A 133,323-nucleotide genomic window follows, 5' to 3' on the forward strand; every position below is an offset into this window, starting at 1 on the left:
TTACTATTGAAAAAGAATATAAGAAAAATATCAGATTAAATATGTTAACCACATATATATATATATATATATATATATATATATATATATATATATATATATATATATATATATATATATATTAACAAACTGAACTGATTTAAAAAAAAACAGATTATATAATAATAATTTTATTAATCCATATTAAATGATGAAGGGAATCTCTACTTTTATATTACTTTTTGTATATTTTTGTATACAGTGAAAAGAGAAGATGGAAAATAAAGTAAGGTAAAAAAGTGTAATGAAAATACAAACTTTAATTTATTTTTTTTATGTAGTCAAAAATTTTAAATTTCTTAAAATTATATATATATATATATATTAAAATATTAGTTTAATAATTTTTATTTTATTTTATTTTATAAGTTTTTATATATTTATTTTTTATTAATATAAAAAAAGTACTGTATGTTAATTTAAATGGGTTAGTAAAATATTAGAGAACTATTATCCATACCTATTCACCTGTTGACATCACTTATCAAAATTCATGACTTATTTATTTTCTTGAACATCGACCGAAATTAAAGTGAATTAATTCATTTTAAGTTTTCTGAACTACTTTTTTTACGCGTTATATACGACTTCCATTATCTTCCCTTGTAAGTCAAATGTTTAATTATTAAAGAACTATTTATACACATGAAACAACTTATTACCATTTAATATATATTTAAAGGAATACAATTAATAACTATAGTACGTCTGAAATGAATGATAAAAAACAATAGCAATTAATGTATATTAAATTAAAATATAAAGACATATGAAATGAATGATAAAAAGCAATAGTAATTAATGTATATAAAATTAAAGGAAAATGCTAATATGTATCTTAAAGACATTGATTAAGAATAATAAATATATTTTGATATCACAATTTTTACATTAAAATTTAAAAACTGAAAAAATTAAATATAATAATTAAAATAGTATAAATACATATAATAAATTTTATAAAAATAAAAATATTCTTTTAAATTTTTAAACAATAACTTATTGTTATAAGGACTTTGTATTATAACAATAAATTATTGTCTAAAAATTTAAAAAAAGTATTTTTATCTTTATAAAATTTATTATGTGTAGTTATACTATTTTAATTATTATATTTAATTATTTTAATTTTTAAATAAAAAAATGATAACATCAAAATATATTTATTATTTTTTAACCAACATCTTTAAAACATTGATTAGCATTCTCTTTATATATTTTTTCATTATAAAACATAGAGTGAGAAAGAGAAAGAAAAAAGGTTTGATAAAAGCAAAAATGTGAAAAAAATAGTGATTGTTAATGTCCTTTATTAGGACTTAATTGTCCTGGCCAAAGCGTGAATGTTGGTTGAGTGCTTGCAAGTCTCATCGGTTGAAAAGAAAAAGGAAGAAGAAGAATTGGTTTTGTTGAATCATAGTGGCACACTTGGCTTGGGTTTGTTCAAAAGGACACAGAGAGTACAAGTGTGTAAAGGATAAGAATGAATTTAAGAAAGTTAGTGCCCAAAATGCGTGGTTGCATTCAGCATCTCAATCAACTACCGCACATAATGACAAAAACACTAATCAACTGATACAAAATAACTGCTTCAAGTTCCAATGTCACTTTTTGGAATTTTCTGTAAATGTTTATCCAATTTTAACTTTAAGATAACAAAATTTTCTTTTCCATAACATAATTAGAATTAGATTAAGAAATTAAAATGAATATTATATTTTAAAATGCTAAATATATTTTTGATTTAGTAAAAATTGAATTTTTTTTAATTTTTATTAATTTAATTTTTTATTTTAAAAAATATGTATATTTAATATTTTAACTAAATTTTATTAAATTTATTTATATTTTAAGTGATTTCATAATAGTATTTAAGTTATAAATTTAGTCATCCATTTGAGTTTTAAAGGTTGTTTGTTTCGAATAACTGAAAGATAAAAATAAAAGAATTTCAAAATAAAATATATAAAATTTTATAAATGATTTGATGAATATAACAAATAAAAGAAAATGTTTTAATGAATAAAATTAATATTATAAATTTAAATTTATGATTAAAATTAATATTAAATCAAATATAATTATTGTTATTATTATAATATTTATTTTTATTATTGTTAACAGTATTGTTATTATTAATTTTAATATTATTATTTAATTATTTTTCATCTATTTTTATATTATTTTTGTTATTATCATTAATACTATTATTAATTATTAATAATAATAAAACTTATGTTATTATAATAATTATTATTATTAAAATTTATTAGTTTTTAATAAAATTTATATTATTATTACTGTTATTTGTTATTATTAATTATTAAAATTTATTATTATTATTAATACTAGCGTAAACTGTGACACCCTGACTACTATACTAAATAATTATTATTTGATAAAAAATATGGAATCAAATTTTTTTTCCATACGATTATCCTTGAGAGAACATTAATAATAACATAACTTCATATTCATTGTAGTTTGCATCTATGTAATTGTTCATGAAATATTACAAAAATATATATTTGTTAAATATTAAGAGTCCTACATCAGAATAGAAGATTTTCTATATTTTTAACATCTCCTAAAGATATTAATAGAAATTATCCATGAGTCAATCTTCAGAAGATCCACCAATAATATCTCGAACAACTCTCACTGAGCAAGTTCCTCTTCTGCTCATGCAACAGGTACATATGAAAGAAAAAATATGAAAGGAGTGGGGTCTTTATAAGCCTTAAATATCAATCTTAATAAACTCAACAAACAATGCAGACACCGGGGGCCTAGATTTGGACCTATAACCACCAAACTTGATCTTGTTTTACCAGACATATAGATCCATATTCCACTTCTGATGATCCAATCTGAACATCAAAAGTTGCTTTGGGAAGTGATTAGGTAGTTGAGTATTTCTCATAAAATATTGGTACAATCATAATTATTTCTTTCTCGAGAATATTAGCCATTCATCGGCTCACAAAAGAGATATATACTCACTACCTAACCTTGGCGATGCTGAGCAGGTATCGGATAGTCCCAAGTTTGGCCTATGAATATCCTAGTCCAGGGCGCTATTCTGAACTATCCAGATATTCACCTACTTGGTAAAACTTCCTTAGACCCCACCATGGTCCCTGCCTTTCATCCCGCAGTGTACCAAACTGTGACTTCCCAAATACAAACACTTTGACACTGGTTTAATCTCAACTTATTGAAACCAGACTTAACTCTTACTTAACTGACATACTCTTGGATATTTTCAAAGGTCATTAAATATGATGACTATCAATTCATGTCATTGTATAAACAATATACTAAGAATATAAAACAACGATAAAATGGATATGCAATTTTCTTCTATCCAAGCTCACTAAATAAAATAATATTTACTTTCACTTCACATTTATTTTTATTTTTAATTATAAAATAATGATAAAATAAGAATCAAAGCAAGAACTTTAAGTAAATAATTAGATAAGGATTAGAACATTATAATTAAATATAAAAATATAAATTAAACGGGACCAGTGCATAACTTGAGATATATTAATTGAAATAAATAAACAGGACCAGTGCATAACTGGAGATAAAAATAAAATAAATAAATAGGACCAGTGCGTAACTGGAGGTAAATAAAATAAAATAAATAAATAGGACCAGTGCGTAACTGGAGGTAAATAAAATAAAATAAATAAATAAATAGGACCAGTGCGTAACTGGAGGCAAATAAAATAAAGTAAATAAATAGGACCAGTGCGTAACTGGAGGTAAATAAAATAAAATAAATAAATAGGACCAGTGCGTAACTGGAGATAAATAAAATAAAATAAATAAATAGATAGGACCAGTGCGTAACTGGAGGTAAATAAAATAAAATAAATAAATAAATAGGACCAGTGCGTAACTAGAGGTAAATAAAATAAAATAAATAAATAGGACCAGTGCGTTACTAAAGATTAAATAAAATAAATAAACAAGATCAATACATATTTGGAGATTAAATAAAATAAATAAATAAACAGGATCAGTATATAATTGGAGATTGAATAAAATAAATATAAGAGGATAATAAATGAAAATAAGTTAAATGAAAGTAAATAGAATAATATATGAGTCAAAATAAATAAAAGATTAATATAAAACCCATGAGCTTATCAAGATTAATATATAAGAGCTTAACTTCACTCCCCCCTTACCTTATTGATTGAAGAGCACACTAATAATAGTTGTAGTAGACTAGGATCTCTTTGAATCTTTGCTCTAAACTTTCTTTCCCTATTTTTTCTCTTTCTCTTTCTCTCTCTTCTTTCTTTCTCTCTCTCTCCTTTCTTTCTCTCTCTCTCCTTTCTTTCTTTCTCACTTTTTCTCACTTTTTCTCCCTTTCTCACTTTCCTTTACGTAACTTCTTCTCTTCACTTCATTTCATCTCCATACATATGTATATATATATATAAGCCACACATGCTTATCCTTTTCCAAATCATCATTACCATCATTTCCTACATTAATGAAGAGATAATCTTTATCTCTTCATCTTATCTTCTTTTTTTTTTCTTTCTTTTTATCCTTTCTTACTATCTTCTTATCCTTTCTTCTTCTTCTTTTTTTTTTCTTTTCTTTTTTTTTCTATATTATTATTTTTTTTTATCTCTTTTAGAAAATTCTTCATATATTTTTTTTTACACACACCTATTTAATTAAATATTTTTACCTAGTATTTATACATATATATACATATTTTATTAGTTTTGTTTTCTTCTTATAATTATTTTTAATAAGTAAAAAGTATATCATGATAAAATATATTTTTATTGTTTAAACTACATTTAGATAAAATATGAAATGTTAGTAAAAATAAAATATTTTCTAAATGTTTTATTTAAAATAAATAATATATTTTATTAAAAATAGGGATGTTACATTTCTCCCCTCCTTTTAGGAATTTCGTCCCCGAAATTCACGTTGTTGTAAAAAGATGGGGATACATCTCTCTCATATTACTTTCTAATTCCTAAGTTGCATCACCTTCATCTTGTTGATTCCACAATACCTTTACCAAAGGTATGTCTTTTCCTCGAAGTTGTTTAATCCTTCGATCTCCAATCCTTACAGGAAGCACATCATAAGTAAGGTTTTCTCGTATTTGTACTATATCAGGTTCTATCACATGAAAAGGGTCATGAATATATTTACGAAGTTGAGACACATGAAAAACATTATGAAGTTTTGAAAGGTTTGGAGGTAAAGCAATTTGGTATGCGACAGAACCAATTCTTTTAAGGATTTGATAAGGACCTATGAATTTGGGTGTAAGTTTCCTAGATTTGATAGCTCTACCAACCCCAGTTACAGGTGTAACTTTCAAGAAAACATGATCTCCTTCTTCAAACTCAAGGGGTTTCCTTCGTTTATCATAGTAACTTTTCTGCCTATCTTGAGAAGTTTTCATCTTTTCCCTGATCATTTTAATCTTCTCAGTTGCTTGTTGAATTACCTCTGGACCCAAAACTAAGGAATTTCCATTCTCATACCAACACAACGGGGTTCTACACCTTCTCCCATATAGAGCCTCATATGGAGCCATTCCTATGCTTGAGTGGAAACTGTTGTTATAAGTGAACTCTATAAGTGGTAGAAATTTCTCCCAACTTTCAGTTTGTTCTAAAACACAGGCTCTCAACAAGTCCTCTAAAGATTGGATAGTCCTTTCTGATTGTCCATCAGTTTGAGGGTGATAAGCTAAACTAAGCCTAACTTTTGTTCCCAAGGCTTTTTGTAAGCTATCCCAAAATCTAGATGTAAAACGAGGGTCTTTATCAGAAATTATACTAGAGGGTACTCCATGCAGCTTGATAATTTCTTTTATGTACAAATGAGCTAACTTTTCTAAGGAAAATCTAATGTTAATAGGTAAAAAGTGAGCAGATTTTGTTAACCTATCCACAATGACCCAAATTGCATCATGACCAGACACAGTCTTTGGTAAACCTGTCACAAAATCCATGGATATGATTTCCCATTTCCATTCCGGTACATCTAAGGATTGTAGTTCCCCATAAGGCTTTCTATGTTCAACTTTTGTTTTCTGACACACTAGACAACGTGCAACAAACTCCACCACTTCTTTCTTCATCCCAGACCACCAAAACATTTTCTTTAAGTCTTGATACATCTTTGTAGTACCCGGATGAATACTTAAGCTACTCTTATGAACTTCCTCCATTATCAACTTTCTCAACTCTTCTTTTGCAGGTATGCAAATTCTATCTCTAAACTTGATGATTCCATTTGAATCTTTGTGGAATTCAGATTCCTTTCCTTCAACTTTTGCTATCAATTTTTCTTGCAAAAATTGATCTCTTTCTTGAGCTCTCTTTATTTCTTCTAAGAATTCACTTGATATTTTTAACATTCCTAAGTATATGCTATTGGGTCTAAGTTTTACAGCTAAGTTCAAGTCTTTGAATGATTCTATCAAATCCAATTCTTTCACCATCATCATGGATGCATGTATAGACTTTCGACTTAAAGCATCAGCAACAGCATTTGCTTTCCCAGGGTGATATTGCAGCTCAAAGTCATAATCCTTAAGAAATTCCATCCATCTACGTTGTCTCATATTTAGTTCTTTCTGATCAAAAAAGTACTTCAAACTTTTATGGTCACTAAAAACTTCAAACCTTGCCCCATACAAGTAATGTCTCCATATTTTCAATGCAAACACCACTGCAGCTAATTCCAAATCATGTGTAGGATAGTTAAGCTCATGTTGCTTGAGTTGTCGTGAAGCATAAGCTGCAACTTTTCTTTCTTGCATCAACACACATCCTAATCCTTGTCCGCATGCATCACAATATACCTCAAAATTTTTTGTAGGGTCAGGAAGGATTAAAACAGGTGCAGATGTTAATTTTTTCTTCAACTCTTGAAAACTAAACTCACATGCTTCATTCCATTCGAAAGGTTGTCCCTTACGTGTTAACTTAGTCAAAGGCAATGCTAATTTAGAAAATCCTTCAATGAATTTTCTATAGTAGCCTGCTAATCCTAAGAAACTACGTATTTCTGTGATATTCTTTGGTTGTTCCCAAAGCAATACCGCTTGAACCTTTGAGGGGTCAACTGCAATGCCATTTTGTGATATCACATGACCCAAAAATTGAACTTCTCTCAACCAGAATTCACACTTTGACCATTTTCCATACAATTGTCTCTCTCTTAGAATTTGTAACACAATCCTCAAATGTCTCTCATGTTCTTCATGATTTTTGGAATAAATTAAAATGTCGTCAATGAAAACAACCACAAATTTATCCAAAAATTCATGAAAAATACGGTTCATATAATCCATAAAAATGGCAGGAGCATTGGTCACACCAAAAGGCATTACCAAGTACTCATAATGACCGTATCTTGTCCTAAAAGCTGTCTTTTGAATATCTTCCACCTTGACTCGAATCTGATGATAACCAGATTTTAAGTCAATTTTGGAATATATCACAGCACCTCTCAATTGATCCATCAAATCATCAATCCTTGGTAGAGGGTATTTGTTCTTAATGGTGATTTTGTTAAGCTGACGATAATCCACACACAACCTCATAGTGCCATCCTTTTTCTTGACTAACAATACTGGCGCACCCCAGGGAGAAACACTAGGTCTGATGAATTGTTTATCCAACAATTCTTCTATTTGTTTTTTCAATTCTGCTAACTCTAGAGGTGACATCCTATAAGGGGCTATAGACACAGGTCTTGATCCTGGTACCAAGTCTATAGTGAATTCTATTTCTCTTTGTGGAGGTAACCCAGGAACATCTTCAGGGAAAACATCAAGATACTCACAAACAACAGGAAACTTATTAATGTCTGGAATTTCCTTGACTTTTAAAGAAGTTAAGATCATGTATACTTGAGATCCTTTTGGGATTTCATTGTGGTTGGTATTACTCTCTTTTAATTCTTTTGAGTCAAAAACTTCACCTATGTGTGATTCAAAAATTAAAGTCTTATCGTGACAGTTTAGGAGAACATGGTTGGAAGATAACCAGTCCATTCCAAGAACAATATCCAAATGAGACAAGGGTAGACATATAAGATTTACAGAAAATTTTCTATTCCCTATAGAAATATTGCAATTTGTACATGCAAGTGAAGTCGTGACTGGAACATTGGTAGGATTAGACACAATTAAATCATATGGTAATAAAGAGACAGGTAACTTTAAATGTTTGACACATTCATGTGATATGAAAGAATGAGTAGCACCTGAATCATATAGTACATTAACGAGGTGACCATTTATGATGCATTTACCTTGGATTAGATCTTCAGATTGAACAACTTCAGTACCATTCATCGTGAAGACTCTCCCGGTTGTCTTTGGTCTTCCAAGTTGATTATTTCCTCTGTTGCTGCTTCCCCCACTTCCTTGCTCCTTAATTAACTCTTTGCATTCATTACGATAATGACCCAATTTCCCACAATTGAAGCAAGTTACAGTCCTTGTGGCGCAGTTTCTTGACAGATGAGGTCCTCCACAGTGGAAACATTTGATAGGGTGGGTTGCGCCTGAATTATTGGCAGCAGAGGAATGTCTTTGTCCTGAAGAATTCCACGAAGTATGAGATGGACGTTGGTAGGGTTTCTTATTATTAAAATCATTTCTTTTGTGCCTCAAAGGCCCTCCTTGCCTCCATTGAGTTTGTCTTGCCTTAGTATCATCCTCAAAAATCCTACAACGGTTTACAAGAGTGGGAAAGGAAGAAATCTCTAAATAACCAACTGCTTGTTTAATATCAGGTCTCAGTCCACTTTCAAACTTAGAACAACGGGAACGTTCATCAACTCTATCATGAAAGTAAGGACAAAACTTTGACAACTCGTCAAACTTTGCTGCATATTCTCCTACAGACATGATTCCTTGACGAAGATTAAGGAATTCAACTTCTTTCCTCCTCCGAAGATCCTCTGGAAAATATTTTTCCAAAAACTTTTGTTTGAAGGCTTCCCAAGTAATTTGTCTCCCTTCATCCTCCAATTGTTGTTTTGTAAATCTCCACCAGTTTTCAGCTTCTTCAACGAGCATAAATGTAGCAAATGTGACTCTATTTGCATCTGCACACGTCATTGCGATGAAAATTTTCTCAATTTCTGCTATCCATGACTGAGCACCTTCAGGATTAAATCCCCCTTTAAATTTTTGTGGATTATTCCTGCGAAAGGTTTCTAATCCTTGATTTTCCATGGGTTCAACATTTTGTTTTTGGCTCATATTTTCCAGGACAATTGTCATTCTTTCCAACAACTCATTGGTAATGTTTGGTCCGTTATCCATCTTTTCCTGAAAGAATGAACAATTTCCTTAGTTTTCTTTAGATTTTTTTTTTTTAACTATTGTTAAAACTTATCCTTACTACAAGTATTAATTGTTGTTATTACTTACTTTTATTAGTCTACTTATCTTGCATTTCTCTTTTACAAGAAAAATGTATAAACAAACAACTTGCACCTCTACTTACTAGTAGAGACTACAAACATGGAAGACACCATACCCAAGGTCTTGACAGAAGGAACTGCTCTGATACCACTCAATGTGACACCCTGACTACTATACTAAATAATTATTATTTGATAAAAAAATATGGAATCAAATTTTTTTTCCATACGATTATCCTTGAGAGAACATTAATAATAACATAACTTCATATTCATTGTAGTTTGCATCTATGTAATTGTTCATGAAATATTACAAAAATATATATTTGTTAAATATTAAGAGTCCTACATCAGAATAGAAGATTTTCTATATTTTTAACATCTCCTAAAGATATTAATAGAAATTATCCATGAGTCAATCTTCAGAAGATCTACCAATAATATCTCGAACAACTCTCACTGAGCAAGTTCCTCTTCTGCTCATGCAACAGGTACATATGAAAGAAAAAATATGAAAGGAGTGAGGTCTTTATAAGCCTTAAATATCAATCTTAATAAACTCAACAAACAATGCAGACACCGGGGGCCTAGATTTGGACCTATAACCACCAAACTTGATCTTGTTTTACCAGACATATAGATCCATATTCCACTTCTGATGATCCAATCTGAACATCAAAAGTTGCTTTGGGAAGTGATTAGGTAGTTGAGTATTTCTCATAAAATATTGGTACAATCATAATTATTTCTTTCTCGAGAATATTAGCCATTCATCGGCTCACAAAAGAGATATATACTCACTACCTAACCTTGGCGATGCTGAGCAGGTATCGGATAGTCCCAAGTTTGGCCTATGAATATCCTAGTCCAGGGCGCTATTCTGAACTATCCAGATATTCACCTACTTGGTAAAACTTCCTTAGACCCCACCATGGTCCCTGCCTTTCATCCCGCAGTGTACCAAACTGTGACTTCCCAAATACAAACACTTTGACACTGGTTTAATCTCAACTTATTGAAACCAGACTTAACTCTTACTTAACTGACATACTCTTGGATATTTTCAAAGGTCATTAAATATGATGACTATCAATTCATGTCATTGTATAAACAATATACTAAGAATATAAAACAACGATAAAATGGATATGCAATTTTCTTCTATCCAAGCTCACTAAATAAAATAATATTTACTTTCACTTCACATTTATTTTTATTTTTAATTATAAAATAATGATAAAATAAGAATCAAAGCAAGAACTTTAAGTAAATAATTAGATAAGGATTAGAACATTATAATTAAATATAAAAATATAAATTAAACGGGACCAGTGCATAACTTGAGATATATTAATTGAAATAAATAAACAGGACCAGTGCATAACTGGAGATAAAAATAAAATAAATAAATAGGACCAGTGCGTAACTGGAGGTAAATAAAATAAAATAAATAAATAGGACCAGTGCGTAACTGGAGGTAAATAAAATAAAATAAATAAATAAATAGGACCAGTGCGTAACTGGAGGCAAATAAAATAAAGTAAATAAATAGGACCAGTGCGTAACTGGAGGTAAATAAAATAAAATAAATAAATAGGACCAGTGCGTAACTGGAGATAAATAAAATAAAATAAATAAATAGATAGGACCAGTGCGTAACTGGAGGTAAATAAAATAAAATAAATAAATAGGACCAGTGCGTAACTAGAGGTAAATAAAATAAAATAAATAAATAAATAGGACCAGTGCGTAACTAGAGGTAAATAAAATAAAATAAATAAATAGGACCAGTGCGTTACTAAAGATTAAATAAAATAAATAAACAAGATCAATACATATTTGGAGATTAAATAAAATAAATAAATAAACAGGATCAGTATATAATTGGAGATTAAATAAAATAAATATAAGAGGATAATAAATGAAAATAAGTTAAATGAAAGTAAATAGAATAATATATGAGTCAAAATAAATAAAAGATTAATATAAAACCCATGAGCTTATCAAGATTAATATATAAGAGCTTAACCTCACTCCCCCCTTACCTTATTGATTGAAGAGCACACTAATAATAGTTGTAGAAGACTAGGATCTCTTTGAATCTTTGCTCTAAACTTTCTTTCCATATTTTTTCTCTTTCTCTTTCTCTCTCTTCTTTCTTTCTCTCTCTCTTTCCTTTCTTTCTCTCTCTCCTTTCTTTCTTTCTCACTTTTTCTCACTTTTTCTCCCTTTCCCACTTTCCTTTACGTAAATTCTTCTCTTCACTTCATTTCATCTCCATACATATGTATATATATATATATAAGCCACACATGCTTATCCTTTTCCAAATCATCATTACCATCATTTCCTACATTAATGAAGAGATAATCTTTATCTCTTCATCTTATCTTCTTCTTTTTTTCTTTCTTTTTATCCTTTCTTACTATCTTCTTATCCTTTCTTCTTCTTCTTTTTTTTTTCTTTTCTTTTTTTTTTCTATATTATTATTATTATTTCTTTTATCTCTTTTAGAAAATTCTTCATATATTTTTTTTTACACACACCTATTTAATTAAATATTTTTACCTAGTATTTATATATATATATATATATACATATTTTATTAGTTTTGTTTTCTTCTTATAATTATTTTTAATAAGTAAAAAGTATATCATGATAAAATATATTTTTACTGTTTAAACTACATTTAGATAAAATATGAAATGTTAGTAAAAATAGAATATTTTCTAAATGTTTTATTTAAAATAAATAATATATTTTATTAAAAATAGGGATGTTACATAAACATAGGCGCTATCGTGCCTGTGTGTACGCATTTTTTGAATTATATTAATAATTGATGATATTGTAATGTTATTAAGTTAATGAACAAAATAAAAATATATTTATAAAAATTAAAGTGAAATGTATGGAGAAAATATGAGAAAAATAACTGTTGATGAATAGTAGAAGAAAAAAGATGGAGGAAATAAGTAAATAATTTTATAAAAACTTGTAAAAGCAACCGTTAATTTTTAAAAATTTAATAAATAATTAAATTGTAAAGGGTAAAGTTAGAATTATGAAATGTGGACACAAAAGAGAGAATCCTTTATATAGTTATAGATAATAAAAATATTTAAATTTTATGTCTAATCTATAATTTATAAATTAATTATAATATTTTATTTATAATAGAGATTATTTTAATTTTTAACTTATTAAATAATTGAAATTAGTTAATATAGTAATTATTAATTTTTTAAATTAATTGTGATGACAATACATAAAAAAAGGTCGACTCTTATTATACTTATTTATTTAAAGTTAAGAGTTGAAATAGAATTCTTGAATAGGTTTATATATTATATTATATTTTTAATTTATAAAACCCTATTATTATTATTAAATTTATTTGTGGTTTAATGATGACAATACATAAAAAGAAATAAAAATAAAGGTTGACTCTTATATTTATTTATTTAAAGTTAAGAATTGAAACTTAAATAGGTTTCATATATTATTTCATTCAACGTCTCAATCAACTACCCCACATAATGACAAAAACACTGCAAACTGATACAAAATAACTGTTTCAAGTTCCAATGTCACTTTCTGGAATTTTCTGAAAATGTTTATCCAATTTTGACTTTAAGGAATAATTAATAATAATAATAAAACTTATATTATTATGATTAAAATTTATTACTTGTTAATAAAAATTATATTATTATTACTGTTATTTATTGTTATTAATTATTAAAAATTAATTATCATTAATTATTATTATTATTATTAATATATGAAAAATAGTTAAACTTTATGTCTATATTTGTTTAATTTATAACTTATAAATATTTAATATATGAAAAATAGTTAAATTTTATGTCTATATTTGTTCAATTATAACTTTTATAGATCTTGAAGTATTTAATATATTTTATAATTCAAATATATAAAGATAAGATTATAATAATTAATAGATAATTAGTTGAAAATTATGGATAAATTAATAAAATAATATGTGATTATATGTTTTCTTGCAAATCTTTTCTATTATGAGAAGATGAGTTTCACTCTTCCCTAAATTCATCCTACAAATTTTATAATTCCTTAGAATAAATTAGAAATATCCTCTTCTTCCATCCCTCTTAAAAAGTACATTTATGAAAACAAATATACACTTAATATTTTTAATGAAAAACATGAGTAAAGATTCGGTTGAGTTTTTTTTTTTTTTTTTTGTTTTACAATTATAAGATTTAATTTTCTAAATATTGTATAATTGAATTGATGAGACAAAAGTATTTTATAATTAGTTATTATATTGATTAAGTTAAATATTATTTTTTAAAATTAAAAACTATTGATGTTTAAATAATTTTTATGAATAAAAATTATAATCTGTATAGAGTTTAAATTTATTTCTAACATTAACCATCAATTAAATTATTTTTTAATTTAAATTTAAAGATTAAGTCAGGCACTAATATTTTATACCTAAAAAAACTTTGATAGTTTAGAGATCAATATAATCTCTAATTTATAAATCAATTATAATATTTTATTTATAATAAAAATTATTCTAAATATCAATAATTTTTAATTTAGAAAAACAATCTAAATTAATCAATACAATAATAATATTTTTAAAATTAATTGTCATTTAATAATTTTTTTAATGTTAAGTTTTATAGTAGACCAAAAGTTGACCATGCATAAAAAAAGAAGTTGACTCATTTATTTATTTAAAGTAAGAATGGACAGTGATGTGAATTCCTGAGATAGGTTTATATATTATATTGTAGAGCTATGATATGTTGACCAAGTGTTTTTATTAAAGTTTTGACAAATTTTTCATATTTAGGTAAAAAAATATTATTTTATTATTTTATTTTAATTAAAAAGTAAAAAATTAATCAACTTTAGTTTTATTTTTAGAAACTTTGTTAACTTGGTCAAAATTTTATTTGGCAAAAAATAATTTTCCTATACTGTCACTACCAAAATAATGATTTTTGGTTATGTGTCTGTCCATATCGCTGTTAATAATAATCGTAATCCAAATTAAAAGTCACAAATCAATTGATAATATCACAATCCAAATTAAAAGTTTATCTCGGTGAGAAATTAAAATGAGCAAAACATAAAACATAATTCCTGTATCGAGAATCTTCTGAAACATTCAGATCACTGTATCCTTAAACAACAATAATTCTGGTAAAAGGTGGCTAAAAAACGAGTTCAGTTCAGACAGAAAATGAAGGGGTGCATGTGCCTGATGCATTAGGTTCTTCAAGTTCATCATAGCCCCATAATTATTTATGTCAGGAAAATGGAGAAGTTAGGTCACAGCACATATACATGTTTGATAACCAAATCAAAATTTTATAGTTTGCAGAGTGAAATAATAAGAGAACTTAAAAAGCAAAACAAAAACTGAGAGAACAAAAAGGTGAGGGAATCGAGTGCAACGGCCATGCATGGTGCATTAGTCAGAGGGATTTTTGTGGCACTTTCGAGAAAAAACATTGTGAGTGGTTGCCATCAAAAAATTCTCCAAATGGATGAACCAAAACAAACAATGAACAAATGTGTGGGGACCCAGAAATTTGCCACCTTCAATGGTTCTAATACGCGTCAAAAATTCCACTCTGAACCTCCAACTCACCATTAACGCAGAAAAGCTCTCAGATTTTATATATATTACCTTTATCAGCTTCCATGGCCCTTTTCTTTCTCAAAGCATGTCACTTTTCTTTTCCATAAATTCCTCACCAATGGTTTTACCACACGTGCCACAACTTCCACCAAGCACACTTCTTTGACTTCTTAAATTAACCCATTATTTTCATTATTTTCTCTCAGACCATAATTAATGCTATAGTTAATGCCCTTTTCTCTTCTCTGTGCTTAATCCAAACTGTTATAAGTAGTGCCAAACCTCACCAACTATCACCAAACAATCACACCCTTCTTTCTCTATTTCTCCCTTTTCGTTGTTTTCACCACAGAAACATGGATCCTGAACGGTTTCAGAAAAATGCCATGTACGTGGAAACCCCTGAAGTTTTTGACGCTGAGAAGAACTTCGACGATGATGGACGGATCAAAAGAACTGGTACGTGTAAAATTGAACTATCATCACAAAACCCGATCATACATAAAATATTCTATACACCTCGTATCAGTATATATAAAATGCTTTTGTGTACTGTGACGCTGTGCGATCAGTTTTTGTTTGTGATTGAGTTTTGCGTTGGAATATTACGTGGAAACTAATTAAGATTTGATTCTGATTTGTTTATGGTTGTGTCTGAAGGAACGTTGACGACTGCGAGTGCTCATATCATAACAGCAGTGATAGGATCTGGAGTGTTATCACTTGCATGGGCGATCGCACAATTGGGTTGGGTGGCTGGTCCTGCGGTTCTCCTTGCCTTCTCTTTCATCACATACTTCACATCAACTCTTCTCGCTGATTGTTATCGTACACCTGATCCTGTTCATGGCAAGCGGAACTACACCTATTCCGACGCTGTCGAATCCGTCTTAGGTAAAAAAATTCAAACTTTATCACATCCATGCAATTCATCCAATTGGGTAGGCTTTTTTTCCGATTCTGGATCACTTTTGAACACCAAATTATAAAATGGAGTTGTTTTACCGTGTATTTACGTGTATAAATAGATTAGGGTCATGTTGTAGTGATTTCTGACGATATTATAGGTTAAATCGTTATGTTCAGAATAGTTATATTGTGAATTATGAGAGAAGTAAAATCGCTAAGATCGATTAGGATTCCTCTTTTCTAGATCTAAAAGAAATCGTTATAAATCCTAACGACATTGAGGTGAAGTAATTGGAGTCCTGGTAATTATTTTATTATCAATTTATAGAGATCGATCGCTATGTAGCATAACGATTTCACTTTTTCACACAACTTGGCGACTTATGTCTAGATGTCAGTCTGAGTCTGGCTGTCTTCACTCTATTTTGTAATTTTTTAATCAATCAACCCTATTTTTGTAATTTCTGGAAAAAACTGACCCAAATATGAAAATTAACTAATAGGGTATATAGGTTTTTCAATTTTAAATTTCTAATAGTGTTGGATACTGATATTTTGACATTATCTCTCACTATTATTTATTTTCTCTTTTTTTAAATATAAAAATTAATTTCGAATAACTTACTACAACTTTAACTTGTGGTATAATGTGTGGTTTTACCGTTTTGGGTAGGTGGGAATAAAGTGAAGCTTTGTGGATTGGCTCAGTACATAAATCTGGTGGGTGTAACTATCGGATACACAATAACGGCTTCAATCAGTATGGTGTAAGTAAATAAAATGCAGTTTTTAATTAACATTATCGAAACTTTGGAGTATGTGATCAAAGATTGTTCTCTTCTGGTGAACCAGGGCTGTGAAAAAGTCAGACTGTTTTCACAAACATGGACACCAAGCGAAGTGCTCCACTTCAAACAACCCTTACATGATCCTCTTTGCGTGCATGCAAATCGTGCTTTGTCAGATACCTAATTTCAGCAAGCTCTGGTGGTTGTCTATTCTTGCAGCAGTCATGTCTTTTGCTTATTCCACCATTGGACTTGGCCTCTCTATTGCTAAAATTGCAGGTAAAGTATAGTAGCAATCATAAGTTTAACTAAAATTTGTTTGTATAACGTAGTAGGATGCTAAAAAACAATGATCATGTTTGCTGAATGGTGAAGAGGGAGCACCTGTACGGACAACCTTAACCGGAGTGCAAGTTGGTGTGGATGTTTCAGCATCGGATAAGGTGTGGAGAACCTTTCAAGCTATTGGTAACATCGCCTTTGCTTACGCTTATTCAAACGTTCTCATTGAGATACAGGTAAACAATTATAACTTATATTCTCTTATTCTTATCAAACATTCTGCTTTTGCATGCATGAATCATATATACATTTTAATCATCCGTATTTGGAGAAATATGAGTAATCTTAACGAATAAATTATATATCTACTATATATTTTTTTTTTATACAAGTAGATCTATTAAATATAGAAAAGATTTTGGAAGTGGTAAAGTGTAAGCATAAATTTCCATGCTTCATTACTATTGCCATTTTTTTTCTTACGAATCATGATTTGAATGCATGCATAATTCAAGAAAAACGTGAAAGTATGGCAGGGGTGGCGAATGGCTTGGTTGGTTTATTGGCCACTTGTCCATTATCAATGATATCAACAACGAAGAAAAAAACGTTTTTCTATTGACTGAAAACCCTTTTATAATTAGAATAGGTGAACTAAATTAAAAAACAAAACAAAAATTGAAAAATGATATTTTTAGGATATGGTATAAGAAAAAAATGGGTATGTTTATCATTGTTTATATAAATTAATAAACACTTTCCATATGTGTATAAACATTGGCACGTTTTGTGTGAAATGCAATTCGTTACTTATCCATTAAAGTGGCAGAATCTATTCTAATCGAAACTAAATATTCTCAATCTTTTTTGTATCTATTTTTTAGTGGAAAGCACACCATATATGATATAATGAATGTCCTTTTAACCAAAAAGCCATTATTATTCTATCATGGGAAAGATACAAAGTCAAATTATGTTATCTTCTCATGATGTTCGTTACTCGGCGTTTATTTGTTACCATTTACCACTTCACTGTAGTTAGTGCAACACTAAAAAAAATCCTTTATACTGTTCATAAAAAGTAAAGACAAGATTTGAAAAAATCTATCTTTTATATATTAAGTGTTCATCAACGTTTTCTGTGTACATGTGTAAATATCCGCTAACAGTGAAAGAAGAATTACTATGATTTGTTTCTACCTATAATTAAGATCACATTTTGGTTCCACCCCATGAAATATAATTGCAGGATACCCTGAAATCGAGCCCTCCGGAGAACAAGGTGATGAAAAAATCAAGTTTGATTGGCATCTTGACAACAACCTTGTTCTATGTACTATGTGGCTGCTTAGGTTATGCAGCATTCGGAAACGATGCACCAGGAAATTTCCTCACTGGCTTCGGCTTCTACGAGCCCTTTTGGCTCATAGACATTGCTAACATCTGCATAGCCGTGCACTTGGTCGGAGCATATCAGGTAACAACTACATTGTCTTCTCAGTATTTAAAAATACACTCATACTCATATATTTGAATTTTTTTAGAATAATAATATTTTCAGAATTTTGATAACTTTTTCTTACAATCTAACAACATTATCTTCTGAGTATTAAAAATACACTGATATTCATATTGAATATTTATTAGAATAATGATATTTTGACAACTAAATTTTGACAATTTTTCTAAATCTAGCATAGAATTCAAATTCATATTTCATTCTACCACACTCAATTGTTTCACATCACTTAGAAATTAAGGTCTAAGATTATTTAAATACTCTTCTTCCTTCCATCCTCCAAAACACTTTTTAAGGATAAAATTGCAACAAAGTTGATGTTTTAAAACGGACAATATTTTATATGCATGGTGATTGATAGCAATTTTATCATCAGAGTTGTGATCGAAAGAGTATATTAATGAATGGTGTTTTATTTGTCAGGTTTTCTGTCAGCCGATATTTGGGTTCGTAGAGAAGTGGAGTAAGGAAAAGTGGTCGAACAGCGAATTTATTAATGCGGAGCATGAAGTGAAGTTGCCATTGTGTGGAATCTACAGTGTGAACTTTTTCAGGCTGGTGTGGAGAACAGCATATGTTATCGTCACTGCTGTGCTAGCTATGCTGTTTCCATTCTTCAATGACTTCCTAGGACTGATTGGTTCGGTGTCGTTCTGGCCATTAACCGTTTACTTCCCCATAGAGATGTACATTAAGCAGTCAAATATGAAAAAGTTTTCCTTCACATGGACATGGCTGAAGATCTTGATCTGGGTTTGCTTGATTGTTTCCCTTATTGCAGCTGCTGGCTCTATTCAAGGCCTCGTCCAAGATCTCAGGAAATATAAGCCCTTCCAAGCCGAGCAATAATTGTTTTTCTCAAACTTTGTTTTAATAAGTTGAAGCTTGGGAATGGGATCATGTATTGTTATCAAGTGCTCATTTATATAACAATATATGAATAAATGGCAGGAAAGAAAATTCAAAGTGTATGAAAGTTACATTCTCATTTAATGAATGCACTCGATTCAGTGGAGTGTGCACTAAGCTTGTGTTGTTTTTACATCAAACGCATTTTGCTTGAAATTTTTATGTCGATGAGATATAAAACAATTTCATAATATATAAAAGAAACGTTAATCTTACCTCATACACCAATTTTCTTAAAATCTTATTTAAACAGCACAGTACAAATTTGGAGTGAGGAGACTCGTATTCACTAACTGGTGAAGAAATCATGTAATGGCACGAGTATAATGATGAAGTTGCAGTGGACAACTATCAGAAACCGTGATTCACATGTCAGTGGAAAACAACCTAACCTCCAGATCGCAGGACCTATCCTTGTGGGAACCAAGTATGCTAACAAAGTCCTTTCTCAACAGTCAACTCATACTCCATATGTCGATCATTTCCAACACTTATTTTTCATGTTTATTTCCTCCAATATCTCAAACAGAATAATTTAGAAAAAAAAAATTGACAAAATTTGATCGATAAACTTTTGATAATGTATATGTGATATCAATTTAATGAATGAAAGAAATGTTTGATATAACTTGAAAAAAGAGAATATTTGGTGTTGTTGAAAAGTAAACTTAGTAAAAAAAGAATGGTCAAGAGGTGTCCAAAGGCCGACAAAACTGGCAATCTGGCCGTTTGGTCTAGCTTGTCCTTAGTCCACAAAAAGTAAGTTGGGGTCCGTCACTATAAAACGAGTCAAAAATTGTAATGTGTTCTATTATAGATGGATCAACAAATTAGTCTGTCACTTTTTTTTTAATTTTTATTTATGAAATTTGTTTGTATATGTATTTATAAATGAATATTTAAAGCATATTTAATGATGTAATATTTTTTAAGCTTTTAATTGATTGATTAATATTTTTAATTGGATAAATTAAAGTAATTATTACATTTACATATTAAATTATTTTATTACGACTAATAATTAAAACTTAGTTTGTGAGTGTTAATGCTTTATATTATAATAATATTGTATATTTACATCTTTACAAAAATATAACATAAAGATTTTAATCTTTTTAACTATTTTTAATTTAAAAAATAAAAATAAAATCAGGCCAACAAGACAGGGTCAGGCCAAAACAAACTAACGGGTTGAAAATGTCAACCCGATCCATCTAATTTTGACCTACTGACCCATCAAACCCAGCCCACTTCGCCCATAGTTTAAATGAATTTAAGACTGTAAGTCAAACAGGTTTAAACACCCTGTGTTCAAAAAATATTTATTTTCTTTAGGCTTAATAATGTTTTGAGTCCATAATAAATCTGCTGAACTTTCAATTGAGTTTTTATTAAATTTTTGTGATCTATTGAGTCATCAATATTTTAAAACGTTTCAATTGAGTCCCTGCAGTTAAATGTTTGTGTTAGCTTTATGATGTGGTGCTTATTTTGCACTCTTGTACCCTTTAAATGTTACCACGTAATATTTTGTTACAAGAGATCGTAATGACAAGATTTTTTCCAACTATTTACTGTATTAAAAAAAATATTTTTAAACTTAATTAAAATAAAAACATTAAATATATAACTATAAAATTATGAAATATAAAATTATGAAAAATTAAAACTAAAAAATTTAAAATTTTTTAATTTTTTAATTTTGTATTTTTTTTAATTTTACAATTTCATAATTTCATGATTTTACAATTTTTGTAATTTTATAGTTTTATAATTATATATTTATATAATTTTACATTTTTGTAATAATGAAATTATATATTTTCATGATTTTGTAATTTTAAATTTTTTTAGTTTTTTTTTTTTATTTTATAAATTTTTTTTCACAACTTTTAGTTACATATTTTGTATTTTGTTTTATTTTCTTATTTTGAATTTTATAATTTTATAATATTAATTAAATTTAAAAATATTTTTTATTAAATACAATAAATATTTGGGAAAGATCTAGATCATCACGATTTTTGGTAGCAAAATGTTATGTAACTATATCAGGAAGTTAACAGCTAAACATTCAATAAATTACAAAAATTTATTAGACACTCAATTAAAAATTAAAAAATTTCAAATTTATCATAACTCAAAATAAAATTAAAATTTTTTCTTTAAATACGAGTGAAATTGAATTCAACTTAATTAATTCACAAGTTAAACAAATTTGAGATGAATTGAAAATGAGTTACTCATAAATAACAACACAACCTTAATCATTTTGAATCATTTTAAATTACTTTTTTATTATAATTATTTCTAATTATATAAATTGAAAATTTAATAATATTTTCTTGACACTTTAATTTTATTATTATTTAATTATAATGTTTGTTAACTAGTTAAACACTTTTATAAATTTTTATAAATAGACAATTAAATTTAATTTGCTCTAACTATATTGCAATAAATATATAAAATTTTTAGTCCAAAGTAATTTAAATTAAATTAACCCAATTTGGAATGCACTATCATGTTGGCTTATTTTGAAACTCCCAAATAAGTATTATACAGAAAATTGTAATTTTGGCAGAAGAATTGAATAAAATAAAACATTAATACGCTGCGTTCAGGTTTATGTAATATTCCCTTGTATTATCATTAATGTACTATGTACATGGACTAATATTTAACGAGTAAAATATGGTTATATGCACAATTTTTACAAAAATTGGGACTAAATTGAGACAAAAAATAAAATATAGGGACTAAATTGAGGATGAGAAAATGACAACTCCCAAATAGTGACACGTGGCACTGTCAGTGTCACATGGCACGATGTCTGCTTGACACGTGGTAAAATTTTAATTTTTTTAAAAATTTTAAAAAAATTAATAAAAAATAAAAAAAAATTCAAAAAAAAATAAAAAAATTCAAAAAATCCAGAAGCTGACACGTGGCACCCCATTTAACACCGTCACTCCACTACTAACGGAAAGGACTTGATTGGGTCAAATTTCCCAAAATAGGGACCAGATTGAGATAAAAATTAATTGAGGGACCAAATTCAAATTTTGCTACGAAAATGGAAATTAAAAGTATAATTTAATCTTATTATTAATATATAAGAATAATACTATTAATAATTATTTAATATTATTATTATTATTATTATTATTAGTAATATTATTGTTATTTTAAATGTGCAAGAACTAAACAGTGATCAAGTTTCAACCAAGAACCACTTTTAAACTAAGTTCAACAGGGATCAAAAACATTTTTTTTTCAATTTTTTGTGAAAAACATCGGCTAAACTAAGGCTAGTTTTTTATTTTATAAAAAAAAATTAAATAATACATACTATTTGTTATTTTTAATGTCATTCAAAAATAAGAACATAAACAATAATTTTGAAAATGGAGATCAGTGACCATTTCTAAATTAAAGTCAAATTTAAGGAAGAAAAACATATTTATTTTTCCCTTATATTTGATAGGGAAATAGAAAAAAAAAAATCAAACATTGAAATTCTAGAACAATTGCTTTTAGAGAAACTTGAGTGTTTTTGTTACAAACAAAAAAGGAGAGACAAAAGCATTTAATTGCAGGCTGGGCCCAACGGCCAGTCCGCTCAACACACTACAACTATGGCAGCTTCTTAGGTTAAACCTTCCTGCACCCCTTCAAAATTTCACCTTCCACCCGTCAAAAACATTTGCCGAAAAATGTTTTCCGTACGAGGAGAGTAGTTGATTTCCGAAAAAACATTTCTGGTATGATTCATTATATTCCGGAAAATAAATTTCGGAAGTGATAAAATAACTAATAGGGTGTAGAAAGAAAATAATATGGTGCAGGAAGTAATACCCAGGTTCTTATTGTATTTCGTGAAATGAGCTATTTATCTTTATCTTTTCCTTCACCTCTACCATGCCTCTTTATCCATCTTCCATCTCCACCAACATCCTTCCTTCCTCAATCTCCATTAAAGTCCTTCCTCTACCGACACCACTTTCTTCTTCCTCCATCTCCACTGACGCTATTCCACCTCCGACACCCCTTCCACTAGTAACATCCCTGTCTGAATTGGATAATCTAAAATTGTGTTCCAAAACATACAATTCAAAATACAACTTTTTTGTTTTAAATTTTAGATTCTGAAATGCAATCTTTGTATTTCAAAATATAACTTTTACATTCCAAATTGTTCATTCCTAATCTCCAAATTATATATTCCAAAACTCAAAATGAAAATAGACTAAAACTAGAATTGTAAAGTGTATAGAAGTGCAGGAACAAAACGAGCTGCCTAAAATTATGGACTACACTAAGTAATGCTGCACTTCCCATCTAACTAGTCAACAACCGATTAATTTTCATCAGGTTTACCATGTCTACCTGAAAAATGAAGGCAGTGTTTGCTAATGTTTTCATTTCATTTGAATTCCTTAACATTAACAGATAGTTTTATTGAAATCAAATTTCAATTAAATTATTAATATATTTAGTTATTATAACCAGATTTCATAATTTAAATTAATTTTGTGAAATTATAAACTAGAACTTGTTTCTTTTTTTTCTTATTTTTGGGCAGACACCCATTTGCTAGAGGTACTAGGATTTTTCATCCCACTGTTAGCAGGATAGTTTTGCGGCGACCTGATTAGAAAAATGCGTCTCCCACCTCATCTTTCAACTAAAACACCAAATAAATAAACAGTTACAAGGAGATACAGCAAAAACAATCGACTTTGAGAGAACATGATCCTTTAGCTGTATAACTACTACAGGGAAGGCTCACAGTAACATAATTGATTGTTTCTTAAATAAAACAACCTCAACATTTTTTTTTTCAATTTCCCTTTCTCATTGCTTCAACTGCATTTCTCAATCAGTATAGATGTAGGCAAGGAAAAAGGGAATGCCGATGTTAGAAGTCGATTTCATGCAAAGACGAGAAAGTTTCCATTTAGTCAACAATATATAATGTTAAAAACATAATAAAGTAAATTTTCATTACATAATTAACTATATCAATTTATTACTATTTACGTTTTTAATTATTATCATATAATACTAAATAACTAAAAAATATATATTAAAATAAAAATTATTGATAACAAATATTTATCCCCCTTTCCATTCATTTTCCCTATCTTTCAACTAATACAAACAGCTTCACTTTTACTTATTTTTACTCTTTTTCTCTCTTCTTTTCTTTCCTTTCTCACTACTTTCAATCATCTAATCCAAACAAGACATTAAACTCTTAGGATCATGGTAATAGTTGAACTAGTATCTTGTACAGCAGATCAAGTGATTGTACAGAAGAGCAAATGATTGTATCATTCTTTTGGCATTGTCCAAATGCAGAGAAGAGACAGATAATTAGTATTCTTACATGTCCAAGATTAGGAGTAATGCATACACCAATTTGCTTGAGCTAATTATACCAAAGAAGTTGAAACCCCTTATCTTCGCCAAGCCTCAAAACAGTGCTCATTCACTTGACCTAGGTTTTCTGTGAGATTTAGAAGGCTTGGACTTGGGCAAAATGAAATCAATTAAACACAAGTTGTAACTTCATAATTTGAAAAATCAAACCAAATAAATGCACATAAAAGCACATAGGGGGGCATAGTCATATTTCTATAGGATAATATTTCACAAATTATACTACATGCCTACTAAAAATTAAGACAGGAAGAAAATTAAGCAGAAAAGCTCAAGTACAACTTCCAGACTAAAGAAACATACGTATTAGTATATTACCCAAATAGAGAGGTCAACCAGACTCCCTCTCACTCATGACAAATGCCTGAATAAGACTTTGGGCTGCATGAGTTTGCTCAGGGGTTCCAGATATTATAATTTTAGTTTCCACAGCTCCGGGCTTTGGATCAGTTATAGTAATATTTGCATCAGAGATCTGTGTAGATCACATTGTAAATGTCAAACTTCGTAAGGAACTATAGAATGATATCATCATAATCCCTCCCACCATCCAACAAATTATGTTCAAATTAAAAGTAAGGTTAACAAAATTTTCATTGTTCATTTTTACTTGTCATGTTGTGTTGGGTAAGAGATTAGGATGCACTTCTTTAACTTGAATGACTAACGGGAGAAAAATGTGCAATTTCTCTCATTTTAAATAATTAAAGCATTTAAGTGTATCAAAAATGTAAATCATCCAAAGGACAAGATCGCTTAATTTTAAAATAGATGGACATAATTGCTAGAAACAACTAGAGGCACCAAAATCATCCAATACAAACTAATAACAGAAGTCTTGTACCAAAAAGTGATTTCGGCTACATGACAAAACACGACAAACTTAAGGGTCCAAAAGAAGAAAGTTCCTTGAGCATAGTAAACACATACCGATGTATGCAAGAAAGTATTAGTGTAGGTGTGGATGCATGTATGGCCAAGCAGCTTATTTAAATTGTAAAGCACTAAAATCATCTAACAACCAAATACAACAAAAACGTATCCCACTAGGTCTAACCATCAGATAAAATCTATAAAATTAACATCTATAATTATCAGATGCAAAGGGTTCACCTGAAGTATTTGTTTCAGGCATTCACCGTCTTCCCCATATATTACAGGCACCAGTGCTCGAGGAACAACAACTTCAACAGTGGTACTTGTGATAATTGGTTGGCTCCCCCTGCAAGGGGGAAATTACCTCAGTATAGAGAGATAGAGACAATAGAAGACAATTTGAAAATTCGAAAGAAAATATAATAAAGAAAACAAGCTTATTGACAGTGATGATGCAATAGACTAGACAAACCCTGCAAATCCTGAAATTCTTCTAGGAGGACCTCCTGGAAAGTCTGGCAAGCCAATGCGGGAGCCACCTTCAAGTACCCCCTAGAAATCAGAAAACCAACACAGGTAGGCATATCAGTGCATAAAAGAGAGATTCTAAAGAGTGGCATGTCATTCCTTCTGAAGGTTTACATTTGGGAGATACAGACAAGCCAATTTGGCCTGGACAACTGGATATTAGTCCAAAGTCCAGTCCTCTACTCTTCTATTGACTGGTATTTATCTGAGCAAAGCTTACATAAGTCTCAGGCTGTAGCTTGGCAAATGGCCCCAAAATTAGAAATAAAATCCGTGCCAGATATTGATCGATGTTGCAACTTCTTGCAATGCATAAGTAAATAAACAGATTTGAGTTCATTATAATTATTATAACTATTAAAACTGTAAAAGAAAGTGTGCAATTTTGTTTGTATTTCTTAATTATTTAAGTCACAACTGAAAGAAAATATTTTATAAAATAAGAAACTTTAAGCAGTTCAGAATTAAAAATCAAACATGCCTTCACTTGAAAAACAAAAATATCAAATATATTACAATTATATACAATCATCAATATTCATTTTGATGTCAACCAAGCCTGTAAGATCATCCCTCCCACCCTCCCTTATCCATTTCAATTTTTTATTTTAACTACACCAACTTCAACATGTAGCCCAAGTGTTTGATGGTAATTTAAATGACATACAGATACAGTAGCGTTTAAGCCAAAATTGATACAAAAAGTAATAAGAGTCCAATACCTGAGGACCCCAAAGCTTCCTTTCCGATATGTGAGGAGGAATGCCTGGTCTGTGTATATTATTCAGAAATGGAGGACGGTCATCAAGAGGAAAACCCGCATAAGGTGGAGGACCAAGGTCAGAAAACATCCCAGGAGGTGACAGTCCCCGTCTTCCTAAATAAGGTGGGAATGGAGGAAGTTGATCCACAAATGGAGAATTTGAAGGATAATTGACAGATGGATGTGAATCACGAAAGAAATGATGTCTTAATCTAGTAGTTATTTGCATAAGAGCATCATGCACTGCCTCAATTTCTCCATTTACCTGTCAGAAAATATACAGGAAAAACATTAAATAGCACTAGAAGGTAAAAAATGTCTAAACTAACCAACATTGATCGCCAAGCATATGAGGTGCCAATCAATGAAATTATTTACACTACCATGTAATCAACAAGTTAATCTGACTCCTCATTTTGAAAACTAAAGGAATTCATAGTATGACCATATCCACTCTAGTTTTCCCAAATAAATCTCAAAAATTCTATTCTCTTATAAAATTGTGAATCCAAGGATGAGGAGTTTGATTTAATCTTTAAATAATTACAAGATATAATTTGCACCTGAATTACTTCTTCATCTTCTGAAGCACACTTTGGAACCTTATCCTTTCCTAATATTCGGATATGGGCCCCTGATTTCTTCCTCATTTCAGTTATGATGGAACCACCCTTGCCGAGGAGACAGCCTATTTGATTGGAAGAAACAAGAAACCTTGCTAACATAGTATGTTCTTTGGCATCAGGTATAGGCTTGGCTATTCTAGTTTGCACTCGAAATACAGCCTCTTGCACAGGGGATACTCTATCTTCTGGGTGCTGCAAATATTAATCTAACTTAAGTGAAAAACAAATATGGCTCCGTAACAATAGCCCAAGATGAGAAAATGGAAACTTGAACCATACCGCTGGGCCAGATATAACAATAACACAATCATCTGAATCTGGAGGACTTTCTACAATCTTGATTTCACTTACTGTCTCTTGCTGAAGTGTCTTTATGATTGTTCCACCTTTACCAATTACATTTCCTACCCTTTCCACAGGACACAATAAACGAAAAGTAAGCATTTCCTGCATAGGTCTAGTGCGACCATGAATGGCAGCTTCGTGAAACTTGGAAATCAATGGAGGGGCAGAATGAAAAACAGAAATATCATGGGCAGCACCAAAAGGTACTCCTTGACCACCAAAAGACCGGCTGTGAGATGGGAATTGACCAGATGAATGAGAAGGCCCGTTAAAATTGGTGGACAACTCATGATCCCGTGGTGGATTTTCCAATAGTTGATGAGAAACAGATTGAAGAGCTTTCCTGACAACATCTACTCCTCCTGAGATCTACATCATAGCATACATATAAAAAATACCGTCGGAACAAGTAACTCACATGAACAGGTCTTAAAACGAGTAAGCATAACAAACAAGCACCAACATGGAAGTTATAGAACCCCTTTTCTGCACATCAGCCTCAAATTAGGAATCACTCAAAATTCACATGCAAGTATCAATCAAATTAATTTCAGGGTTCAGAAAGTTAACTAAATAACATTTGACAAAGCAAACATTCCAGCCAGATATTTTCTACTTCAAATAAAACTACCTATGGTACTATGATTTAATTAAATAACCCTTAACCGAAAAGGGATAATGGAACACAAACATCTACCTGAACTATCTCATCAGAAGCTGATGCACACGCTGGAAGTTTGTCTTTTGGAAGGATCCGAATATGTGCACCACTTTCAGCTGCCATTCTCTTAATCACACTACCACCCTTTCCCAGAAGGCATCCAACTTGAGTAGTAAGAATAAGTAACCTAAAAACAAGGGAAGAAGATTTATTACTTTCTTCATCCCCTTCACTCGTCTCTTCTACTCCCTCAACCATTCTCTCAAAAACTAATGATATAGCCTTCCGAATGGCCGAATTCCCTTTTTCACTGGGAGAATCTTGAACGAGAACCGAACTTTTATCTTCTTTCTCTTCATTGGCATCACCATCACCACCATCCCTCTCCTCCTCGTCCCCTTTCCCCTCGATTCCAGCATCATCATTGTTAACCTCCTTTACCTGCTCTGCATGAGCTTCTTCAGCTTCTTTATCAGAACCTGAGATAGTGATAACCCTTTCATCACACCCAGGTATAGCTTCCTCAATCTTAACCTTCACACCACTTTCTTGGCGAATTTGTGAAATGATGGCACCACCTTTGCCAATAACACTGCCAATTCTTGAAACGGGACAGAGCAAACGGAACACGGCACTCCCTGGAGAAACATCCAACGACGAAAATCCACCGGAAGATTTTTGGCGTTTCCCTTTCCCGTTGGGCTCTGCATTTGGCCTCTTAGAAGACGCCATTGGAACTGACAATGACAACACTATTCTACGTCAGTTTAATGCTATTTAACAATAATACAAGCATGGTTCTACAAGCATCAAAGTGTTAATAACATATCCTGTGAAATCATTCAATGATAGGAGTCTGTGAGGTTATAGAGTTAACATAAGCAAATAAAAGACGAAGAAGAACAAGAAAAATTACAGTGTTGATCTACGTATGTTGCACACCTTCCAAAACCCAGCGGAAACAAAACAGCGACGTCGTCGATGATGATGAACAGTGGAGACAACGGAAATGTGTCGCCAAAAAATTCTCCCTCTGCCTCTGCACTGTGACCTAAGCAATCAGTAAGCTCTTGCAAAGTTAAAAGTGCGAACGGGCTTCTTCTACTCGAGGAGCCCAAAATCACTAATTGGGCCTCCGCTTTTGGTTGCTAGAGATTTCGCCCTGGTTTTTGAATTGTATTTGTTAGGCTTTGTGAAATTGAGGATAAAAGGGTTTATTGGTTTTATCGGAAATCAAGCATCAAATCCGGAGTATTGGTCGAGGATGAGTTTATTTAGACAATGCTCGTACTTATTTAAAAAACAAAAATATTTATAATTTTTCATGTAATCTTAATAAATAGGTTTATATCTATTTAATCTTACAAAATAATGCTTGAATCTTATTTATATATTTTAATTTAATTTCATCAGATGTAAGATATCCGCATGCATTAATAGAGTTAATTTCTTTTATGTTTGAATTTATCATAAAAATATAAAAGCTTTTCTAATGATAATTATTTATACTGATAATGTGACTTATTATTGGTGAAGAAATTAAAGTTAGATCGGGATCCATAATTATAATGAAAATATACATAAATTAAGAGTTAGGAAGAACTAATATGAATATTATGTATTTTTGTTACTCTTTGAATAAATAATATATAAATAGGTGCAAATCTTATTTTATAAATTGGTTTTATAAGATTAAGTTTTAGATTTAAAGTTTAATTTTTAAAATGGTATCGAAGTTATCCGAAACTTACTATAGCAAGAGTTGTTATTTGTTGAATCTATTATATCATCTTTATAAGGAGATTTGTTGTTTTGGATTTATCGTGTCTAGAGTTGTCAAAATTGATTAAAATTCATAAGTCAACATGACTCACCACAGGTTCAAACTAAATTGGATTAAGAAAAAAATTTGCAAATTTTAGTACGGACCACAAATGAGTCCGGCCCACTGAAAATTCAGCTCACTTGTAAAACGAGTTAGATAATTTGTTGTGACAATTCTACATGTCGCATGTTATCGAATCATTATTAAAGTTTAGTTTTATACTTCAAATATATATTATTAAAAATAAGATAAATTTAAAATATATAAATAGATACAAATTATTTTATAAACTAATTTTGTACCGTTGAATTGACTTAAAGTACATTGTTTAATAGCGATTTTCTTTAATAAAATAAGTGAGGAAACATTGTTATGCACGAATCAGGACCTTCGAATCCACAAAGTGAATGAACATACCCAGAAGCATAACAGGTTTCTCCTTTCCTTAAAAAGATCAAAAGAGAAGCAAACCATCTTAACAGGAAAGGAGAAGGTCTTAGAAAACCTTCAATTCACTTTGCTGTGTGGTTTAGAAAACTACTATAGAACATTAAAGTTAAAATAAGTTCTATAAAGGTTTAGTGTGTTAAACTCAACCATGTTGATTCTCTAAAACTTTTTTATGTTACATCTTTTTCTGTCACATTCTCACAACTTTTAGCATGTGCTTACCTATCATTTATAGATTTTTTTTTTATATTATATATACTATCTTATAAAAAAAATGCAATTAAGTGGGAATGATAATATGTGCAGATAATGAAAAAAAAAACAAGAACATACTCTTAAAAGATGAGATTTCAAATCTTAAATCAGACCAAGTAGATATTTATGTGCAACCTTCTAATCACAAATGACAACGAATAATGCATCTGTTTAAGAAGAGTGACTTATCGAGATACAACAGGGGACATCTTTGAAACCAAAACATCATTTTGTTTCTTTCTACCTTAATTGTTTCATTGCATTTGGCATCTCACTTAATGTTGAAGCGTTTATAAAAGTGTTGTCAAAAGTGTTGTCGTATAGAGATGGTTAAAATTCATGATTCATAATGTGCCTAAGTTGCAGTTGTTTGATCAGAAACCATCAATATTCACAGCTGGTTCATTTCATTGTATGTCAGAGAAGAAGTGCAGATGGATACAACTTTGTTTATAGCAGTGATGGCCTTTTTTTGTGTCTGTAACTGATAAATTAACTCCACAGCATAAGTTCCATTTTTGGCGTTAACTTGTTTGTCGTGTAATTGGTTACTCCTTATCTGTTTGGAATGTTATAATTATTTCATGTTCGGATGTTGTAATTTGTATAATTCTAAGGTTTCCATATATTCTAATGTATAGTGATCCAACACATTATTTGTTAACATTACAACATTAAATTTCAAATGATTAATATCATACGTGAAATATTCAGGCTATGCAATTTATATATAGACTAAAATAGTTGAATTTTGTATAATTTAAAAACTAGTAAAAGTTATACTAAATACATAAATTAAAATTTTAATTATTTTTTTGTATTAGTTTATTCTAGATTCCAATTGTTAAATTGAGCGTTTTTCACCAAGTCAAAAGTTATAACTAATCATTACGATGCAACTCTTACTACTTTAAGTCGAAGGTCAAGATAAACCCAAGGTCAAAACGGATTGTTTTGAGTCGACTCATGTCAAATGTCAAGACAAGTAAGTTCAAGCCAAAAGTCAAGATAAGTAAGTCTGAGGCAAAGGTCGAGACAAATTGGACTGAACTAAAGATTGAGATAGGATAGTCAGGTTGAAGGACAAGAAGGATCGTCCCGAGTCGAGGATTGATACAAGTTAGTCTGGGTTGAAGGTTGAGACATGTTGATACAAGCCAAAAGTCAATATAGGTCAGCTCAGACCAAAGATCTATATAGGTCGACACAGGTTGAGACAAGTTGGCTCAAACTAAAGGTTGACACTGGATGATAAGGCCAAAGGTCAAGAATGGTTATCTCGGGTTGAAGGTTGAGACAAAGGGTCGGACCAAAGGTCAAGATTGGTTGTTCCCGACCAAAATTTGAAACAGGTTAGTCTGACCGAGACGAGTCATCTATGATCGAAAGTCGAAACAAACTAGTCAAACTCGACTTTCTTTTATGATAACAAAATAATATATATATATATATATATATATATATATATATATATATATATATAATCAAATATAAACGATTTTTACAATAAAAAATAGTTTTATTTAATTTTTAGGTATTTTTATAATAAAAAATAGATAAATATTAATTTTAAAAAATGGTTAAATTTTTTTAAAAAATAGTGAAATTGAGAAAAACGATAAAATTTAAAAATATGGCACTTAAAAAATAAAACTTATAAGCTAATTATTTAGTCTGAAAAAACATTTACTTATTAAAAGATAAAATTAGAGAAAGAATGTGTACACCAAACGTTCGTTTTATATAATATTAGTGAAAACACACGTGTTCATCTGAGTTTTTTTTATGATAACAAAAAAAACAATGTTTTTATTGTTATGAAAGTAAATTTAAATAATTTTTACAATTTTTTTAAAATAATTGTGAGTTTTTGTTTTAATTATTATTTTTATTATAAATAATTATTTTAGTTTAAAAGAACCATTAACTTTTAGAAAAGAAAAACAATCAAATAAAGAAGAATGGATAAATTATAATATATATATATATATATATATATATATATAAAATATAATATAATATAATATAATATAGAAATATTAGTGAAATTATATGTCCTCTTTTCTTATTGTAGTTAACTAATTTAAGTTTAAAAAAACAACTAAATTTAAATAAATAATGATGTAAAAGGAAAACTAATTAATTTAATTTAAAAATAATTAAATCTAAATTAACTTTCATTTTGAAGGTAAGAAATATATAATTATTTTAATTTAAGATCACAATTACTCAAAAGATATAAATTTAAAAAGAAAATATACATATAAAGAATTCTCTTAATAAAATAATAGTGTAAACACATGTATTATTACGTGATTTGTGTTTACACATATTTTAAATATAAACAATATAATTAGTAGATGATACATTATAATGTTATTAAGTTAATAGTTAAAATAAATTTGTATTTACTAAAATAAAGAAAAAATGAGTGGAGAAGAAATAAGAAAATAAGTGTCAAAGAATAAGAAAAAAAAAGGAATGAAGATAAATAGTTTATAGAAAACATGTGAAAATATTTGTTAATTTTTAAAAATTTAATAAATAATTATATTATAGAAGATAAAATTAAAATTGTAAAATGTGGATACATGAAATTCTTTTTATATATAGTTATGGATAAAAGAATAAAGAGGGTAAAATAAATTTTTTAATTTTAAAAATATATATAAATTAATGTCATTTAAAATAAAAAAAAATAATTTAAAATCACAAATACTTAAAAGATAAAATTAGAAAAAAAAATATGTACTAAAGAGAATCCCTTTATTTATTTATATATATAATTTGAAAAAGTTTAAAATAATAATTAAGAAACCTAAAGAAAATCTAAAGACTAAAATGAGTTTATTACCATGAAAATTGCAATTAAAGTGAGGAACTGTAGGTGGATAATGGCATGTGAGAGAGGGCATTACACAGGAAACACGATCGAATATGAAAATGTAGTATTTTGAAGATGCTGCAGCCACTCAAACTTGGTGGTTCTCAGTGCATTTTGCAATAGTTGCTGTTGACTTCTCTTAAGTGTTCTCATGCATCAAGATTCTTCACCCTAATCCTTTCTTTTATACTGTGAAGACAGAACCATAAAAGAATACAACAAATAAACCCACCCCGTACCACTCATGTCCACTACTATATCTATTCAATTCAATTTTCTCATCCACATCACGTTTCTCAATATTCATTACTATTTTACTCTAAAAAGTTCCAACTTTGTCCATCATTTATCCGAATTTAGATTTTTTACTAGATTTTTTGTGTTATTTTTTTCCTTCAAAATATATTAATAATTACTGATTTATAAATTTTAAAATAAACAATGTAATATATTTTTAATATTTGACAGAAAATAATAAAAAAAATCTATTGGAGAATATAAACTCCCATTTGCCTCACATGCTACTCGTCGTAGTATTTGGGGTTTTATTTTTATCTTTTTCATATAAAACTCATAGTTCACCATATGATTAAATATGTTTTTTTCTGAATTTAGTAAAAATTAGAATTAATTCTTTTTCAAAACTTTAGACTAATTTAATCTTTCATATTTAAAAACTGGATAAATCTAATTCTTTTAACCAAATTTTGTTAAATTAATTTAATAATTTATACATGTTTCTCAACTAATATTGAAGTAAAAATGAGTCAAAATGATGTAAACAACTCAAATACTATCATAAAAAATGTTTGAAACGTCAAATAAACTTACAAAAAAATTATTAAAATGACTAAATAATACATTTTTAAAGTTGAAAGCTAAATTGATCTAAAATTATAAAGAAAAATTAATTTCAATTTTTACTACAAATTAAGAGACAAAAATATATTTAACTATTGCCGTTCAATGCAATAAATATCAAAGTGTACCGGTTTTCTACTTATTGAGGTGCATCTGAACCTTTTGGTTTATCCTAAAACTAGTGAAGCACGATGCTTTTAAAAAATTAAGATCACTTTAGCAATTTCTCATTGGGTTAAAACAAGTTGATAATAGTCTATTTAATGACATGTCAGGTCTAGTTAGGAAGCTTTATATACTATATTATAAAATTTATTTTGTAATGTATAAGTTAGAGTTTCTAAAATTCTATAGGCTCATTTTGAAAGTGCTGGAAGATTGTTTTATTGCAAGAAAAATATCTCTAGTTAAAGAAAGTTGATTATTTGAATTAGTCAATTTGTTTTAAATTATATTTGTTAAGTGCGAATTAACTATATTTAGGTTGATTCAGTATTTCTACATCTTGTGATGGAAAATAAATTTGATTTGATAATAATATTAGAGATGTTAGAATTGGTATTCTTGAATTGTACAACCACTATGTATATCTTCTATTATTTACCATCATGATCAAACATAATTTTTCACACACCATACGTGAGATTATGTATACGTTTTTTTATTTATATATAATAAAATACCAACAATTGTCATGAAATTATTTGATTGGAAAAAAAAAAACATGACTACCGAATAAAAGCCAACAATTGTCATGAAATTATTTGATTGGAAAAAAAAAACATGACTACCGAATAAAAGCATTTTATTTCTTTTACTGTATTATAAAAAGTTAAAGTAGAACAAAAAAATACTTGTATTGTATTGAATAGAAATTATTGTTACGCATCAGTTATAGATTCTTTTTAAATTTTCTACCGTATTTTGAATAATTCGTGGTATATATGAGAAGTAAAATGAAACAAGTTTAAGATGAATGATAATAGGGCTGAAAAAAAAGATTAAGTTTTGTTGTAAAATAAATTTCACTAGTTGACAGCAACTTTGAAGGAATAAAAAATAAAAATAAAATTCATTATTAGTCAATTACTCTTAAGGAATAAAAGTAAAATTTAGATAAAATAACAACCGAGTTAATAAAAATAATTACTGCTATTTGCTGGTGCGAAAATCAAATAATTTTAAGATCTTATTTTAATTTTCTATTTTATACAATTATTTGAAAATCATTAAATTTTACTATACATGCTTTTACATAATCTCGATGGAAAAAACAATGCCACAAAATGCAACATGTCTCTTTTCTCGTTCAAAATGAAAATCTTTGAGGATGTTTTACCCTTTATTTCATTCCTTTGTCATTTCAACAAGCAAAGACAACTAAAAAAGTGATTAGTAACAAATATTTCATTTGATTAGTTTAATCTTATAAGAATTGTTTGTTCTAAATTTACTGAAAAACATAAATAATTTATCTAATTGCGATTAGTTCGATCCTAATTTTAATCCAAAGCCAAACAAATCCAACCTACAGATTCCTATAAATTATGGTGTGTGGTTATCCAATGTACCTTTTGAAAAGCATCATATGAAAGGTGCCATAAAAAAATTTCGAAATACAATTATTTTAATTTCAGTGGTTCACAGAAAACACAAACCAACAAAATTTGGAATGTCAAATTTGCCTTTTTCTTTAATTAGTGAATTAGTGTTTGCATAAAGAAGGACAAAGTTCTTTCATGTCTTGTTGATTTACCTTAATTTGGAAGGACTTCTACTTAAGCTTTACTCACATGAACAACAACTCATACTTTTCATGCATCTAGCTGCCCACTTTTCCACTTTCTCAACATTTCATTTGTTAAGCCTCTTAGTAATTATTGACTATATGTCCTATTATGTTAAACGTGCTTATCCACATCGTATAAAACACAATAAATACACATAGATAATCACTTTTGTTAAAATAACTTTCGTATTGGCTTTCAAATATAAAAATGTATCACGTTACTTTAACATGTTTTTTTATTCATGCATACAAGTGGTACGGAATTATGAGCCTGAAATATAATATAAAAAAATTACATATCGATTATTTAAAATTGTTTGGATTAAAAATGTTGGATTGATAATAATAATAATAATAATAATACGTCTTGAAAAGTCTCGTATAATCTAGATAAGCTAAGAAGTGAGTGTTAGTGCATATATAATGAGATCTAACTTCATGAAGTTTCTTATCCCAAGTCAAAGACATTTTTAGCTAGTGTTTGACTTTCCTTATTATCTTGTAGTAGAGTGTTGTGAGGTGTAGCTAAATTCTTGCTCTGAAAAGTGTGGGTGTACTTTGGGATCAAAGGGGGTTGAGAGTGTTTCTTGTATGTTGTACAAATGTGCACATACTACAATCGTGGTTTTTCTCCGTATTTGGAGTTTTCACATTATATTTTTGTGTTCTCTATGTTAATATTATTTATCTCTTAATAGTGTGATTCTTGGGGGTAAAGGCATTATTGTTCTTAATTGAAGATGTGTTTTTTTTTTCAACAAGTTGTATCAAAAGCTACGATTCAGTAGGATTTTTTCTTATTATGCTTTATTGTTGCAACTTACTTTGATCTTCTACGTAAGAAAAGATGAATTCTTTGTTGTTAGAGAATAATCATTGTTTGTTGAAGTTGCAATGAGAAATTTGATGGAAGTATCATTGTCAGAGAATAATCCTTGTTTGTTTCCCAAAAAGTGGTATCAAAAGCTACAGTTTAATAGGATTTTTTCTTAGTATGCTCTATGGTTGCAACTTAGTTTGATCTTCCACATTAGAAGATATTGATTTCTTGTTGTTAGAGAATCATCCTTGTTTGTTGAAGTTGCAATGAAAAATTTGATGGAAGGGTCATTGTCAGCGTCGTGTTGGTGTAGTAAATTTGCAACTAGGTTCTTGGAAGTACAAGGATTGTGAGGCGTTGATCTACAATGGAGTTTATGTGTGGTGAGATGATTCTGGATCTGCGAAGGAGGTCATTGGTTGTGCTAGTGTGACTCGCTTGCAAATGGAACTTGCATGGAGTGCGCTTGCGATTTTGGTGATGCGATGTGATGATGAACAAAATTGTTTTGATTTATGTGGGTTGTGACGCAGTAGTATGTGGTTTCCTGCGATGGTGTTGCGAAGAATATGAAGGTTGGCTGTGTGATTTTTCATATCTGTTAGACATGTCAAAGTGAGCTAACCTGGCTCACACGGGTTGGCTCACCACGAGCCGGGTTGAAAATGAGTGAACCCAACCCAGCTCACTTTCTGGTGAGCCAGAAATTTTGTAACCCGGCTCAACCCACCACGGGTTGGTGGGTTAAGTGGGTTGGCTCACCAACCTACCTAAAAAATTATTTATTTATTTATTTATTTTAGTATTCAAATATTTAAATAACTTTTTAAGTAACCCATGAGATGACAATTATAGTAAAATCAAGAACCAATGTTTTGATCATGCTCACCACCAATATATGAAGAATTATTTCTAAGAAATGATCCATTAGTCTAAGAAAGCATGACTAATATTACAAATTTTCTGTCATGCTATTCAACAAAATATAAATAAAAAAAACTATACATTTTTTTCATGCTAATTTAGAAAAAATTATTTATAAAACGGTTACTTGATTAATTTACTCTAAAGGTTATAGTTAAAGATTAAAGTATCAACATATATATAACTTGACAATCAAATTAATTAAACATTCAAATTATTCAAATATAATTAAGCAACATTCTAGCATTTAAAAATATGAAATTGTGAACAAATATAATAGGAGTAGTAAATAATTATTAAAAAAAATTTTAAAAAATGTTGGTGGGTTAAGTGGGCCAACCCACCTTCAACCCGGCTCGAACCCGTTTAACCCGTGGGTTAAGTGAGCCGGGTTGAGTTCAACCCACTTTTAAAAAAGTTAAAATTTTTCTCAACCCAACCCGGCTCGAACCCGTGGTGAACCGGGTTGGCTCACGGGTTGAAACCCATTTTGACATCTCTAATTAAATTTCATTGGATGTTTCAGAATAAAGTGGTTAGTCTTCCAAAGTTTTATTTTATTTTCTACAATTTTATTAAAAAATATATATTCTAATTTTTTTTAATATTGAGATACCATAATAATCCTTATTTATTCTTCTGACACGAATACGAGATGACCAAATTGCAATTTTAAATTAACCAAACATCTCCCAAAACCAGATTCGCTCAACAAATCTTTGTACCCATATTTGCGTATATCTTTGTCCCAGTTTTTCTTTCTATTTTTAATTTATTTATATACTATAATATATAGTTTGTAACTTAAAATATTTGTCTAGGATATGCCAACTGTACAAAATTATAAAATCCCAAGACACTTGTCTCTGTTATGTGTTTTCGGATAGACACATTAAATAAAAACAAGATACAACAAACATTGAAAAGATGCATAATGCTAATTTTTTTTATATAAATAACTAATTAGAATATATGAGTGCTTATCCTTTATATTATATAATAATTACCTTTTTAATATTTAAGTTATGGTTCGTCGAGTCTCATGTTTTAGATGGCCGTAGTCCTTGAGTTTGAGTTTTGAGAACAGAATCTTCTCATAAAATAGCATTTCTTTTATGATTTTAAGGCAGCTTTATGCAATGGCCAATCACTTTTATTCGCTAAATTAATAAATAATAATGTCACAACTTAGGTTATCTTTTATTCGTCTACCAAACATACAACAAAATTTTTGATGCCGGGTCATTTTTTTTACGACTGTGATGGCCATTGAAAAACATTATATCTTTGTGTGTGTTCATACATAAAATAAAAATATCTCTTTTTGTTTTATTTTTATAATATGCACTTAGTTCCAAACTGTGTGCTATCGAGATTTTTTTTTTAAAAAAAAAAATCTATTGTTTTTCGGCTGTAGTATTATTATTTTGAGTTCAATTTCTCTCTTAAATTTGTTGATATTATAGAATTAAAAATATATTGTTTTAATATTTGAAGATATTTTTAATATATTTAAATTTTTTAAAATTAATACTTATCGGTGTATGTTGAATACACAGCATAGAAACAAGAGAACAAATCAGTAAAAAAATTTAAACTCTATTATTTTTATGTCAAAGTTTTGTGAATCTTTTGGAATCAATGAAAATAACTATCATTAAAGTAATTGACAATAATGTTTATGTGTAATATTTTCCAAGTCGTTGTGGAAGACCGTGTTTTGTTTAAAGATACATTTAAAATGAATAAATAATATGTATTTTATTAGTTTATTATATATGTTTTTATGTAATTCATAATTTTATCTTTTTTATTTTTTTCTGAACTTTCTTTAAGTTTAAAAAGAGTTTGACTATCAGCGTGTTTCCTAGTGGCACTGCTAAGAAGGCACAAAAATATAAAGTAAACTCATTATAATGTCTCGGTTTTCATTATTTTTCTTTCTTTTATATTTTATGAGTGTTTTGACTTATCTGGAATTCTATTAAATTTCTCTTAAAGTATATAATATAGAGTTAAATATTACTTAAGTGGTAATGTAATAATTTTTTGATCGTCGATTATTGTTTAAGTGATTGTATAAATGCAAATATCACTTAAGTGGTAATGTAATGATTGTTATTTTTTACCTTGAATTATTGTTTAAGTGATTGTGTAATGCTTAAATGATAATATGAATATTTATTTCTTTTACATTTTATGAGTGTTTTGAAAAGAAAAAGATATTACATGTGACTTATATTGAATTTTATTTAATTTGTCTTAAATATAAAAGATAGTAATATTGAGTTGAATATAACTTAAGTGGTAATGTAATGTTTTTTTTTTTATCGTCGAACAAGTGATTGTGTGAATGCAAATATCACTTAAGTGGTAATATAATGATTATATTTTTTTATAGTGGATTATTGTTCAAGTAATTGTGTGAATGCTTAAATGGCAATATGGATACTCAATATTGAGGTGATGAAGAAAAACTTGTTATTTAAATAAGAAAAAAAGTCAAAACTATTCTCTCTTATTTATAATAAATAATGCTTAAGGGACATTTCATGTTTTTCTCACTTGGAATTCTTTTAACCCTTAGGGAATTAAAGTCTTTACAAGATTGAAAAAAATATATTAAAATCATAAAAAGTCAACTTTTGAATTCAGAGAATAGAAATTTGTTGGATTTTTTTTGAGAAAAGAGATTCATCAAGAAGATTTTTAATCAGTAAAACTTAAGTCTAACTATATACCACATTGACACTATTTTTAATCCAAAATCTTAAGACAATAAATTTATAGGTCATCCTCCTTATATGATATTTCACTTTCTCATTTTTACTCAATGTGAAACTTAGACTCACACTTAAAATTTCCAACAAAATCAATCACATAAACAATCTCATATTTGTAACAAGATATCTCTTTTTCGTTCAAAATTCTCATTTTAGAATTTGCTTGTCTACCTTCAAAAAGTTCACATGAAACTATAAAAGAGAAGAAATTATCTAAATAAAAATGAAAAAAAACTATCCTTTAGAATTCCTACCGGGTTGACTTAAGATTTGTCTCATTTCATATTTCTTACTTGGAAACAAAAGCGAAGTCAACAAATTCTTTAAAATCATAAAAATATAAGCTAATGTTTATTTTTTAAGAAATGACAGGATAATAATAATAATAATAATAATTATTATTATTAATGTTTTTACTTTTTTGTTTATATTTTCAAAACTAAAATTAAACAACAACTATTATTCTTAAACTTGTAAAAATAGTTTTTACATAATCTCGTTTTCATATTTTTACAGCAGACGGTCTAATAAAAAATGTCACTTTTATAACTTTTGAAGTTTCTCTTTCATTATTTTTAATCAGCTACACTTCATTGACTTTTTTTTTCTAAAAAACAACATCAATCCTTTTTCAAAAATATTAAAAATGAGCACTTTATAAACAAAGAAGTTCCCTCAATTTCAACTTTCAATTTTCTAATGTTATAAATTGTTACAAAAAACATGTCATCAATTAAGAACATTAGTGTTTTTATCGTCAATAATCACTATATAAAAGAGAAATAATATTAACACACGAACACTAATGAACACAAGAATGTAATGCAGAAATTTCAAATACGGAGTTAAATCATGATCGCAGAAAATAATCACTATGTGTAAAATACGGAGAAAAATCACCATAAAAAATAATCATTATGTACAAATTTGTACAACACACCGAAAACACTCTCAACCTTTTGACTTCAAGTATACTCACGCTTTCGAGAGCAAAAATTTAACTACACATAACAATACTCTGTTACAAAAATATAAGAAAAATCAAACACTAGCTCAAAGTGTCTTCTACTTGAAACAAAGAACATCACAAACTTAGAATCTATTATATAATCATTAACACCCTCCACTCCTAAGTTATCATGTGCAATATAGGATTTTTTAATTCGTGTTATTTTTATCACCCCAACAAAAATTTAAATACAAATAAAAGTTTGTTAATTAATTGTTAAAGAATTTGTCCCTAGTAGTTATGAATAGATCATTGGTTACATGCATAAAGACAATTACTCCAAAATAATTTTTACCATACAAGCATTCTTCATAGAGTAGTTAACCCTTAAAAATTATTCTTCACAATAAAGTTATTTATTACAAGTTTATATATATATATATATATATATATATATATATATATATATATATATATATATATATATATATATATATATATATATATATATATATATATATATATATATATATATATATATATATATATAATGGTGGAAATATGAAGGGAGAGGGGGAGCCACGGCTCCCCAAGCATTTTTTTTATTTTATTTACTTAATATTTAAAAAGTAATATTTATAAATTATTACTTTATTTATATTAATTAATTTTATTTTATTTTATTTTCTATATATTTTTAAAAATATATTTATATATTACTACTTTGTTTATATATTATTACTTTATTTATATATTATTACTTTATTTATATATTATTGTCTTATTTAAATTAATTTAGTTTGAAAAATCTTTTTTAAAATTTAAAAATCACGTTTTTTCTTTATTATAATTTTTTATACTTTTTTATTTGGTTTCTCTCTTCTGTGCCTTTATCTTTTTCTCCCGTTTTATTTTCATCTCAATTTTTACCATCAATTCCTTATTATTTTCAAAATCAAATTGCACTACCACAAAATTGAAGAGTTAAGAAACATTTTGGACTGAACAATTTCTTCTTTTGAGTACATTCATCTTTTCCTTTTTATTTTTGAAGTAATATGTTTCTCTCTTGTATGTGGCTTTTCTACGCTCTAGGCATGTATGTGTTAGAGATCATAAAATCATACTTTAATTGTTGATCAAACTCTTATTTGTGTAGATATAACTATTTTAAGCTTTGAAATTATGTAAGGGAAGAATAAGATTAGGAATTACTCTGAGATAAGGGAAACTAATCATTTAGAAGTTATTAGTTTTCTTAAAATATTGAGTCCTGCTTTTAAGATTTAATTTGAAGTATTCATAATTTTATCTTTTTGTAAATATGTGAGAGGTGAAAAATTTATATTAGAAAAATTATGATAAAGAGTAAAAGAATTGATTCTTTTTTCAAGAGGAAGGCTTGTGATGAAAATGAAAAAAATGCATCTACGTTATCTAAAATTGAGAAACTTCACGAGAATCCAAATATTGAAGAATTTATCAACAATGCAAGAGTTATGTACATATTTGGCAACAACAAAAAAGTCTCAAGTTTACTACATGATAAATATATTACTTTGTCTTATCATGACTCTTCCAATTTCTACAACTACAACTGAAAGATATTTTTCTGCAATGAAAATAATCAAGAACAAGTTGAGAAATAAGATGGAGGCTGGATTTTTAACAAGCACTATGATAATCTATATTGAAAGAGATATCACAACTAGTTTCAGCTCTGATTCAATTATTGAAGATTTTAAGTCATTGAAAGAGCGTAAAGGAGCACTCTGAATAAAGGTAACTTTTATTTATTTTTTATATATTATTGTTGATGACAAACTTTATATTACTCTTTCATATATATTATATATTATTGTTATATTGTTTAGATTCTATTGTTATGAGTGCTTATTTTAAATAAAAAAAAAATGATGTAAAGAAATTAATTTTTTTAATTAAAAAATTAATTTATATATAACAAATATAATTTGATCCCTTAGAATTTTTATCAAGTTCCGTCAATATATATATATATATATATATATATATATATATATATATATATATATATATATATATATCACTTAATTATTAATTTAAATATCTTAATCGCATATAATACATTTCTTACTAAGTTATTACTGCGTTTTGTTCACGTGATTTGATGCATGTACAGAGAAATTCCACGAACAGAGAATACACAATTTAACTAACTTTCTGAAATCAACTAATTTTGGTGCAGAACATTCCGTTACGGATAAATATATGCTTATGCTCGTGCTTTATTTGGATAAAGAATAATGGAATACCATGCATGAAAAAGGAAAAAACGGTTACTCTACCATTATATACACTAATAATCATATAATAATCATATATTGTGTATATTTTTGTAATTAGAATTGAGCTTTTTTTTTTCACCTGTATGAGAGTTTGTTTTCTTATCTATTATTATTATTATTATTATTGGTAGTATAAGAATTCTTATATAATCCATCAGTTAAAATTTTGTGCATAAAATATCTACTAATTCGATATTTGTAATTGAATAGTAATATGAAAAACATTAGCACTATCAAAATATTCTGACAGTTGACATTCTAGTTAACCAATGTGCTTAGTGCTATCTATGGTCATTGATTCCTTGAAAGGAGTATGCATTATTTATTTATTCAAGTCCTCTACAGTGAATAAATATGTATATTGTTTTTTTTTTGGAAGGCAAATTGTTAGTGTTGTTAGTCCAAATAATAAATTTAATTACAAATTGTAAAAATGTTATTAGACTTATAATTTTTAATCAATACCTACAAATGTCATTGTTTTAAATTAATTATTTTAATTTTTATCAAGGAAATAACCAAATATATTATAAGGTCTGATTTATTTAAGTTAAAAAATATATATGATTTTAAATAAAATATAAAATTAATACATCTTAAAAAATACATATAAGTAGATCCAAAATATTTCATATCCTAACATTTCATTATTCTAAACTTTTATATAATGCGAATTACTTAATATTTTTATTCATCTTTTTATAACCAAGTTTCTCCTTTGAATAAACAATGAAAAGTAATGATAAAACTCAAATATATATTTGGTTTGATTGGGATACATTGGAATTCATGTTGAATATTGCGCAATTGATGTTAAATCTTGTGAATTTGAATTATAATTAAAAAAGAAAAAATTGAAGTACTACATTTAGACTATGTTAACCACATATATTTTATGTTTTTTTTTTCATTTTAAGTATTAATTGATCTCTATTTTGATAATATAGTCATTTAATTATATAGTTTTGAATGAAAACAGTGTGTTTTTTATGATTAAAATATATTAAAAGTTTTTCGAACTAACAATGTTAAGTTCAATAACTACAATATGTTCTTTTGGTGACGCAAATAGATCACACATGACTAAAAAAATGGTGAAATATATGTATGCATGAATTAGTTGAATATGAATATATATGAGTTGACATAGGTGATAAAATGATATGAATCGAAAGATATAGAATAAGTGGATATATATATATATATATATATATATATATATATATATATATATATATATATTTTGTTATATATTATGTTAATGCCTGAACTAATATTGTGGTTAATTATGTATTAACCTTTGTCATATTTTAATTTAATGATAATCTAAATCACACAAATTAAAATACAAAACAGCGAGAGGTCCAAAAGAGATATTTACTTATTGAATTACCGACAATATTCTCAATAAGTTGAATGTTACTATTTGTGGTATCAAGTGAGATCATAAGAGATGTAATTAAATATTTTTGTTGATATTAAATTATGAATTATGTATAGTTTATTATTATTATCGATAGAGTTATCTATGTTAATATAATAATTTTTTCTGCTAGATATGTTTTTTATTTTTAGTTTTAATTTTCAAAGGACAAAAACATATTTGTAATATATTTGTAATATATTTGTAATGATGTTATAAATATTAGCTAACATGTGTATTCAAGAAATTTAAGTTAAGATCAATAATAAATATATAATTATTTTTTAAAATAGTTGTTAAATATAAAATTAAAAAAATAAAATATATAAAAAAAAAAATTTAAAATAATAATTTAAGACAAAAAAGATTTTTAGAACAATAATTATAAATAAATTATTTTTAAAATAATTAATTTTTAAATAATTAAGAATAAAATTGATAATATAAAATGTGAAAAAAAAGAGAATCTCTTTATACGTCATTATAAATATAAATATATAATTTATATTATATTTTATGATCCGGTTATTCGAAACTAGTTTATCTTTTTATATTGTGTTATTGTTAGCGTACTTCGTACAAGTAAAATGATATTATAAATATTCACGACACTTTTAAATGTAACGAAAAATGTTATCTATTTTATTCTTAAGATTTTTTTATGTATTCTAGAAATTTGAAATATATATATATATATATATATATATATATATATATATATATATATATATATAAATAAAAGAAAGAAAGTAAAAACGCAAGGACCACATTAGCCTTATTATCTAATTTGAAAATAATTACTTGGATAAAATTTAATTATTAATTAAACTCATTAATTATATTGATTTTTATTATTTAAAAATATTCTTCAAAATTCATCACCAAATACCAAATCAGTTAAAATCTTCTTAATAAAACTGAATTGGTGGGAAAAACTAAGATATAAGCATTAATAAAAAAAGTAACAAAAAAAAAGAGAGGATTTTCTTTTCCATTTTGAAGTGATCCTCTTTCTTCTAAATCCCTTATACTCTGCAGACATTTAATTATCTATAATTCTTATTTGGTTAAAATATTATTTTAATTCTTTAATTTTTATAAAAAAATTAATTAGATTTATAACTTTTATTTCATTCAATTTAGTTTCTTTATTTTATAAAATGATTCAATTAAGTTATTATTATTATATTTATTTAAATTTTAGTTAAAATTAATATATAAAATCATTCAATCTAATTAAATAATTTTAAAGAATTAAACGATTAAATTGAATAAAAAAAGTAAAAGATTTAATTGAATTTTTCATGAAAATTAGATGGTCAAAATGAACATAGGATTTTAACCTTTTAAGTTTTTAAGTTTTGAATTTCTTTATATGATCATAACATATGATATGGGTGCTGAGTTCGTTGTGTAAAACAATGCATAATAAAACATGTTTTTGGATTAAGTAGATATAATATCATCCAATTTTATTTTCACTTGTTTTTGTAATTTCTAAAATGTTTATATTTTTTATCACAACTGGTAATATATTGTTAAATATTTGAGTATTGATTATATTAACCTAAAACTGTTATTAACATGCCATAATTAATAACATAACACGTCACTATTAACTAACATTAATAACACAACACGTCACTATAAATAACGCTCTACCTAAATATATGCTGTTATGTATTTGATATTCACCATACATTCAATAAAGAAGACACATGTTTATTTAATATAATTAAAATTCACAATAAAAAATATTTTAAATATATAATCACACCATATTTAAAATTCATAATTATTTTAACATATCAAATCTCAAAACTCTTGAGATCGATTTCGTTTGAAATGAATTTGCTCCTCGTGTTGTCTCTACTCGATTACGTGTACACCTTCACGAATATTAAAAGTTATAAACTAAATTTAATATTTTTAAATGTTACAAATAAAAAAAAAAATAATCAAAGGTGGAATTTGTTTGGACCAAATTTGAAACTGATCACAAGTCATGGAAATAATTTATTTCGCTATTTATGATCAATAAAGATGTTACAGTTACAAATCGTAAATGATACGTGCACTTATAAATATAGATATTCAATCTTTATTTCCTAATATGTAGATTTAGAGTGGTTATACCACCTTAATCTCAATTGAACAATACACTAAAATAATATAATAGAAAAACTTACGTATGTTTTATTTTCTAACTATATTTCAAATTTAATTTAATAATATACAATACATTAAATAAGATATATAGAATGGCATAAAACTTTAAATTAGAGATAACATCATGAATTAAGTTGTAAGAACTGACTCATCTTTTTAGTTCAGATAAGCCTGTGTTGTGTAACTTATCTGGTCAAAGAAGATCAATTTCTCTAATTCCGTTACTTATATATATTATTTTTCAAATATTTATTGGTATTTAATAAGTATTATAAGTGCTTATTAAATACTATTAATAATTGTTTGTCTTTTGTTAGACGTAGGTTTTGTTGTAATATAAATATAAATATTATTAACATAGATTTGCGGATTTGGTAGCAATATACAAAGAGCATAACATATCGGTGCTGATTCAGCTTTCATTTGTTTTGTTAGCTAGTACAATATATAAAATATTTTAAAATGAACACAATAACATTTTACAACACTATAAACTAAATATGAAATAATTCATATCAACCCTTAAATCTTATTAAACACGTTGTTTTATTAATCTATTTATCAAAGGCTTTAAATGAAATTAAAAAAAAATTGTTTAACTTTATGCGATTGATTTTTAAAGTGGTCGGTGCATGGGAACGTGGGAATGCTTATATATTTAACTGAATCACATTTTTAATATTTTGAAAATACATAAAACTAAGAATTAAATAAAATTGTAAACCTTTTAAAACAAAAAGGTCAAGCGAAGACTTTGGAAGAAGTTGTTTTGTTGTTTTTTTTTTTCAAATTTAAAACATAAAAAACAGAGTTATTTAAAACTTTGAAGACTAAAAAAAATAGTTAAAGTGATTAAATTAGATGAACGGAGAGAGAAATGAAAAAAATAAATAAAGAAAGAAACTAGGGATAAAGTGCAACATAAATTCTCACTCACTCGTAACCCGAAGCAACAATGAATCCGAACAGCGCAGCGTGATTCTAACGCGTGGAATGATGAAAACTGAATTCATCATCGTGAGTACTATCTTCAGTTTTCTACAGCTCAGCATCACAGAAAGCAATCCCTCTATAAATACCCCTTCTGCGGTCCCTCTTCTTTCCATTCACTCTCACTCTTTCGTTACCTTCGTTTCATTCATTTCCCATAACACCCTTTCTCTCTTCAATTCCAAATCTCTTCTCCTCCACCAACCATTTCCACCTTTTTCGCTTCCCTCCTCTTCCAACCACTCAACAAATACCGATTTCGCGACTCTCTCTCTCTTTCTTCCTCTTCCTTCTCTTCGAAATTAAGCTTAGATAGGGTTAGGTTTTCGGTGAGAATATGAGGTTGAGGGAGAACGACGACGGTGGTGAGAAAGAGGAAGTGGTGGAGAATGATGTCACCCTGGCCCAAAATCAATGGTGTCCGGTGGTCAATGCGGGGTTTTCGTCGCCCAAGAGACTGGTTGTGGTTGGTTATGCTCTCACTACTAAAAAGATTAAGAGCTTTTTACAGCCTAAGCTTGAAGGATTAGCTAGGTAAACAGAAAGCCAAAACGGTTAATTCATTCATCGTCGTGTCTTGTTGCGATTTAATTGATTGCGTTTAAAAAAACGAATTATTAACTGGAATAAATCGTTTCTTCCTCGGATAACTGCCTTTATGTGAATTTAAACGAGTTAATTTTTCGTGAAAGGTTATTTTCAATTTTCAATTAATGAGGTTCTTCCAACGCGCGTCGTTTTCGTTAGGCTGGCGAGAAAGCGAGACGAAAATATGTGATCCTCAGAGAATCTGTTACGAATGGGGAGATATTTTGCCGATTTTTGTTGTTTTTACGGAAACTACATCAATCGTTGTTCTTTCTGAAAAACTTGTCTGAGAGCCTGCTCTCAAATTCTGAATACATGGATCGTACTTGTACCTTTTTTGGTTTCTTGTGTCAATCCTGTTTTGTGGTTCAATAATGTTGTCCTTTTTTACCTTCAAAATATGACCGTGTTGTGGTACTCGGTTTGTTGCTGATTTCAATTTGTACGGACTTTCGTGCAGGAACAAGGGAATACTATTCGTGGCTATTGACCATAATAGGCCACTTTCAGATCAAGGCCCTTTTGATATTGTCTTGCATAAGGTTATGATTTCCTCCTGTGAATTTCGTCGTTGTCTTTCTCAAATTATTTCTGTACTGCTTGTTATCCACTGGTAACTTATAAAAGATTCAGTGTATTTATGTCAAATTCTCAAATGATACCTGTTCGGTTTAACTGTGGCTGATTTTTCCATTTTGTTTATTGGAAAATGCAGTTATCAGGGAAAGAGTGGCGCCAGGTTCTTGAGGTTTGTCCCCACCCACCAGCCACCCCTTTTCAACGCGTGTTTTTATTCTATTTTTTGTTGTGCTAGTTAGTCCAACCATAGTAGTTATGTTTGCTTATTGTGTTGTTTCTTTATATATTTTATGCTAACTGGGATGTAAAAAGAAAACGATGAAAGGCTGGTCAACGACTAGCTTTTTTAACTTGCTGTCTGGCATAATTTGCAGAGTGAGTCTTCCCCTCTCTCATTATGAAACATGAACCAGTAGTTGAGGTCGAGGCCTCAAGGTTCCTGCAAGTGAGGGTGTCGCTACTTTCATGGACATCTAGCTGTTTTTGTCAGGTTTTACATGGCAAATAAATTTCCACAGATTTTTCCTTTTTGAATCCGTTTAACTAGGTTCCATTTTTTCTGGATGCGCTAAGATAGACTTCTAGTTGGTTAAAAGAGATAAATTAAATTATTAGTTCCGTTCTTAATTTCTTATATAGCAATTCTCAGCGCTGTTGTGTGTGTTTTCTATGCTTCTAAACTGGATTTAGGAGTCATAATGACCTAAATTTGAAGGTTAACGTCTCTAAGATTTTCTGATGAGGGGACTTAAATTGTGGTCTCTGTTTCATTAACAGTAATTGCTGCCCGGCCTATGATAATGCTTGTCGATTGTGCTATACATATGCATGTGTCAGACAATGTCTGCCGTAAGCTCCAAAATATTGTCCGCGAGTCTACAAGTAATTGTACGAGTTTACAGCAAGTCTTGAATCTGATTCAAAAAAATTACAATCTTATACTTTATACTGTAAATACTGTAATAATAGGTGCTCTACATATGTGCTTTCATTACTTAAATGATTCTGTATTTTGATCTTCATATTTTACGATGGAGTTTTCAGATTATACCTAAAATATTGAAAAGTCTTATATAACCGACTGATAAATGAAAAAGTTTTGCATTATCTTTTCAAATTTAAAGATTAGTCGCATATCTTATCATTTCACTCAAGCCTGACTTCCTGGATGGTATATTTTCTATTTTGGTACAATATTATCAATGTTGAAAATTCCACCCATAGTTTTCTGAGTATTTGTGAAACTGACTTAATGGTACTTTCCTCTTGTAATCTTTTATATGATGTATCGTGGGTAGATGTCAAATAAACTCACTCTCTGTTTTTATTACCTTGAACACGAATTTATTTTATGAGCTGTTGAATTCCTACAATATCCATACTTCGTACGATGTCTTCTATATTAATCTATAATTTTAAAATTTTTATAATAAAAGGATATGATGAAAGTTATTGTTCATGCTTTAAAAGTAAAACTTTTTTTGTACTGAGAGGAGTTATTTCTTTATGCTTTGGACATGTGTGAAGTGTGGATGCTCAATGTCACAGAAAAAAAAGTGATCTCCAGAAATGATAGAGGAAAAATAATAGGCTGGCAGTGTCTTTAAGGAAAGATGTGAATGCAAGTTCTTTGTATATAGCTTGGGTAAAGGATTCTTGTAGAAATTGAGGCAGATTATCGTGTAGTCTTCTACCTAATTTGTTGAATTCGCTATCTCGTGATTATAGCTAAGCTTACACATTTCTATGAATGAGACTTGAATCAAGATCCCATATATGTTCTCTGAATTGAATAGTCTAGGACATTGCATTCCAGAGTTTGTTGCAGTGTATTTATTATGAAGGGAACATCAGCGTTGCTTGTTTATTGTGAGAGCAGTTTCTTACTCTAGGAGAAGCTGTGAACTGAACTAAGGGTTCTTTTGGATGAACACATTTTCTTAAGGAGAAAAATAATGTTGAACTGCTGTTTGGCTATTCAATTCACAGCCTATTCTACGTATTTATTTTTACAAAATGTAGAGAACTGGTGTCCTCTTTTTCTTAGTTTTTGTACTTCTGGATATATTTCAGGATTATAGGCAGTCACATCCTGAGGTTACAGTTTTGGATCCTCCAGACGCCATACAACATTTACGCAGCCGTCAGTATATGCTTCAGGCTGTAGCAGATATGAACCTTTGTGATTCATATGGTATTTTTTTTTTGTCTCCACCTTGATTATAAATTGTGGCTCTATGGAATTACTGTTCAGTGATGCTGTATTTGCAGCCATGTTTAGTTATTAATAGGTATTGAGTTTTCCAATATCATCATGCAGGCATTGTGGACGTTCCTCGGCAATTAGTTATCAAGAGAGAGGCATGCGCTATTCCAGAGTTGGTCAACCAAGCTGGCTTGACTTTACCCCTTGGTATGTATATGTTGGTTTTTCAACTACTTTTAGATGCTGCAGTTATGCGATTTCTCAGAGCATGGACGCATGGACATTTATTGTTACGAGGGTTGTGTTTTTGAGGCAAAGTCATTAGAACTTATGAAAATAGGCATGGTAATCCCATTTATTTTTGTGTCTAATCCTAGTACTTAATTTTGTATTGCTTAATTTTGAACTTTCCTTCTTATGTTTGCAACTTCAAAATCATTTTAGTTGCAAAGCCACTAGTTGCCGATGGAAGTGCAAAGTCACATGAATTATCCCTTGCTTATGAGAAGTTTTCCCTTCAAAAACTTGAACCTCCTCTTGTTCTTCAGGAATTTGTCAATCATGGTAAGCAATTTTTATATATTATATCTATTTTTTACCCTTAAATGTTCAATTACAAATCATTATGGTAAAGTGAACGAGAAATGCTACTTCACTGTTTGTGTAGGGGGTGTTCTCTTCAAGGTTTATATAGTTGGTGATGCTATAAAGGTAGTAAGGCGGTTTTCATTACCTGATGTTAGCAAGTGGGAACTCTCCAAAGATGCTGGGATATATAATTTTCCAAGGGTTTCGTGTGCTGCAGCTTCTGCAGATGATGCAGATCTGGATCCTACTGTTGCTGGTAATTATCGTGTCTTATCTTTCTATAGATCTCTACTTTCTAAAAACAAACAGGTCTTCACAATTCTCCCTCCTCTTGTAAGGGAAAAAACCAGGCCTTGTCTTATTCATTCGCAGACGTAAGAGAAACCACTTCCTGGTTGGTTCTCATCTGTTGATAATGTCCCTTCTTTAAAAACATTTTTGGTTTGCTGTAATAATTCTCTATAATTTTATGGCTATCTATTTCAAACAAAATTCTATTTCATAATCTGATTGACTATAATAAAACTTTTGTCCGGCCTAAAATATGGGTAGGGTGGCGATCCAAAGTCAATTTCAAATCTCAGCACATTCACATGTGCGTGGATGAAGGAAGTGTTTGTTTTACGGGTGCAGTCATCTAGAGAGAGCTAAAAAGATATATACGCTCGTGCATATTGAAAGTCTTATCGACTAAACTGTATTTTAGTCTTCTGATTTTGTCATTTTCTCTCCTTGCAGAGCTTCCTCCAAGGCCATTACTAGAGAAACTAGCTAAGGAACTTCGATGGCGATTGGTAATTTGCCCATTCTTTTGTTTTAAGGTTTCTTGTCTATACCAGGACTATAATAATGCTTTTTTGTCATTGTTCTTATTCTAGGGTCTTCGTCTATTCAACCTGGATATTATCCGTGAATATGGAACAAGAGACCACTTTTACGTCATTGACATAAATTACTTCCCTGGTAAGAGCATATACGTAGGATCTTACTGTTTACTTTATCTGAGAGATGACATCAACACGATTTTCTGATTTTTTAATGTTCCTTGTTATGTCCATGAAATCCCATAACCGATTAACTGATATTATACCCAAATGAAGTTTCACCTGGTAATAGAAAAAGTGTTGAAAAGAAAAATGTCTAAAGAGGTCGTTTTCAATCATTATTCCTTATCTTACGAAATGGCTACAGTCTTAAACTACTTGAGAATACGTTGCGTTTCCTTTGAAATTATTGAGCGTTTAAATACTTGGTGTTGCAGGATATGGCAAAATGCCTGAGTATGAACACATATTTACTGATTTCCTGTTGAGCCTGGGGCAGGGGAAGTACAAGAAAAAATCAGGCTAAAATAAATCCTTTTAGCCCTTTGATTTATGTCCTCTCACAACGTAAGCAAGTTCGTCTCTATCGAGTCAGGCTTATGGGTGTAGGAGAGTATCTTAGAGTATTAATAATTTTTGCAGTTTTGGTGTTCCATGGAAGTTCCGGGGAAAATAAATATGAAGAAATGTGTTTGGGATCACCGACCTGTACAGAAGAACTGCTGGTACTTGTATTGTGCGGAAAGTTGTGGTTCCCTTCTAAAGTAAGTAATGTTGTAGGTTGATGAGTGAAGGGATGAATTTGACGGGAGGTGAGTGGATGTTGATATGACGATGTTGGATAAGTAGAAGGATTTCAAATGTACTGACCGTTCTTTGCTGTATATAGAAGGCCTAAAATTACTTTACAGTAGGGAATCTATAACAAATGTTACTCCAACTACATCTTTTTCATGTTCAAATTTAAGCCATGTTGTTCTACATTTTTATTACAATCATCTTCGTCCACAATATGTCCAACATAGTAGGGGAAGGTGGAAGCAAAATCTTTACATTCAGATAATCTATGTCATTCCGTTAAACTTGATTTTAGATGTATAATTTAACATACTGTTTATGAAGTGATATCAGTGCATCGGAGAGGGATATGAAAGGAAACTCGAACCTTTAACCTTTAACATAAACACTTAACCGTATTTCGCATTGTATTTAATTCGGTATTTACATGGAAAGAATCGATTATTCCTTTCATATAGTTCTTGTCATTATATATTTTTATTATAATGAGTTATATTAATTTTAAATTTTGATATTTTCTAAATTCACTTATTTTTCATGTATTATTATTTTGCAATGATGTTATCCGTTGAAACTTTTTAATAACTTTTTATTTGAACTTGAATTTATATTTAAACTTTACTTTTTTATCAATTGTTTTACACATACATATATATATATATATATATATATATATATATATATATATATATATATATATATATATAATTTTGTAATTACATCAATGAAATCAAACTACAAAAATATTAATTTTTTTTCACACTTTCACCTTCTTTCTCTCAATTTAGACAATTTTAATTTTTTATTCTTATTTTCAGTTTTACTTTAATCCATAGAAAGCATAAATATTTGAAATAAAAAGAATTCAGGAAATTTGATGGAATTTTCAGAAAATGGGGTTCTCTTTCATTACTAACGTCATTTTCAATGAACTGTAAACAGACTTGGGAGGTAGGGGCTTCACGTGAATTAATGTCTCAGATAAATTTATTTTTACCTTTAATAGTTTGACTTATCACCATATTTATCAATAAATTTTATTAATATATTTTTTTTCAGTTTTCTTGTTCGTTTTAAACTAAAACAATTTTTATCAAACAAATTACAAATAGTTTCTAATTTAATTTTTAAGCTTCCATAATATTTTAAATATTTATAATCCTTTAAAATATATTATGACTTTTATTTTTATAAACCATTTATTTCTATTATTTTATTTTAATGAGTTAAAAATTAATATTTATACCAATTTCAATTTTATGTAATTTTAAAGTAAAAATATTTGTTTTAAAATTTGAAATTCAAAAATACACATGGCAACATGACAGCAAGCTCCACCTACCACAACTGCACAGCACCCTATTTTTGTTAAACTCTCATATTTCTCTCCTCCGCATTAGACAGTGCCGCAGTTGTTATAAGTAACATAAAATATGAATATAAATTATTCGAAAAAAACTAAATTATCCTCTTCTGATGATTTTAATTCTTTTTCCTTTTTGTTTCACTCTGTGGTCTCTTCTATCTTCTAATTTTTTCATTATACTCTTTCAGTCGGTGTTAGTATTTATTATTTTTATCTTGTATGAAAACTTGAAATGCATATTTGCATATTGGAATTTCATCACAAAGGTAGTTTTAAATGTTCCATTATTGAAAGAAATTAAAAGAACACTAACAAAATAAATTAATACTTCATTGAGTTTGAAGTCGTGTTATATAAAAATATTATAATTTCTTCCAAATATATAAAAATAGCTTTAAAATGAATTACACGTAAAATAATATTTTTTGCGGAGCTCGTGCTGGAGAAGAAAGCTGGGCCATTGATAGGCAGCCCAATGGGAAAACTGAGGCGTGCGTGGAATCAAAGTTTAATTGGACCAAATTTCAGATTCAAAACAAAATTTCCCCTAATATATGAAACTATTAACCTCTGGATTAAAAAAAATTAAATTAAAATAACTTTAGCTTATTCATGGTTATGTATCCGTGTTTAATTTAATCCTACTATTAAACTTAATATTGCCCTTCTTATTGGCTTTGACAGACAAATAATAAAATAGTTCATTAAAAATCCTAAAAAATTAAGCAAATAAATGCAGACTTTCAAACTTTTGTAGTGGAAAATAATTATGTTTATAACTTCTATAAAAGCGTATACATAAATTATTATTACCAGTAGTATAAGTAAATGAAAAATCCACTAAATTTGGTATAGATACCATACAACACACTCAACACAAATATATTACTATACCATATAAGTTTTAAAAGAATAAAATACAATATAGCAATAATGTAAAAGCATTTTAAATTTAAAATAATGTTAAAAACAAATCTTTAATTTACAATATATCTTGAGGATAATGTTTTCTCCAAGCACTAGACATTCAATCACTAGAGACAATGAGTAAAGACTCGTGTTTAGAGAGCCCACACGAGAGATAGATCAAGCATGAGCAAGTTCAAACTTCTGAGAAAGATAATGGAAAGAAGGGTAAATGCAAGAGGAAAGGGAAATTAGCACTCGAATAAAGGAAAGAGAGTGAAGATAGTTCCGACTTCTCAAGTAGAGGATTAGGAAATGGTAAAAGGAAAGACGGTTTTAATAAGAAAAAAAAAAACAGTGTTACAATTACAATTGTGTGAATGGGGTCATTTTGCTTCTGAGTGTTGGCATGCAAAAGGGAAATAGACCAGTGAGCAAAAGACAAATGTGGCTCGAGATGATGATTCTGATGAGGATCCAGTATTGTTGGGGGTGATTGATTTCCCTATTCAGAAGTTTGGTATCTTAATACTGGTTGCTACAACCATATAAGTGATTATAGAGAGTGGCCAAGTGAATTTCATGCTAGCAAAAGAATTAAGATCAGAATTGCATAACTAGCACTCTGTTAGCACAGAAGGAATGAAAATATTGTGATTAAGAGAAAGAATGGGAAAGCAGCACATATACAAATGATAAACTGATTCTTTAGACTCCACTTGCAAAGAACACGACATCTTAAAATAAATAAAAAAGCAGCTGAAGTATGTTGTCTCAGTGTCTGAATTTGTAAAACTGAGAAATGAAATACGAATTGTTTCCTTTTGAGAACTTGTATCAAGGGAGAGTATTCTGTTTAATACAAGTGTGTGATAATTAACAGCTTTGTTCTGTTCTGTTTCTGCAATAACTACTTTCCACTACAAATATTTACACAGACCCTTGGTTAGACTGTACATTCAAGTATTTCTCCAACTACCTCGAGTCTCAAACTAACTTAATAAATTAATTTTGAGTTGAAGGTGTTCGATTTAAGTTCTCTAGTATATGTATACATGCGACAGAATATCTAAGTGGAGAAAAAAAAAACAGTAACAAGAAAAGTAGTGTAGAAAGAACATTTGTTTACAAATATTCAGAAATTTAAAGGTAGAGGAAGATGCAAAACGTTCCTAAATGTGTAGGAAGAGTTTCTAGTTTTAGTCTAAAAATAGAGGTATACTAAACGAATTCAGAAAACCTAACCATTAGTTCGAAGATTAATCGAATTCTCTATAACGCATGCTCACCGTAACTAAGAGAGTTAATTAATCCAAAACAAATGCACAGATGAAGGTTTCATTTGAGATGTAAACACGAAATATAAGATAAGATGTTTAAAGAGTAGCGATTATCAGGATTGAAGAAAACAGAGAAAGAAAGAAACATGAAAACGACGACGCAGTACCGAGTGAGAGTGGCTAGGCAGAGGGAGGCGGAGGAGCAGCGGGAGCAGAAGAAGCGTCGGCGGGAATAATTACAGTAAAATCCGGAGGAAGAGGAGGCAAAGGATTGTACACAGTTGGCTTGCGGTTTATATCCCATGGCTGCGTCTTCCGCGGCCGAGTCTTCATGTGATGCGCCGTCGCTTTCTTCTTCGGCCGAGACGAACATACTATCGTCAATCCTCCGTCACTTCTCTTTCCGATTCCCAGTGCTTGTGGTGGCGCCATCACCACTCCACACCCGAACATGCTCGACAACGAAGACATTCTTCTCTCTTCTCTCTTCCCCCTTCTCTGTTCTGTTGTTTCTCAAACACTCATCTCTTACCGGTTTATCCCTCTCAGATATTTTTCCAAACTTCCCAATTTACCCTTCGGATTTTGGGTTTGGAGGTACAAGGCCCAAATGCATTTGCTTTGATGGGCCTGGTTTTTTCTTTCAATACCTTTTGGGCTTCACCTTCTTCCAGACACCTTTGCTGAAGTTAATCCATGATTCCATAACAGTATATAAGTGTTGCTGAAGTTAAATTTTTGTTTTCTTTACATCGATAGAATAGAAAAATAATTTCCAAACAATTTAGTTAATATTGATGTGGCTTCTCTGAAATATAGACGAGGAAAATAATAAAATAAAAAATAGGAATATTTCTCGCAAACTAAAAGTTTTTCATTGATTAATCGATGAAAGTTCTGAAATAATTACTTAAATCCTTAACTTTAACTTGCATTTTAAATGGTGCATGAAGATAACACTGTTAAGATTTACATCCGGAGGAGGAAGAAACATTGGCAAAATAAGGAACTTAACATGATAAAAAATAAACAATAATGACGAGTTAATGATGTTGAAGTGACCGAATATATTTCTCACTTTACTACAACCTCCACTCTCCTTTAGCAGGACCAAATAAATCTAAATCAATTCTTTGATTTGTGGTAAAAATAATTACCCAACCATGAGTTACATACAATGAAATTGCATGCACAATAACAATGTTAAAAACATAAAGACAAATACATTAAATAAATATTTTTTCAACTTTTTCAAAAAGAAATTATATGAGCAACAATTTTAAAATTCCATAAATTTATTGTAAAAAATTATTCCTGACAACAATTTCTTTCACCATTCTCTCACATGCTCTATATATCCATTTATATATATATATATATATATATATATATATATATATATATATATATATATATATATTTTTCATTTTAATTAACTACAAATAAAATGGTACTTATTGGTGTAAAACCTTTTCTTTGTCCGTACTTTTATTTGTTTGTGGATTTAAACAAAGATTAATTTCCCTTGTCCGTTAATTCAGTAGCTTAGCTGTTTTCAACAATGTTTAAAAGGAGGCAAACAAAATCTACTTAATAGGGAACATGGCGACACAAACACGAAGATTTGTTATCACTCAAATCCAAATTCGGACTTAGGTGTGAGAAAAACCTTCCTTTGCCCAACAAACAAATATGCATATACTCATTTTCATCATCTATTAGAATTAAAAAACTAGGTATGGCACATATTTAGTCAATGAAAAAAAATGGGACAAGTTTGCCATGCATATTACTACTTGACTTTGAAGTTGTATTTTAATTATAAAAGTTGTATTATTTTTTAATTTAAGACTAGTTTTAATAATGACTTTTATTTCTAAAAATTATTTCTTATATTAAATTATATATATATATATATATATATATATATATATATATATATATATATATATATATTAATCAAACCACTTATAAATTTTGTACTTATTTTTCCATATTTTTTCCTAATCAAAACAACTTCACATCTCACTCTTTTTCTCTTTTTACAGGTCTCTCAAATCTGTCCATGAATATAAAGAAAACCTATTTTTACTCTCTTACGTACTAACAACTTTATCAACTATATTTTACAAATCAACTATCAACTAAATAATATCCATAAAACTCATCCATCTCATAAATGTTTTACACATCATATGCGGAAGTTAGTACATCTTTATCTTAATCTAGTCCTTTTTATTTGCCCTTTAGATCATGTTTAAGATGCATATGCCATGTCTCATGTTTTATATATAATATTTTATATTTTAGTCCAGGACATGCCATCGACGTCTCACTATGAGACCATCCATGACAATCACTTCACCTTGTATATTCTTAAGGGTTGAATCAGATTTTTAGTAAACATTGTTTTTAATGGACTTTACTAACTATACCTCATATTCATTATTAACCAAACATGCACAAATAAATATTAAAAAAAAACTAAATCATTGACAACACTTATACAGGATAGTAGAATCCCTAATTAAACCCGAAATGCGACTTAAATCCTAATTGGAAAATCCTGAAAGGTGAAAATTATCTTATTCTGAAACTTCTAGATTTGATATCCTATTAACTCAACAATCTAAAGATTAAGGGATAAAATCATTGAAAATGTGAAACCTTTTACGAATTAAGTTAAGAAAAAGGATATTTTTAATTTTTAATATAAAATAAAAAGTTAATTTTGCAAGTATGAAAAAGGAGAGGTTGGATATAGGATTCTCTAACAGTACCGTGCAGTGTGGGAGGCATAATGTAGAGCAGCTCCACGTGTAGTGTGCAGGTGCGCCTCAACCTGCTTTACCCCTAGGCAGTAGGCAACAAGAGGAAACAAGAAAATGAAGGGCAATTGAGGAATTAAAAAAATTTAAAAATAAATAAAATAAAAAAATATTAATATAATAATGGATAAATCCAATGGGCAGTGACTGGTAACAACAGGTAGGCTGATATCACAGAGAGTGGAGCCCAGCAAAGTGCAGCGCAGAGAGAGAGGGAGAGAGTCACAACAACAGCAATAGATACCGTCAACATGGGTTCCCCAGCCACTAGAGTCACGACACCCTGTACCCAGCTGTATCCCACCCTCCCTCTTTTCCTCTTCTCCCTTTATGTCACCTCCCCTCAACAACTAACTCATTTCACCACACTACACACAAAAACTCTTCCCCCTTTTCTGTTATTGCCCAAAACATAATTCCAACTCTACCTTCCCTCCATTCCCCCATGAACAACACTCTCACTAATCCACCTTCCCCGCCCCTCATCTTTCTTCCACCACCACCACCTTCACATTAGCATTACCCTTTTTTCATCAACCAACCCTAATTACTCTCCATGGATCCCTGCCCTTTCGTCAGGCTAACCGTAGGCAACCTCGCCCTCAAAATCCCCGTTGCTTCCAAACCGGCGCGCTCTGTTGTCCATCCTTCTTCTTCACCCTGCTTCTGCAAAATCAAGCTCAAGAGCTTCCCTCTACAGTCCGCTGTTGTTCCCTTCATCCCTCCCGAGAACAACCTCCCCGACTCCCACGTCCACCCCATCGCCGCAACCTTTCACCTCAGCAAGTGTGATCTCGACAAGCTTGCTGGAAAATCTATCTTCGCCGGGAAGCTCTGCCTCAAAATCTCGATCTATACCGGCCGTAGAGGTACTACATGTGGCGTCAACTCTGGGAGACTCTTGGGTAAAGTGTCTGTGCCTTTGGATCTTGCCGGAACAGTAGCGAAGACAACCGTGTTCCACAATGGCTGGATTAGGATAGGGAAAGACGCCAAAGGCTCTTCCGCGCAGTTCCATTTAAATGTAAAAGCCGAACCCGACCCCAGATTCGTCTTTCAGTTCGATGGCGAACCTGAATGCAGCCCCCAAGTTTTCCAGATCCAGGGCAACATCTCACAGCCAGTTTTCACCTGCAAGTTCAGTTTCAGAAACACCGGCGACCGAAATCACCGTTCCAGGTTAGTTTTTTTCACTTTCACGTCATTACTTTAGCCTAGAGTTATATAGGGTTTAAATTATGCCAGTTGCTACTGTTGGGTAATTCACTGTATAGTGGCAAGGAAAATTGAAAAGCCAAGCTCAATTGAACATGCTGTTACCTCTATAGGAATTTGAATGCGACTGCTTCTGAAATACACAAATTTTGGTTTGATAGTTCGTTTTAGGATTGGCTTAGTTTAGGGATCAATTTTAAGGATTTGGATTTGTAAGAGTGCAACGGTTTTAGTAATGTGAGTGTGTGTGAATGCTGTGTGTTCAGTGTTAACAATGGGGTCATTATTCTCTTTCGTTCAGGTCGTTACAGTCAGAACCGGGAGGTTCTAGAAGCTGGTTGAGCTCATTCGGAAGTGAGCGCGAGCGTCTGGGGAAAGAGCGCAAGGGATGGTCCATTACGGTTCACGACCTTTCCGGTTCGCCGGTTGCGGCAGCTTCCATGGTCACGCCTTTTGTCGCTTCGCCCGGTTCGGACCGGGTCAGCTGCTCCACTCCCGGTTCGTGGCTGATTCTTCGTCCCAGCGACGGTACATGGAAGCCCTGGGGGAGGCTCGAGGCATGGCGCGAGCGTGGCGGCTCCGACGGCCTTGGCTACCGCTTCGAGCTCATACCGGACACCAACGGCGGCATGAGCGCTGCCGGCATAGTGCTTGCAGAGTCCACACTGAGCTCTTCCAAAGGAGGAAAGTTTGTCATTGATATGAGTTGTCATAGCGGAGGAAACAACAACGGCGGATCGAACGGCCGCGCCACGCCGGGGAGTGCAACATCGCCGGCATGCAGCCCGAAGAGCAGCGGAGACTATGGATATGGCCTCTGGCCCTACTGTATGTATAGAGGTTTTGTGATGTCAGCGAGCGTGGAGGGCGAGGGGAGGTGCAGCAAGCCTAAGGTGGAGGTTAGCGTGCCACACGTGAACTGCACGGAGGATGCGGCGGCGTTCGTAGCGCTAGCCGCCGCCGTGGATCTGAGCGTTGATGCCTGCAGGCTTTTCTCTCAACGGCTTAGGAAGGAGCTGTGCCAGCAGGTGGAATTGGTTGGGTGATTACGGCGTTTTTTCTTTGTCGTCTGGTGTTTTGCCCCTTTCCGTTTTTTAAATTTTTTAGTGGGGTTGTTCATTTTGAGTGAGGCATTTTACTACTAACAAACAATTTACAGGCTGTACAGAGGGATGAGAGTAAGGAAGTATTAGAGTGGGCTCAGTGTATTCACGTGTGGCTTTTCATTGATTTTCTGTCTTTTTTTTAAACAATTATGGGAAATCAAGAAAAAGCTTTTTTTTTCTTAAATTTATTTTTTAGCAGAACACTCACCTGCTTCACATTGTGTTTATGATGTATTATTTTGTTCTATTTTAAGCTGTAAATGCTAATCTATGAAAGTATTGCTTTGCCGACTATGACTAAAATAGACAACTGACAACTCATTACATAAGTTCGTTCATACTTTACTTCTTTGCCAGGTTGTTTAGATTTATTTTTCGTCTGCATGGTTACATGTTTTTATATAGTGAAATAAGATGGTTTATTATATTTTCCAGATAAAATAAATGGATGGAGTAGTTGAAAAGAGTAATTGCCCAAGTCAAAAAATATTTATTTTGAGTAATGTCTTTGTATATTACTGTTCCTTTCCATAGAGAATATTTGTAGAAGTTTGTAACCATGACAAATCTCGGGTCAAAATTGGTATTTCGATAACTTTAAAGTTGAGTAAAATCATGTGTTTTTTATATTTAATATGGGTGTTCTTATATTGCATCCTCTTACACAATAATGAACATAAATTTTTAATGTAAATTTCAGATATTAATTGTAGGAGAGAAAAACCTATACATTTTTTAAATAATACTAATTCTAATATATTATCTTAATCTTGCCTTATTATTGACTTAGCACTAACTCTCTTATAAAAACTGAAAAATCATATGAAAAGGATAATAATTCATTTGAGTTGTGATGAAACATTCAGTTAATTTTTTTATTTTGTCCGTTACAATATTAAAATCTTGATTAAGTTTAGACTACTTTAGATTAATACTTGAAGAAGAATAAAAATAAGAAAAAGTAAATAAAATTAATCAGGCAAACATTTAGATTTGTTTCTCTACATGTTACTTCCCATTGCAATAAAAAAAGACAAAAACAGTGAATAAGATTGATAACATAAACCGGTTTTCTTGATTCACCGTCAGTTCCAAATAATATGGATTGTTTTGGTCACAGTACACACAGTTAATTATTATGTTTTTAAAGGGTTTCAAATGTTAAAGGATTAGTAAGTAGGAATAAAGTTTTGGATCAGATATTTTCTTTAAAGTATTACACGTTATTATATACCAAAGCGAAGTTTGATTGGGATATCCATTTCAACACGAATCACCTCGGAAGATATTAAAATTTTATTTAATTCTTAATTATTTCAACAAAGGCTGTGAAAAAGTTATTTGAATAGAAGAATTTCCTTTTAAGAAGTTTGCATAATTGATAAGTTGTAGAATATATTAAGTGAACAGGTGTTGGCAGAGAATGAAAGTGGTAATGAATTTGAATGAAAGGTTTTAGATTGAGTGAGTGGTGGGGGGAAGAAAGAAGGATTGTGTTGAATTTAAAATTTGTTAGAAGGCGAAATTAAGTAATGTGGATGATAGCTGTAACGCAGAGCGTGCAGTCTGAAATTCAGTTGCGAGCGTGCTTTAAGGGAGGTAATAATAATAATATTAATATTAGTAGGCACATAATCATATAACTTCCTGTTTCTGTTCTCTTTTCTGCTTATTTTATTCAGATTATTAACACTAATCTTCTCTCTTCTCTCTTCACTTTCCAACGAAGCACGTAAGCATTACGCAAATTCTATTCATGGATTTCAAAATGTGATTATCCTCTCGCACGTATTATTAGTAAAGAATTAAGAAATTCATGAATAAATAATTGTGTGAGAGTATATATAGAGTTTGGTGGTGGCGCACTTGCGTGTACTTGTGTGGAGTGGTCCAATCCAATGTTAATTTTGTCCTCTGTTATTAGGGGCACCAAACTTTGGGCACGGGACCAGCATCAAATTTGAGTAGATAGATGGAAGTTAAAAGGAAAGCTAAAAAGGGTTGTTTATGTGGAAAAACAGAAAAGAAAAGAGAAGAAGAAGCGTTGTTATTAATAAAAGAAATGGTAGGTTGTGGTGGGTGAAGGAAGATAGAGTAGGGTGTGTACTGCTACTATACCACTTAGTGGTGATGACAGGGTCTGAATAATGAAGTTGCAGAGCAGAACTTAACATTGTGTGTGTGTGAATACTTGGAAGCTAAGGCAGGTGTAGGGTGTGGTTTAAGTTATTTTGGTCCCCACAAGTTGTGTGTCATGTAACAGCCTTTTATTGGAAAGTGAAGAGGAATTTCGAGTAATGGTTGTTAAAAGAACTTCTTCACACAAGAACCACAACAATACACCACCGTGTTATCGCCTTCATGCCATAAGAGAAGACAAAATAAATCAGATTAATCCGCTTATCTGTAAATAAAATGAAATCTGAGACAAATAATATTTATTATTTACGAATTTCCTATTTTCACGTAATTCTACTTTCAATCTATTCATTATGATTAATCTCTTATTTTCAAATAAACTCGTATTATTAGGGATGAGTTTCTTACGTTTACCAGAAAAGCAAAATTACTTTTTTCTATATTCTTGTTTCAGGTGGTCCATTTTGAATTGTTAATAAATTTTTCTTCGTGGTGTTTTTGATTCCGCACTAAAACAGGGGATTTTCTTACATCTGCCATGTTCCTTGGCTACATCGCCTACCTTTATAAATTGCCAAAATTCCGCATTGTTAGTGACACTTTATTTCGTGTATATTAATTAATAATGATATTAATCCACATAATTAGCCTTGTGTTGTGCTAATTTAACTTCCTACCAACTTATTATGCATTGAATGGGAGAAGTGGGTAAACTACTCAAGCTTTACCTATGACTGTCCCACTTGCTATACATAACTCAATTTCATTTATTATCGTTGAATTTTGGGGTCTCTCTTAAAAGTTAACTTTTAACTTGCCGTTAAAATGCCTCGGTAAAAAAATAGATTTATTTTTTAAATTATGCTAATAATGTTGCGGGTTATATAATTGTTCCGTAACAGAAAAATATATGGAGTAAGTCATAATTCTAAGTGAGATTTTTAGTATTGAAGGAGAAATTGTTACAAGTAACATTAATTATTCTGGATAAAGACTAAATTGACTGGATTACATTTTTAAATAAAAAGAGTTGCGCCGTAATTAACTGTTATAGTTTTTTGTCTAATAATAAACACTTAATTCTAACAAATGATGTCAACTTTTCTATGTACGATTCATTCTGTTATTCCTAACATAATACCATCATATCTAAAAAAGTAATTTGCATAGTTACATGACATGAAGAATAAACAAGATAAAATTCAGTGGCAACTAAACTTTAAATCTTCGTTAAAATTGAATGATAAAAAAAAAATTCTTCAAGGAGTATATTCTATCACGATAATAAGGAACATAAGGACACAAGACAAAGTCAAAAGGAAATAAGGAATCCAATATTCTACATGAACCCACCTGCATTGTCCTTATAACATTCCAACAACCCCAATGGAAGCAAGTGAAAGAACATGAAGTATAATATGTTTTTTTTTCGTGGGAAAAAAATAATTTTTGTACTTGAAGCCTGTTATCTTAAATACGTTTATTGAGAGATAGCATTTTGAGAAAAATAGTCTCAAAAACAATTTTATGTTTTAATACTATCATTATGTGAAGAGTTATCCAATGTAGTCATTAATTAACTTTAGAATTAACGAGACCTCTTTTTTTTTTTTTCAATTTGTGATTTTTTTCCCGTTATTTGACTTAGATAAATGAGTCATCATGAGTGGGATCTAACAACTGTATTTATTATTATTTTTTTTTCTAACATATGACATTATCAGAAAATAATTTCTAAAAATATCATTATGGATAAGGATGACCTTTCATCAAGTCGTCGTCATGGTTATAACTGTGTCCAGCTCACAAACTCAGAATGTTCCAATAAAATCCAGGTTTGTGAAAGCATATAATAATTTTACACCCGAAAAAAACAAGAAAATTGTGCTTTTATGGATAAGTTCTTCTACAAATTGTTATTGCGAAACAAAACAAGAAGTCAGGGTACATCAATCGTGATTAATTGGAACAACTAGCGATTGACATTCATGTGAATAATATATAGTTTCGCCTTGTACTTTTACACAAATTACAATTCTCTTAAATTTACTATTGAAATAATTCAAATTTTCTTTTATTTATTTGGATTAATGCATTTTTAAATTTGTATGAACTACTTTGGAGGAAGAAAATATTTATGATTAGATCAGTGTATGTCACATTAGATTCTTTTTTAATAATTACTTAAAGTGGAAAAAAAAAACTCTGCCCCATCTCATATTTTCATCGTTACTGTGATTATTTTTCCTTGGAAATGTTTTCTTCCCATCTTTATCTCACCTACTTCATCGTTGTTAACATAGTTTTAAAATATCAGAATGAATTCATTGAGATATCTGTTTCTAATAACCATTTTCATTATTTTATTTTTTTTCATACATTTAAGCATAATTATGTTTTCATATATATATATATATATATATATATATATATATATGTTGGGATTTTTAGGACTTTTGAAAATATGAGAGATATGAAATATATGAGAGATATATGTGATATGTTATACGGAGGAACATGTTTTTGTATTTTATTGATATACTCTATATATAGAGCAAAATATAACAAATATCAAGTATAAAATATTTAGAATATCTCACTCCTAATATAAAATAATAACAAATTTCTAAAACTGAAATATTTTCTAAAAACTAATTTAAATAAAAAAGATATTAAGTAATATTCTCAACATTCCTCCTTGCTTAATATCTGTTTATTTTATATCTTCAGATTTGTTCTCCATCTTTTTTTTGTGCTTGCAATATTTGTTTTTCTCCTTCTTCCATGGCATCACATCTTTCTTCAATTTAGCATCATCCTTCATAATTCTTCTTATATCAAGATCATTTTCTTTTTCTTTGTTCGGTGTGGATTTCATTGGAGTGGCATTGGACTTTTTATGAATATTAGAATGTGAACCTCCATCTACTTTCTTCACTTGGACATCTACTTTCTTCCAGATATATTTATCTTCTGATTTTGATCCTTCTTTCATACTCACTTTATTTATAGCAAATTCCTCCTTCATAAAATCCAGCGCAAATCTTTTGTCTTTCATGTGGACTTTGAATACCTCTATGTTGTTAGTATTTTTTATCACACATACTTTATTTCCAAAGGAGACCTTATAACCTTTATCTAACAATTGAGCAACACTTAACAAATTTTGGGTAATCTCAGGAACATATAAGACATCAAAAATTAATTTGATCTTGAATGAGTTTTAATTGAAATTGTTCCTGTAGCAAGTTGTTCTCCATTCTCAATTCTTACCTTGGACGCATGATGTTGTAAATAGTAGATCTTCCTCTGATTTATCCTCATCTGATTTATTCTCCACAATTTGAACATCTTTTTCAGAATCTTTAGATTTGCATACCTTTTCCACATGTCCCAATTGACTGCATTTGTGACATTTGACATCTGGCCTCCACCAACACCAATTGGGTTGATGACCTTTTCTCTTGCAATGGGGACAAGATGGAAAAACCTGTATGTTGTTGTATTTGCTCCTTCTATTTTTCTTGACTATGAGAGCATTATCTTCTGTGTAATTTAAATTACATTCAACCGCCTCATGATTTTCTCTCATCAATCTTCGTTGTTCTTGTGCTTGCAAGACATGTATCACCTCTGTAAAGGTGATTGTAGACAAATCTTTTGTATTTTCTAAGGAAGCAATAGATGCCTCATATCTTTCCGGCACCGTCACCAGAATTTTCTCAACAAGTCTGGAATCTGGAAACTCTTTTCCCAACAATTTTATCTTGTTGGCAATATCCAACAATTTGTTTGAGTATTCTTTAATCGTCTCTGACTCTTTCATTCTTTGCATCTCGAATTCCCTTATCAAGTTTAAAACTTTCATGCCTCGAATCTTCTCGTTCCCTTCATATTCTGCTTTCAAGTATTCCCAGATTTCTTTGGGAGACTTTAGAGTCATGATCCTGGTCATAATCATTTGTGAAACACCTGCGAACAAGCATGATTTTGCCTTCGCCTTTCTCGTTTTCTTTTCTTTATGCGCTTTGTTTTCTTTTCTTTATGCGCTTTCATTTGAGCCGCGGTGGGATTTTTAGACAAGGGAACATCATCTTCCTCCACAACGTCCCATAGATCTAGCCCATCTAGATATGTTTGCATCCTTACCGCCCATAGATCATAGCTTTCACCATCAAAGAGTGGAATAGCGACGTGTGACATATTCATATTTCCTTCCATTCTATCGGCAGTAAGAACAATGGCTCTTGATACCAGTTGTTGGGATTTTTAGGGCTTTTGAAAATATGAGAGATATGAAATATATGAGAGATATATGTGATATGTTATACGGAGGAACATGTTTTTGTATTTTATTGATATACTCTATATATAGAGCAAAATATAACAAATATCAAGTATAAAATATTTAGAATATCTCACTCCTAATCTAAAATAATAACAAATTTCTAAAACTGAAATATTTTCTAAAAACTAATTTAAATAAAAAAGATATTAAGTAATATTCTCAACAATATATTCAATGTAGAGAGGAAAAATCTCAAATCTCATAAAATGAATGCTAATTGATATCAAACCGAAGAAAGAAATGGAAAGTAGAATAAAAAAACGAATTTGAATTTTTTGCTGAATTTTTTGGTATTGTTTCTCTACTGTGTATTCATAATACATTGATTATCATTAATTTTGATATTTTAAAATATATTAAAAATATATTAAAAATATCAATACAATATATTTTCAATAGAGGTGGCCATATGGGTATGGCTCGTTGGACCAACCCGCAAACCAACAAAAATAACACGGGGCGAACTAGGATAGTGAGCTTGAGACCCGCATTGGCCCGACCCACATCGGCCAGCAACCACGCGGGCTGGTCCGTAGCCCGCGCGGGTTGGTCCGCAGTCCGCAGCCCATGCGGGTTGGTCCGCAGTCCATGCAGGTTGGTCTGCTAGCCTGCATAAATAAAATAATAATAATAAATAAATTATAAAAAATTGCACTTGTGTATATTATATACTTTTTTATTGACTCTTGCATTAACGATTCAAATTCTTATATGACTGAAAAAGACAAGTATTATGTATTTTTGAATGTATTAAAATTTAAATAATAGATCGTGTATGTCATAGTACGGACTTTATGAAAATGTTAAATTATCAATTTATCATCAAACTCCCCTAAAGTTTTTGCTTAATTTTTTGAACTTCCTAAAAATAAAAAATAAAAATTTGCGTTTGTGTATATCGATTACTTTTTTTATGGATTCTTACATTTACCTTTCAAATTCTTATATGACTGAAAAAAATTAATATTATATATTTTTTACTGTACTAAATTTTAAAGAATAGATCGTGAATATCATAGTACGAACATGATGAAAATGTTAAATTATCAATTTATCATCAAATTCCCCCAAAGTCTTTGCTTAACTTTTAACTTCTTAAAAATAAAATAAAACAAAAAAAATTTGCGTTTGTGTATATCAGTTTCTTTTTTATGGACTTTTGCATTAACATTTCAAATTCTTATATGACTTAAAAATACATAGGTATTATGTATTTTCTACTATACTAAAATTTAAAGAATAGATCGTGCATGTTATAGTACGAACATGATGAAAATTTTAAATTATCAATTTATCATCAAATTCTCCCAAAATCTTTACTTAATTTTTTGAACTTTTTAAAAATTTTAATTTTTTGAACATCGAAAATTTTAACATAAAAATTTAAAAAAAAAATAAAAAAATGATTGGCTCGCGATCTTGCAGCCATGCGGAGCAGGCCAAACATTTTAGGATTTTTTTTCACATGTAGCACACTTTTTATAAAATATTTCCTGGATAGCACACTGTATACAATATTTACAGGCATAGCACGATTTTATTCTACGTTTAGAATTCGGTTTCCGGGCAACCGAATTCTAAATCCAATTTTGCAATTTTTTTTTTGTTATACCATTCTGAATTCGGTCCCCAGGGACCCGAATTCTGTACTGGTTTTTTTTTTTTTTTAAATATGGAAAGATAAAGTTTTTTTAAAATAAATATAATTAATTTTTATTTTTCTTATTAATAAAATAGAAATAATTAAATAAATTATTTTAAATAATAGAATTATAAATGTGTTATTAGTTATTAGAAAAAAAATAATTTTATTTATTTTTGAATTTGTTGATTTTAAAATTGATATAATTAATTTTTTTTAAATAGATAAGAGTCAAAAAAATTAAAAAAATCGAATTAGTAATGTTTTATTAGTTATTTGAGGTGTTATTTGAAAAAATAGTAAAATAAAGAATTATTTATTGTGTTTATGAATTTGTAAATTAAAAAAATGAATTTGTATTGTACAGTAAGTGATTTTATGTGTAATTTGAAAATATAAAATTCAATTTAATTTTAAATTTTGTTTCATAATTTGTGAAGTATGAATTTTTTTTAATGTGTTAACAAAAATTGGAATTATAAGCTTCTTTTAATTTTGGATAATTGTTAAAAAATTTATATTTTAAACATTGTAAATTTGTCTAAATTAATTTAGAAATGAAGGAAATAATTAAAATAATTTAAAACGATTTTATTATTATATATGAAATTAATTTTTTTATGTTTTTGGTTTATGTAAAATAAGTAAGAATAAAAGATAATAAGAAAAGATGTGACATTGAATTGAATGAAGTTTACATTTATTGAAGACAAATCAAAGTACAACATAAACTAAGTGGTTTGATGCAGATCATGAAAGTGCAGGGTTATTAGGACAATGATTTCTTGTGTGTCCTTCAGTTCTACAATAGGAACACTTTCTTGATTGTCTTCCTTCCCTAATGTTAATCTCAGTCCTAATTCTACTTGATTTAGGACGACCCTTCTCAGTCCTTTTTGTGGCAGGATGAGGCCAAACATGTGGGCCTTGGTATGGTGGCCAATATTCTTCATGTCTTAACTCGCCAAATAAATTGTCATATACTTTGACGATGACATCCAGCCTGTAATGTGGACTTATGTACATGCTGAAGTCGTGATGTGCATGCTTGCAAGCTGCAATAACATGTGAACATGGTAGATGTAGTTTTTGAAACTTTCCACAATCGCACCACCTTTCATCTAACCTGACTACAAATTTTCCTACCGGACGAACCTCTCTGGGATTGACCATCTCCTCCACTCTAAATCTTGTGGTATTTCTATCAAATTCAAGGACATGGTGCGTGTTGGACTTGGAGTCCGCATCTTGTAGGAAGTTCGTCGCATATTCAGAATACACATGACCAGCACTGAGCATTGTAGTTATTTGTCTACCTCTTTTGGTAAAGTATGTGTTGCACCTGGTGTACGTGGCCAATACTATGGATGAAATTGGTAAATTTCTTGTCTTCTTCAAGACATAATTTATTGCTTCAGCCAAATTTGTTGTTAGGTGACCCCACCTTCTTCCTTGATCATATGCAAGACACCATTGTTCCCTTGGAATTTGGTCAACCCAAGCTGCTGCTTCTGAGTTGTCTTCTCTAATGATGTTGTAGTAGTAGTTACAGCGTGGCTCCGTCAATGCGTACGCTGCAAATATAATTTTAAGAATAATTTATGAGTTAATATTGGGTGTGGATAATTGACAGCCAAAAAAATGAAAATGACATATTTACATGTAATAACTTACCCATGTTGATGAGGTCCTTTTTTAGAGTTGTATTCTTGAATCTTTTTGTAAAATTTTGTGCAATGTGTCGAATACAAAACACTTGCACACAGTTCCCTTGAGTCCAGCCACTACTCGGTCTGTTGAATGCTGCACTGATGGAATTGTGGCGGTCTGGCATTAAGCATAAATTTTGTTGAGGCGTAACGTGTGTCCTTAGGTTTTTAAGGAAAAAAAACCAAGCTTCAGCGGTTTCACCCTCTACTATAGCAAATGCGATGGGGAAAATGTTATTTCTCCCATCTTGTGCAACAGCTACTAGAAGGGTGACCCTATACCTTCCGTAAAGGAAGGTCCCATCGACTTGCACTATTGGTTTGCAAAATGAGAAGCCATCAATGCATGGTTTGAATGTCCAGAACACCCTTCGAAAGTGTTGTTGGTTTTGTAGGACGTCGTCCCCGTCTGTAATTGGACTGGTTTTCAACTTGTATACAAATCCAGGCAAATAAGTTTGCATGGCTTGTAGTAGGCACGACAATCGGTTGTATGACTGTTCCTAGTTTCCGTACACATCTTCAATTGCTTGTTGTTTCGCCAACCATGCCTTTCTGTAGGTTGTGTTATATCCCATAGAGGTCTGGATGGAAGAAATTATTGTTGTAATTGGTGTGGATGGGTCTGACTCCACCATTTGTCTTACGTGTTGAGAAATTATTCTTGAGCTCAGGTGTCTGTGGTCTTGCGTTATGAGTTGTGTGGCACATGTGTGCACACCTTCAACTTTTCTAATTTCCCACACTTGGTCCCTTGTACGTAATATTGCTTGACATTTCCAAGGACACAACTGTTGTACACATTGCACCCTCAACCTTGTGGTGTTTGAGTGTGTCGTTTTGTAGGTGCAATGGTTTGTTATGTGGTACCTATTTAAAGCATCTAGAAGTTGTTCCTTTGTTTGGAACCTCATTCCTTGGGTCAGTGTACCAACATCGTGGTCAATGTTGTCATTCAACATTGTGTGGTGGTCATATGCGTTTGGGAATTCTTGGTGTGGGCTTGGGTTGTATTCCTCATAGAATTGGAAGTGTTGTGGTGGGTTATAGGGGACATGTGTCTGAGGGTGAGGGTCTTGTTGTTGTATGGGGTGGACATCTAGTGTTTGGTCATGGTCATCATGTTCATTAAAAAGTATATTGTCCTCATCTTCACTAAATGCGTCTAAGGATGCTGGAGGTAGACCTAGGTTTTCAAGTTCTACCATAACTGGAGGAGAGGACCTTTGGTTGTTGTGACGTGCGGGAGTTTGAAAAATATTTGAGGTAGACGGACCGGTTAATAGTTCGGTATATGATTGTATATCATTTCCCCAATCCCCTAGGTAGGTAGTGTTAAGGTCAAATAGTTGTCGTGGTTCAGTGTTTGGATGTGGATGTTGCGCATCAAAATGTGTTAAAGAAATATTTTCAGAAGGTCTCGTACCTGAGTTGTAGGTGGTGCAGAGTTCAATAGATGTAACAGTTGGGGTGGCATGTATCATGTCGAAAGCGCCATCCAAGTCGTCGTCATCTTGGATCTGAGTGGTTGTGTATGTCACATGTTGGCCACAAACTTTAGTCGGAAATTTAAAGTGAATAACTGGAACTCCATCCCTTGGATCTCTATTTGCCTTCTCCAGTATTATGCGAATAAGTTTGGATAAGCCAAAACCTCTATGGATGCAGATCATGATTGTCTTTGTAGATGCAAAGTAGGCACCAATTTGAGCGTCACTAGCGATTTCTCCATCGTCGTATACACAGACAAACATTGACCCTTCCATCTTAGGTTGTAGTTGAACCTGACTTTCGATGATTTTTCAAAGTGTAGAGAAATTGCAAGATTAGGATTGTGACTTTAGAAAGTGATGGTAGTCTTTTATACCGAAATTAAAGTTATCATGTGACTTTCTATGTGAACATGTGACTTGCACGAGATTTAATGTTATCATGTGAGTGGCACGAGCTTTTATGTACTCATGTGATTCACACGACTTCTTATGTACCCATGTGAGTGGCACAAATTATTATGAACCCATGTGACGGGCACGACTTTCGATGTTAGCATGTGACTTGAGAACATTTTATAAGAGATAAACATTTCATCATCCCCATTATGTAAGTTCAAATTCATTGAAATTAAAAGTTGCATAAACATATATGAAAAAGAACGTCATAAAGAAAATTACATACTTTAAATAAGAAAATATAAACCTCAATCTAAGTTGAGGGACATGTTGAAGTTATTAGAAAATTCAAAATAAACTTCGTCAGGGATTGCACTTCTATGCTTTGTTGTAATAAAGGTCATTATCTCAACTGGAAGATGACATGCTTTTGTCGTTCCCATGTAAAAAATGGACTCAACATCGTCATCTCCACACATCGTACAAGATCGATAGTGCGTAATGTCGCCCGATATGAAGATCGGTAACCTGTAACGTAAGTCGACTTCATAGTCGTCCAACGTTGCACCATTGAATTCCTTGAGGATTGCCTGCTTAAGTTGGGACAGCGTCATAGTATTTGTTATGGTCACCCATGCCGTCTTGGAGCTAATGTATGTATCAGAATAGTTATCTTCAGCATAGATGCTGCCATAGTAGTACACCAACACAGTGAATGTTGTAGATGTCATTGAGGGGTAGGAGTGATATCGCACTGACTTGATTGGATTGATGAATGAATTTATGAAGGACATTATTTATAGCCTCATTAGCTCAGCGTGGGATACAACAATGACAATTTTTGTTTGTTTATGTTAATGGTTTAGATTCAAAGTAGACAAATCGAACGGACTCGATTTAGATCCACTTTGCTGATCAACCAATGACTTTTTGATAGTGGTTTGTTTTGTAGTGATCTTTATTATGTGTTGCAACTTTAATTATTTCGCATGTGATATGTCAGGTTATAATAAAAAGCACTGCACCTGATGAGTAGCATGCTCTAGTCAATGTCATCACGTGAAAGCAACATCACAGACACAGTTCATATACACACTGCACGATGAATTCTAATCAGACTTTATCCCACTTTACTTTGTCACGTGAACCCACTTTATTGCAGGGGTCAACATTTTTTTTGACCATGAAGTAACCAATCCGCTTATAAATTATTAGGTCGTTCAGTTCACAACCATAACTGCTTATTACCAAAACAAGGATGGTGCTCCATCACGAAAATAACATTCACAATAGTTTTCTTGTTGCTGTTAACTACGAAGGTCGCATTAATTGTGCTTTTTATGTGTCAACTACTATGAATTTACAAATGTTGAAAGAAGAAATTGCAAGCTATCGTTGCTGCAGCCAAGGAAAAAGAGTCAAAGATGTATGGTTTCACAAGCCTGTGTTAGGACGTTGGGACCAGTATGAAACAATTAAGCTCCTTACGGATGATGATGTTCGCGACATGGTTGCCTTCTTCCTTCCACTCCCACATGATCTCCCAATGAAGCTTTCCGTGACCCTACATCCTGCTGAAGGTGACAATTTATTTGCAACAACCTCAACTTCAACCAGTAATGTCGATGACTAAGGCTTAGTTCGTTATGTGTTTATGGAAGTCTTTAAATTATGTGTAGTAATGTTTGTCATAAGTACTTAATTTCCAATAAAGACTTAGGTGTGTGCAATGTAAAAAAAGTATTTGTGTGTAATGGAACTTTTACTGAAGTACTAAGTACCTGTTTTTGAAGGACATTATCTATGGTTTAATATTTGTTGTCGTATCTTAAACTTCTGTCATTCATTCGATTCCATAAGACACTATTGTCATTAACACAAGAAATATAATTTACAAAGTCATTCACTTGAATTCGGTGTACACCCCCGTTTACACCTAAGCACCTATTGTCCTTGCACATTAATCCCTTGTCAGATTCACATTAATGACCCTTTATTAGTACTGAGCACCTATTCTGAACCTAATTTATGTAAAATTAAATAAAATATGTTGGTATTCACAAATATTTCGTTGTTTGGGCCATAGTTCTGAAAAGGTCTCTGCACTGTGTAGTCAACATCATGCAGGCTTTAGTCAACGTCATGCAGACTTTAGTCACCATCATACAGGCTTTAGTCACCAACATCGGCAGGCTTTAGTCACCATCATGTTGTGCAAAAAACATGTAAGGAATGTCATTTGTTTGTGTAATCCAACGGTTAATGTTTTCCTTTGCAAGTCTTGAGTCGTCTATAAATGTCGAATGTTGTTGTTTTCAATTCAAGTTATCGTAACCAAATCTACAAAGAGTTTATCAAGATGTTGTTATGGAAACAACAACAACACAGTGCCACATACATTTCTGCTCGGGTATGTTAATTGCATTTTTAATTTACACACGTAATTATTAAAAATAATCACATCTTTTTATTTTTTTGGTTTAGGACACGGAAGGGAGCATTGTGTCGTCTTATTGTCACTCAATGCCAGAACCTCATCCAAGTATTGTGCCTGTAATACAAGAAGCAGGGTTTGGCGGTGTGGCTAAATTGCGACATCTAAAGGTTGACCATGGTTTAGTCACTGCCTTGGTTGAAAGATGGAGGCCTGAAACACACACATTTCATTTTCCAACTGGAGAATGCACCATAACCTTGGAAGATGTGTCACTTCAATTGGGTCTTTGTGTTGACGGACATCCTATCATTGGTCCAACTATGTTGGATTGGGACGAGATGTGTGATAACTTATTAGGTTTAACACCAGTAAAGGGGGAATCCATTGTCGGTTCTATGATAAAACTTAAATGGTTAAGGGATAATTTGTTGCCTATAGATGAAAATTCTAGTATTGAGGTCATTCATGCACATGCTAGGGCCTATATATTAGGAATCATAGGTGGTGTTTTAATGCCAGATAAAACTGGAAATAAAGTACATTTAATGTACTTGAACTACTTGAGTAATCTTCGAAGAACCAGTAGATATAGTTGGGGTTCAGCCTGTTTGGCTGTCTTGTACAGGGAGATGTGCAGAGCAACCGATGCACGTGCAAGGACTATGGGTGGATGTGCTTCGTTGTTACAATCATGGGCATGGTTTCACATGCCTTTTCTTGCACCCATTTCAAGAGTTCCACCAACTTTCCCGCTAGTTTGCCAATGGAGCGGCGATCGAGTATTGAACTACAGAAATGTCCCCCACAATGATTTAGTCGGATACCGAGCAATGATAGTTCACATGCAACAAAATCAGGTAACATTATAGATTTGTGTACCGATAAAGTGGTTGTAACTTAATGATTGACATTTTCAATGATTGTTGTAGTTTGTTTGGGTTCCTTATGAAGGATTGGGCTCTATCATTGATGTTGGAGCATATCGCGACCAAGCAATATGGACATCATGCACAAGTTTAATTTGTTTTGCAATTGTCGAATGGCACCAGTCCGACAGGATCAAGTTACAATTTCGCCTATCACAGGACATCCCTGAAGAACCCAACAACCTTGATCATTTACATAAAGTAGACATGAGGGGGCGACAAGATGAGAACTGGGTTACTAGACATTCGCAATGGATACATGTATGGAATAACCGGCGTGACCTTACGTTGACTGGAGTACCGATGCTTGGCCCACTTCAACACACAATGGAGTACATGTCATGGTATACTTCAAACTCATTTTTATATTTGTCAGTTCCACAAATGTTAAATGATCCTAGAATGCATTGTCAATCAACATCGACAAATGTCCGTCCACCACCACAAACTACGCATGACTTAAACACTCCTCCTCCACCACAAGGTATGGAGGGAACAAGGAATTCAGTTTCACCAAACTCAGAACTAGGCATACCAAGTATGTTTGCAACTTATGATGAAACTCCACCTTCTGCACAACCGTGGTTGCATACATATTCCCAAAGTCCAAATTTCTTTGAAGGTCTGCATCAGCCACAACAAGACTCAGTTTACTACGTCCACAATCCTTACACACAAGCATCATCATCTGCTGCAAATGATGATCATGAACCTGATGAGGAACATGAACGACAACCTTCACTGGTTGAAGAACCTAGACTTGAAGTGCATAGGAGGAACCCCACCAGAAACAGGCGTCGACCTCGGTGTGGAACTGGACACCACTACGGTGATTGAAAGGACAAATATGTACTTTAATATTGTATTACATATGTATTAGGTCGTCTTTATGTGTTTGTAAGAGTTTGCCATCTTTAACACAAATTCGCATATCAATAATGCAAGAACTTAATCATTCCAAATGCTTCATTGCTAAATAGTGAACAACAACTTCTTTAGATAAAGTGAACAAGTTCAACCATCTTAAAGTACAATGTTAAAACATATGAAAGATAACTAAATATGAACAAAGTTGTCACACTTCTCAAGGCATGAAAGTGCCACTATTGAAGTTCATGTGCAAAACATTGCACTTGGGTTACCATTTATTAAGTCACACGTTGACACATAGGGAATGAATTCATATGTTGTTAATTAAATTACAAAAATTTTATTCCTTAACTCACCAACATATACTCCCCACTGGTAATGACGAGAGTGAAGATTGAAATAAGTTTTGTACATCCTTTCACACATGTTCAAAATGTATACCACAGGTTAGCACTTATGTAGCAATGGGTAACCAAAAATACTGCACAATGGTAGTGAATAAGAAATATATACACCTTTATTTTCCTTTTCCAAACAACAAATAGGGACAAACTAGACTCACTTGAAGGAATATGAGTATGAAGATTTAACTTTATCATATGAACTCAAGGCATGAAAGTGCCACTATTGAAGTTATTGAAGAAAGAAAAAATTCATGTGCAAAACATTGCACCTGGGTTACCATTTATTAAGTCACGGGTTGGCACATAGGGAATGAATTCATATGTTGTTAATTAAATTACAAAAATTTTATTCCTTGACTCACCAACATATACTCCCCACTGATAATGAAGAGAGTGAAGATTGAAATAAGTTTTATACATCCTTTCACACATGTTCAAAATGTATACCACAGGTTAGCACTTATGTAGTCATGGGTAACCAAAAATACTGCACAGTGGTCTCACACATCCTTTCACACTTTCTGCTTTTTCCCTTCCAATTTGCATTTTCACCTTTTATTTTTTCTCTTTTTGCTTGCTTCCAAAGAAAATCAACGTGAAAATTCAAAAAAATTAAAAATAAAATAGAAAATGACAATAAAATGTCAACTTGTGAGTGAAGTTCTCAATAAATGGATGTTAATATATCATTTACCTTAAACTTAATACCTACTATAAATTCTAACCATAAATTTTACATTATTTATTTTTGTGTAAAAATAAATATTTTATCAATAAAATTCTTATAAACAAATCAAAATATAAATATATAAATAAAAAATAATTCGTATTTCAAACAAATTTTTTAATTTAAAATATTTAATAAACATTAAAATATAAATAATACAACACCACATTAAACATTATATATTAAATAATTTATTTAATTATTTTTATTTTATTAATAAGAAAAATAAAAATTAATTATATTTATTTTAAAAAAACTTTTTCTTTCCATATTTAAAAAAAAAAAAAACCAGTACAGAATTCGGGTCCCTGAGAACCAAATTCAGACTGGTATAACAAAAAAAAAATTGTAAAATTAGATTTAGAATTCGGTTGCCCGGAAACCGAATTCTAAACGTAAAATAAAACCGTGCTATGCCTGTAAATATTGTATCCAGTATGCTATCCAGGAAATATTTTAGAAAAAGCGTGCTACAAGGGAAAAAAAATCAACATTTTAGCCCACATTTTAAATGCAAGGCGGGCCGGTTAACATGCATTGTGCATAAACCAATTTAAACAAGTTGGACAAGCCCATATTTTCTCTCTAATTTTCAATATACGAACAACATAAAAAAAAACTATTAGAGAATCTTGATTAAAAGAAAAAACACTACTCTTTCTGCTGAGTGTACATCACATCACATATGAAGATGGAATAATTAACTAGAATATTTTATTTGTAGGTTTTATTATGATTTAGGCCTTTTTCTTAAGTATCTGTCGGAGATCTTTTATTCTGGATAGCTTTCAATTATAATATGGGTTTAGAATTCAATTATAATATAAGAAAAAGGAAGTTTGGAAATAGAAGAGTGTTACCATATTACAAATGGGTCCGATTTTTATACTTTGGTTTAGTTTAATTGTTTTATGCTTTGATTAGTTTAAATGTTTTATGCTTTGATTAGTTTATTTTTTTCCCTCAAATGAAATTTAGAAGCAGTTCGGTTCGGAATAAGAAAAAGAAGTATGTTCATTTGGAAACAATTAAGTTCGACCCAGTTTTTTGCTTTTTTTAATGGTAAAATATTTTGGTTACCGATTATATTTACGTACACATATAAATGATTGATAATTAATATGTTAAAGGATTTTTCAGTATTTTTAAACTTAATTTAATACATTAATTATTTTATTGTTGATTTAAAATTATTAAAATGGGTTAATTTTAGGAAAATTATGCTATATATATTAAAGACCTAGAAAATAGATAAAGAGTATGAGTAAATTTTTATAAATGAAACTCGATTAATTTACTTTTAAAAAGGTAAAAGAAATTCATCAATGATATTTTAGTGATACTTTAATTTATAAAAGTTATTTTCTCACTACAAATTGTTCTATAATATTTTTCTATTCTCTTTCCCAGTATTAACATGTGAGAGTTAGAACGGTTAAGAGCCAAGTGTTATTTTTTCATTTATATAAAATAAAACATTAACATAGTCAACACTTTACGTAATTAATTTAAAAGAAAATAGAAAAACTAAAAATCCAACATATAAAGGTCTAAATAGTAAATATACGGCGCAGACAAAATTAAGTTCATCCAACTACAATTTTACTTTTATTATATTATTATTATTATTATTTCAATTATATTATTATATATTAATAATATAAAATAATAATAGTAATAATAATAACATTATTAATATATATATTGTATATATATATGTTAATTATGATTATTATTATATAATGTTATTAATTTGAATAATATTAATAATATTATTAATATTGTAATAATAATTTAATATTATTATTAATATATAATAGTTTAATTAAAATAATAATAATAATAATAATAATGGAAAAGTCACGTGAATCTATTTTTGTCTATACTTTATGTTTACTGTTTCCGTTTCATATGTTCAACTTTTTCTTTTAAATTATTCGTGTAAAACGTGGAACAGATCAAAATTAAATAACATGTACTACCATTTGTCTTGAAATTTTTTTCATGCAGTTAAAAATATATAGGGACTAAAATAAATTTTTTAAAATACAAGAACAAACGAAATATAAGTTTGGACAAATAACTATTTTTCAATTGTAAGTTAAACTTAAAAAAAAACATATTTTTCCTTTATTTTTTCTATGAAAATTTCAAATTTTAATTTTCCTAAGGACTGAACAGTAATTAAAACTGTTGTTTGCGTATTCACAACCACGTTTAGGTTGCAAGTTTTCGGGTTTGGGGTTGTTTGAGACGGCATCGTTTTAGGGAAGTGAAGTTGAAGTGACAGAGGAGACTGTAGAGGCGCAGTGAGAGTTCAGTGAAGAGGATGAAGGCGTTGGGATGGTGGCTGATAGCGGTGGGCACGCTTCGATTGGCTTCGGTGTGGTTCGGTTTCTTCGACATTTGGGCTCTTCGACTCGCCGTCTTCTCCAAAACCACAAGTAACTAACTCTTCTCTTTCCTCATCTTACTCCAACACACAAAGTTGCTTTCGCATTTCGTTACACAGATTTAGGCCATTGATTCATTCACTCACATCAATCAGTTGTAGTTGTAAGTAGATATTCACTCGTTTCAATGGTAGATACTGTCGGTTGAGTGTGTAGTGAGTTCTGCTACTTCATTTGCGTACTCTCGCTGTTTCAGCGTCTGCAACGGTGCTTGTGTCATTAGATTTAATGAGTTTTCTGAGGTAGACAAGATAATCGAAGCGTTAGATCCGATGTATGGCAATGAGATCTTCTAGATCCCAATGCTCCGGATATTGTTATTCATCTTTTTTGGCTTTCACAAGGAAATGTCGTTGTTCGCCCTTTTGCGTTTCACAAGCTGTCATCATGTTTCTAGAATAGGCTCTACATTGGTTGCATCTTCATTTCTGGAATTCCTTTTTTCCATGCTAACTATGTGTATGCATCACGCAACCTCTTCAGTTTTTTCTTTTTTGAAAAATATGAACTCCTTTTTGGCAATGCAGGAGGCGTTATTGATTTTTATATTACTAGTTTACTTGAAGTAATTGCCTGGGTTAACTGCTGTGCATTATGTATTTGATTTCTACTCTCAAAAAATTTGTTTAGTTTTCCAAGAAGGTAGCTGACAACTAGTTGGGGGCTGTGCAAGGTACACAAAAGAGTTTAAATTGAGGGAGAGGTTCTTAATGAGAAGAGAGGAAGATGAAACACTCTGTTCTGAATTATAATTTTGATATTTAGTTTTAGCTGGTCACATTTAGTTCTTACAATTTTGTGACTATATTTTCATCTAATAATTAACTGGCTTGTACCAAAGGTATGATATATCATTAAAAATGGCTTATATTACTCTGTCTACTTTTTATTGGTTTAGATATTGTATGTGCACTGTTGTCTTACTAATATATAAAATATGTTACATCCTTAGTTTGATTAATTGTAAAATTTTGGGACGATAGACTTAGTTTGAATAATTGTAAGACTATGAGAAGTAAATATGAATAATTTAAATTAGTAGACTCTGATTGCACAAAAAATATAAGGGGAAAATAAATTGGCCCTTATCCATCATCGTAAAGCATGGTTTTAGAATTTTGGAGTGGATGAAGGAAGCAATTGACCCATGAAATGCCATTATCATCTTGTCCACTGCATCTCATTTTCTTGCACAACCTTTTTGAGCCCTGGTTTTAACCGGCCAGAGTCAGCTTTTGAACCTTGGCAACGTGGTTTTGAAATTCGTTCACATGATCTTCCCAAGGCTACACATATCCTTTCCTGAATAAAAAAGTTGTCTCAATTATAGCATATGAATCTTTCGAATTTAAAGAGTGTGTTTGGATGGCCATTTAGGATCCACGTTCTCTTACCACATTTAGGATACTCGTGATGTAGAGTGTGTTTGGTATCGCGTTTGGAATCTTAAATTCACATTATAAATGTAAAAAATGTAAACTACTCAAAGTAGCATTTGCTTATAGATCAAATTGGACTTGATCCCACATTAAACCAAACATCCACTAAGTATATATTGCTTCAAGTTGGATACATACCCAGCACAAAAAAAAGCTGATAAAAAATGCTGAGTCCTTTTATCTACATTAACCCTCTCCCATGGAACATGTTTATGACATGATCACCCAATTAGTAAAAATAACTAAGCCTGCATTTTTAAGTTTAGTTGAGTTCTTACCGTAAGTAATGTCCTCGACTGTATGAATAGACTTTGTTTTCACCTTTTTGAAATTATACGATAAAGTTTTGTTACACATCTGATATGAGAATAGATTTTACAACTTCTGACAACATTCATTACAGCTTTTTATATATATATATATATATATATATATTATAATTTTAAACATAATCATGTGAATTTCAAAATTATCAGAATTGACCAATTTATTCGTTATTGTAGTGACTGAAATTCATGGGCGCACATTTGGAACTTGGACATTGTTGACCTGCACCCTTTGCTATATTTGCGCATTCAACCTTGAAAATAAGCCTCTCTACCTGGCTACTTTCTTGTCATTCATCTATGCATTGGGACATTTCTTGACAGAATACCTAATTTATCACACAATGGAGATTAAGAATCTAACTACTGTTGGCATATTTGCAGGTATGATACTTTTTTCTCGTGCCCTATCAAATTGAGACGGGTTAAATTATTTGTCTTTATTGTGTTTTATCTGTCAATTATATTTCTACAATCACGCTTCCCGTGTTTAATTATAGGTGTCGATTTTCAGGCTTTCTTTTTACATCTTTATATTTAATATGCTTGACTATTTCAGTTGTCTTTTCGTTGTGAACATTATTTGCTACTCTCTTTCTGCTCTCCCCTAAGTCAAAATACTTAAAGTAAGGAAAAGAATCTTGTACGCCATTATATGTCCTCTAGCCTTTCGGTCCATTATTATTCTGAAACGACCTTGGCTTGACTTATTATTCCTCCTGTGTTGGCATTATTTACTTTAGTGATGAAATACATTATAACATCTTAGTTTATTAACAGGAACATCGATAATATGGATGCTATTGCAGTGGAATTCTCACTCGAAAGTCCACTTGAAACACTCTTAACAAGCAAAAAGAGATGGGGACAAAAGTGTAATATTACAATTGGTGGTGTTGGACGGTTTAAAATAGAAGAAGAGACACAGCTTTAGATATCTCTTTTTTTAGAATTTATTTATCGACATTTCGTGTTGATACAAACAAGTTAGGGCACCTATTGCGGTTTACAATGTCATGGATGCTGCGCTTACTGTATTAACCTATTCTTAAAATGCAAATCATTATTGTTTTTGCACTAGTTGATTTTAAGAGATGCGAACCCCGGTGTTTAGAATTTTGAAGATGAATTATACTTTTCTATGTAATCTGTTTAATGACCTTATATTGCTGAAGGGATTGCCTCTGTAATTAGAAGCATGACAAATTTGCAAACATAACTGTTCCTGCAGAAGAACAAACAAGAAGTCAGGCACAAGAGTCACCTTATCATGTAGTCCGCTATCTCCTCAGTTGGCCTCTTCCCATTCGATAGATGTCGGCTTGAACCCAAGAGGGGTTACCTTTAAATGATGGGGTCCACGTGTATTTATAGAACATTAATGATGTTTGACTATCGTATGGGCTGGGTTTTGTCTTGGGCTCCAGCTTGGGCTCCAGCTTGGGCCATGAGTAGGCCTGGTCCTAAAACAGGTCTTAGAGGTCTATTGAAGATAGGGTATTGATGTTGGTTAACTTTCTAGGCAGGTAGTCGGTTTCGACCGGCTACCTGCCTAGATGGCTTGTGCTGGTGGTGTCCGGGTACTAGATGGTAGGTGGTTTTGACGTGTATACTGTTTACTTGGTTGAGTTTAGCTAGGTACGGTACATTTTGCATTATGATAATCTTATCATAGAAATACAAGAACGCATAAGGTGAAGGCTCCAAGTACAACGACTCGTACAGAATGCGGAAGGCCTGTAAGTAAGCCCAACTATTAGGGTGTAGTTGAGTAGGCGCCACATTCAAAGCCCGCAGCACGCCCATAGTAAAGTCGTCGAAAGGTAGTCGTATATGAAGCTGAGAAAAATGGCACATGTACATATAAAAGAACTTCTCGGTAGCCACCTCTTGCCCGTGGCATACCCGGTCGATGGCACTCACTCTTTCCAATGAAACAATATCTCCACTGACCCCTCTAGATATGACGGGTGTACAGTTTAGCCAAGAATTCAGCAGACGAGACCACCTAAACAATGATGACTGGTCACGAACATCGGATGCAACCCACGCATAACTGCCCTTAGCCGGCCAGTTACTTTCCTCCAGCTCTTCAGGAGGATCTTCTCGGACCTCCCTCACCACCTCCATTGGCATCTCGCTTGTGCCAACTCCAGCACTCATACCCTCTCCACGAAGCTGGTCATCTCTACTCCTATCCGACTCAGTACTCTGACTACTACTAGACGCAGATAACGATGAGCTATCGCTACTAGACATACCTGTTTTCGTTTTTACGGAAAGATGTCGGCGGAATTTGGGAACTAGTCGGACAATATGATGCGCACAGGATCTCTGATTTCGAAACTCGCAAATGAACCAAGTGAACCCTCAGCTGCTTTCAAACCCATATTTATAGTCCACGATCCCAAACGACTAAAACTCTTCCCGCCAAAATTTTAACGATGTGACCACCTGACGCCTTTTCACCTACCTTCTGACACTTCCAAGCCTTAACACTGTTCACCACACTTAAAGGCTGGGGGACTGGTGTATCACACCTAGCCGGTTTTGCTAGTTCACCAACACATATCATCCTTGACCGACAACCCATATCGGACAAGGCTGGGGGACTGGTGTACCGTACCTAGCTAAACTCAACCAAGTAAACAGTATACACGTCAAAACCACCTATCATCTAGTACCCGGACACCACCAGCACAAGCCATCTAGGCAGGTAGCCGGTCGAAACCGACTACCTGCCTAGAAAGTTAACCAACATCAATACCCTATCTTCAATAGACCTCTAAGACCTGTTTTAGGACCAGGCCTACTCATGGCCCAAGCTGGAGCCCAAGCTGGAGCCCAAGACAAAACCCAGCCCATACGATAGTCAAACGTCATTAATGTTCTATAAATACACGTGGACCCCATCATTTAAAGGTACGCATTCATTAATTACTGATTTGACTCCCTGAGAGCTTTGACTTACTTGAGCTTCGGAGATTCTTCTGCAGTTAACCCCTCTTGGGTTCAAGCCGACATCTATCGAATGGGAAGAGGCCAACTGAGGAGATAGCGGACTACATGGTAAGATGACTCTTGTGCCTGACTTCTTGTTTGTTCTTCTGCAGGAACAATAACTTAGAGACTTCATATTTAGATACAAGGAAGTACAAAGTAATTTACCTTGACTCATGGTTCAAAGCTCATACGCAAAGGATCTGAGACAATTATATATATATATATATATATATATATATATATATATATATATATATATATATATATATATATATATATTAAAAAGAATAATTCTCAATTGTCTATGAGATGGGATGATTTTGCCAAATTGCATAGATTTATTTCATTCTGTCTAGTCTGTCTTTAAGCCCTACAACGAGCATATCACATGAAATAAAGTTGGGTTAATTGTCTTTAGGAGTTACCGTAAGTAGTAAGTTAGTGTCAGAATTATTGGGCGAAACAAACTCACGTTTCATCCACAGCCCACACAATCAACTTGTGTCTAATTCTTTAAAGCAATGAATGTCACATGATGCTACAAATAGACATGATTCAAAGAAGGAAAAGGATGAAAGATGCAAAATTAAAAATATTTTTCAGTATTTTTAATTATTAGAATATATTTATTTCATTATAATTATAATGTTTTACACTATGGATAATTTTGCTATACAAAAATTTTGTTGATAAAATTGACAAAGTTAGTAAATAGAATAATTTTTTATATTTTTATAGAAGTTAAAAAAATAAATTAACAAATTTTAGAGTCTATTTCACGAAAAATAATTGTTTATCAAAGTTTGTCAATTTTTTTTTTATCAAAATATCATTTCTATTTTGTTATGTATAATAACTAGCTGATAATATAAAAGATGTCCTACTGCAATATGTCAGTTACCTGATCTCAGTCTCTTATTATTATTGACAAGAAATAAAAATTATAGTTAGTAGATTGATTAATCACATGTCTCTTCAATAATTGTAAGAGAAATACTAACAATCTATTGTTTTGAAATTTGTTGCTTTAATACACTTCAATAATCCCAATTCCATTAATTATGAACTATGCTGTTCAGATATAATATCTATATGATATATTAACAGTTATTTTAAAAATAATGAACATAATACGTATTATATATATATATATATTGAAAAATATAATTTTTTTAAATATTATAAATATAAAATTATTATCATGTAAATTTAAATTTAAATTATATTAAACATTATTAAAATAAAAAGTTATACATATTATCATAATAAAGTATTATTACTTTATATATTAAATATTTCATCCACAACAAGTATCCATAAATCTGTAATATCAGCATGTATTCGTTCATTTCATCTTCGGGACGAAGTAATGTCACACCTACGTTACACTCTTACTTTTGAAAAGGAAATTTTACTCATTATTTCTGAATTTATCTAGGGGACAAAAGTAACAAGCTCTGCCATATCCATATATAAATCCAATACCAAGGGGAAGGGAGTGTGAGCCCACGCTTTTGTACCCTTAGCCATTTTTATTCTTATGTATCACGAGGACATTCAATCTTGAAGGAAATAAACCATCTGATACTACAGATAGAAACATTGAGTCCAGTCTGACTTACAAAAATTGTTGGCAATAGATAAATGAGTGATGAGCTATATATTAGTTCTTTTTAATTATCCAAAGAGACACACTTTTTATATATCACAAGTTTGATTATAAGTTACAAAAATCAACCCTTATTACTTTTACTAAGTGACTGCCTTGAAGAAAAAAATGGAAAAAAATGGACAAGTAAGTGGGAATAATAAAAAAAATAAGTGAAGAACTACCAATTAGTTTTCGTACAAAATTTTAAACTTTATTAAAATATTTTTTTTTATCCAACAGGATGCACTTCTTATGGATAAAAGTTTGATTATAAGTTACAAAAATTAACCCTTATTACTTTCACTAGGTGGCTGCTTTGAAGAAAAAATAGACAAATAAGTGGAGAACTACGTATTAGTTTCCGTACAAAGTGTTAAAATATAGTGATCACTTCTTATTTATTATCTAAAGCGATGCACTTCTTATGTACCACAAATTTGATTATAAGTTACAAAAATCAACCCTTATAACTTTCACTAAGTAGCTGTCTTAATGAAAAAAATGGACAAAACATACAAAGCCTTTATTAGTAACTCTCAATCTGTTGAGCGAAAGTTTGAACATATTCGTTTTCTAAGGAATTCCTTTGTGGAGCTGTGTTGTTTAGATATGCAAAAGTCATCAAACAAAGCAATGACATGTATATTGCATCTGGGTAAGATATTGCAGAAAGGGTGGCAAACCAAGAAGAAAGTAAGCTTCAAACAATTTTAATATTGATGGCCTCCTTTTATTAATGTTATGTTTAATGAAACATTCAATTGACGAATTAACTTTCCACGCAAGTATTATATTACCATGGTGAGGTAAATTTTCTGATATTTTGCCTTATATTTTGTATACGGAGGTGGTTAAAACAATTTGCAGTTGGCAGTACATCAATTGCATTGATATGTGGGTTACATTAATATCAGCTAGCATACATGACTATGATCTTCAGCCATTGCTTTATATGATTGTACAGATTATAAATGGAGTTGCCCTCCTGTTTCCCGGGCCTAGATATTTACCACTGAGACTCAGATGTATCCAATGGCTTAATAATCTTTCTGGTTCTAGTGGGGTTTTCATCCCTATTACATCATTGGTGCTGGATATTTTAGAATACAAAATTGCCAAGGATAGTTGGAAACCCGGCAAAGTATTGCAACCTATGTCTACTGTAAAGGTCAGAGATGAATTTAATAGCCTCCTCGCCCCCAACTTAATAATTTTTCTAGTTTAAAAAATTATACTTATCCAATATCACACGGCCTCTGAATTCTTAGCACATATTTGGACCATCTACTTCATTGTAGTTTACAGTTTAAATTTAATGCAGCTTCCAAAGCATTGGTTAAAATCACGTGGCTTTCAAGAAGAGTGTGTATTATCGGCGATTGAACTCCTTTCAGAGCACTTTGCTCAATGGAGTTATCATATATCTTTTCCTGAGCTAGCGACAGCTCCACTTATACACCTAAAGAAGGTCTTTGAGAAAATTTCTACTGAGAGTTTCAGACGTGTTATCAAGCATTTCATTGACCAGGTGAGAAAAACAATAATGTTTTCCTGTCTGTCTATTTAGAGTATATTACATGCCATCTTGAACTTTGAGATTTAATTGAATGTATGTAAGGCTAGTTGAATCTTTAAATCACTATCACATAGCAAACTGGCTATCATAGCTGTAAGTTCTGTTAAGAGTGTAGATAAACTTGTGTTGTATGTCATTTCTTGGCAGCCTTCCCTTGCTTGATGTTTAAGCATTTTTGCCCTTCCCTTTGTCCTTTTTAAAAAAAACAAAATTTAAATATAGCCGTCTCATCCATCTCTTTTTGCGTTTTCTGTTTGTGTTGGGTAAATTCAGGTGGAGATAAATATTGACTTTGTGCAGAAGAAAAGAGAAGAGGTGCCTTTTTCACCAAAGGATCATCAGTCCGTTGAATCATTTCTTCAGGTTATCTGTCCCTTAAATTCATCTTTGAGTCAGTCATATTTGTGTGACTAAACTAATCAAACATCTGATTTGGCAGGTTGAAAAACGAAATGGTAACACTCCATTTACACAATACTACAAAAACATCATGAGCAAGGCTGCTTCTAGGAATTCAATTTCAGATAGAAAGGTATATTACTCAATCACTTGTCTCTTCCAAGTTTCTTTTTTGTATGGCCTTCCTAATGCTATTGAGTCCTTACACTCTTGGGATACCTCATCCTTTATTGCTGTATGAGGGATATGTCACTCTTGGTAATTGACATGGTTGAAATTGTTGGAAAAATTAATCTAAATTTTCAAATATTAATGCAAGTGCTATCCAAGAGGTAGTGAATGTATTTTGACTTTGGGATATATCAACTGTAGTAATGAAAGGGCTGGTGGAGAAGGGACAGTGTAAATGCTTGTGAGAATCTGGACACCCTATTTTGGGAAATGACAAAAAATGTGAATCTGAGCCGGAAAATGAGGTATGTTAGAGGAAAGATTGTTGGATGGTGGCTAAATAGGTGTAGTTGGATTGAAAGAGTTATCTTTCTCTTTTTAGAAAGAATCGACATACGATTAGGAAGAGGAACAATGAAGGGATCAATAGATTAATCTTTGTTTGAATAACTTTAAACTCTAAACCCAAAGTTTTTATATTTATAACATTATGTATTTTCTTTTTTCAAAATTATGTACTTTTTATATATTTACATTGTAATTGTTAATACTTTATCAAATCATCAATAAAATTAATTTTGGTTAATTTTTGTGTACTTTACAAATTTACAAATTTTATTTATTTATTATTATAAAGATAATTTCATTAATTGATAAATTATAATTGCAGGTGGGTAATTACAAATAAAGGAGGCTTTAAACCTCCACAAAATAATAGACACCAATAGAAGAGGTTAAAATTAGGGATGTCAAAAAAATCCGTATACGCGGATATTCGCGGATAAAACCCGCAACGAGTAGGAAATGGATATTAAAAATGGATACCCGCTATCCGCGGGTATGTGTATTTTTGATACTCGCATGTTAACGGGGTGGGTACGGGTATCATAGTATCCGTACCCTACCCGCCCCGTTGACATCCCTAGTTAAAACCCTCCACAACATAACCTCTGCAATATAACTTGGATACCAGGGGTCACTCAAAACATCCACAAATAGCTTGTGACAACTTTAACTATGGAGGTTTAAAAAACCCCCGCAAATTAATTTGCAGAGGGTGAAAACCTCCATAGATCGAAAAAAAAAACCTCCACTAAATAATGATTTTTTTGTAGTGTATGTACCATAAATTTGATTATAAGTTAAAAAAATCAACCCTTAGAACTTTCACTAGGTGGTTGCCTTGAAAAAAAAAAAGGCAAATAAGTGGGACATAATAAACAAATAAGTGGAGAGCTACGTATTAGTTTTCATATGTTAAAATATAGTTATCATTTCTTATTTATTATCCAAAGGGATGCACTTCTTATGTACCACAAATTGGATTATAACTAACAAAAATCAACCCTTATAACTTTCACTAGGTCGCTGCCATGAAGAATAAAATAGCCAAATAAGTAGGGACTTAATAAACAAATATGTGGAGAGCTACGTATTAGTTTTCGTACAAAGTTTTAAACTTTATTAAACAATTTTTTTTATTATCCAAAGGGATGCACTTCTTATGTACCACAAGTTTGATTATAAGTTACAAAAATCAATCCTTATTACTTTTACTAGGTGGCTGCCTTGAAGAAAAAATAAGGCAAATAAGTGGGACATAATAAAAAAATAAGTGGAGAGCTATGTATTAGTTTTCGTACAAAGTTTTAAACTTTATTAAAATATTTTTTTTATTATCCAAAGGGATGCAGTTCTTATGGATCAAAATTTTGATTATAAGTTACAAAAATTAATCTTTATTACTTTCACTAGGTGGCTGCCTTGAGGAAAAACATAGGCAAATAAGTGGAGAGCTATGTATTAGTTTCCCTACAAAGTGTTAAAATATAGTGATCACTTCTTATTTATTATCCAAAGGATGCACTTCTTATGGATCAAAAGTTTGATTATAAGTTACAAAAATCAACCTTTATTACTTTCACTAGGTGGCTGCTTTGAAGAAAAAAATAGACAAATAAGTGCGGCATAATAAACAAATAAGTGGAGAGTTACGTATTAGTTTTCGTACAAAGTTTTAAAATTTATTAAACAATTTTTTTTTCTTATCCAATAGAATGCACTTCTTATGTACCACAAGTGTGGTTATAAGTTACAAAAATCAACCCTTATTACTTTCACAAGGTGGCTGCTTTGAAGAAAAAAATAGACAAATAAGTGCGGCATAATAAACAAATAAGTGGAGAGCTATGTATTAGTTTCCCTACAAAGTGTTAAAATATAGTGATCACTTCTTATTTATTATCCAAAGGGATGCACTTCTTATATACCACAACTTGGATTATAAGTAATAAAAATCAACCCTTATAACTTTCATTAGGTGGCTGCCTTGAAGAAAAAAATAGGCAAATAAGTGGGACATAATAAGTGGAGAGCTAGGTATTAGTTTTCGTACAAAGTTTTAAAATTTATTAAACAATTTGTTTTGTTATCCAAAGGCATGCACTTCTTATGTACCACAAGTTTGGTTATAAGTTACAAAAATCAACCCTTATTACTTTTACTAGGTGGCTGCCTTGAAGAAAAAAATGGGAAAAAAAGTGGGGCATAATAAAAAAATAAGTGAAGAGCGACTTATTAGTTTTCGTACAAAGTTTTAAACCTAAAATATTTTTTTTGTAATCCAAAGAGATGCACTTCTTATGGATCAAAAGTTTGGTTATAAGTTACAAAAATCAACCCTTATTACTTTCACAAGGTGACTGACTGCCTTGAACAAAAAAATAGGCAAATAAGTGGAGAGCTACGTTTTAGTTTTCGTACAAAGTGTTAAAATATGGTGATCACTTCTTATTTATTATCCAAAGGGATGCACTTCGTGTGAATCACAAATTTGTTTATATGTTACAAAAATCAACCCTTATAACTTTCACTAGGTGGCTGACTTGAAGAAAAAGATAGGCAAATAAGTGGGGCATAATAAAAAAATAAGTGGAGAGCTACGTATTAGTTTTTGTACAAAGTTTTAAACTTTATTAAACAATTCTTTTTAATTATCCAAAGGGATTCACTTCTTATGTATCATCATAAGTTACAAAAATCACCCCTTATTACTTTTTCTAGGTGGCTGCCTTGAAGAGAAAAATATGCATATAAGTGGGGCATAATAAAAAAATAAGTGGAGAGCTACGCATTAGTATTCGGACAAAGTTTTAAGCTTTAGTAAAATATTATTTTTTATTATCCAAAGGGATGCAGTTCTTATGGATCAAAAGTTTGATTATAAATTACAAAAATCAACCTTTATTACTGCCACTAGGTGGCTGCCTTGAGGAAAAAAATAGGCAAATAAGTTGAGAGCTACGTATTAGTTTGCCTATGAAGTGTTAAAATATAGTGATCACTTCTTATTGATTATCCAAAGGGATGCACTTCTTATGTACCACAAATTTAATTATAAGTAACAAAAATCAACCCTTATAACTTTCACTAGGTGGCTGCTTTGAAGAAAAAAATAGGCAAATAAGTGCGGCATAATAAACAAATAAGTGGAGAGTTACGTATTAGTTTTGGTACAAAGTTTTAAAATTTATTAAATAATATTTTTTTGTTATCCAATGGGATGCACTTCTTATGTACCACAAGTGTGGTTATAAGTTAGAAAAATCAACCCTTCCTACTTTTACTAGGTGGCTGCCTTCAAGAAAAAAATGGACAAATAAGTTGGGCATAATAAAAAAATAAGCGGATAGCTACTTATTAGTTTTCGTACAAAGTCTTAAACTTTATTAAAATATTTTTTTTATTATCCAAATGGATGCACTTCTTATGGATCAAAAGTTTTATTATAAGTTACAAAAATCAACCTTTATTATTTTCACTAGGTGACTGCCTTGAAGAAAAAAATAGGCAAATAAGTAGAGAGCTATGTATTAGTTTCCGTACAAAGTAATAAAATATAGTGATCACTTCTTATTTATTATCCAAAGGATGCACTTCTTATGTACCACAAATTGGATTATAAGTAATAAAAATCAACTCTTATAACTTTCATTAGGTGGCTGCCTTGAAGAAAAAAATAGGCAAATAAGTGGGGCATAATAAACAAATAAGTGGAGAGCTACGTATTAGTTTTCGTACAAAGTTTTAAAATTTATTAAATTTTTTTTTTAATTATCCAAAGGGATTCACTTCTTATGTATCACAAGTTTGATCATAAGCTACAAAAATCATCCCTTATTACTTTTTCTAGGTGGCTGCCTTGAAGAAAGAAATGGGTAAATAAGTGGGGCATAATAAAAAAATAAGTGGAGAGCTACACATTAGTATTCAAAAAAAGTTTTAAACCTTATTAAAATATTTTTTTTATTATCCAAAGGGATGCACTTCTTATGGATCAAAAGTTTGATTATACTTTAGAAAAATCAAGCCTTATTACTTTTACTAGGTGGCTGCCTTGAAGAAAAAAATAGGCAAATAAGTGGAGAGCTATGTATTAGTTTCTGTACAAAGTGTTAAAATATGGTGATCATTTCTTATTTATTATCCAAAGGGATGCACTTCTTGTGTATCACAAATTTGATTATAAGTTACAAAAATCAACCTTTATAACTTTCACTAGGTGGCTGCCTTGAAGAAAAAAATGGGCAAATAAGTGGGGCATAATAAAAAAATATGTGGAGAGCTACGTATTAGTTTTCGTACAAAGTTTTAAACTTTATTAAACAATTTTTTTTTCATTATCTAAAGGGATTCACTTCTTATGTATCCCAAATTTGATTATAAGTTACAAAAATCATCCCTTATTACTTTTTCTAGATGGCTGCCTTCAAGAAAAAAATGGGTAAATAAGTGGAGCATCATAACAAAATAAGTGGAGAGCGACTTATTAGTTTTCGTTCAAAGTTTTAAACCTTACTAAAATATTTTTTTTATTATCCAAAGGGATGCACTTCTTATGGATCAAAAGTTTGATTATACTTTAGAAAAATCAACCCTTATTACTCTCACTAGGTGGCTGCCTTGAAAAATAAAATAGGCAAATAAGTGGAGAGCTATGTATTAGAGTTTCTGTACAAAGTGTTAAAATATGGTGATCACTTATTATTTATTATCCAAAGGGATGCACTTCTTGTGTACCAAAAATTTGATTATAAGTTACAAAAATCAACCTTTATAACTTTCACTAGGTGGCTGCCTTGAATAACAAAATGGGCAAATAAGTGGGGCATAATAAAAAAAATAAGTGGAGAGCTACGTATTAGTTTTTGTACAAACTTTTAAACTTTATTAAACAATTTTTTTTAATTATCCAAAGTGATGCACTTCTTATGTACCACAAGTTTGATTATAAGTTACAAAAATAAACCCTTCTTACTTTTACTAGGTGGCTGCCTTGAAGAAAAAATAGGCAAACAAGTGGGGCATAATAAAAAAATAAGTGGAGAGCTACGCATTAGTATTCAGACAAATTTTTAAGCTTTAGTAAAATATTTTTTTTACTATTCATAGGGATGCACTAGTGATGGATCAAAAGTTTGATTATAAGTTACAAAAATCAACCTTTATTACTTTCACTAGGTGGCCTTGAAGAAAAAAATAGGCAAATAAGTTAAGAGCTACGTATTAGTTTCCGTACAAATTGTTAAAATATAGTGATCAGTTCTTATTTCTTATCCAAAGGGATGCACTTCTTGTGTACCACAAATTTATTTATAAGTTACAAAAATCAACCTTTATAACATTCACTAGGTGGCTGCCTTGTAGAGATGGCAAATAAACCCGTGTCCGTGGGTATCACCCGAACCCGTCCCCGTTTTGACGGGGAATCCCCGCTTTGACTGGGTATGGTTTGGGTATGGGTAATACCCGAAATTTTCAACTGGGGATGGGGATGGGGATGGGGATATATATATACCCGCCCAAATACCCGTCCCCGCTTAAATTACTAAACTATTTATAATTTATTAAATAATCTAAAAAATATATATAAATAAATAATATATTTACACATAAAATATAATATAATATAATATAATATAATATAGTATATATACATATAAATAAAATATACTTTTATATATATATATATATATATATATATATATATATTTACACATATACATGTAATATAATATAATATAATATAATATAATATAATATATATACATAATAATATAATATAATATATATAATATATACGTATAAAATAAATTAATCATTTAACTAGTGAGATCTTTTATAAACAAATTTATAACATTACAAATTTATAAAAATTTAAAAGAAATATATATATATATATATATATATATATATATATATATATATATATATATATATAAATAAAAGCATAAAATATCTACGCATATACATATAATATATATACATAATAATATAATATATATTATTATATTTATATTATTATATAATATAATATAATATATACTTAAAATAAATATATATCTATAAATATATATATATATATATATATATATATATATATATATATATATATATATATATATATATAAACATAAGATATCCACACATATAATATATATACATAGTAATAATAATATAATATATAATATAATATAATTATATAAATAATTATATATATATAAACATAAGATATCCACACATATAATATATATATACATAGTAATATAATATATAATATAATATAATATAATATAATATATATATATATATATATATATATATATATATATATATATATATATATATATATATATATATATATATATATATATATATATATATAAAACATATTTCTCATTCTCTTTGTTTTTTGTTATACACTTTGTTTACTCTCTCAATTGTCTGGTTTGTTTTTCAAGATTTAATTTTGAAGGTAATTTTTCTTCTTCTTATTACATAATTTTTACTCTCTGTACATGGTTATGTTCAAATAGGTGTTCCTCAATTTCATTTTATGAAATAATTTTTAGGTTACACATTTGATTATCTTTATTTATTTATTTATTTTCATGAAAATGTTTGACTCTTATTTTGTAGCTCTTCTTTTTGTTACTTTGGTTATACACTTTTTTACTCTCTTTTAATTGTTTGGCTTGTTCTTTAAGGTTTAAGCAGATCTTCAAGGTACTTTTCCTTTTATCATAATCTTAATTATACATTTTTTTTTCCGTTATGTTATGTTCAAATGGATATTCTCAAATTTGGGTCACACATTTAATTATCTTTACTCCTTTATGATAATTTTATTTATTATTTATTTTTTGTTTCATGATAATGTTTAATTCTCAATTTTAAGTGCTCAATTGCATAAATCCTTAATTTAATTCAAGATCAAAAGATGAAGAATCTATGTTTAAATTTGAATTATTATTAATTTAATTTTGTTATTTGTGCTATTTCGTTTAAGTGGTATAATATAAATTTTTAATAGTATAAAAAATATTTGAAATATTTTTAAACTTGATTATTGGTTTTCCTTTTATATTTTGTTAAAAAAGAAATTAACCTTTTTACTTTGTTTGATTTTTTTTTGTTACGTATGTTAGTTTCTAGAGAAAATGAGCACAGGAGATCAAGATTTGCAGGTACCAAGTCCACCACAGTGTTCACAACAACCAACTCCCTTTCAAAGTTCCAATAATGACAGTCAATCTCCATTGAATCCATCTACTCAAATTTATTAATATTTTTTGTTAGTATTTTTTGTGAATTCTCATATAATATTCTACATTTGGTGTTTGTAGGTGTTAAAAAATTAAAAGGAAAAGATGTTCTCATGAGTGAAAATGAATCTGATGAAGAAGGTACATTATATTCTAGTAATTAAAATTTTCAATTTCAATTATTATATCATATCTAATTTTTCATTTTTTTTTCTATGTGTAGGTGGATCGAATGCAAATGAAACCACTGATCATTTGTAAAATTAATAAATATTTTGGTTATTATAAAATTTTAGTAATGTGTAATTTTTTAGCTTTTATATAATTATTTGAATTTTATTTAGTTGTTATTTGATACTTTAATTTGAGATTTATACTATTATAATATTTTTCTTAATATTTGACATCATGAAAATCAAAAAGAATATGTTATTTTAATATTGAATATTTTGATAGTATCATGATTCCGTTGGTGTGATTTTTAAATTTTTTTTATAAACAATATTTAATTGATATATGGAACAATAAAAAAATGGGTATGGGTATGGGTATAAGAAAATACCCGTTACCCGATGTGGATGGGGATGGGTCAAAAGTTGTATACCCGTTGGGTTTGGGGATGGGGATGGGGATGAATTTTTATTATGGGGATGGGGATGGGATCATGATACCCGTACCCGCTCCGCCCCGTTGCCATCCCTACTGCCTTGAAGAAAAAAATAGGCAAATAAGTGGGGCATAATAAAAAAATAAGTGGAGAGCTACGTATTAGTTTTCGTACAAAGTTTTAAACTTTATTAAACAATTTTTTTAATTATCCAAAGTGATGCACTTCTTATGTACCACAAGTTTGATTATAAGTTGCAAAAATCATCCCTTATTACTTTTTCTAGGTGGCTGCCTTGAAGAAAAAAACTGGGTAAATGAGTGGGGCATCATAAAATATAAGTGGAGAGCGACTTATTAGTTTTTGTACAAAGTTTTAAACTTTATTAAAATATTTTTTTTATCCAAAGGGATGCACTTCTTATGGATTAAAAGTTTGGTTATAAGTTACAAAAATCAACCCTTATTACTTTCACAAGGTGGCTGCCTTGAACAAAAAAATAGGCAAATAAGTGGAGAGCTACGTTTTAGTTTCCGTACAAAGTGTTAAAATATGGTGATCACTACTTATTTATTATCCAAAGGGATGCACATCTTGTGTACCACAAATTTATTTATAAGTTACAAAAAATCAACCTTTATAACTTTCACTAGGTGGCTGCCTTGAAGAAAAAAATAGGCAAATAAGTGTGGCCTAATAAAAAAATAAGTGGAGCGCTACGTATTAGTTTTCGTACAAAGTTTTAAACTTTACTAAAATATTTTTTTTATTATCCAAAGGGATGCACTTCTTATGGATCAAAAGTTTTATTATACGTTAGAAAAATCAACCTTTATTACTTTCACTAGGTGGAATAAGTGGAGAGCTATGTATTAGTTTCTGTACAAAGTATTAAAATATGGTGATCACTTCTTAATTATTTTCCAAAGGGATGCACTTCTTGTGTATCACAAATTTGATTATAAGTTACAAAAATCAACCTTTATAACTTTCACTAGGTGTCTTTCCTGGGGTTACCCCGGATGACACACCTCAATGTACCGTTAGACATCAGACTTATGGCCTATCTATCTAAACTAAAGGGCGCCAATGAGTAGTGGAGTACTTACTGTCGGCACGACCGGCCCCGGCTGAGAAAGTGAAGCCGTCTGGCAATACGTAATACTCCCCAAAGCGTTCCTTGAACAGGGTTTCAAGTCGAATATTCATTTATGAATGCAAAGCATAAAAGGCAAAAGTGAGATCGAGACCCGGATCGGGGAGATTCAATGCGGGTGGGCGCCCCCCTCTAAAAAGGGAATAGAGAACAACAACAGCTATGGGATAGATAAGAAACGAAAAAGAAAAAAAATCGATCTTTTTATCCATTTTACTTACATTCAAAAAAATCTTCCCTCCATACAGACTGAACCCCGTCAAGCCTGTAGGACTAGTGTTTTGACTATATAGAGATGTGGTTGGTTGTTGACCAAAAAAGACATGGGAAAAGGAAAGCACTCACTGAGTTACTTACGAATCAGAAAGATTGAGGCTGACTACGGCCTCAGATGATTAGGCGGGGACAGGATTCGAACCTGCAATCTTCAGGTCATGAGCCTGATGAGTTGACCAATTACTCTACCCCGCTTCTTCCCTCTTGAAACTGAAAACATATAGATTAGCAAATGAGACTGCCCACACTGAACACCAACCCAATCTCGAAGAGAATCAGTACACGAAATGGGGATGTCCATAGAATCCAGTTAAAGGCCAACGCTTAGCCGGATCGTGACTCTCAATCACAGCATCCACAAAGCCAGTGGAATACTAAAAACTGCGTAAGTCAACCTCGTCTTTCCAAAACAATGCTAGACCCCCCTTCTTGCCACAAGGGTCAACACATAAACCATTCTTAAACTTCGTTATTCTTCTGACGTCATCTACCTTTCGGGACCGGATCCGAGTCTCCATAAGGAAAACAACGTCGGGATCTTCAAGTCTCACCAGATCGATGAGAGATTGAACTGTCCGAGGGTTCCCAAGCCCCCGGCAGTTTCAACTTCATGTTTTCATGGCGCTCGACGGGACTGGGAACCAGTCGCCGCCGTTTCAGTAGTGTTTGGAGTATCCAGATCCATTGCCTCAGATCTACTTTTCTTTGGACCATCTACAGGTTGAACCCGAGAGGAGCGCTCAGTTTGTTCCCATTTCTGACTTGTGCACCAGCCACTCCTAGCGCTAAGCATAGAAAGCTCTCACGCGCGAAATAGGCGGCTTATAAAGCCCAATTCTTATATTACACCTCCATAATTGAAAAGTTTATATTTGTTTGACAAACTGTTGTCTCTTAAGACCATCAAATGGCACAATATTTTGGAAAATCTTATTAGTATTCTAGATACTAATAATAGCTACCGACGGTCTGACCAAGGAACTCTGTATAGGAGCATACCTCGTAGCCAGGTAATTCAGTTAAACCGACGATCTGGCCCTCTGTTTACTGCTTTCTATCTAAAACAAGCAGCTACTTGCTGTAAGCAAGCGTATGCAGGGGTCAGTCAGTCGCACAGTTTATTACCTGTGGCCAGTGTCTCTGACGACCCTAAGATTATACCTTCCTTCCATCGCAAAATGATTATGAAGAAGGATCAGAAGGCCGACTTATGGGTTCATATATATCTGTCTTTAGTCTTTGTCGGGCTATTCGCCTGGCGAAACGGATTGACAGATCGATATTGAAATCGATAGTCACCCCTTCCACCGGTCTGCCAAGACAGTCTCAATTAAAAAATGAGATTGTCGCTTTATCTAAAGACCTGATCCTGAGGTACTGTCCTAGTTTTCTCTCAACTCCCTTGTGTCAGGGGGTACGTTGGGAGCCAACTTGGAAAGCGAGACCTTAGTGGAGGCCGTAAAGGTGAAAAGACGCGTGGAGGAATATTCTACCCTACCATCTGCGTCATGAAATCGTTTGGTTTGTACATCAATAGCCATTGTGACTATGATGCAGGGTTTCCTCTATGGTCCCCCTTTATCCGATACCCTTATGACCAAAAGAATTAAGAGATATCTCCATGGTCTACAGAGACCGCTGAGAGTACCATCCACTCTCTTTCGGGTCTAGACACTTCGGTGAGTCTATTGACTCAGGCTCCCCTGGTAGACTATCGCAATCTACCGAGGCTGGCGCTGGTAAGAGACAGATATTCGCCATAGGTCACTTTGTGAATAAAAGGGTATTGAAGCCTCTTCATGATTTCCTCATGGACACGCTTCGGTCTATCCCAATGGATGGAACTTTTCATCAGCTCCGACCGTTCGTTGGATAGATGAAAAGGTTTCAGTAAGGTTTATTCTTTTGACTTGAAGTTTGCCACCGATAGGTGGCCCCTCAGTCTGAAGACTAACCACCTTATTAGAACTTTCTTTGGTGGTAAGTCTTTTGGAGATTGTTTAGATGCAATCTTCAGCAGATCTATGAAGTACCCTTTCTTCGCTCAGTTCGAGGTGTCGTATTCTTTAGAGTAGGACAACCTCTTGGCTTTCTGTCTTCTTGGCCTCTCTTCACTTTAACACATCACTTAGTGATGTTTTATTGTGCAGATAAGGTGTACCCAGGACAGCGCTTTACTAGGTATGCCATTCTTGGAGACGATGTTTGTATCGCCGACGAGAATGTGGCCTCTCTTTATCGCCAGACAGTAAATGATCTAGGTCTCGCAATAAGAAAGGGGGTGAGATAGGCGACAGGTAGCTTGCTTCCAAGCCGGCCCGGCCGCGAGGAAGAGATCTTTGCCGGTGCTGACTTGGATCTCGGGTGACGGAATAAGGCGCCCAGAAGCGACGAGCAGTCGCGGTCGAAGCTTGGCTCTAGGCGATAGGCTAGCAGTAAGCTTGGCTACAGCGAAGCGCTTACCAAGCGCGAAGGATTCGTTCCTCTCCCAGCAAGAGGATGCGCGCCTTCACTTAAAAGAGCTAACGCGCTTGACTTTACCAAGGCTTTCTCAGGGGCTCGTTAGCGGGTCGAGCTCAAACCTTAGCCACTTGAGCCGTATGCGGGGGAACCCGCACGTGCGGTTCTTAGGGGGGAGAGCTAGTAGGAACCATCCTATCCCAATAGCGAATATTTGGAGCTCAATATGAAATCCTATTTTCTTGCAAGACCCGTTCGGATAAGGGAAAACTCCAGAGATTGCTTCGAAGTAAGATCCTTGCGTTGACCCTTTCCTGAACCAGAACCGGGGAGGAGGGGTTGAGAGGAAAGAAAAGGGGATCCCAATTTCCCATCAATCAATAAAGTGAGGGCTTTCCGGACCTTCCCCACCCCTCTTTCCATTCTTCCTTCCCCTCTCACCCCCCCTTTTTCAAGAAAGAAGCCCCGCTCCCTAAGAAGGGGCCCCTCTCTGATAAGGAAGGAAACGAAAGAATCTCCATTTTATGACAAATCCGGTCCGATGGCTGTTCTCCACTAACCACAAGGATATAGGGACTCTCTATTTCATCTTCAGTGCCATTGCTGGAGTGATGGGCACATGCTTCTCCGTATTGATTCGTATGGAATTAGCACGACCCGGCGATCAAATTCTTGGTGGGAATCATCAACTTTATAATGTTTTAATAACGGCTCACGCTTTTTTAATGATCTTTTTTATGGTTATGCCGGCGATGATAGGTGGATCTGGTAATTGGTCTGTTCCGATTCTGATAGGTGCACCTGACATGGCATTTCCACGATTAAATAATATTTCATTCTGGTTGTTGCCGCCAAGTCTCTTGCTCCTATTAAGCTCAGCCTTAGTAGAAGTGGGTAGCGGCACTGGGTGGACGGTCTATCCGCCCTTAAGTGGTATTACCAGCCATTCTGGAGGAGCAGTTGATTCAGCAATTTCTAGTCTTCATCTATCTGGTGTTTCATCCATTTTAGGTTCTATCAATTTTATAACAACTATCTCCAACATGCGTGGACCTGGAATGACTATGCATAGATCACCCCTATTTGTGTGGTCCGTTCCAGTAACAGCATTCCCACTTTTATTATCACTTCCGGTACTGGCAGGGGCAATAACAATGTTATTAACCGATCGAAACTTTAATACAACCTTTTCTGATCCCGCAGGAGGGGGAGACCCCATCTTATACCAGCATCTCTTTCGGTTCTTCGGTCATCCAGAGGTGTATATTCCCATTCTGCCTGGATCCGGTATCATAAGTCATATCGTTTCGACTTTTTCGGGAAAACCGGTCTTCGGGTATCTAGGCATGGTTTATGCCATGATCAGTATAGGTGTTCTTGGATTTCTTGTTTGGGCTCATCATATGTTTACTGTGGGCTTAGACGTTGATACCCGTGCCTACTTCACCGCAGCTACCATGATCATAGCTGTCCCCACTGGAATTAAAATCTTTAGTTGGATCGCTACCATGTGGGGGGGTTCGATACAATACAAAACACCCATGTTATTTGCTGTAGGGTTCATCTTTTTGTTCACCATAGGAGGACTCACTGGAATAGTCCTGGCAAATTCTGGGCTAGACATTGCTCTACATGATACTTATTATGTGGTTGCACATTTCCATTATGTACTTTCTATGGGAGCCGTTTTTGCTTTATTTGCAGGATTTCACTATTGGGTGGGTAAAATCTTTGGCCGGACATACCCTGAAACTTTAGGTCAAATCCATTTTTGGATCACTTTTTTCGGAGTTAATCTGACCCTCTTTCCCATGCATTTCTTAGGGCTTTCGGGTATGCCACGTCGCATTCCAGATTATCCAGATGCTTACGCTGGATGGAATGCCCTTAGCAGTTTTGGCTCTTATATATCCGTAGTTGGGATTTGTCGTTTCTTCGTGGTCGTAACAATCACTTCAACCAGTGGAAATAACATAACAAGGGCGAACATTCCTTGGGCTGTGGAACAAAATTCAACCACACTGGAATGGCTGGTACAAAGTCCTCCAGCTTTTCATACTTTTGGAGAACTTCCAGCTATCAAGGAGACGAAAAGCTATGTGAAGTAAAAGAAGAAAAGGTCGCCGACTGCTACTAAGAACCTAACAGAACTTTTCAAAATAATAAAAAAATGGGCAAATAAGTGGGGCATATTAAAAAAATAAGTGGAGAGCTACGTATTAGTTTTCGTACAAAGTTTTAAACTTTATTAAATTTTTTTTTTATTATCCAAAAGGGATTCACTTCTTATGTATCACAAGTTTGATCATAAAATACAAAAATCATCCCTTATTACTTTTTCTAGGTGGCTGCCTTGAAGAAAAAAAATGGGTAAATGAGTGGGGCATCATAAAAGAATAAGTGGAGAGCGACTTATTAGTTTTCGTACAAAGTTTTAAACTTTATTAAAATATTTTTTTTTATCCAAAGGGATGCACCTCTTATGGATCAAAAGTTTGGTTATAAGTTACAAAAATCAACCCTTATTACTTTCACAAGGTGGCTGCCTTGAAAAAAAAAATAGGCAAATAAGTGGAGAGCTACGTTTTAGTTTCCGTACAAAGTGTAAAAATATAGTGATCACTTCTTATTTATTATCCAAAGGGATGCACTTCTTATGTACCATAAGTTTGGTTATAAGTTAGAAAAATCAACCCTTATTACTTTTACTAGGTGGCTGCCTTGAAGAAAAAAATAGGCAAATAAGTGTGGCCTAATAAAAAAATAAGTGGAGAGCTACGTATTAGTTTTCGTACAAAGTTTTAAACTTTACTAAAATATTTTTTTTATTATCCAAACGGATGCACTTCTTATGGATCAAAAGTTTGATTATACGTTAGAAAAATCAACCTTTATTACTTTCACTAGGTGGAATAAATGGAGAGCTATGTATTAGTTTCTGTACAAAGTGTTAAAATATGGTGATCACTTCTTATTTATTATCCAAAGGGATGCACTTCTTGTGTACCATAAATTTGATTATAAGTTACAAAAATCAACCTTTATAACTTTCATTAGGTGGCTGCCTTGAAGAAAAAAATAGGCAAATAAGTGGGGCATAATAAAAAAAAATAAGTGGAGAGCTACGTATTAGTTTTTGTACAAACTTTTAAACTTTATTAAACAATTTTTTTTAATTATCCAAAGTGATGCACTTTTTATGTACCACAAGTTTGATTATAAGTTACAAAAATCAACCCTTCTTACTTTTACTAGGTGGCTGCCTTGAAGAAAAAAATAGGCAAACAAGTGGGGCATAATAAAAAAATAAGTGGAGAGCTACGCATTAGTATTCAGACAAATTTTTAAGCTTTAGTAAAATATTTTTTTTATTATCAAAGGGATGCACTTCTTATGAATCAAAAGTTTGATTATAAGTTACAAAAATCAACCCTAATTACTTTCACTAGGTGGCTGCCTTGAAGAAAGAAATGGGCAAATAAGTGGGACATACTAAAAAAATAAGTGGAGAGCGATGTATTACTTTTCGTACAAAGTTTTACACTTTATAAATTTTTTTTACTATTCATAGGGATGCACTAGTGATGGATCAAAAGTTTGATTATAAGTTACAAAAATCAACCTTTATTACTTTCACTAGGTGGCCTTGAAGAAAAAAATAGGCAAATAAGTTAAGAGCTACGTATTAGTTTCCGTACAAATTGTTAAAATATAGTGATCAGTTCTTATTTCTTATCCAAAGGGATGCACTTCTTGTGTACCACAAATTTATTTATAACTTACAAAAATCAACCTTTATAACATTCACTAGGTGGCTGCCTTGAAGAAAAAATTAGGCAAATAAGTGGGGCATAATAAAAAAATAAGTGGAGAGCTACGTATCAGTTTTCGTACAAAGTTTTAAACTTTATTAAACAATTTTTTTAATTATTCAAAGTGATGCACTTCTTATGTACCACAAGTTTGATTATAAGTTACAAAAATCATCCCTTATTACTTTTTCTAGGTGGCTGCCTTGAAGAAAAAAATGGGTAAATAAGTGGGGCATCATAAAAAAATAAGTGGAGAGTGACTTATTAGTTTTCATACAAAGTTTTAAACTTTATTAAAATATTTTTTTTGTTATCCAAAGGGATGCACTTCTTATGGCTCAAAAGTTTGGTTATAAGTTACAAAAATTAACCCTTATTACTTTCACAAGGTGGGCTGCCTTGAACAAAAAAATAGGCAAATAAGTGGAGAGCTACGTATTAGTTTCCGTTGAAAGTGTTAAAATATGGTAATCACTTCTTATTTATTATCCAAAGGGATGCACTTCTTATGTACCACAAGTTTGGTTATAAGTTACAAAAATCACCCTTATTACTTTTACTAGGTTGCTGCCTTGAAGAAAAAAATAAGCAAATAAGTGGTGCATAATAAAGAAATAAGTGGAGAGCAACGTATTAGTTTTCGTACAAAGTTTTACAATTTATTAAACAATTTTTTTTTGTTATCCAGAGGGATGCACTTCTTATGTACCACAAGTTTTGTTATAAGTTACAAAAATCAACCTTTATTACTTTAACTAGGTGGCTGCCTTGAAGAAAAAAATTGACAAATAAGTGGGGCATAATAAAAAAATAAGTGGAGAGCTACGTATTAGTTTTCGTACAAAGTTTTAAACTTTATTAAACAATTTTTTTTCATTATACAAAGGGATTCTTTTCTTATGTATCATAAGTTTGATCATAAGTTACAAAAATCATCCCTTATTACTTTTTCTAGGTTGCTGCCTTAAAGAAAAAAATGGGTAAATAATTGGGGCATCATAAAAAAATAAGTAGAGAGCAACTTATTAGTTTTCGTTCAAAGTTTTAAACATTATTAAAATATTTTTTTTGTTAACCAAAGTGATGCACTTTTTATGGATCAAAATTTCGGTATAAATTACAAAAAATCAAACCTTATTACTTTCACAAGGTGGCTACCTTGAAAAAAAAAATAGGCAAATAAGTGGAGAGCTACGTTTTAGTTTCCGTACATAGTGTTAAAATATGGTGATCACCTCTTATTGATTATCCAAAGGATGCACTTCTTGTGTACCACACATTTGTTGGTTACAAAAATTAACTCTTATAACTTTCACTAGGTGGCTCCCTTGAAGAAAAAGATAGGCAAATAAGTGGGACATAATAAGCAAATAAGTGGAGAGCTACGTATTAGCTTTCGTACAAAGTTTTAAACTTTATTACTTCTTATGTACCATAAGTTTGATTATAACTTACAAAAATCAACCATTATTACTTTCACTAGGTGACTGCCTTGAAGAAAAAAATAGGCAAATAAGTGCAGAGCTACGTATTAGTTTCTGTACAAAGTGTTAAAATATGGTGATCACTCCGTATTTATTATCCAAATGCATTTCTTGTGTACCACAAATTTGATTATAAGTTACAAAAATCAACCTTTATAACTTTTACTAGGTGGCTGCCTTGAAGAAAAAAATAGGCAAATAAGTGCGGTATAATAAACAAATAAGTAAAGCGCTAGGTATTAATTTTCGTACAAAGTTTTTAACTTTATTAAAAAAAAATTTCATTATCTACAGGGTTGCACTTCTTATGTATCACAAGTTTGATCATAAGTTACAAAAATCATCCCTTATTACTTTTTCTAGGTGGCTGCCTTGGAGAAAATAATAAGCAAATAAGTGGGGCATAATAAAAAAAGATAAGTGGAGAGCTACGCATTAGTATTCGGACAAAGTTTTGAACTATTAAAATATTTTTTTATTATCCAAAGGAATGCACTTCTTATGGATCAAAAGTTCGATTATAAGTTACAAAAATCAACCCTTATTACTTTCACGAGGTGGCTGTCCTGAAGAAAAAAATAGGCAAATAAGTGGAGAGCTACGTATTAGTTTCCGTTGAAAGTGTTAAAATATGGTAATCACTTCTTATTTATTATCTAAAGGGATAGACTTCTTATGTACCACAAATTTGATTATAAGTTAAAAAAATCAACCCTTATAACTTTCACTAGGTGGCTGCCTTGAAGAAAAAAATAGGCAAATAAGTAGGACATAATAAACAAATAAATGGAGAGCTACGTATTAGTTTTCGTACAAAGTTTTAAACTTTATTAAACAATATTTTTATTATCCAAAGGGACGCACTTCTTATGTACCACAAGTTTGATTATAAGTTACAAAAATCAACCTTTATCATTTTCACTAAGTGGCTGCCTTGAAGAAAAAAATAGGCAAATAAGTTAAGAGCTATTAGTTTCCGTACAAAGTGTAAAAATATAGTGATCACTTCTTATTTATTATCCAAAGGGATGCACTTCTTATGTACCATAAGTTTGGTTATAAGTTAGAAAAATCAACCCTTATTACTTTTACTAGGTGGCTGCCTTGAAGAAAAAAATAAGCAAATAAGTGGGGCATAATAAACAAATATGTGGAGAGCTACGTATTAGTTTTCGTACAAAGTTTTAATATTTGTTAAACAATTTTTTTGTTATCCAAAGGGATGCACTTCTTATGTACCACAAGTTTGGTTATAAGTTACAAAAATCAACCCTTATAACTTTTACTAAGTGGTTGCCTTGAAGAAAAAAATGGGCAAATAAATGGAGAACTACGTATTAGTTTTGGTATAAAGTGTTAAAATATGGTAATCACTTCTAATTTATTATCCAAAGGGAGGTACTTCTTATGTAGCATAAATTTTTGATTATAAGTAACAAAAATCAATCCTTATAACTTTCACTTGGTGGCTGCATTGAAGAAAAAAATGGGCAAATAAGTGGCGTATAATAAAAAAATAAGTGGAGAGCTACGTATTAGTTTTCATACAAAGTTTTAAACTTTATTAAACAATATTTTTATTATCCAAAGGGACGCACTTCTTATGTACCACAACCTTTATCACTTTCACTAGGTGGCTGCCTTGAAGAAAAAAATAGGCAAATAAGATACGAGCTATTAGTTTCCGTACAAAAAGTATAAAAATATAGTGATCAGTTCTTATTTAATATCCAAATGGATGCACTTTTTATGTACCACAAATTTGATTATAAGTAAAAAAAATCAACCCTTATAACTTTGATTAGGTAGTTGCCTTGAAGAAAAAAATGGGTAAATGAGTGGGGCATCATAAGAAAAAAAAAGTGGAGAGCGACTTATTAGTTTTCGTACAAAGTTTTAAACTTTATTAAAATATTTTTTTTGTTATCCAAAGAGATGCACTTCTTATGCATCGAAAGTTTGGTTATAAGTTACAAAAATCAACCCTTATTTCTTTCACAAGGTGGCTGCCTTGAACAAAAAAATAGGCAAACAAGTGGAGAGCTACGTTTTAGTTTCCGTACAAAGTGTTAAAATATCGTGATCACTACTTATTTATTATCAAAGGGATGCACTTCTTGTGTACCACAAATTTATTTATAAGTTACAAAAATCAACCTTTATAACTTTCACTAGGTGGCTGCCTTGAAGAAAAAAATAGGCAAATAAGTGGGGCATAATAAAAAAATAAGTGGAGAGTTACATATTAGTTTTCCTACAAAGTTTTAAACTTTATAAATTTTTTTTACTATTCATAGGGATGCAGTAGTGATGGATCAAAAGTTTGATTATAAGTTACAAAAGTCAACCTTTATTACTTTCACTAGGTGGGTGCCTTGAAGAAAAAAATAGGCAAATAAGTTAAGAGCTACATATTAGTTTCCGTATAAAATGTTAAAATATAGTGATCAGTTCTTATTTCTTATCCAAAGGGATGCACTTCTTGTGTACCACAAATTTATTTATAAGTTACAAAAACCAACCTTTATAACTTTGACTAGGTGGCTGCTTTGAAGAAAAAAATAGACAAATAAGTGGGGCATAATAAAAAAATAAGTGGAGAGCTACGTATTAGTTTTTGTACAAAGTTTTAAACTTTATTAAACAATTTTTTTTCATTATCCAAAGGGATTCACTTCTTATGTATCACAAGTTTGATCATAAATTACAAAAATCATCCCTTATTAATTTTTCTAGGTTACTGCCTTGAAGAAAAAAATGGATAAATAATTATGGCATCATACAAAAATTAGTGGAGAGCGACTTATTAGTTTTCGTACAAAGTTTTAAACTTTATTAAAATATTTTTTTTATCCAAAGGGATGCACTTTTTATGGATCAAAATTTCGTTATAAGTTACAAAAATCAAACCTTATTACTTTCACAAGGTGGCTGCCTTGAACAAAAAAATAGGCAAATAAGTGGAGAGCTACGTCTTAGTTTCCGTACAAAGTGTTAAAATATAGTGATCACTTCTTAATTATTATCCAAATGGATGCTCTTCTTGTGTACCATAAATTTGATTATAAGTTACAAAAATCAACCTGTATAACTTTCACTAGGTGGCTGCCTTGAAGAAAAAAATGGGCAAATAAGTGGGGCATAATAAAAAAATAAGTGGAGAGCTACGTATTAGTTTTCGTACAAAGTTTTAAACTTTATTAAACAATTTTTTTTCATTATCCAAAGGGATTCACTTCTTATGTGTCACAAGTTTGAAGTTTGATCATAAGTTACAAAAATCATCCCTTATTACTTTTTCTAGGTGGCTGCCTTGAAGAAAAAAATGGGTAAATGAGTGGGGCATCATAAAAAAATAAGTGGAGAGCGACTTATTAGTTTTCGTACAAAGTTTTAAACTTTATTAAAATATTTTTTTTGTTATCCAAAGGGATGCACTTCTTATGGATCAAAAGTTTGGTTATAAGTTACAAAAATCAACCTTTATTACATTCACAAGGTGGCTGCCTTGAACAAAAAAATAGGCAAATAAGTGGAGAGCTACGTTTTAGTTTCCGAACAAAGTGTTAAAATATGGTGATCACTACTCATTTATTATCCAAAGGGATGCACTTGTGTACCACAAATTTATTTATAAGTTACAAAAATCAACCTTTATAACTTTCACTAGATGGTTGCCTTGAAGAAAAAAACAGGCAAATAAGTGGGGCATAATAAAAAAATAAGTGGAGAGCGACGTATTAGTTATGGTACAAAGTTTTAAACTTTATTAAACAATTTTTTTTTGTTATCCAAAGGGATGCACTTCTTATGTACCTTAAGTTTGGTTATAAGTTATAAAAATCAACCCTTATTACTTTTACTAGGTGGCTGCCTTGAAGAAAAAAATGGGTAAATAAGTGGGGCATCATAAAAAAATAAGTGGAGAGCTATGTATTAGTTTTCGTACAAAGTTTTAAACTTTATTAAATTTTTTGTATTATCCATAGGGATGCACTTCTGATGCATCAAAAGTTTGATTATAAGTTACAAAAATCAACCCTTATAACTTTCATTAGGTGGCTCGCTTGAAGAAAAAAATAGGCAAATAAGTGGGGCATAATAAACAAATAGGTGGAGAGCTACCTATTAGTTTTCGTACAAAGTTTTAAAATTTATTAAACAATTTGTTTTGTTATCCAAAGGGATGCACTTCATATGTAGCACAAGTTTGGTTATAAGTTACAAAAATCAACCCTTATTACTATTACTATGTGGCTGCCTTGAAGAAAAAAATGGGTAAATAAGTGGGACATCATAAAAAAATAAGTGGAGGGCGACTTATTAGTTTTCGTACAAAGTTTTAAACTTTATTAAAATATTTTTTTTGTTATCCAAAGGGATGCAGTCTTTATGGATCAAAATTTCGTTATAAGTTACAAAAATCAACCCTTATTACTTTCACAAGGTGGCTGCCTTGAACAAAAAAAAAGGCAAATAAGTGGAGAGCTTCGTTTTAGTTTCCGTACAAAGTGTTAAAATATCGTGATCAGTTCTTAATAATTATCCAAAGGATGCACTTCTTGTGTACCACAAATTTATTTATAAGTTACAAAAATCAACCTTTATAATTTGAAGAAAAAAATAGGCAAATAAGTAATCACTTTTTATTTATTATCCAAATGGATGCACTTCTTATGTACCACAAAGTTTTTTTTATTAAAAAATTTGATTTGTTATCCAAAGGGATGCACTTCTTATGTATCACTAGTTTAATCATAAGTTACAAAATTCATCCCTTATTACTTTTTTTAGGTGGCTGCCTTGAAGAAAAAAATAGGCAAATAAGTGCGGCATAATAAAACAATAAGTGGAGAGCTACGCATTAGTATTCAGACAAAGTTTTAAACTTTATTAAAATATTTTTTTATTATCCAAAGGGGTGCACTTCTTATAGATCAAAAGTTTGATTATACCTTAGAAAAATCAACCTTTATTACTTTCACTAGGTGGTTGCCTTGAAGGAAAAAATAGGCAAATAAGTGGAGAGCTATGTATTAGTTTCTGTACAAAGTGTTAAATTATGGTGATCACTTCTTGTTTATTATCCAAAGGGATGCACTTATTGTGTACCACAAATTTGATTATAAGTTACAAAAATCAACCTTTATAACTTTCACTAGGTGGCTGCCTTGAAGAAAAAAATAGGCAAATAAGTGGGGCATAATAAAAAAAATAAGTGGAGAGCTACGTATTAGTTTTCGTACAAAGTTTTAAACTTTATTAAACAATTTTTTTTTCATTATCCAAAGGGATTCACTTCTTATGTATCACAAGTTTGATCATAAGTTCAAAAATTATCCCTTATTACTTTTTCTAGGTGGTTGTCTTGAGGAGATAAATAGGCAAATAAGTGGGGCATAATAAAAAAATAAGTGGAGAGCTACGCATTAGTATTCAGACAAAGTTTTAAGCTTTAGTAAAATATTTTTTTTTATTTTCCAAAGGGATGCACTTCTTATGGATCAAAAGTTTTATTATAAGTTACAAAAATCAACCCTTATTACTTTCACTAGGTGGCTACCTTGAAGAAAAAAATAGGCAAATAAGTTGAGAGCATACAAAGTGTTAAAATATGATGGTCACTTCAAATTTATTATCCGAAGGGATGCACTTCTTGTGTACCATAATTTTGGTTATAAGTTAGAAAAATCAACCCTTATTACTTTTCCTAGGTGGTTGCCTTGAAGAAAAAAAAGGGCAAATAAGTGGGGCATTATAAAAAAATAAGTGGAGAGCTACGTATTAGTTTTCGTCAAAGTTTTAAAATTTATTAAACAATTTTTTTTTTGTTATCAAAGGGATGCACTTCTTATGTAGCACAAGTTTGATCATAAGTTACAAAAATCATCCCTTATTACTTTTTCTAGGTTGATGCCTTGAAGAAAAAAATGGGTAAATAATTGGGGCATCATAAAAAAATAAGTGGAGAGCGACTTATTAGTTTTCGTACAAAGTTTTAAACTTTATTAAAATATTTTTTTTGTTATCCAAAGGGATGCACTTTTTATGGATCAAAATTTCGTTATAAGTTACAAAAATCAACCCTTATTACTTTCACTAGGTGGTTGCCTTGAACAAAAAAAATAGGCAAATAAGTGGAGAGCTTCGTTTTAGTTTCCGTACAAAGTGTTAAAATATGGTGATCACTTCTTAATTATTATCCAAAGCGATGCACTTCTTGTGTACCACAAATTTGATTATAAGTTAAAAAAATCAACCTTTATAACTTTCACTAGGTAGCTGCCTTGAAGAAAAAAATGGGCAAATAAGTGGGGCATAATAAAAAAATAAGTGGAGAGTTACGTATTAGTTTTCGTACAAAGTTTTAAACTTTATTAAACAATTTTTTTTTCATTATCCAAAGGGATTCACTTCTTATGTATCACAAGTTTGATCATAAGTTAAAAAAATCATCCCTTATTACTTTTTCTAGGTGGCTGCCTTGAAGAAAAAAATGGGTAAATGAGTGGGGCATCATAAAAAAATAAGTGGAGAGCGACTTATTAGTTTTCGTACAAAGTTTTAAACTTTATTAAAATATTTTTTTTGTTATCCAAAGGGATGAACTTCTTATGGATCAAAAGTTTAGTTATAAATTACAAAAATCAACCCTTATTACTTTCATAAGGTGGCTGCCTTGACAAAAAAATAGGCAAATAAGTGGAGAGCAACGTTTTAGTTTCCGTACAAAGTGTTAAAATATTGTGATCACTTCTTAATTATTATCTTAAGGGATGCACTTCTTGTGTACCACAAATTTATTTATAAGTTACAAAAATCAACCTTTATAACTTTCACTAGGTGGCTGCCTCGAAGAAAAAAATAGGCAAATATATGGGGCATAATAAAAAAATAAGTGGAGAGCTAGGTATAAGTTTTCGTACAAAGTTTTAAACTTTATTAAACAATGTTTTTTCATTATCCAAAGGGATTCACTTCTTATGTATCACAAATTTGATCATAAGTTACAAAAATCATCCCTTATTACTCTATCTAGGTGGCTGACTTGAAAAAAAAAATGGGTAAATAAGTGGAGCATCATAAAAAAAATAAGTGGAGAGCGACTTATTAGTTTTCGTACAAAGTTTTAAACTTTATTAAAATATTTTTTTTGTTATCCAAAGGGATGAACTTCTTATGGATCAAAAGTTTAGTTATAAATTACAAAAATCAACCCTTATTACTTTCATAAGGTGGCTGCCTTGAACAAAAAAATAGGCAAATAAGTGGAGAGCAACGTTTTAGTTTCCGTACAAAGTGTTAAAATATCGTGATCACTTCTTAATTATTATCTTAAGGGATGCACTTCTTGTGTACCAGAAATTTATTTATAAGTTACAAAAATCAACATTTATAACTTCCACTAGGTGGCTGCCTTGAAGAAAAAAATAGGCAAATAAGTGGGGCATAATAAAAAAATAAGTGGAGAGCTACGTATTAGTTTTCGTACAAAGTTTTAAACTTTATTCAACAATTTTTTTTTCATTATCCAAAGGGATTCACTTCTTATGTATCACAAGTTTGATCATAAGTTACAAAAATCATCCCTAATTACTTTTTCTAGTTGGCTGCCTTGAGGAGAAAAATAGGCAAATAAGTGGGGCATAATAAAAAAATAAGTGGAGAGCTACGCATTAGTGTTCAGACAAAGTTTTAAGCTTTAGTAAAATATTTTTTTTATTATCCAAAGGGATGCACTTCTTATGGATCAAAAGTTTCATTATAAGTTACAAAAATCAACCCTTATTACTTTCACTAGGTGGCTACCTTGAAGAAAAAAATAGCCAAATAAGTTGAGAGCTACGTATTAGTTTCCGTACAAAGTGTTAGAATATGATGATCACTTCAAATTTATTATCCGAAGGGATGCACTTCTTGTGTACCATAAGTTTGGTTATAAGTTACAAAAATCAACCCTTATTACTTTTACTAGATGGCTGCCTTGAAGAAAAAAAAGGGCAAATAAGTGGGGTATTATAAAAAAATAAGTGGAGAGCTAGGTATTAGTTTTCGTCAAAGTTTTAAAATTTATTAAACAATTTTTTTTTTGTTATCGAAAGGGATGCACTTCTTATGTATCACAAGTTTGATCATAAGTTACAAAAATCATCCCTTATTACTCTTTTTAGGTTGCTGATTTGAAGAAAAAATGGGTGAATAATTGGGGCATGATAAAAAAATAAGTGGAGAGCCACCTATTAGTTTTCGTACAAAGTTTTAAACTTTATTAAAATATTTTTTTTGTTATCCAAAGGGATGCACTTCTTATGGATCAAAAGTTTGGTTATAGGTTACAAAAATCAACCCTTATTGCTTTCATAAGGTGGCTGCCTTGAACAAAAAAATAGGCAAATAAGTGGAGAGCTACGTTTTAGTTTTCGTACAAAGTGTTAAAATATGGTGATCACTACTTATTTATTATCCAAAGGTGTGCAATTCTTGTGTACCACAAATTTAAGTCACAAAAGTCAACCTTTATAACTTTCACTAGGTGGCTGCCTCGAAGAAAAAAATAGGCAAATATATGGGGCATAATAAAAAAATAAGTGGAGAGCTAGGTATAAGTTTTCGTTTTAAACTTTATTAAACAATGTTTTTTCATTATCCAAAGGGATTCACTTCTTATGTATCACAAATTTGATCATAAGTTACAAAAATCATTCCTTATTACTCTTTCTAGGTGGCTGCCTTGAAAAAAAGAATGGGTAAATAAGTGGAGCATCATAAAAAAATAAGTGGAGAGCGACTTATTAGTTTTCGTAAAAAGTTTTAAACTTTATTAAAATATTTTTTTGTTATCCAAAGGGATGCACTTCTTATGGATCAAAAGTTTAGTTATAAGTTACAAAAATTAACCCTTATTACTTTCTGCCTTGAACAAAAAAATAGGCAAATAAGTGGAGAACTACGTTTTAGTTTCCGTACAAAGTGTTAAAATATCGTGATCACTTCTTAATTATTATCCAAAGGGATGCACTTCTTGTGTACCACAAATTTATTTATAAGTTACAAAAATCAACCTTTATAACTTTCACTAGGTGGCTGCCTCGAAGAAAAAAATAGGCAAATATATGGGGCATAATAAAAAAATAAGTGGAGAGCTAGGTATAAGTTTTCGTACAAAGTTTTAAACTTTATTAAACAATGTTTTTTCATTATCCAAAGGGATTCACTTCTTATGTATCACAAATTTGATCATAAGTTACAAAAATCATCCCTTATTACTCTTTCTAGGTGGCTGCCTTGAAAAAAAAATGGGTAAATAAGTGGAGCATCATAAAAAAAATAAGTGGAGAGCGACTTATTAGTTTTCGTAAAAAGTTTTAAACTTTATTAAAATATTTTTTTGTTATCCGAAGGGATGCACTTCTTATGGATCAAAAGTTTAGTTATAAGTTACAAAAATTAACCCTTATTACTTTCATAAGGTGGCTGCCTTGAACAAAAAAATAGGCAAATAAGTGGAGAGCTAAGTTTTAGTTTCCGTACAAAGTGTTAAAATATCGTGATCACTTCTTAATTATTATCGAAAGGGATGCACTTCTTGTGTACCACAAATTTATTTATAAGTTACAAAAATCAAGCTTTATAACTTTCACTATGTGGCTGCCTTGAAGAAAAAAATGGGCAAATAAGTGGGGCATAATAAAAAAATAAGTGGAGAACTACGTATTAGTTTTCGTACAAATTTTAAACTTTATTAAACAATTTTTTTAATTATTCAAAGTGATGCACTTCTTATGTACCACAAGTTTGATTATAAGTTACAAAAATCATGCCTTATTACTTTTTCTAGGTGGCTTCCTTGAAGAAAAAAATGGGTAAATAAGTGGGGCATCATAAAAAAATAAGTGGAGAGTGACTTATTAGTTTTTCTACATAGTTTTAAACTTTATTAAAATATTTTTTTTGTTATCCAAAGGGATGCACTTCTTATGGCTCAAAAGTTTGGTTATAAGTTACAAAAATAAACCCTTATTAATTTCACAAGGTGGCTGCCTTAAACAAAAATATAGGCAAATAAGTGGAGAGCTATGTTTTAGTTTCTGTACAAAGTGTTAAAATATGGTGATCATTTCTTATCTATTATCCAAATGATGCACTTCTTGTGTACCACAAATTTGTTTGTAAGTTACAAAAATCAACCCTTATAACTTTCACTAGGTGGCTGAATTGAAGAAAAAGATAGGCAAATAAGCGGGACATATTAAACAAATAAGTGGAGAGCTACGTATTAGTTTTTGTACAAAGTTTTAAACTTTATTAAACAATTTTTTTAATTATCCAAAGTGATGCACTTCTTATGTACCACAAGTTTGATTATAAGTTACAAAATTCAACCCTTCTTACTTTTACTAGGTGGCTGGCTGCCTTGAAGAAAAAAATAGGCAAACAAGTGGGGCATAATAAAAAAATAAGTGGAGAGCTACGCATTAGTATTCAGACAAAGTTTTAAACTTTATTAAAATATTTGTTTACTATCCAAAGGGATGCACTTCTTATGGATCAAAAGTTTGATTATACGTTAGAAAAATCAACCTTTATTACTTTCACTAGGTGGCTGCCTTGAAAAAAAAAATAGGCAAATAAGTGGAGAGCTATGTATTAATTTTTGTACAAAGTGTTAAAATATGGTGATCACTTCTTATATATTATCCAAAGGGATGCACTTCTTGTGTACCACAAATTTATTTATAAGTTACAAAAATCAACCTTTATAACTTTCACTAGGTGGCTACCTTGAAGAAAAAAATAGGCAAATAAGTGGAGAGATACGTATTAGTTTCCGTAGAAAGTGTTAAATAATGGTAATCACTTCTTATTTATTACCCAAATGAATGCACTCCTTATGTACCATAAATTTGATTATAAGTTACAAAAATCATCCCTTATAACTTTCTCTAGTTGGCTGCCTTGAAGAAAAAAATAGGCAATTAAGTGGGGCATAATAAACAAATAAGTCGAGAGCTACCTATTAGTTTTCGTACAAAGTTTTAAACTTTATTAAACAATTTTTTATTATCCAAAGGGACGCACTTCTTATGTACCATAAGCTTAATTATAAGTTTCAAAAATCAACCCTTATCACTTTTACTAGGTGGCTGCCTTGAAGAATGAAATGGGCAAATAAGTGGGGCATAATAAAAAATGAGTGGAGAGCTATGTATTAGTTTTCGTACAAAGTTTTGAACTTTATTAAAATATTTTTTTTGTTATCCAAAGGCATTCACTTCTTATGTAACACAAGTTTGATTATAAGTTACAAAAATTAACTTTTATTACTTTCACTAGGTGGCTTCTTTGAAGAAAAAAAAAGGCAAATAAGTGGGACATAATAAATAAATAAGTGGAGACCTACGTATTAATTTTCATACAAAGTTTTAAACTTTATTAAACAATTTTTTTTAATTATCCAAAGGGATTCACTTCTTATGTATCACAAGTTTGATTATAAGTTACAAAAATTAACACTTACTAGTTTTACTAGGTGGCTGCCTTGAAGAAAAAATTGGGCAAATAAGTGGGGCATAATAAAAAAATAAGTGGAGAGCTACATATTAGTTTTGGTACAAAGTTTTAAACTTTATTAAAATATTTTTTTTATTATCCAAAGGGTTGCACTTCTTATGGATCAAAAGTTTATTATATTAATTTCACAAGGTGGCTGTCTTTGAAGAAAAAGATAGGCAAATAAGTGGAGAGCTTCATATTAGTTTCCGTACAAAGTTTTAAAATATAGTGATCGCTTCTTATTTATTATTCAAAGCGATGCACTTCTTATGTACCACAAATTTGATTATAAGTTACAAAAATTAACCCTTATAACTTTTACTAGGTGGCTGCCTTGAAGAAAAAAATAGGCAAATAAGTGGGGCGTAATAAATAAATAAGTGGACAACTACATATTAGTTTTCGTACAAAGTTTTAAACTTTATTAAACAATTTTTTTTATTTTCCAAAGGGATGCGCATCTTATGTACCACAAATTTGATTATAAGTTACAAAAATCAACCCTTCTTACTTTCACTAGGTGGCTACCTTAAAGAAAAAAGTAGACAAATATGTGGGACATAATAAACAAATAAGTGGAGAGCTACGTATTAGTTTTCGTACAAAGTTTTAAACTTTATTTAAATTTTTTTTTTCTTATCCACAGGGATTTACTTCTTATGGATCAAATTTTTTATTATAAGTTACAAAAATCGACCCTTATTACTTTTACTAGGTGGCTGCATTGAACAAAAAAATAGGCAAATAAGTGGAGAGTTACGTATTAGTTTGCGTACAAAGTGTTAAAATATAGTGATCACTTCTTATTTATTATCCAAAGGATGCACTTCTTATGTAACACAAATTTGATTATAAGTTACAAAAATCAACCGTTAGAACTTTCACTAGGTAGCTGCCTTGAAGAAAAAAATAGGAAAATAAGTGGGCGTAATAAATAAATAAGTGGACAGCTACATATTAGTTTTCGTACAAAGTTTTAAACTTTATTAAACAATTTTTTTTATTGTCCAAAGGGATGCACTTCTTATGTACCACAAGTTTGATTGTAAGTTACAAAAATCAACCCTTATAACTTTCACTAGGTGGCTACCTTGAAGAAAAAAATAGGCAAATAAGTGGAGAGCTACGTATTAGTTTCGGTACGAAGTGTGAAAATATAGTGATCACTTCTTATTTATTATCCAAAGGGATGCACTTCTTATGTACCACAAATTTGATTATAAGTTATAAAAATCAACCCTTATAACTTTCACTAGGTGGCTGCCTTGAAAAAAAAAATAGACGAATACTTGGGGCATAATAAATAAATAAGTGGAGAGTTACGTATTAGTTTTCGTACAAAGTGTTAAAATATACTGATGAATTTTCATTTATTATCCAAAGGCATTCACTTCTTATGTAACACAACACAAGTTTGATTATAAGTTACAAAAATTAACTTCTATTACTTTCACTAGGTTGTTGCCTTGAAAAAAAAAATAGGAAAATAAGTGGGACAGAATAAACAAATAAGTGGATACCTACGTATTAGTTTTCGTACAAAGTTTTAAACTTTATTAGACAATTTTTTTTAATTATGCAAAGGGATGCACTTCTTATGTATCACAAGTTTGATTATAAGTTACAAAAATTAACCCTTACTAGTTTTACTAGGTGGCTGCCTTGAAGAAAAAAATTGGCAAATAAGTGGAGCATAATAAAAAAATAAGTAGAGAGCTATATTAGTTTTCGTACAAAGTTTTACACTTTATTAAAATATTTTTTTATTATCCAAAGGGATGCACTTCTTATGGATCAAAAGTTTGATTATAAGTTACAAAAATCAACCCTCTTATTACTTTCACTAGGTGGATGTCTTAAAGAAAAAAATAGACAAATAAGTGGAGAGATACATATTCGTTTCCGTACAAAGTGTGAAAATATAGTGATCACTTCTTATTTATTATCCAAAGGGATGCACTTCTTATGTACCACAAATTTGATTATAAGTTACAAAAATCAACCCTTATAACTTTCACTAGGTGGCTGCCTTGAAGAAAAAAATAGGCAAATAAGTGGGGCATAAATAAACAAATAAGTTGAGAGTTACGTATTAGTTTTCGTACAAAGTTTTAAATTTTATTAAAAAAAAATTATTATCCAAAGGGATGGACTTCTTATGTATCACAAGTTTGATTATAAGTTACAAAAATCAACCCTGATTACTTTTACTAGGTGGCTGCCTTGAAGAAATAAATGGGAAAATAAGTGGGGCATAATAAAAAAACAAGTGGAGAGCTACCTATTAGTTTTCGTACAAAGTTTTAAACTTTATTAAACAATTTTTTTTAATTATCCAAAGGGATGCACTTTTTATGTAGCACAAGTTTAATTATAAGTTACAAAAATCAACCCTTATTACTTTTACTAGGTGGCAGCCTTGAAGAAAAAAATGGGCAAATAATTGGGGCATAATAAATAAACAAGTGGAGAGCTACATAGTAGTTTTCGTACAAAGTTTTAAACTTTATTAAAATATTTTTTTTCTTATCCAAAGGGTTGCACTTCTTATGGATCAAAAGTTTATTATATTAATTTCACAAGGTGGCTGTCTTTGAAGAAAAAGATAGGCAAATAAGTGGAGAGCTTCATATTAGTTTCCGTACAAAGTTTTAAAATATAGTGATCGCTTCTTATTTATTATCCAAAGCGATGCACTTCTTATGTACCACAAATTTGATTATAAGTTACAAAAATTAACCCTTATAACTTTTACTAGGTGGCTGCCTTGAAGAAAAAAATAGGCAAATAAGTGGGGCGTAATAAATAAATAAGTGGACAACTACATATTAGTTTTCGTACAAAGTTTTAAACTTTATTAAACAATTTTTTTTATTTTCCAAAGGGATGCGCATCTTATGTACCACAAATTTGATTATAAGTTACAAAAATCAACCCTTCTTACTTTCACTAGGTGGCTACCTTAAAGAAAAAAGTAGACAAATATGTGGGACATAATAAACAAATAAGTGGAGAGCTACGTATTAGTTTTCGTACAAAGTTTTAAACTTTATTTAAATTTTTTTTTTCTTATCCACAGGGATTTACTTCTTATGGATCAAATTTTTTATTATAAGTTACAAAAATCGACCCTTATTACTTTTACTAGGTGGCTGCATTGAACAAAAAAATAGGCAAATAAGTGGAGAGTTACGTATTAGTTTGCGTACAAAGTGTTAAAATATAGTGATCATTTCTTATTTATTATCCAAAGGATGCACTTCTTATGTAACACAAATTTGATTATAAGTTACAAAAATCAACCGTTAGAACTTTCACTAGGTAGCTGCCTTGAAGAAAAAAATAGGAAAATAAGTGGGCGTAATAAATAAATAAGTGGACAGCTACATATTAGTTTTCGTACAAAGTTTTAAACTTTATTAAACAATTTTTTTTATTGTCCAAAGGGATGCACTTCTTATGTACCACAAGTTTGATTGTAAGTTACAAAAATCAACCCTTCTTAGTTTCACTAGGTGGCTACCTTGAAGAAAAAAAATAGGCAAATACGTGGGACATAATAAACAGATAAGTGGAGAGTGTTAAAATATACTCATTAATTTTTATTTATTATCCAAAGGCATTCTACCACAAGTTTGATTATAAGTTACAAGAATTAACTCTTATTACTTTCACTAGGTGGTTGCTTTAAAGAAAAAAATAGGCAAATAAGTGGGACATAAATGAACAAATAAGTGGAGAGCCACGTATTAGTTTTTGTACAAATTTTTAAAATTTTTTAAACAATTTTTTTTATTATCAAAAGGGATGCACTTATTATGTACCACAAATTTGATTATACGTTACAAAAATCAACCCTTATTACTTTCACTAGGTGGCTAAGTTGAAGAAAGAAATAGACAAATATGTGCGGCATAATAAACAAATAAGTTGAGAGCTACGTATTAGTTTTCGTACAAAGTTTTAAACTTTATTAAACAATTTTTTTTAATTATCCAAAGGGATGCACTTTTTATGTATCAGAAGTTTGATTATAAGTTACAAAAATCAACCCTTATTACCTTTACTAGGTGGCTGCCTTGAAGAAAAAAATGGGAAAATAAGTGGGGCATAATAAAAAAACAAGTGGAGAACTACGTATTGGTTTTCTTATAAAGTTTTAAAGTTTATTAAAATATTTTTTTTTCTTATCCCAAGGGTTGCACTTCTTATGGATCAAATGTTTGATTATATTACTTTCACAAGGTGGCGGCCTTGAAGAAAAAAATAGGCAAATAAGTGGACAGCTCCATATTAGTTTCCGTACAAAGTTTTAAAATATAGTGATCGCTTCTTATTTATTATCCAAAGGGATGAACTTCTTATGTACCACAAATTTGATTATAAGTTACAAAAATCAACTCTTATAACTTTTACTAGGTCTGCCTTGAAGAAAAAAATAGGAAAATAAGTGGGGCGTAATAAACAAATAAGTGGAGATCTACATATTAGTTTCGTATAAAGTTTTAAAATTTATTAAACAATTTTTTTTATTGTCCAAAGGGATGCACTTCTTATGTACCACAAGTTTGATTATAAGTTACAAAAATCAATCCTTCTTACTTTCACTAGGTGGCTACCTTGAAGAAAAAAATAGACAAATATGTGGTGCATAATAAACAAATAAGTGGAGAGTTACATATTAGTTTTCGTACAGAGTGTTAAAATATACTCATTGATTTTTATTTATTATCCAAAGGCATTCTACCACAAGTTTGATTATAAGTTACAAAAATTAACTCTTATTACTTTCACTAGGTGGCTGCCTTAAAGAAAAAATAAGCAAATAAGTGAGACATAAATAAACAAATAAGTTGAGAGTTACGTATTAGTTTTCGTACAAATTTTTAAAATTTATTAAACAATTTTTTTATTATCCAAAGATATGCACTTCTTATGTACCACAAGTTTGATTATAAGTTACAAAAATAAACTCTTATTACTTTCACTAGGTGGTTACGTTTAAGAAAAAGATAGGCAAATACGTGGGGCCTAATAAAAAAATAAGTGGAGAGTTACGTATTAATTTTTGTATAGTGATCAATTCTTATTTATTATCCAAAGGGATGCACTTCTTATATACCACAAATTTGATTATAAGTTACAAAATCAACCCTTATAACTTTCACTAGGTACTTGTCTTGAAGAAAAAAATAGACAAATAAGTGGGGCATAATAAACAAATAAGTGGAGAGCTACAAATTAGTTTTCATACAAAGTTTTAAACTATTAAAAAAAATGTTAATTATCCAAATGGATGCACTTCTTATGTATCACTAGTTTGATTATAAGTAACAAAAATCAACCATTATTACTTTTACTAGCTTGCTGCCTTGAAGAAAAAAATGGACAAGTAAGTGAGGCATAATAAAAAAAATAAGTGGAGAGCTGCGTATTAGTTTTCGTACAAAGTTTTAAACTTTATTAAAATATTTTTTTTCTTATCCAAAGGGATGCACTTCTTATGGATCAAAAGTTTGATTATAAGTTACAAATATCAATCCTTATTACTTTCAGTAGGTGACTGCATTGAACAAAAAAAATAGGCAAATAAGTGGAGAGTTATGTATTAGTTTCCGTACAAAGTGTTAAAATATAGTGATCACTTCTTATTTATTATCCAAAGGGATGCACTTCTTATGTACCACAAATTTGATTATAAGTTACAAAAATCAACCCTTATAACTTTCACTAGGTGGCTGCCTTCAAGAAAAAAAAATAGGCAAATAAGTGGGGCATAATAAACAAATAAGTAGAGAGCTACGTATTAGTTTTCGTACAAAGTTTTAAACTTTATTAAACAATTTTTTTTCATTATCCAAAGGGATTCACTTCTTATGTATCACAAGTTTGATCATAAGTTACAAAAATCATCCCTTATTACTTTTTCTAGGTTGCTGCCTTGAAGAAAAAAATGGGTAAATAAGTGGGGCATAATAAACAATTAAGTGGACAACTACGTAATAGTTTTCGTACAAAGTTTTAAACTTTATTAACATTTTTTTTATCCAAAGGGATGCTCTTCTTATGGATCAAAACTTTGATTATAAGTTACAAAAATCAAACATTCTTCCTTTCACTAGGTGGCTACCTTGAAGAAAAAAAATAGGCAATTAAGTGGAATGATATGTATTAGTTTACGTCCAAAGTGTTAAAATATAGTGATAATTTCTTATTTAATATCCAAAGGGATGTACTTCTTATCTACCACAAATTTGATTATAAGTTACAAAAATCAACCTTTATTACTTTCACTAGGTGGCTACCTTGAAGTAAAAAACAGGCAAATACGTGGGGCATAATAAACAAATAAGTTGAAAGTTAAATATTAGTTTTCGTACAAAGTGTTAAAATAAACTGAACAATTTTTATTTATTATCCAAAGGCATTCACTTCTTATGTACCAGCAGTTTGATTATAAGTTACAAAAATTAACTCCTATTACTTTCACTAGGTGGCTGCCTTGAAGAAAAAATAGGCAAATAAGTGGGACATAAGAAAAAAATAAGTAGAGAGCTACATATTAGTTTTGGTACAAAGTTTTAAACTTTATTAAACAATTCTTTTTAATTATCCAAAGGGATGCACTTCTTATGTATCACAAGTTTGATTATAAGTTACAAAAATCAACTCCTATTACTTTTACTAGGTGACTGCCTTGAAACAAAATGTACAAATAAGTGGGGCATAATAAAAAAAAAGGTGGAGAGCTACATATTAGTTTTCGTATAAAGATTCAAAATTTATTGAACAATTTTTTTTTATTATCCAAAGGGATGCAATTACTATGATCAAAAGTGTGATTACAAGTTACAAAAATCAACCCTTATTACTTTCACTAGGTGGCTACCTTGAAAAAAAAAATAGGCAAATAAATGGGGCATAATAAACAAATAAGTGGAGAGCTACGTATTAGTTTTCTTACAAAGTTTTAAACTTTATTAAAATATTTTTTTTAGTTATCCAAATGGATGCACTTCTTATATATCACAAGTTTAATTATAAGTTACAAAAATCAACCCTTGTTACTTCTACTAGGTGGCTGCCGAGAAGAAATAAATAGGCATTTAAGTGGGGCATAATAAACAAATAAGTGGAGAGTTACGTATTAGTTTTCGTACAAAGTGTTAAAATATACTGATAAATTTTATTTATTATCCAAAGGCATTCACTTTTCATGTACCACAAGTTTGATTAGAAGTTACAAAAATTAACTCTTGTTACTTTCACTAGGTGGTTGACTTGAAGAGAAAATAGGCAAATAAGTGGGACATAATAAACAAATAAGTTGAGAGTTACGTATTAGTCTTCGTACAAAGTTTTAAACTTTATTAAACAATTTTTTTTAATTATCAAAAGGGATGGACTTCCTATGTATCACAAGTATGATTATAAGTTACAAAAATCAACCCTTATTACTTTTACTAGGTGGCTACCTTGAAGAAAAAAATCGGCAAATAAGTGGGGCATAATAAAAAAACAAAGTGGAGAGCTACGTATTAGTTTTCGTACAAAGTTGTAAACTTTATTAAAATATTTATTTTATTATCCAATGGGATGTACTTATTATGGATCAAAAGTTTGATTATAAGTTACAAAAATCAACTCTTATTACCTTCACTAGGTGGCTGCCTTGAAGAAAAAAATAAGCAAATAAGTTAAGAGCTACGTATTAGTTTTCGTACAAAGTGTTAAAATATAGTGATCATTTCTTATCCATTATTCAAAGGGATGCACTTCTTATGTACCACAAATTTGATTATAAGTTACAAAAATCAACCCTTATCACTTAGACTATGTAGCTACCTTGAAGAAAAAAATAGACAAATAAGTGGGGCATAATAAACAAATAAGTGGAGAGCTACGTATTAGTTTTCATACAAAGTTTTAAAATTTATTAAACAATTTTTTTTATTATCCAAAGGGATGCACTTCTTATGTACCACAAGTTTGATTATAAGTTACAAAAATCAACCTTTATTACTTTCACTAGGTGGCTACCTTGAAGTAAAAAATAGGCAAATACGTGGGGCATAATAAACAAATAAGCTGAAAGTTAAATATTAGTTTTCGTAGAAAGTGTTAAAATAAACTGATCAATTTTTTTTTATTATCCAAAGGATGCACTTACCATGTATCACAAGTTTGATTATCAGTTACAAAAATCAACCCTGGAAGAAAAAATTGCACAAATAAGTGGAACAAAATAAACAAATAAATGGAGAGTTACGTATTAGTTTTCGTACAAAGTTTAAAAATTTATTAAACAATTTTTTTATTTATCCAAAGGGATGAACTTATTATGTACCAGAAGTTTGATTATAAGCTACAAAAATGAACGCTTATTACTTTCACTATGTGGCTGCCTTGAAGAAAAAAATAGGCAAATAAGTGGGGCATAATAAACAAATAAGTGGAGAGCTACGTATTAGTTTTAGTACAAAGTTTTAATATTTATTAAACAAAATTTTTTATTTTTCAAAGAAATGCACTTCTTATGTACCACAAGTTTTGAATACAAGTTACAAAAATAAACCCTTATTACTTTCACTAGGTGGCTGCCTTGAAGAAAAAAATAGGCAAATAAGTGGGGCATAATAAATAAATAAGTGGAGTGCTACGTATTAGTTTTCGTCCAAAGTTTTAAAATTTATTAACCAATTTTTTTTAGTATTCAAAGGCATGCACTTCTTATGTACCATAAGTTTTATTATAAGGTACAAAAATTAACTCATATTACTTTCACTAGATGGCTATCTTGAAGAAAAAAATGGCGAAATAAGTGGGACATAATAAACAAATAAGTGGAGAGCTACATATTAGTTTTGGTACAAAGTTTAAAACTTTATTAAACAAATTTTTCTAATGATCCAAAGGGATGCACTTCTTATGTACCACAAGTTTGATTATAAGTTACAAAAATCAACCCTTATTACTTTCACTAGGTGGTTGCCTTGAAGAAAAAAAATTGACAAATAAGTGGGGCATAATAAAAAAAAATAAGTGGAGAGCTACGTATTAGGTTTCGTATAAAGTCTTAAAATTTATCGAACAATTTTTTTTTATTTTCCAGAGGGTTGCACTTCTTATCTACCACAACATTGATTATAAGTTAAAAAAAATCAACCTTTATTAGTTTCATTAGGTGGCTGCCTTGAAGAAAAAATAGGCAAATACGTGGGACATAATAAACAAATAGACGGAGAGCTACGTATTAGATTTCGTACAAAGTGTTAAAATTTATTAAACAATGTTTTTTTATTATGCAAAGGGACGTACTTCTTATGTACCACAAGTTTGATTATAAGTTACAAAAATCAACCCTTATTATTATCACTAGGTGACTGCCTTGAAGAAAAAAATAGGCAAATAAGTGGGGCATAATAAACAAATACGTGGAGAGCTACGTATTAGTTTTCGTACAAAGTTTTAAACTTTATTAAACAATTTTTTTATTATCCAAAGGGATGCACTTCTTATGTACCACAAGTTTGATTATAAGTTACAAAAATCAATCCTTAATACTTTCACTTGGGGCTACCTTGAAGAAAACAAAAATAGGCAAATAAGTGGGACATAATAAACAAATAAAAGGAGAGCTACGTAATGGTTTTCGTACAAAGTTTTAAAATTTATTAAACAATTCTTTCAAAGGGATGCACTTGTTATTTACCACAAGTTCTATTATAGTATACAAAAATCAACCCTTATTACTTTTACTAGGTGGCTTTGAAGAACAAAATGGGCAAATAAGTGGAGCACAATAAAAAAATAAGTGGACAGCTACGTATTAGTTTTCGTAAAAAATTTTATACTTTATTAAAATATTTTTTTATTATCCAAAGGTATGCACATCTTACGGATCAAATTTGATTATAAATTACAAAAATCAACCATTATTACTTTCACTAGGTGTCTGCCTTAAAGAAAAAAATAGGTAAATAACTGGAGAGCTACGTATTAGTTTTTGTACAACGTGTTAAAATATAGTGATCAATTTTTATTTATTATCCAAAGGGATGCACTTCTTATGTACCACAAGTTTGATTATAAGTTACAAAAATCAATCCTTTTTACTTTCACTAGGTGGCTGCCTTGAAGAAAAAAAAAATTAGGCAAATAAGTAGGGCATAATAAAATAATAAGTGGAGAGCTATGTATTACTTTTCGTACAAAGTTTTAAAATTTACTAATCAATTTTTTTAATAATGGATGCACTTTACCACAAGTTTGTTTATAAGATACAAAAATCAACACTTATTACTTGCACTAGGTAGGTGCCTTGAAGAAAAAGTTAGGCAAATAAGTGGGACATAATAAACCTATAAGTGGAGAACTAAGTATTAGTTTTCGTACAAAGTGTTAAAATATACTGATCAATTTTTATTTATTATCCATTGCAATGCCCTTCATATGTACCACAAGTTTGATTATAAGTTACAAAAAGCAATCCTTATTACTTTCACTAAGTGGCTGCCTTGAAGAAAAAAATAAGCAATTAAGTGGGGCATAATAAACAAATAAGTGGACAACTACGTATTAATTTTCGTACAAAGTTTTAAAATTTACTCATCACTTTTTCATTATTATGCAAAGGGATGCACTTCTTATATTCCACAAGTTTGATTATAAGTTACAAAAATTAACCCTTATTACTTTTACTTGCACTAGGTGGCTGGCCTAAATAAAAAAAATAGGCAAACAAGATAGGCAAATAAGTGGGTCATAATAAGCAAATAAGTGGAGAGCTACATCTTAATTTTCGTACAAAGTTTTAAATTTACTCATCAATTTTTTTTTATTATTCAAAGAAATGCACTTCTTATGTAGCATAATTTTGATTATAAGTTACAAAAATCAACCCTTATTATTTGCACTAGGTAGCTGGCTTGAAGAAAAAAGTAGATAGGCAAATAAGTGAGACATAACAAACAAATAAGTAGTGAGTTACGTAATAGTTTTCGTACAACGTTTTAAAATTTACTCATCAATTTTTTTTATTATTCAAAGGGATGTACTTCTTATGTACCACCAGTTTGATTATAAGTTACAAAAATCAACCCTTATTACTTGCACTAGGTGGTTGCCTTGAATAAAAAATTAGACAAACAAGATAGGCAAATAAGTAGGTCATAATAAACAAATAAGTGGAGAGATACGTATTAGTTTTCATACAAAGTTTTAAAAATTTATTGATCAATTTTTTTATTATTCAGAGAGATGAGCTTCTTATGTACCGCAAGTTTGATTATAAGTTACAAAAATCAACTTTGATTACTTGCACTACGTGGCTGGCTTGAAGAAAAAAAATAGGCAAACAAGATAAGTAAATAAGTGGGGCATAATAAACAAATAAGTGGTGAGGTACGTATTAGTTCTCGTACAAAGTTTTAAAATTTATTGATCATTTTTTGTTACATTATACAAGGGAAAACACTTGTTATGCACCATAAGTTTGATTATAAGTTACAAAAATCAATCCTTATTACTTGCACTAGGTAGCTGGCTTGAAGAAAAAATAGATAGGGAAATATGTAGGGCATAATAAACAAATAAGTAGTGAGCTAGTTATTAGTTTTAGTACAAAGTTTTAAAATTTCCTCATCAATTTTTTTATTATTCAAAGGGATGCACTTCTTATGGATTACAAGTTTGATTATAAGTTACAAAAATCAGCCCTTATTAGTTGTACTAGGTGGCTGGCTTGTAGAAAAGAATAGACAAACAAGATAGGAAAATAAGTGGTGAGCTACGTATTAGTTTTCGTATAAAGTTTTAAAATTTACTGATCAATTTTTTCTTATTATTCGAAGGGATGCACTTCTTATGTATCACTAGTTTGATTATAAGTTACAAAAATCAACCCTTATTGCTTGCACTAGATGGCTAGCATGAAGAAAAAAAATAGGCAAACAAGATTGTTAGATAAGTTGGACATAATAAATAAATAAGTGGAGGGCTACGTATTAGTTTTGTACAAAGTTTTAAAATTTACTGATCAATTTTTTATTATTAGTCAAAGGGATAAACCACACGTTTAATTATAAGTTAAAAAAATCAATCCTTATTACTTGCAGAAGGTGGCTAGCTGGCTTAAAGAAAAAATAGGCAAATAAACGAGACATAATAAACTAATAAGTGGAGAGCTACATATTAGTTTTCGTACAAAATTTTAAATTTATTGATCAATTTTTTTTAATTATTCAAAGGGATGCACTTCTTTTGTACCACAAGTTTGATTATAACTTACAAAAATCAACTCTTATTGTGGGGCATAATAAACAAGTAAGTGGAGAGCTACATATTAGTTTTCGTACAAAGTTTTAAAATTTACTAACCAATTTGTTAATATTATCCAAAGCAATGCACTTCTTATGTTCCACACGTTTTATTATAAGTTACAAAAATCAACCCTTATTACTTGCACTAGTGTCTAATTTGAAGAAAAAAAAATAGGCAAATAAGTGGGGCATAATGAACAAATAAGTGGAGAGCTACGTATTAGTTTTCGTACAAAGTTTTAAAATTTAATGATATTTTTTTTATTATCCAAAGAGATGCAGTTCTTATGTACCAGAGCTTTGATTATAACTTACAAAAATCAAGCCTTATTACTTGCACTAGGTGGGTGGCTTGAAGAAAAAAAAATAGGCAAACAAGATAGGCAAATAAGTGGGTATAATAAACGAATAAGTGGAGAGGTACATATTAA

The 133,323-nt window shown here is 30.7% G+C and overlaps 10 protein-coding genes across 13 annotated transcripts; 6 read left to right on the plus strand and 4 right to left on the minus strand.

The window, feature by feature from the left end:
• The first annotated feature begins 15,338 nt into the window (after positions 1 to 15,338).
• Positions 15,339 to 19,651, plus strand: LOC114164450 (amino acid permease 6-like). Its single transcript, XM_028049126.1, has 7 exons — positions 15,339 to 15,586; positions 15,788 to 16,021; positions 16,710 to 16,803; positions 16,889 to 17,103; positions 17,200 to 17,342; positions 18,356 to 18,583; positions 19,049 to 19,651. Exons 1-7 carry the CDS (start codon positions 15,484 to 15,486, stop codon positions 19,472 to 19,474), a joined length of 1,443 nt encoding a protein of 480 aa, XP_027904927.1. The 5' UTR covers positions 15,339 to 15,483; the 3' UTR covers positions 19,475 to 19,651.
• A 5,119-nt stretch (positions 19,652 to 24,770) lies between these two features.
• Positions 24,771 to 29,890, minus strand: LOC114163340 (RNA-binding KH domain-containing protein RCF3-like). The gene is made up of 8 exons (XM_028047592.2): positions 29,695 to 29,890; positions 28,815 to 29,515; positions 28,052 to 28,486; positions 27,710 to 27,964; positions 27,106 to 27,411; positions 26,328 to 26,407; positions 26,093 to 26,201; positions 24,771 to 25,454 (listed from the first exon to the last, which is right to left on the minus strand). The coding sequence occupies exons 2-8, from the start codon at positions 29,508 to 29,510 to the stop codon at positions 25,311 to 25,313; spliced, it is 2,025 nt and encodes a 674-aa protein (XP_027903393.1). The 5' UTR covers positions 29,511 to 29,515; positions 29,695 to 29,890; the 3' UTR covers positions 24,771 to 25,310.
• A 19,442-nt stretch (positions 29,891 to 49,332) lies between these two features.
• Positions 49,333 to 55,007, plus strand: LOC114163097 (inositol-tetrakisphosphate 1-kinase 3). Of its 4 annotated transcripts, XM_028047180.2 has the most exons (11): positions 49,333 to 49,761; positions 50,276 to 50,357; positions 50,531 to 50,563; positions 52,468 to 52,588; positions 52,715 to 52,807; positions 53,045 to 53,164; positions 53,268 to 53,444; positions 53,927 to 53,982; positions 54,067 to 54,151; positions 54,450 to 54,579; positions 54,655 to 55,007. In XM_028047180.2, the coding sequence occupies exons 1-10, from the start codon at positions 49,565 to 49,567 to the stop codon at positions 54,536 to 54,538; spliced, it is 1,053 nt and encodes a 350-aa protein (XP_027902981.1). In that variant the 5' UTR covers positions 49,333 to 49,564; the 3' UTR covers positions 54,539 to 54,579; positions 54,655 to 55,007. The 4 variants fall into 4 exon arrangements, with proteins under 4 accessions (XP_027902981.1, XP_027902980.1, XP_027902982.1 ...); XM_028047179.2 differs by having other exon boundaries at positions 54,450 to 55,007; XM_028047181.2 differs by lacking the exon at positions 49,333 to 49,761 and adding an exon at positions 49,806 to 50,191 and having other exon boundaries at positions 54,450 to 55,007.
• A 3,382-nt stretch (positions 55,008 to 58,389) lies between these two features.
• PSRP6 (plastid-specific 50S ribosomal protein 6) lies at positions 58,390 to 58,890 on the minus strand. The gene has a single exon (XM_085666525.1). It carries the CDS (start codon positions 58,831 to 58,833, stop codon positions 58,543 to 58,545), a length of 291 nt encoding a protein of 96 aa, XP_085522651.1. The 5' UTR covers positions 58,834 to 58,890; the 3' UTR covers positions 58,390 to 58,542.
• Positions 58,891 to 61,528: 2,638 nt separating this feature from the next.
• On the plus strand, positions 61,529 to 63,695 carry LOC114163010 (formin-like protein (DUF1005)). Its single transcript, XM_028047054.2, has 2 exons — positions 61,529 to 62,369; positions 62,707 to 63,695. Exons 1-2 carry the CDS (start codon positions 61,747 to 61,749, stop codon positions 63,449 to 63,451), a joined length of 1,368 nt encoding a protein of 455 aa, XP_027902855.1. The 5' UTR covers positions 61,529 to 61,746; the 3' UTR covers positions 63,452 to 63,695.
• A 5,217-nt stretch (positions 63,696 to 68,912) lies between these two features.
• On the minus strand, positions 68,913 to 69,871 carry LOC114163699 (uncharacterized). Its single transcript, XM_028047993.1, has 2 exons — positions 69,645 to 69,871; positions 68,913 to 69,597 (listed from the first exon to the last, which is right to left on the minus strand). Exons 1-2 carry the CDS (start codon positions 69,869 to 69,871, stop codon positions 68,913 to 68,915), a joined length of 912 nt encoding a protein of 303 aa, XP_027903794.1.
• Positions 69,872 to 72,390: 2,519 nt separating this feature from the next.
• Positions 72,391 to 73,333, minus strand: LOC114163700 (uncharacterized). The gene is made up of 2 exons (XM_028047995.2): positions 73,315 to 73,333; positions 72,391 to 73,214 (listed from the first exon to the last, which is right to left on the minus strand). The coding sequence occupies exons 1-2, from the start codon at positions 73,316 to 73,318 to the stop codon at positions 72,391 to 72,393; spliced, it is 828 nt and encodes a 275-aa protein (XP_027903796.2). The 5' UTR covers positions 73,319 to 73,333.
• Positions 73,334 to 77,761: 4,428 nt separating this feature from the next.
• On the plus strand, positions 77,762 to 79,438 carry LOC114163604 (serine/threonine-protein phosphatase 7 long form homolog). Its single transcript, XM_085666804.1, has 2 exons — positions 77,762 to 78,532; positions 78,605 to 79,438. Exons 1-2 carry the CDS (start codon positions 77,762 to 77,764, stop codon positions 79,436 to 79,438), a joined length of 1,605 nt encoding a protein of 534 aa, XP_085522930.1.
• Positions 79,439 to 82,807: 3,369 nt separating this feature from the next.
• ERG28 (ergosterol biosynthesis protein) lies at positions 82,808 to 85,900 on the plus strand. The gene is made up of 3 exons (XM_028046674.2): positions 82,808 to 83,046; positions 84,998 to 85,204; positions 85,601 to 85,900. The coding sequence occupies exons 1-3, from the start codon at positions 82,932 to 82,934 to the stop codon at positions 85,666 to 85,668; spliced, it is 390 nt and encodes a 129-aa protein (XP_027902475.1). The 5' UTR covers positions 82,808 to 82,931; the 3' UTR covers positions 85,669 to 85,900.
• Positions 85,901 to 89,960: 4,060 nt separating this feature from the next.
• LOC114163701 (protein REBELOTE-like) lies at positions 89,961 to 92,181 on the plus strand. Its single transcript, XM_085666443.1, has 6 exons — positions 89,961 to 90,167; positions 90,322 to 90,642; positions 90,796 to 91,002; positions 91,324 to 91,413; positions 91,490 to 91,582; positions 91,822 to 92,181. Exons 1-6 carry the CDS (start codon positions 89,967 to 89,969, stop codon positions 91,822 to 91,824), a joined length of 915 nt encoding a protein of 304 aa, XP_085522569.1. The 5' UTR covers positions 89,961 to 89,966; the 3' UTR covers positions 91,825 to 92,181.
• Positions 92,182 to 133,323: the final 41,142 nt, after the last annotated feature.

Source organism: Vigna unguiculata, chromosome 9, assembly GCF_037176805.1.
Source record: "Vigna unguiculata cultivar grain cowpea cultivar isolate G323 ecotype 2 chromosome 9, ASM3717680v1, whole genome shotgun sequence".
In the NCBI taxonomy this organism is placed as follows: Eukaryota; Viridiplantae; Streptophyta; class Magnoliopsida; order Fabales; family Fabaceae; genus Vigna; species Vigna unguiculata.

Bases quoted from the DNA above. Each gene is read 5' to 3' on its own strand.
- LOC114164450 (XM_028049126.1), top strand. From the start codon at position 15,484: ATGGATCCTGAACGGTTTCAGAAAAATGCCATGTACGTGGAAACCCCT. The intron at 17,104-17,199 runs GTAAAGTATAGT...TGAATGGTGAAG, and splicing joins CTCTATTGCTAAAATTGCAG to AGGGAGCACCTGTACGGACA. The intron at 18,584-19,048 runs GTAACAACTACA...TTTATTTGTCAG, and splicing joins ACTTGGTCGGAGCATATCAG to GTTTTCTGTCAGCCGATATT.
- LOC114163340 (XM_028047592.2), bottom strand. From the start codon at position 29,510: ATGGCGTCTTCTAAGAGGCCAAATGCAGAGCCCAACGGGAAAGGGAAA. The intron at 28,487-28,814 runs GTAGATGTTTGT...GCTATGATGTAG, and splicing joins CTTCTGATGAGATAGTTCAG to ATCTCAGGAGGAGTAGATGT. The intron at 27,412-27,709 runs GTGCAAATTATA...ATTTTCTGACAG, and splicing joins AAGATGAAGAAGTAATTCAG to GTAAATGGAGAAATTGAGGC.
- LOC114163097 (XM_028047179.2), top strand. From the start codon at position 49,565: ATGAGGTTGAGGGAGAACGACGACGGTGGTGAGAAAGAGGAAGTGGTG. The intron at 53,165-53,267 runs GTAAGCAATTTT...CTGTTTGTGTAG, and splicing joins TCAGGAATTTGTCAATCATG to GGGGTGTTCTCTTCAAGGTT. The intron at 53,983-54,066 runs GTAATTTGCCCA...TTCTTATTCTAG, and splicing joins AGGAACTTCGATGGCGATTG to GGTCTTCGTCTATTCAACCT.
- PSRP6 (XM_085666525.1), bottom strand. From the start codon at position 58,833: ATGTCTTCGTTGTCGAGCATGTTCGGGTGTGGAGTGGTGATGGCGCCA.
- LOC114163010 (XM_028047054.2), top strand. From the start codon at position 61,747: ATGGATCCCTGCCCTTTCGTCAGGCTAACCGTAGGCAACCTCGCCCTC. The intron at 62,370-62,706 runs GTTAGTTTTTTT...TCTTTCGTTCAG, and splicing joins GACCGAAATCACCGTTCCAG to GTCGTTACAGTCAGAACCGG.
- LOC114163699 (XM_028047993.1), bottom strand. From the start codon at position 69,871: ATGGAAGGAAATATGAATATGTCACACGTCGCTATTCCACTCTTTGAT. The intron at 69,598-69,644 runs GCAAAATCATGC...GATTATGACCAG, and splicing joins AGAAAACGAGAAAGGCGAAG to GATCATGACTCTAAAGTCTC.
- LOC114163604 (XM_085666804.1), top strand. From the start codon at position 77,762: ATGCCAGAACCTCATCCAAGTATTGTGCCTGTAATACAAGAAGCAGGG. The intron at 78,533-78,604 runs GTAACATTATAG...TGATTGTTGTAG, and splicing joins TTCACATGCAACAAAATCAG to TTTGTTTGGGTTCCTTATGA.
- ERG28 (XM_028046674.2), top strand. From the start codon at position 82,932: ATGAAGGCGTTGGGATGGTGGCTGATAGCGGTGGGCACGCTTCGATTG. The intron at 83,047-84,997 runs GTAACTAACTCT...TCGTTATTGTAG, and splicing joins CGTCTTCTCCAAAACCACAA to TGACTGAAATTCATGGGCGC. The intron at 85,205-85,600 runs GTATGATACTTT...GTTTATTAACAG, and splicing joins TACTGTTGGCATATTTGCAG to GAACATCGATAATATGGATG.
- LOC114163701 (XM_085666443.1), top strand. From the start codon at position 89,967: ATGAAAAAAATGGACAAAACATACAAAGCCTTTATTAGTAACTCTCAA. The intron at 90,643-90,795 runs GTCAGAGATGAA...AATTTAATGCAG, and splicing joins AACCTATGTCTACTGTAAAG to CTTCCAAAGCATTGGTTAAA. The intron at 91,414-91,489 runs GTTATCTGTCCC...CTGATTTGGCAG, and splicing joins CCGTTGAATCATTTCTTCAG to GTTGAAAAACGAAATGGTAA.